This window comes from Chiloscyllium plagiosum, unplaced genomic scaffold (genome assembly GCF_037043375.1).
Source record: "Chiloscyllium plagiosum isolate Xiang-an unplaced genomic scaffold, Cpla_swu_hap1 HiC_scaffold_28, whole genome shotgun sequence".
Lineage (NCBI taxonomy): Eukaryota > Metazoa > Chordata > Chondrichthyes > Orectolobiformes > Hemiscylliidae > Chiloscyllium > Chiloscyllium plagiosum.
In genome coordinates, this window is record NW_028270166.1 from 55,886,725 (window position 1) to 56,030,903 (window position 144,179).

At 45.8% G+C, this 144,179-nt stretch overlaps 1 pseudogene; it reads left to right on the top strand.

Moving 5' to 3' along the window:
* The first annotated feature begins 7,114 nt into the window (after positions 1 to 7,114).
* LOC148142769 (uncharacterized) lies at positions 7,115 to 88,670 on the top strand (annotated as a pseudogene).
* Positions 88,671 to 144,179: the final 55,509 nt, after the last annotated feature.

Here is a 144,179-nt window from a genome sequence, read left to right on the forward strand (position 1 = left end):
TTGCCACCTTTCTGCCCAGCTCTGCAGCTTCTCTATATCCTGCTGTAACCTGCCACATCCTTCCTCACTGTCAACAACTCCTCCGAGTCTGAAACCACATATTTCGTGTCGGGGCAAAGTTCTTATCCCAGTGGATCTTCACTAGTTGGGTGGTAAGGTCAGGGCAGGGGGTAGCAGCATTGAGCACAAGCTCAGGCAGCACATTTTAATAGCCATGACAAGAACTGCAATAACGACAATGATAGGAATGAGGACTATGAGACCCTGGAGCAAGGCCGTGCCACAGGAACCCAGCCAGGAGTATGCCCAGTTCCATGGGTCCCATTTTGGTTTTGGGTTGTGCGGTACAGCGGCAGCCTGTTGGATATGTCGGGCTGAGTTAGTAATGTTCCCATTGGGGCCGGGAATGTAACTGCAGCAATCAGAGCCGATGAGGGCACATGTGCCCCTTTCTCCGCCAGCAGATAATCCAGGGGCAGACCTGTTTTATTGGGCCACATTGTGAACGGCAAGAACTTCCGCATTCAGCTGGGTGAGTGCTTTGGATGTGGCATTGGCTAACTCCTCCCAGGGGATGGCCAGCAGCTGGACTTCTATTTCCAATCGAATGGCTGCATAGGTGGGTGAACAGACAGAGAGAATCTGGTCAAGGGTGTTGAGGGTTCACTTCCTGCGAGACGGTGCCTTCGTGAAGGGAGGAGACTGGGAATGTTATACAATGGGACCACGTACCCAACACAGCAGCTCCTGGTCCAGGATAACAGGAACCAAGGGGAGGCTTTGTGGCTGTAAATAAAGTAAGTGCCATTATAGGTTCTCAGGCGGTCGGTCTGGGTCCCTGTCCAGGTGGTGGTGAAAGTGGGGTTTTGCCTGCTCCTGTTGGGGATGTGAAGGTTCAGTATCCTGCCCTCTGCTGTGGACTGACTTGCTGTGGGGTGAGGAGCAAGGAGTTGGCGCACCGGCTCCAGCCAGCATTCCATCCGGATGGATGGCTGCTTTTGAGGCAGATCGATCCGATGGGTGTGCCCTGTCCGGGAGTGTCTGTGAGGAGTAGGGCCGGGGGTTCATGGGGAAGATTGTATGAGGTTCCAGTCATCCTGAGGCAGGATGATCAGGGGGAGTATAAAGATGGTGATGGCTGTGGCGGTTAGCTGGAGCTTTCCTCAGGTTGTGGAGCTGTGGTTTGCTGTGCTTCCTGGTTGTTGTCTTTTGGGGGCGGAGCTCACTTGCAGCAGGTCCCGTGTGTCCAATCAGGTTTTCCCTTCAGTTTGACAACTGTCGGGTTGTCAGAGGCACCAAGTATGGGCCTTTCCACCGAGGAGATCGAGAATCCTTTCCCAGTGATTTGATCATTACATAGTCCCCAGGTTGGAACGGATGAGGTGGTCCTGGTGGGGTCTGGGCATCGCTGCCTTTATCAAATCATGGTGAAGGTTAATGACCCTACTGAGGGCTTGGCCCTAATCCAGCAGAGCCTCCTGTGTCGGGGGTAGTGCTGTATCTGTGGAGAGGTTTGGGGGGGCCTGGTCACTAAGGGCATGGGTCCAAAACTGAGATGGAGGAGAAATTTTGGGATGATATTTGGGGACTACAGAATTGATGGGGACACTACATTTGACGAGACAATATTTGGCAGATGGTGGGCAAAATATTTGTGCGGGGGGAATGCTACATCTGAGGGTGATATTCTTCTGGGGTGACTCAAGATTTTGGGAAGGGGCAAATTACTGTGAGGGTGTGGCAAAGTTGTGGGGTAAAGACAATGGCAAAAGTGGGAAATAGTGAAATATGTTGAGGGAATATCTGCGGGGGCAAAAACGAAAAGGCGAGGGTGTGAAATGAGGGGTGTATGGGATCTCAAAATTGGATGACACAAAGTTCGAGAGGTAACATTTGGCAGGGAGTCACATTCAGCAATTTTGGAAAGAGAAAAACACTTGGGGGAGAGACAGGAAAAATGCAGAGAGAGGGAGAGACAGAAAGGTGGAGATAGGAGATAGAAAAAATGCAGACAGAGAGGGAGGGGGCACACATCTGGAGGGAATTGACAGACAGAGGGAGAATGAAATAAAGAGTTGAGAGTGTGACAGACAGAGATGCAGGAGGGGAAGACAGAAAGACCAAAAGAGAGAAAGGAGGAGAGACTTTGAGAGAAAGATACAGGGACACAAAGTGAGAAACAAAGAGACATAAAGTGACAATGTGAGAAAAGTGATGGGAAATCGGCCAAGAGGCAGGAGTTCAGGAAAGACACAGTCTGAAAAGGTGATACTCACCATTACTCTCTCTCTCTTGCTGATTTCTCACACTCACTTGCTTCCATGAGGGATAGACACTGCTCCTGGGGTTCACTTCAGATAGGGCCTGTTTTGGGGATGGGTTGGTAAAGGTTCAAAACTTGAACTGAGCTTCCAGCAGTACCCTCTCTTTCTCTCTCTCTCTCTCACACACACCAACTGGCCTGAGACCTGAAATCCTCACAGAAACACAGCTGCAGTTTGATGGACACATTCATCCCCTCCCTGACAACAGCTGAGGGACACCACAGCACTGTCTCACTCTCTCAATGGTTCAACACAGGCAAGTGTCATTTCCTGCACACTACAGTCTGTGTGTGTATAGGTTTCTGTGTGCCTGTATGGATGTGTGAGTCAGTGTGTCTGTGTGTACATGTTTCATGTATGCATTTATGTGTGTCGTTTTGTGTGTTTCTGTGTATCTGTTTGTATGTCTGTGTCAGAGCATCTGGATGTGACAATGCTGTCACTTTAACAAGCTTATTTTGTTCTTCATTTTTTTTTAATCTATAAGACAAAAAAGCAAAAATTAGGCCATTCATCCCATCGCGCCTGCTCCACTATTCAATCATGGCTGCTACGTTTCTCATCCCTATTCTCCCTGTCACACTTGATCCCCTTGACAGTTAAGAAATTATCTCTCTCCATCTGAGGCAGTGAATTCCATAGATGCATCACTATTTGGTTGAAGACGTTTCTCCTTAACTCCATTTAAAAAAAGGTCTCCCCTTTACTCTACTGATGTGCCCTCAGTCCTAGTCTTTCCTACCAATGGAAACATCTTCCCAACATCCTTTCTGTCCAGGACATTCAGTATTCCAGGTTTCAATTAGATTCCCCCTCATTCTTCTGAACCCCATCGAGTGCAGACCTAGAGTCCTGAAACATTCCTCGTATGTTAAGCTTTTCATTCCTAGGGCCATTCTCGTGAATGTTCTCTGAACAGACTCCAGGGCCAGTACATCCAGGAGTGTCAGAAATAAGAGTGATGAACTGACAGCGTGGATCAGTACTTGGGACTATGATGTTGTGGCCATAACGGAGATGTGGGTTTCACACGGGCAGGGATGGTTGCTAGATGTTCCAGGGTTTAGAACATTTAAAAAGAACAGGGAGGATGGAAAAAGAGGAGGGGGTGCAGCATTGCTAATCAGAGAGTGCATCACAGCTACAGAAAGGAAGGCTGTTGTGGAAGTATTGTCTACAGAGTCAGTATGAACAGCAAGGGAGCAGTCACCTCTGTAGCAGTTTCCTACAGACCCCCTAATAGCAGTAGAGAGATCAATGAACTCACCGGCTGGCAGATGTCACAGAGTTGTTGTTGTTGTTATGGGTGCTTCAACTTTCCCAATATCGAATGGAACCTCCTTAGTTCAGATGTTTTGGACGGAGCTGTTATTGTCAGGTGTGTTCAGGAGGGTTCCCTTACTCAGTATGTAGACAGGCCGACGAGGGGAGAGGCCATTTTGGATTGGTGCTCGGCAATGAGCCAGGACAGATGTCCGGTCTCATGTTGGGAAACACCTTGGTTACAGTGACCACAATTGCCTCACATTTACCATAGCCTTGGAGAGGGAAAGGAGCAGTTACCAAGGGAAGATATTTAATTGGGGAAAAGGAATTTATGATGCTATCAGACAGGAGTTGGGAAGTACAGATTGGGAGCAATTGTTCCACAGAAAGGGTATAACAGACATGTGGAGAGTATTTAAGGAGCAGTTGTTGCAAGTGATGCACAAATTTGTCCACTGACAGGCAAGAAGGGGTAAGATTCAGGAATCTTGGATGACGAGAACAGGGGAGCTTCTTGTCAAAAGGAAGAAGACAGCTTATGTGAGGTGGAGGAAGCAAAGATCTAGCACAGCTTTAGAGGATTACAGCTTACTAGAAAGGACCTCAGAAATGGACTGAGGAGAGCCAGGAGAGGTCATGAAAAAGGCTTGGCAGGAAGGATTAGGGAGAACCCAAAGGCATTTTACTCATATGTGAGGAATAAGAGAATGTAGGGTTAGTCAGGGATAGGGAACTTATGTGTGGAATCTGAGGAGATAGGGGAAGCCTTAAATGAGATTTTTGCTTCATTTTCACTAAGGAAAGGGACCTTGTTGTGAATGAGAACTTTAAGAAGCTGGGAAACAGGCTGGAATAGATCAGGATTGATGAAGTTGATGTCTTTGGTGATGGCCACCACATGAGCTCTGTCCCTACCCTCTCTTGATTTTTTTGGGATATTAATCATGTCTTCCACAATAAAGACTGCCACAGAATAATTATTTAATTTTTCAGCCATTTCCTTTTCCCTGCCACTATCTTTCTGCGTCATTTGCCACCGGCCCAATGTCCACGTCTTCCTCTCTTTTGCCCTTTATCTGTCGAAAGAAACTCTTATGGTATTGCGTGATATGTCTGGCTAGCTTACCGTCATTTTTCATCGTGACCCTCCTTATTTCTTTTGTTATTGCTCTCCATTGGTCTTTGCAAGTTTCTAATGCTTTGGTTTCCCACTGACCTTCCCCAAATGATCTGCTTTCTCTTTCACTTTTATGCTATCCCTGTCTTCCTTAGTCAGCCATGGTTGCCTTTTCCTCCCTGTACCATGCTTCTTTTCCCTTGGGATGAATCTCTGCTGTGTCTCCTGAGTTACTCCCAGAACCTCCTGCCATTGCTGTTCCACTGTCTTTCCTGATACACTCCTCTCCCAGTCAATTCTACCCACCTCCTCTCTCATGCCTCTGTAGTTGCCTTTATTCAGCTGTAATTCCGTTACCTTTGATTCTATCATCTCCCTCTCAAATTGCAGAGTAATTTCAGACATATTATGATCACTGCCTGCTGAGGATTCATTCCTCTTAAGCTCCCTGATCAAGTCTGCTTCATACCACATCACTAAATCCAGTGTTGCCTGTTCCCTACTGGGCTCCACCACAAGTTGGTCCAAAAAGCCATCTCATAGACATTCCATAAATTCACTTTCTTGCGAACTATTCCCAACCTGATTTTCCCAGTCCACCTGCATATTGAAATCCCCAATGATCACTGTAATTTTGCATTTCCTACAAATCTTTTGCATCTCCGGTTGTATCTTGCGCACCACCTCCTGACGACTGTTTGGAGGCCTGTACATGACTCCAACTATGATTTTGTTAATACCTATGCAGTTCCTCAATTGCACGACATGGAGAAGAGAGGTTGTAAAGGCAGAGGTGTTGAAGGGGCTTGAAAGAGCCGAGGTTAACAATGGCAGGGGAGTGGCCAGTTCTCTCAGTACAGGGTTTTTCTTTCCAGTTTGGTTTAGTTGTGGCAGTCACAAGATACTGGAGTCCAGAAAAGATTCCAAGCTACAGCAGATGAATCCTAACTTACTGTCGCTCTCGAATTTCTTTGGATGTTGTTCCCTCCTGCCTGCAAGAATCTGTTTCAGTTTACCTATTTTGCCAAAGTGTGTGTTCTGGGATGTCTGGATGGGAACAGATCCTTCGTTAATTTGCTGTATCTGGATAGTTAAGTTTTCTAGTAATGATGTTATTCTAAATTTGATTTTCTTTTGTTATTCTGTTGTGTTTTCATAAATTCTGTTTTGCTGAAAGCTGAGTGGTCTGACCAGCTGCATCACACCTGGAATATTGATTTCCCATCTGCCTTTAAAATAAGAAAAAGTTAGGGCCTCAGCTACGTTCTCAATATATTTTGAGGTAGTCTGGCCTAGTCCATAACAATATGTGTCTGTGTGTTTGAGTGTGTGAGTGCGTTTGTATGTGTATGGTTCTGTGTGTTTGTTTGTGTTTGTGTAAAGGTCTGTTTGCACATCCGCACCTCAGTCTGTGTCTATTGCTGTCTTTGTATGTGTATGAATCTATGTTGGTCTGTATGTTTGAGTATATAAATGTGCCTGCATGTGATTCTCTCCCTGTAACTGTCTGTGTGTCTATCTCAATTGAACTATCTCTGCAAATTTGTAGCTATGAGTGTGTGAGCCAGTGTACCATCTATCGGTGTGTGTGTGTATCTGTGTGCATGTGTGTGTGTATCTGTGTGCGTGTGTGTGTGTGCATGTGTATGTGTATCTGTGTGTGTGTATCTGTGTGTGCGCGCGTGCATGTGTGTCTGTGTGTGTATCTGTGTGTGGGCGCATGCGTGCATGTCTGTGTGTGTGAATCTGTGTGTATGCATCTTTGTGTGTGAATGTGTGTGTGTATCTGTGTACATGCGTGTATATGTGTGTGCGTGTGTGTGTGTCTTCTATGTGTGTGCGTGTGTATCTGTGTGCGTGTTTGTGTGTGTATCTATGTACATGTGTGTGTATGCATGTATGTGTGTGTGTGTACGTAAGTGTGTGTTTATTTGTGTGTGTGTCTGTGTGTGTGCATGTATGTGTGCGTGTGTGTGTCTGTGTGTGTGTCTGTGTGTCTGAGTGTGTGTCTGTGTGTGTGTGTGTATGTCTGTGTGTGTATGTCTGTGTGTGTGTGTCTGTGTGTGTGTCTGTGTGTGTTTCTGTGTATGTGTGTCTGTGTGTGTCTCTACGCGTATGTATGTGTCTGTGTGTGTGTCAGTGTCTGTGTGCGTGTGTATGTGTCTGTGTGCGTGTGTGTCTGTGTGCGTGTGTGTCTGTATCTCCGTTTGTGTCTGTGTGTGTGTCTGTGTGCGTGCGTGTCTGTGTCTGTGTGTGTGTGTGTGCGTTTGTGTCTGTGTGTCTGTGTCTGTGTATGTGTCTGTGTGCGTGTATATGTGTCTGTGTGTGTCTGTGTCTGTGTGTGTCTGTGTGCGTGTGTGTCTGTGTCTGTGTGTCTGTGTGTGTGTCTGTGTGCGTGTCTGTGTGTGTTTCTGTGTATGTGTGTCTGTGTGTGTGTGTATGTGTCTGTGTGTCTGTGTCTGTGTGTGTGTTTGTGTATGTGTGTCTGTGTGAGTGTGTATGTGTTTGTGTGTGTGTCTGTGTCTGAGTGCGTCTGTGTGCGTGTGTATGTGTCTGTGTGTGGCTGTGTCTGTGTGTGTGTCTGTGCGCATGTATATGTGTCTGTGTCTGTTTGTGTGTGTCTGTTTGTGTGTGTCTGTGTGTATGTGTCTGTGTGTCTGAGTGTGTGTCTGTGTGTGTATGTCTGTGTGTGTGTGTCTGTGTGGGTGTCTGTGTGTGTGTCTGTGTGTGTTTCTGTGTATGTGTGTCTGTGTCTCTGTGTGTGTCTGTGTGTGTATCTGTGTGTCTGAGTGCGTGTCTGCATGCGTGTATATGTGTCTGTGTCTGTGTGTGCCTGTGTGCATGTGTGTCTGTGTCTGTGTGTCTGTGTCTGTGTGTATGTGTCTGTGTGTCTGTGTCTGTGTGTGTGTCTGTGTATGTGTGTCTGTGTGTGCGTATGTGTGTGTATGTATGTGTGTGTGTTTATTTGTGTGTGTGTCTGTGTGTGTGCATGTATGTGTGCGTGTGTGTGTCTGTGTGTGTGTCTGTGTGTGTCTGTGTGTCTGAGTGTGTGTCTGTGTGTATAAGTCTGTGTGTGTATGTCTGTGTGTGTTTCTGTGTGTGTGTGTGTGTGTGTGTGTCTGTGTGTGTTTCTGTGTATGTGTGTCTGTGTGTGTCTTTACGCGTATGTATGTGTCTGTGTGTGTGTGTATCAGTGTCTGTGTGTGCCTGTGTCTGTGTGTGTCTGTGTCTGTGTGCGTGTGTGTCTGTATCTCTGTGTGTGTGTGTCTGTGTGCGTGTGTGTCTGTCTGTGTGTGTCTGTGTCTGTGTGTGTGTCTGTGTGCGTGTGTGTCTGTGTCTGTGTGTGTGTCTATGTGCGTGTATATGTGTCTGTGTGTGTCTGTGTGTCTGTGTGTGTCTGTGTGCGTGTGTGTCTGTGTCTGTGTGTCTGTGTGTGTGTGTATGTGTCTGTGTGTCTGTGCCTGTGTGTGTGTTTGTGTATGTGTGTCTGTGTGAATGTATGTGTTTGTGTGTGGGTCTGAGTGTGTCTGTGTGCGTGTGTATGTGTCTGTGTGTGGCTGTGTCTGTGTGTGTGTCTGTGCGCATGTATATGTGTCTGTGTCTGTTTGTGTGTGTCTGTTTGTGTGTGTCTGTGTGTATGTGTCTGTGTGCGTGTGTCTGTGTCTGTGTGTCTGTGCGGGAGTCAGGCCTCCATTTTGCCAGAGCGGCGGGGAGAGAAGGAGGAGTGAAGCGAGGGCTGCCGGGAAGGTATGGGCTTAATTTATATTTGGGCAGTGGCAAAACATGTGTCGTATCTCCCTCCCGCACCCCCCTCCTCTAACCAGAAGAAAAAGACCCACTCAGATAAGGCTTTTATTTCTTATCTTTCTTTTCCATTTATTTAAGTGCATTGTTTGGTTTCAGTTAGTTCATATAAAGCTAATACAATGGCAGGGGACGTCAGACCCGTGGCATGTGCCACTTGTTTGATGTGGGAGCTGAGGTTCGTGTCTGATGTTCCTGACTCTTACACTTGCAGGAAGTGTGTCCAGCTGCAGCTCTTGTTTGACCGCATGACGGCTCTGGAGCTGTGGATGGACTCACTGTGGAGCATCCGCTTTGCTGAGGAGATCGTGGCTAGCACGTTTAGTGAACTGTTCACACCGCGGGTTAGGATTGCTGAGGGAGACAGTGAATGGGTGACCAAACACAGAAAAAGAGTAGGAAGGCAGTGCAGGTGTCCCCTGCGGTCATCTCCCTCCAAAACAGGTATACCGTTTTGGATATTGTTGGGGGAGATGGCTCACCGGAGGAGGGCAGCAGTTGCCAGGATTGTGGTGGGCACTGCTGTTTAGAAAGGCAGGAAAAGGACTCATAGGACCATAGTCATAGAGGATTGTATTGTGAGGGGAGTAGATAGGCGGGTCTGTGGCTGAAAACGGACTCCCGGATGGTATGCTGCCTCCCAGGTGCTTGGGTCAGGGATGTCACTGATCGGCTGCAGAGCATTCTAAAAGGGGAGGGTGAACAGCCAGTTGTCTTGGTGCATACAGGCACCAACGATATAAGTAGGAAATTAGATGAGGTCCTGAAAGAAGAATTCAGGGAGCTAGGAGAGAAGTTAAAGAGGAGGACCTTAAAGGTAGTGAACTCAGGATTACTACCAGTGCCACGTGCTAGCCAGTGGAGAAATGAAAAAATAGGCAGGATGAACACGTGGCTTGAGAGATGGTGTAGGAGGGAGGGGTTCAGATTTGTTGAACCTTGGGACCGGTTCTGGGGAAGGTGGGACTATTACAAAAGGGACAGTCTACATCTGAACCAGACCGGAACCAATGTCCTTGGGGGAGTTTTTGCTACCGCTGTTGGGGAGATTTTAAACTAATGTGGCAGGGGACTGGGAACCAGAAAAGAAAACAAGTAGGCAGCGAGGTGGAGACTGGAGACTGTAAGAATTATGAAGATAGCATTAATAAAGGGAAGAGTAGGCAGAGAGCAGGTTAGAGCAAAAGAACTGGTGGCCTGAAATGCATCTACTTTAATGCAAGGAGTATAGTGTGTAAGGCAGATGGACTTAGGGCTTGGATTGGTGCCTGGGAGTATGACATTATTGCAATCACAGAGACTTGGTTGAAGGAAGGGTATGATGATTGGCAACTAAATATTCCAAGATATAGACACTTCAGACAGGACAGGGAGAGAAGTAAAAGAGGGGGTGGAGTTGGTTTGCTGATCAGGGATGATATCACGGCTGTGCTAAAGGAGGACACTATGGCGGTCTTGGATACTGAGGCATTATGGGTGGAGCTGAGAAATAAGAAGGGTGCAGTTACATTGTTGGGGCTGTATTACAGACCTCCCAACAGTGAGCGTGAGGTAGAAGAACAAATAAGTAAGCAGATTATGGAAAGATGTAGAGGCAACTGGGTGGTGGTGATGGGAGATTTTAGTTTTCCCAACATTGACTGGGATACACTTAGCGTCAGAGGTCTGGATGGGGTAGGATTTGTACGAAGCGTCCAGGAGAGTTTTCTAGAGGAGTTTGTCAAAAGTTCGACGAGGGAAGGGACCATATTGGACCTGGTGCTGGGGAATGAGCCAGGTCAGGTGGTAGAAGTTGCGGTGGGGGATTTCTTTGGGAACAGTGATCACAATTCTGTAAGTTTTAGAATCCTCGTAGATAAAAAAGAGAGTGGTCCTAAGGGAGGAGTACTAAACTGGGCCAAGGCCAATTATATCAAAATTAGGCAGAAGCTGGGAAATGTGGATTGGACACAGCTATTTGAAGGGAAGTCCATATTTGAGATGTGGGAGGCTTTCAAAGATAGGTTAAGGATAGCGCAGGATAGGCATGTCCCATTGAAGGCAAGGGATAGGAAAGGCAAGATTCGTGAACCGTGGATGACAGGAGAAATTGTACGACTAGCCAAGAGGAAAAGGGAAGCGTACATAAGGTCTAGGCAGCTAAGAATAGAACGGGCCCTGGAGGAATATCGGAAGAGTAGGACCAGTCTTAATTGAGGAATCAAGCAGGCCAAAAGGGGTCATGAAATAGTTTTAGCAAGCAGAGTTAAGAAAAACCCCAAAGCATTTTATTCTTATATAAGAAGCAAGCAGGTAACTAGAGAAAGGATCGGTCCACAGAAAGATATTGAAAGAAGGCTGTGTGCCGAACCTGAGAGAATGGGTGAGATTCTGAATGATTAATTTGCATCAGTGTTCACTGAGGAGAGGAACATGATGAATCTTGAGATTCGAGACAGAAGTTTGATTAGTCTGGATCACGTTGGCATCAGTAGGGAAGATGTGTTGGGTGTGTTAGAGGTTATTAAGGTGGACAAATTCCCAAGACTGGATGGGATCTATCCCAGGTTACTGAGGGAGGCGAGAGAGGAAATAGCTGGGGCCCTGACAAATATCTTTGTGGCATCCTTAAGTACAGGTGATGTGCCAGAGGACTGGAAGTTTGCTCATGTTGTCCCCCAGTACAAGAAGGGTAGTAGGGATATTCCGGGTAACTACAGACCAGTGAGCCTGACGTCGGTGGTGGAGAAGGTACTGAGGGATAGGATCTATTTATATTTAGAAAAGAATGGGCTTATCAGTGATAGGCAAAATGGTTTTGTGCGAGGTAGATCGTGCCTTATCAACTTAATAGAGTTCTTCGAGGAAGTGACCAAGTTGTTAGATGAAGGGAGGGCTGTTGATGTCATATACATGGACTTTAGTAAGGCGTTTGATCAGGTTCCCCATTGTAGACTAATGGAGAAAGTGAAGTCACATGGTATGCAGGGTGTTCTCGCTAGGTGGATAAAGAACTGGTTGAGCAACAGCAGACAGAGAGTGGTAGTTGAAGGGAGTTTCTCGAAGTGGAGGAAGGTGACCAGTGGTGTTCCACAGGGGTCAGTGTTGGAGCCACTGTTGTTTGTAATATACATAAATGATCTGGAAGAGGGCACTGTTGGTATGATCAGCAAATTTGCAGATGACACAAAGATTGGTGGTGTAGCAGAAAGCAGAAAGTTGGGCGGCACGGTGGCACAGTGGTTAGCACTGCTGCCTCATGGCGCCAGAGACCCGGGTTCAATTCCCGACTCAGGCGACTGACTGTGTGGAGTTTGCACGTTCTCCGTGGGTTTCCTCCGGGTGCTCCGGTTTCCTCCCACAGTCCAAAGATGTGCATGTCAGGTGAATTGGCCATGCTAAATTGCCCGTAGTGTTAGGTAAAGGGGTAAATGTACGGGAATGAGTGGGTTACACTTCGGCGGGTCGGTGTGGACTTGTTGGGCTGAAGGGCCTGTTTCCACACTGTAAGTAATCTAATCTAATCTAATCTAATCTAATAAGGGATTGTCAGAGAATACAGGAAGATATAGATAAACTGGAGAGTAGGGCGGAAAAATGGCAGATGGCTTTCAATCTAGACAAATGTGAGGTGATGCAAGTCTAATTCTAGAGCGAATTATACAATGAATGGAAGAGCCTTGGGAAAAGTTGATGGGCAGAGAGATATGGGACTGCAGGTCCATTGTTCCCTGAAAGTTACTGCACAGGTGGATAGAGTGGTCAAGAAGGCGCATAGTATGCTTGGCTTCACTGGATGGGGCATTGAGTATAAGAGCTGGCAAGTTATGTTAAAATTGTACAAGACATTGGTTCGGCTGCATTTAGAATACTGTGTACAGTTCTGCTCGCCACATTACCAAAAGGGTGTGGACGCTTTGGAGAGGGTTCAGAGAAGGTTTACGAGGATGTTGCCTGGTACGGAAGGCGTTAGCTATGAAGAGAGGGTGAGTAGGTTAGGTTTATTGTCATTAGAAAAAAGGAGATGGGAGGGACCTGATTGAGGTTTACAAAATCATGAAGGGTATAGACAGGGTGGATAGAGACAAGCTTTTTCCCAGGGTGAAGGGGATTCAATAACGAGAGGTCATGCTTTCAAGGTGAGAGGTGAAAAGTTTAAGGGGGATACTTCACACAGAGGTTGGTGGGCATTTGGAAAGCGTTGCCAGCAGAGGTGGTAGAGACAGGCACGGTAGATTCATTTAAAATGTGTCTGGACAGATGCATGAGTAGCTGGGGAGCAGAGGGATACAAATGCTTCGGAATTGACCTACAGGTTCAGACAGTACATTTGGATCGGCTCAGGCTTAGAGGGCCGAAGGGCCTGTTCCTGGGCTGTAAATCTTCTTTGTTCTGTGTGTGTGTGTATATCTGTACTGAACTGTCTCTGCTGATCTATCTTTGCTCTGTTTGTTAATGTGTGCACATCAGCTGCTGTAGATGAGTGTATGTATTAGTGTGCATCTCTCTTTCAGTGTGTCTCTAAGTCTGTGTCACTGTGCAGTGGGATCTCTGTTGTTCTGGGGGTGAATCCATTGAAATGGTGTTCACCCGTCTCTCCCCTTTCTTTCTGTCTGTCTGTTTTGTGTGTAAAGTGATACAATTGTCATATTGGTGTGTATCTCCAAATGTGTATCTCTATGTGTTTGTGCCTGTGGATCTGTCTCTCGGTGCAATGGTGTAGGGGGTGGTGTAATTTTTAAATCATTAACTGCTGTAGTAAGCACATAGTAAGTACAAAGCCACCATTTTAGTCTTCTCTACCTTGTAGTAAACACGAGCAGACACTCCCCCAGATTTTCATGAATGGAACAATGGAAACAGCTTTCCTCGTGGCTGAGGGACCGCCCACAACCACGGCTGTACGTCATCATCCATATAAGGGAGAAGCGGGGAACTCGAACACTGATTGGCTGGGTGAATAACCAAATAATCACATACATCAGGAGGACAGTGGGGAACTTTAACACTCATTGGCTGAGACAGTAGAAGGCCCCGCCCACTCCTACATGTATATAACGTGCGGGGATTACAATCTGTGTGTGTGCCTCGTGGGAAGCCATTGAGGTAACACCCGGTTCTGCAGAATTGAATAAATAGTTTTGGACGAACTCCTCCGTGTCTTTGTTCTTGGGAAGGGAAGCAGAGTGCCTGATGGGGGTCGCAGAGTCCCCTATCCTGCACAATTGGGGGCTCGTCCGGGATGCAATAATTATTGCCGGGGTTCTCTTCGGCTCGTGGATCAAGTCTGATACAAAAAGACGCGTCTGGTATATATTTATACTGCTCACTGGATCGGCTTGGTCCGTCAGCCGTCGGCCCAGAGAGTGACCGGCTCATTAAAATAATTTTGGATCCCGAGAAAAGGAACACACGGACGAGTGCTGGGACGACCGGTTAGTGACTATACGCGGGGGTACACACATTTAAAAAGGCCAGACAACTCCGTGCACGGATCAAGGTAAGAGATTTTTTTTGTTCTTCCTTGTTGGCCGCGTGGTTTTGACGGTCATCTGTGAAAACGCTTTAGGCGTTTAAGACCAGGACCGAAGATAGACCATGGGAAATTGTGGTTTTGACGGTTATCTGTGAAAATGCTTTAGGCGTTTAAGACCAGGACCGAAGATAGACCACGGGAAATTGTGGTTTTGACGGTCATCTGTGAAAATGCTTTAGGTGTTTAAGACCAGGACCGAAGATAGACCATGGGAAATCAGACTTTTAGGTCCACTAAGGACAAGTCAGGGAGGACTGTAAATGGAAAAGAAATACCCCCCGATAGTCCACTGGGTCGGAAATTGAGTTTATGGACGGAAAGCAGTAGGACAAAGGACTTAAAGAAAGAGACTATGATAAAATATTGTTGTTTTATATGGACCAAAGAACCTATCCGCGCCCCCTCGGTAGTTTGGCCCGAGTATGGGTCTGATGAAGACTGGGTGTGTCAACTCCTAAATATATATGTTAACAGAAAACAACCGTTTAACCCAGAAGAGAGCAAATACACCGCCGCCTGGTTGGCGAGTGACTGTGGGGACCCCACGAGTCTCTATCCTCTGATTCCCCAAACAGACCCGAGAAAGCCCCAGAAGTCTTGGGACGTCCTCACCGACGGTTTGCCCCCTTCTGCCCCGCCCCCGTATGTACAACCCGCGCACGGCCAGGCGTCCAGCGCGGACCTCCCTCCTGCGTCGGATAATCCCGGTTCCCGGCAGGTCATGCTCAGTGAGGGAGAGCCTGCTGGGGGGGACACAGGAAGGGAAGAAGAGCCCACCCCACGCATTAGGAGATCAGCCCGAATTGAGATGCGGAGAGATCAAGAAGAGAGATTGGGTGCTGAGAGGGTTAACAATGTTGAACAGATGAACCCTTTACGAGAGGTGCCGTTTGGGAACGAACGGACCGGATTCATAGTACAACCTTTAAATTCTGGGGATATCCGACAACTCCGTAATGAACTACCCCGTCTACTGGACGACCCCGTCAGTGTGGGAACACAATTAGATCAATTTCTGGGGCCCAGTATATACACATGGGCCGAATTGCAGGCCATGATGAGAATACTATTTAATTACGATGAAATTGTCATGATCCGGAATAGTGCAATGGCCATTTGGGATAGGGAGCATCAGGACGGCCCTCAGCGTGGAGAGCAGAAGTACCCCTTAGAGGACCCCCGGTGGGATCATAATGACGAGGGGGGACGGGCTAATATGACAGACCTCAGAAACCTTATAATCAGGGGAATCAAAACCTGCGTGCCCAAACAGCGGAATTTAGCGAAAGCATTCGAAGTTGGACAGAAAAAGGATGAATCCCCGAGTGAGTTTTTAGACCGTTTGCGGGAGTCCATACGAAAGTATTCAGGTTTAGACCCCGATGGGGAAATAGGCAAGGGCATGCTTAAGGTGCACTTTGTGACTAAGTCATGGCCTGACATTCAGAAGAAATTACAGAAAGTGGAGGATTGGGCTGAAAAAGATATTGCAGAATTATTACGGGAAGCACAGAAGGTGTACGTTCAGAGGGATGTAATAAGGGAGAAACAGAAGACAAAAATGATGGTGGCAGCTGTACGGGAAGCTTGTAAATCCACCGGAATGGGGGAAGAAGGTTATGGGATGGAAAGAGGAAGGTCGAGGAAAAGTTGGAGAGGGAGAGGAGCGAGACGGGGCAGAAGTGGGAGAGGAGGAATCGAACGGCCTCAGGCGGCCGGATGTTACCATTGCGGGAAACTGGGACACTTCAAGAGGGATTGTCCCGATTTTAAAAGGGAGCGAGAAGGGATGTATGAAATGGAGCGCGAACAAATGGATTAGGGAAGTCAGGGGAGGATCGGAACACGGGCCTACCAAGAACCCTTGGTAAATTTACGGGTGGGCCCATTTAGACAAGATGTTACTTTCTTAGTTGACACAGGTGCCGGCAGGTCCTCAATCCCCCTCCATCCTAGGGGGGTTGGCTTCCAGGCTAAAACATTAAACATTTCAGGAGTAAAGGGTGGGGTTTTCAGTGCAAGAATATTTGAACCACAACCCTTGCGGCTGGAGGAGGAGGAGCTCCAAGTGGAACTCCTTCACCTCCCGCACCTTCCCTATGGGTTGTTGGGACGGGATTTAATAGTCCGTTTCGGTCTACGAATAGGAGTGGGTGAAGAGGAAGAATTAGCCATTACCATGTCATACCTTAGTGAGTCCCGATTGACAGAGATAGACCCTAGGGTTTGGGTCGCCAAAGGGAACCGGGGGGGGGCTCGCAATTCGACCTGTGGAGGAAAAATTAAAGCCCCAGAGCCCTGACGTCAGAGTGCGCCAATACCCCATCTCTTGGGAAGGGAGGCAGGGCCTGAAGACAGTTACCAAATGCCTACCCCTCGCCCTGTTGCAAACTCGCACCCAGCCAAGACGGGATTTGGGCGTCTCCCCTTACGAAATGCTGTTTGGCCTCCCGTTCCATGGGCCGAAGGGAGAACCTCCCTTATTCGAGTCTTGGGACATGTTTGTGCAAAAATATGTGGTGGCTCTGGGGTCTGCTCTATCTCGTTTACGCCAACAGGGACTTTTGGCACAGACGCCGCCCCTCGAGTTTGCAGTGCACACCGTCAAGCCGGGTCAGTGGGTCCTGATTAAAAGCTGGAAGCAACGCACCCTCGAACCAACTTGGGACGGTCCCTTCCTAGTACTTTTGACGACCGAAACGGCTGTCCGCACGGCCGAAAAGGGCTGGACACATTATACTCTGATCAAGGGACCGGTGCCACAACCGACGGAGGACGAACAAACCTCTCTGACAGAGGCATCTAAGGAACAGAGACCCTGAGAACAGACTAATTGGACTTTGGCGAGTTTAAAGGACTGTGTCCTCCGGCCGGACACGAGTGTTGCAACAAAATGCAGTCAATCGTATTGTTAACTTGCTTTGTCATTATCCTTCGGCTGGGTCATAGTGTGCGTGTTACCCAATTTGGCCTCTGGGGAAAAAACAGGCAGAGGACCGTCGGTGGCTCTCCATCTCCGTTCCCGCCAACAAGCCAACACAGACACTTAGTTTAGACCTATGTGGGTTGGTGCCCTGTGCGACTAAAAGTGAACTGAATCAGACTAAGCGTAACCTAGAGAGAGAAAGGGGATTCCAGGGTCAGACGTTAGTATTACAGTTGCATGGCAAAGAAGGCATCAATAGACCTCCGGCCCCCGGGGTCCAGGCTATGGTGTCAATTGTCCGTGATCCCATCACCCCTGGGCGGAATTGTGAGCAGAATCAGTGCAATCCACTCTACCTGACCATAAAGACCTTGGGTAACAACGGGACGAGCCTTAATGGAACGATCCTGGGTATTAGGGTTGGGGGCCAGGCAGGACAGAAGGGGTTGCAGCTGTGCTGCACAACCATCACGCTCATTGAAGCTGAGTCTGGGGCCTTAATCCACCCCCGATGAGCAGGAAAAGGTTAGGATAATTGAGGTGATGGACTTGGAAAGGACCTTTGAAATAGAAACGGGATACGGGGAGGCGAATGCCTGGATGGAATGGGTCAAATATACGGTAAGGAGCATGAAAAAGAGTGATTGCTACGCGTGCACGGGTGCCCGTCCTAACCCTCAGGTGGTCCCATTCCCGCTGGGATGGGAGAAACATCCACAAGCCTTGGACTGCATGGTAAGGCTGTACCAGGACCGAGAGGCCTGGAACGACCCCACTTGTCGACCCTTAAGTTTGAAGTTTCCTCCCGTCAGGTCTAAAGGGGCGCCCCGCCCTCCATCATTCACAGGGATAACGGGTACGCACCAAGCCTGCGTCTCTCGGACGGCACTGCAATGGGACAATGATGTGGGGACATTTGACAAGTGCAGCGGATCAATTCGGCTGGTCAACGAAACTACCGGGGGCAGGAATTACTCCCACATTCATGTGCCTAGGGCAGACCTCTGGTGGTACTGTGGTGGGAGGATTCTGCGACCGACCCTGCCCCAAAAATGGGCGGGCACTTGTGCAATCGTTCAATTGGCCATCCCATTCACCCTGGCATTCGAAAAACAAGAGCAACCCCGTTCCAGTAGAAGAACTAAGGGCTTTGGAGACCTCTTTCGATGATAACATATATTTAGATGCCATAGGGGTCCCCAGGGGTGTTCCTGACGAATACAAGGCTAGGAACCGGATAGCGGCGGGTTTTGAGTCGTCACTGTTCTGGTGGGTTACCATCAATAAGAACGTGGATTGGATTAATTATATTTACTACAATCAGCAGAGGTTCATTAATTATACTCGGGATGCAGTGAAGGGAATAGCAGAACAACTAGACGCCACTAGCAGAATGGCGTGGGAAAATAGGTTGGCCCTGGACATGATGTTAGCAGAGAAGGGGGGTGTTTGTGTCATGATAGGCACTCAGTGCTGCACTTTCATCCCCAACAACACAGCCCCTGATGGGTCCATCACCGCGCCCTGGATGGGCTCACCACATTGGCGGATGAACTCGCCGAAAACTCGGGCATCGATTCTGGCCTCACGGGTTGGTTGGAAGCTTGGTTCGGTAAATGGAAGGGGGTGGTCGTTTCCTTTCTCGTCTCATGTATAGTGGTGGCAGGGGTACTAACTGCCCTCGGGTGTTGCATCATTCCCTGCGCCAGGGGATTAACTCAGCGACTGATCGAAACCGCCCTTACTAAGAGGGATGTTCCTTATGGGCAGGTCGAAAGGATGAACCTCGAGATAGAACAGTCTGAATCCCTCTTGGGCGGGGGTAGCATTAGAGACGGGCAGCTTGATAAACAAGCTCGGGAGCTATTGGACGCCCTGGAGAAGAAACTCCCAGTTTAAAAATTACAAACCGTAAGAAAAGACACGGGGGATTTGTAGGGGGTGGTGTAATTTTTAAATCATTAACTGCTGTAGTAAGCACATAGTAAGTACAAAGCCACCATTTTAGTCTTCTCTACCTTGTAGTAAACACGAGCAGACACTCCCCCAGATTTTCATGAATGGAACAATGGAAACAGCTTTCCTCGTGGCTGAGGGACCGCCCACAACCACGGCTGTACGTCATCATCCATATAAGGGAGAAGCGGGGAACTCGAACACTGATTGGCTGGGTGAATAACCAAATAATCTCATACATCAGGAGGACAGTGGGGAACTTTAACACTCATTGGCTGAGACAGTAGAAGGCCCCGCCCACTCCTACATGTATATAACGTGCGGGGATTACAATCTGTGTGTGTGCCTCGTGGGAAGCCATTGAGGTAACACCCGGTTCTGCAGAATTGAATAAATAGTTTTGGACGAACTCCTCCGTGTCTTTGTTCTTGGGAAGGGAAGCAGAGTGCCTGATGGGGGTCGCAGAGTCCCCTATCCTGCACAATGGGACTGGAGCCACGTTTGAATAAATGAATGAATGAAAAAGTGATAAATCAAAGACTGAGTCTCTTTTACTCCCCCTCCCCCTCCCCGCCCAAACAGATTCTGTTTAATGCGATACAATGCCACCCTCTGATGGTCTCGACATGCTACTACATGAGTGGATGATCTTTTCTGTGGTGAGAGCATCACAGCTTGTGAATCTCTCATGTTGAAGGATATTTTACAATTCATTGAGACCAGAGTGAGATTTTCAAAATGAAATGTTCAGAAATTTATTGATGTAGTTGTAGCTGGAATAACACATGGTAAATTCTGAATTACTGACAGAAATGTGATTTAATACAGAAGAAACCCTCCCTCCCTAAACACACAGACATGCATCTATAAGAACCGATGGTTTCTAGAACATTCCCACACACTCAATCACTCAAAAGCAGACAGGTCACTTCTTTACAGTTCCGAAGACAGAGAGTAAACATTGCCGTCCTGAAGGATTCTGTCCCAGTTCCTTGAAGACAAACGGACGTTAGAAACTTCTGTCTTTTAGTCTAAATTGTGGTTGATCGATTCTCTGAGTTGAAGAAATGTAAACGTAGGGGAAAGCCCTTTAACTGCCTGAGGGACTTCGAAACAGTGTTTCCTCCTCCGTGGAATGGGATCTTTGCCCTGGGGATTTATCTTCTTTCAATTAAATGTCATCCGGCTGTTCATAAATAATGTCAGTTTTAGAATGTTTTGGAGAATGTTGCTTATAGAATGATCAAGAGAATGTTGGATATAGATTGTTCAGGGGAATGTCAGTTACAGAATGTTCCGGGGAATGTAGGCTGTAGAATTTTCCTAGAAATGTTGGTAAAAGAATGTTCTGGAGAATGTTGGTTATAGATTGTTCCAGAGAATGTTGGTTATAGAATGTGTTAAGAGAATGTCAATAATAGAATATTCTGGGAATGTTGGTGATGGAATGTTCAGAGAATGTGACTTGTAGAATGTTCCAGAGAATGCCATTTATAGAATGTTCCGGAGAATGTCAGTTATATAATGTGTTGGAGAATGTCAGTCATAACTTTATTGCTGGAACAGCACAGCAGGTCAGGCAGCATCCAGGGAACAGGAGATTCAACGTTTCGGGCACAGGCCCTTCTTCAGGAAAGATTCCTGAAGAAGGGCCTGTGCCCGAAACGTCGAATCTCCTGTTCCCTGGATGCTGCCTGACCTGCTGTGCTGTTCCAGCAATAAAGTTTCAACTTTGATCTCCAGCATCTGCAGACCTCACTTTCTCCTCGAATGTCAGTCATAGACTGTTCCAGAGGAATATTGGTTAGAGAATGTTCCGGAGAATATCAGTTTGAGAATATGACAGGGTCATAAAAAGCCACATCACTCAGGCCCTTCTGTCCATTAGGTTTGGTGAAATCCACTCAGCGTCATTGTGAAAATCTCTCTCCAAACTCAACTCAACTGGCACTTTGTGTACTGAAACAATAAGATTAAGCCAAAAACTGGAAGATTTGATGTAAGATTCTCTTCAAAGTTTGTGCAAAGATTTGTAGCTCGGGTGCTCGTTGTAGTGGTTCTGTTCGCCGAGCTGGAAGTTTTTGTTGCAAACGTTTCGTCCCCTGGCTAGGCGACATCATCAGTGCTTGGGAGCCTCCTGCGAAGGACTTCTTTGATGTTTCCTCCGGTGTTTATAGTGGTCTGTCCCTGCCGCTTCCGGTTGTCAGTTTCAGCTGTCCGCTGTAATGGTTGGTATATTGGGTCCAGGTCGATGTGTTTGTTGATGGAGTTTGTAGATGAATGCCATGCCTCTAGGAATTCCCTGGCTGTTCTCTGTCTGGCTTGCCCTATGATAGTAGTGTTGTCCCAGTCAAATTCATGTTGCTTGTTGTCTGCGTGTGTGGCTACTAAGGATAGCTGGTCGTGTCGTTTCGTGGCTAGTTGATGTTCATGTATGCGGATTGTTAGCTGTCTTCCTGTTTGTCCTATATAGTGTTTTGTGCAGTCCTTGCATGGTATTTTGTACACTACATTAGATTTGCTCATGTTGGGTATTGGGTCCTTCGTTCTGGTGAGTTGTTGTCTGAGCGTGGCTGTTGGTTTGTGTGCCGTTATGGGTCCTAGGGGTCGCAGTAGTCTGTGAAAACCTTAGCCAGAGAAACAATAGCCAACCTACTGGACATACAGAACAGAAAACAGGACGCTGAACCTACCAACAAAGACGGCATACTTAAACTACTGGACTTGTGCCTCACAACACACTTCACATTCAACAACCAGATATACGAACAAATCAACGGAACACCCATGGGATCACCAATCTCGGGATTCATAGTAGAGGCAGTTATGCAAAGGTTAGAACAAACAGTCCTACCACAAATTCAACCCAAACTCTGGGTCAGATATGTCGATGACACGTTTGTAATCATTAAAAACACGGAAATAGAAAAAACACACCGGATCATCAACGCCACACTCACAGAAGAAAAGGATAGCCAACTCCCATTCCTAGACGTGATGGTACAGAGAACACCGAATGGAGAATTCACTACAAGGGTACACAGGAAAGCCACACACACAGACCAAGTCCTAAACTATGAAAACAACCACCCCAACACACACAAACGAAGCTGCATCAGGACACTATTCAAAAGGGCCACAACACAGTGCAGTACACCAGAACTGCAAAAAGAAGAAGAGGAACACCTATACAAGGTATTCGCCAAAAACAGATACCCGCGCAACTTCATTAACAGATGCCTTTGAGAAAGACCACGAAACGAGGACATACCACAACCAAAAGGACTAGCCACACTACCATACATCAGGAGCATCTCAGAACTGACAGCCAGACTACTGCGACCCCTAGGACTCATAACGGCACACAAACCAACAGCCACGCTCAGACAACAACTCACCAGAACGAAGAACCCAATACCCAACATGAGCAAAACCAATGTAGTGTACAAAATACCATGCAAGGACTGCACAAAACACTATATAGGACAAACAGGAAGACAGCTAACAATCCGCATACATGAACACCAACTAGCCACGAAACGACACGACCAGCTATCCTTAGTAGCCACACACGCAGACAACAAGCAACATGAATTCGACTGGGACAACACTACTATCATAGGGCAAGCCAGACAGAGAACAGCCAGGGAATTCCTAGAGGCATGGCATTCATCTACAAACTCCATCAACAAACACATCGACCTGGACCCAATATACCAACCACTACAGCGGACAGCTGAAACTGACAACCGGAAGCGGCAGGGACAGACCACTATAAACACCGGAGGAAACATCAAAGAAGCGCTTCGCAGGAGGCTCCCAAGCACTGATGATGTCGCCTAGCCAGGGGACGAAACGTTTGCAACAAAAACTTCCAGCTCGGCGAACAGAACCACAGTAAGATTCTCTGTTTACAATCGTACAGATGTCAACTTTTACTTGGAGATCTACAAATATAAAAGGTCGTTCCAAATATCAGACACCCTGGAGCAAGGACTCTCTGATGTCATTAAATTGTATCCATTTACCTCAATGTATGCATTGAGTTCCTAAATCATTTTTGAAGATACAATGTGTAATCAGATGGCGGTCTTTCATTCAGCTTTTTAAGCCATTATTCCCTGCTCCATTGTCACCTTTATTCCTCATTTTGACCAGGCAGGAAACAGTCTGATATTGCCATTACACACAGAATCAAACCTGATGGGTAATGTTTCACGCAGCCCCATCACCATCCCTGGGTATATCCTGTCCCAACGGCAGGACAGACCCACCGATGGTGATGGCACCATGCTGTACAGTCAAGAAAGGAGTTACCTTCTAATTCCCCAACATTAATTCCAGAACCCAAGAATTCTCATGGTGACAGGTCAAAGATGGTCAAGGAAAGTGCCTGATGATGGACATCTCCTGCCTCCACACCAGCCGGCACACAGTCCTGATGTAGGGAAAGGCTCAGCCTCATATTGAAGACACCATCCAGTGGGATAAATCAGTCTTTATCAGTTTAACAGAAAATAATGACTGCACAGACACCTGCTGGGTCCTCATCTATTTGCAAATTATATCAACGGTTTAGATAAATGGAACAAATGAATTCTCACTAAATTCAGCGATGTTGCTGAGATAGGAAGGAAACAAAGTTATCAAGAGGAGGTGCAGGATCTGTAAATGGATAAGCAGTAAATAACCATTTGGCAGATGGAATGTAGCGTGGCTAACTGTGAACCTGTGAATTTTTCAGAAAGGATACAAGGCCATAGATTACATAAATGGAGGGAGATTGCAGGACCTAGTTCAAACATCGGAAGTGTTGCTCCATCTCCCTGATGGTCTGCTCCCTGATGTTCCCAGTGGTCCCATTGCTTTCAGTATACATGGGATATTTTGATGTGGTTGGTTGGCGGTGGGGAGTGGTGAGGGGCAGGGTGCGTTGAACCGTGTCCAAAGGGGGTGGCCTCATCTGAGACACCATCCTTTCTTTCTACGTGGGGACCTGAAGATGATGGGAATGGCTGACTGCTTCTGAATGAAGAGGCTGTGGCTGCTGCCAGGACAGTGGGTATTCACCAAAATGATGTACTGTGCATGGTCACACTACACCATTAATGGAGTGAGAGGTCCTTCAGTTCCTCTAACTCTCCCCATTGACATGGGGACCCTGCAGAGCCATGTACACCATCGGGAATCCCACTATACTGGGAAAACAAGGGTAGCCCTGGCAGCTCCCTGCTGATGGAGGAAACATTGTATTCATCTCATCCACCATATATATCCTCCGTCACCGAATGGTGACATTGATGTCGACATACTGGGAGATGATGGATATGTCCCCCACGCCTGCCTGGAAAGTTCCGGATCCTAGAAGCTGAATGAAGCTGTGACCCTAACAGCCACTGGCAGCACCGTCCTCCCCTGGTGTGAAGCTGCAGGTCGTGTTGAAGGAGGTGACACTGCTCTGTGACCAGCTCCTTGTTCAATCAGGGTCCCCTCACACCCTGCTCCTGGGTTAAGTGTCACTTGGGAAGCTGTTCTTGGAAAACCTGGAGTGGATACAGCAGATCCCTTTCCCCACCCACACTCACTCTGTGGTTTCAGAGCTGCCCCTCTCTCCAGCCCCTGCTCCATTTGTTGTTCATGTTACAGACCCAGATGCTGTAACTACAGTCCCCAGGCTCCATCCAGAGTTGGGTCACCAAATCCTCAGGTCTCCCTGAATGTCTGAGGCAGCTCACAGCACAACCTCCAGCAAACCATCCCCAGCACCTCCACTAACGTTTCAATAACAGGAGTCAGTCAGAAGCCCCTCAGCTACAAGTCAGACACCTGCTCCTTTCCAATAATACTCGAGGGCTTTCCCCGTGTTACTGACCGCACGATCAGCTGAGAGGGACAAACACAGGCGTGCAGTGGACAGACACAGACCAAGCTTCAAGGATGTGTGTCAAAGCTGCTGTAACCCCCTGTCCCACATGGAGCATCACATGGGGCACACCGGGAAGTGAGCAACAGCCCGACACAAACCTTTTTCTTGTTTCTGAGCTTCACAATGGCAGCACTCGATAGACTGTGGAGCGATAAACCAAGGCCAGGGAAAGATACAGAGGGACACAAAGATTCATATTAAAGACAGAAACATAATTAATTAATGGAGAATGTGGTGTGGGAACATGGAGAAGAAGACAAGGGAGTGGGACTAACTGGAGGAGTGAGAGCTTGTAGAGTGCTGTCACAACAATGAGAAAATTGAATAAAGACATTGCCAGATCAGCTGAAATGGTTCATTCCATGGAATTCTGAGTCTCCCTGAGGGAATCAGCCCAGACACCATAAACAGGGAGAAGATGTCAACCCAGCAGGTGGCTGGAAGAACACAGCAAGCCGACAACATCTGGAGGTGGAGATATCGATTTTTCAGGTCTACCCCTTCTTCAGAACTGCGGGTGGGGTGTCGGGGGAGCTGCAGAGAAAGGGGGTGGTGGGGGCAGTGTGGTGAAGTGGGGATAGGTGAAGGCAGGTCAAAGGTACAACCTGATTGGTCAATGGGAGGACTGAATCCGGTTGGTGGCAGGGACGAGTGGAAGGGATGGGGAGGGGTTGGAAAGGGAGACTTTTTGAAATTGGAGAACTCAATTGTGAGTCCTCCGGGCTCTTGGCTGTCCAGGCGGAAGATGAGATGTTAGTTATAGTTATAAAGAACAAAGAGAAGAACAGTGAAAATTTTCAGGCCAGGAACAGGCCCTTCAGCCCTCCAAACCTGACCCTATCCAAATCCACTGTCTAAACCTGTTGTCCAATTCCTAAGCATCTGTATCCCTCTGCTCCCCACCTACTCGTGCATCTGTCCAGACGCATCTAAAAATGAATCTACCGTGCTTGCCTCTACCACCTCTGCTGGCAACGCGTTCCAGACACCCACCACTCTCTGTGTGAAGTACTTGCCGCCTGTATTCCCCTTAAGCTTTTCACCTCTCACCTTGAAAGTGTGACCTCTCGTTATTGAATCCTTCATCCGGGAAAAAAGCTTATTTCTATCTACCCTGTCTGTACCCTTCATGATTTTATAGACCTCAATCAGGTCCTCCCCCATCTCCTTTTTTCTAACGAAAACAATCTTAACCTGCTCAATTTCTCTTCATAGCTAGCACTTTCCATACCAGGCAACATCCTCGTAAACCTTCTCTGCACCCTCTCCAAAGTGTTCACATCCTATTGGTATTGTGGTGACCAGAACTGTACACAACATTCTAAATGCAGCTGAACCAATGTCTTGTACAATTTTAACATGACGTTCCAGCTCTTCAACTCAATATCACATCTGATGAAGGCAAGCATAGCATATGCCTTCTTGACCACTCTATCCACCTGTGCAGCAACCTTCAGGGAACAATGGACCTGCACTCCATGATCTCTCTGCCCATCAACATTTCCCGAGGCTCTTCCATTCATTGTATAATTTGCTCTGGAATTAGACTTGCCTAAATGCATCATCTCACATTTGTCTGGATTGAACTCCATCTGCTACTTTTCCACCCAACTCTCCAGTCTATCTATATCCTCCTGCATTCTTTGACAGTCCCTTATGCTTCCAGCTACTCCAACAATCTTTGTGTCATCTACAAACTTGCTGATCATTCCAACAGTGCCGTTTTCCAGATCATTTCTGTAGCATTTATAGAATTTCTTCAGTGTGGGAACAGGTCCTTTGGCCCAACAAGTCCACACCAACACTCCGAAGAGGATCCCATACAAACCTATTCCCTTCACTTATTGCTTGACACTTACCCCTGACTAATGCCCCATACCTCACATCCCTGAACACGATGGGCAACTTACCATGGCCAATTCACTCAATCTGCACTTCTTTGGATTGTTCGAGGAAACCAGAGGCCTTGGAGGTGGTCATGTCGGAAAGGGAATGTTTGGGGGAATTGAAATGGGGCCGTGACTGAGAGGTTAGTGATGTTGGAAAGGGAGTGGTTAGGGGAATTGAAATGGGCAGTGACTGAGAGGATGGTGATGTTGGAAAGGGAATGGTTAGGGGAATTGAAATGGGTAGTGCCTGGGAGGATGGTGATGTTGGAAAGGGAGTGGTTAGGGGAATTGAAATGGGCAGTGACTGGGAGGATGGAGATGTTGGAAAGGGAGTGGTTAGGGGAATTGAAATGGGCAGTGACTGGGAGGATGGAGATGTTGGAAAGGGAATGGTTAGAGGAATTGAAATAGGCAGTGACTGAGAGGTCGGTCGGCCCCTGCGGATTTGGCTGTGATGCTCGGCGAACCATTCCCTAAGTTTACATTCGGTCTGCCCAAAGTAGAAAAGGCCACATCGGGAACACCTGATGCAGTAAACTGGGTTGGAAGTGAGGCAGGTGAAGCTCTGTCTCACCTGGAAGGACTGTTTGGGGCCCTGCCTGGTTTTGCATCTTTTCCTGTTGCAGGGCAACGTTCCTGGGGGAGGGAGCTGTCAGTGGGGAGAGTGGCACAAACCAAGGACTGTCAAAGGGAATGGTCCTTGTGTAAGGCAGAGATGGGGAGAGCATTTTCAGGGCGGGCGAGATAGAGAGAGAGGACCGGGGTATATTTCACACATTAAAAGGGACTTACCTCGAGCATCAGCTGCCTATTTTCCGCAACAGAGGGAGCGGGGAGAGAGAGGAGCTGAATTGGAGCAGGGAGAGTGAGGAGCTGTGTGGGAGTGGGGAGAGCGAGGAGCTGAGTGGGAGCGGGGAGAGTGATGAGCTGAGTGGGAGCTCACCAGAGGAAGGCAGCAGTAGCCATGTTCATGGCACCGTGGCTGGCTCTGCTGTACAGAAGGGCAGGAAAAAGAGTGGAAGGGCTATAGTCAGAGGGGGTTCTATTGTAGAGGAGTAGGTAGGCAGCTCTGTGGTTGAACACGAGACTCCCGAATGGTGTGTTGCCTCCTAGGTACAAGGGTCAGGGATGTCTCAGATCGGCTGCAGAACGTTCTCAAGGGGGAGGGTGAACAGCCAGTTGTCGTGGTGTATAAAGACACAAACAATATCGGTAAAGAAAACGGGATGAGGGCCTACAAACAGAATTCAGGGAGTTAGGAGCCAAGTTAAAAAGTCGAAACTCAGAGGTACTAATCTCAATATTGCTACGGGTGCCACGTGCTCATCAGAGGGATAGAATAAACAGGATGCATGAGTGGCTTGACAGATGGTGCAGGAAGGAGGGGTTTAGATTTTTGGGACATTGGGACCGGTTCTGGGGGCGGTGGGACTATTACAAATTGGACGGTCTCCACCTGGGCTGGGCTGGAACCAATGTCCTTGGGAGTCCTTTTGGTAACGCTGTTGGGGGGGGTTTAAACTGACAGTGAGGAGGTAGTAACCAAAGCCTGACATAATGAAGTCAGCATGACGAAGGGGAAGAGGAGGCAGGGAGCAGATAATGAACGCAAAGGGTCTGGTGGTCTGAGGTGCATTTGTTTTAATGCAAGAAGTGTCGTAGATAAGGCAGATGAACTTAGGGCTTGGATTAGTAGCTGGGAATATAACGTTATTGCTATCACTGAGACTTGTTGAGGGTAGATCATGATTGGAAGTGAAATATCCCAGGATATCGATGTTTCAGGCAGGATAGAGAGGGAGGTAAAAGAGGTGGAGGAGTTGCATTCCTGGTCAGAGAGAATGTCACAGCTGGGCTGAAGGAGGACACTATGGAAGACTCGAGCAGTGAGGTGATATGGGCAGGGCTCAGACACAGGAAGGGTGCAGTGACAATGTTAGGGCTGTACTACAGGCCTCCCAACAGCAGGCAGGAGATAGAGGTCCAAATATGTAAAAAGATCATGGGAAGATGGAGGAGCAACAGGGTGGTGGTGATGGGAGATTTTAATTTTCCCAACAATGACTGGGATTCACTTTGTGTTAGAGCTTGGAGCAGAATTTGTAAGGAGCATCCAGGAGGACGTTTTAGAGCAGTATGAAAATAGTCCAACTTGGGAAGGGGCCATACTGGACCTGGTGTTGGGGAATGAGCCTGGTCAGGTGGTTGAAGTTTCAGGAGGGGATTATTTTGGGAATAATGATCACAATTTCGGAAGTTTTAGAACACTCATGGACAAAGATGAAAGTGGTCCTAAAGGAAGAGTGCAAAATTGGGGGAAAGGCCAACTCTCCCAAAATTCAGCAGGAGCTGGGGAACATAAATTGGGAGCAGCTGTTTGAAGGTAAATCCACTTTCGATATGCCTTTAAAGAGAGGTTGATTAGATTTCAGAAGAGGTATGATCCTGTGAAAATGAGGGATAGAAATGGCAAGGTCAGGGAACTGTGCATGACAGGTGAAGTTGTGAGACTAGCTAACAGGAAAAGGGACACAGACATAAGGTCTAGGCTGCTGAACACAGACAAAACTTTGGAAGAACATTGGGAATCTAGGACCAATATGAAACGAGAAATTATGAGGGTTAAAAGGGGTAATGAGGTACCTTTAGCAAATAGGGTTAAACAGCATCCCAAAGTCTTTTTTTCATATATAAGGAACTAAAGGGTAACGAGAGAAACATAGAATAGAACATAGAACAATACAGCACAGAACAGGCCCTTCGCCCACGATGTTGTGCCAAACATTTGTCCTAGCTTAAGCACCCATCCATGTACCTATCCAATTGCCACTTAAAGGTCACCAATGATTCTGACTCTGCCACTCCCACAAGCAGTGTATTCCATGCCCCCACCACTCTCTGGGTAAAGAACACACCCCTGACATCCCCCCTATACCTTCCACCCTTCACCTTAAATTTATGTCCCCTTGTAACACTCTGTTGTACCCGGGGAAAAAGTTTCTGACTGTCTACTCTATCTATTCCCCTGATCATCTTATAAAGCTCTATCAAGTCTTTTCACAGCAGAGAGCGGCGCGAGCTGGGTGGAAGTGAGGTTGGAGCGCAGAGCTGGTCGGGAAGGTAAGTGATTGATATTTGAGTGGGTGTGTTCTAGACCCCAGGCCCTACATAGTAGTGGTGGGGGCATGGAATACACTGCTTGTGGGAGTGGCAGAGTCAGAATCATTGGTGACCTTTAAGTGGCAATTGGATAGGTACATGGATGGGTGCTTAAGCTAGGACAAATAGTAGGGCCTCCCTCCCATTCTCCTCCTCTAACCTAATTTGAAGTCCACAGGTAAGCTACTCAGTGTTCTTGTTTTGGAGACGAGGTGTAGAGTAATGGCAGGGCAGGCAGTGGAATGTTCCTCCTGCAGGATGTTCGAGGTAGGGGTGACCACCGATACTTCTGCCGACTTCATCTGCAGGAAATGCAGTCAGATCCTGCTCCTCACAGAACGAGTTAGGGAACTGGAACTGGAGTTGGATGAATTGAGGATTATTCGAGAGGCTGAGAGGGTGATAGATAGAAGCTACAGGGACATAGCTACACCAGAGAACAGAGGTAGCTGGGTAACAGTTAGAGGTGGGAAGGGGAGGAAGCAGGCAGTGCAGGGATCCCCTGTGGTCGTTCCCCTAAACAATAAGTATACCGCTTTGGATACTGTTGGGGGGGACGGCCTAGCAGGGGTAAGCTACAGTGACCGGGTCTGTGGCGCGAGGTCTGCTTCTGAGACTCAGAAGGGAATGGGGAGAGGAGGAGAGCGCTAGTTATAGGAGACTCTCTAGTTAGAGGGACGGACAGGCGGTTCTGTGGACATGGACGAGACTCTCGGATGGTTTGTTGCCTCCCGGGTGCCAGGGTCCAAGACGTCTCGGACCGTGTCTTCAGAATCCTTAAGGGGGAGGGTGTGCAGCCAGAAGTCGTGGTGCACATTGGCACCAACGACATAGGTAGGAAGAGGGGTGGGGAGGTCATTCAAGAGCTCAGGGAGTTAGGCTGGAAGCTAAAAGCTAGGACAGACAGAGTCATCATCTCTGGGTTGTTGCCGGTGCCATGTGACAGTGAGGCAAGGAATAGGGAGAGGGTGCAGTTGAACACGTGGCTGCAAGGATGGTGTAGGAGGGAGGGCTTCAGGTATCTGGACAATTGGACTGCATTCTAGGGAAAGTGGGACCTGTACAAGCAGGACGGATTGCACCTGAACCAGAAGGGCACCAATATCCTGGGGGGTAGGTTTGCTAGCACTCTTCGGGGGGGATTAAACTAATTTGGCAGGGGGATGGGATCCGGACTTGTAGTCCAGCAAGTAGGCTAGCTGTTTGTCAGGATGTCCAAGAATGTAGGGAGGCTGTGAAGAAGGTAGCACTGACAGGGAATACTTGCGGACACAGAGATGGGTACAAGTGCGTATACTTCAACGCAAGGAGTATCAGAAATAAGGTGGGCCGAAGGGCCTGTTCTGTGCTGTACTCTTCTATGTCCTATTTTCTATGTTCTAAGTCACCCCTCATCCTTCGCCGTTCCAATGAGAAAAGGCCTACCACTCTCAACCTATTCTCGTACGACCTATTCTCCATTCCAGGCAACATCCTGATAAATCTTCTCTGCACCCTCTCCAAAGCTTCCACATCTTTCCTAAATTGAGGTGACCACAACTTCACACAGTACTCCAAATGTGCCTAACCAAGGTCCTGTACAGCTGCAACATCACTTCACGATTCTTGAATTCAATCCCTCTGCTAATGAACGCTAATACACCATTGGCGTTCTTACAAGCTCTATCCACCTGAGTGGCAACTTTCAAAGAGCTATGAATATACACCCCAAGATCCCTCTGCTCCTCCACCTTACTAAGAACCCCACCATTAACCCTGTATTCCGCATTCTTATTTGTCCTTCCAAAATGGACAACCTCACACTTGGCAGGGTTGAACTCCATCTGCCACTCCTCAGCCCAGCTCTGCATCATATCTAAGTCTCTTTGCAGCCAACAACAGCCCTCCTCACTATCCACAACTCCACCAATCTTCGTATCGTCTGCAAATTTACTGACCCACCCTTCGACTCCCTCTTCCAAGTCATTAATAAAAATTACAAATTGGGCGGCACGGTGGCACAGTGGTTAGCACTGCTGCCTCGCAGCGCCAGAGATCCAGGTTCAATTCCCGCCTCAGGCGACTGACTGTGTGGAGTTTGCACGTTCTCCCCGTGTCTGCGTGGGTTTCCTCCGGGTGCTCCGGTTTCCTCCCACAGTCCAAAGATGTGCAGGTCAGGTGAATTGGCCATGCTAAATTGCCCGTAGTGTTAGGTAAGGGGTAAATGTAGGGGTATGGGTGGGTTACGCTTCAGCGGGTCGGTGTGGACTTGTTGGGCCGAAGGGCCTGTTTCCACACTGTAAAGTAATCTAAATCTAAATCTACAAATAGCAGAGGACCCTGCGGAACTCCACTTGTAACTGGGCTCCAGGCTGAAAATTTACCATCTACCACCACTCTCTGACTTCGACTGGTTTGCCAGTTTTCTATCCAACTGGCCAAATTTCCCTCTATCCCATGCCTCCTGACTTTCCGCATAAGTCTACCGTGGGGAACCTTATCAAATGCCTTACTAAAATCCATGTACACTACATCCACTGCTCTACCCTCATCCAAATGATTGGTCACCTCCTCAAAGAATTCAATAAGACTTGTAAGGCAAGACCTACCTCTCACAAATCCGTGCTGGCTTTCCCTAATCAAGCAGTGTCTTTCCAGATACTCATAAATCCTATCACTCAGTATCCTTTCCATTACTTTGCCTACCACCGAAGTAAGACTAACTGGCCTGTAATTCCCGGGGTTATCCCTATTCCCTTTTTTGAACAGAGGCACAACATTTGCCACTCGCCAGTCCCCTGGTACCACCCCCGTTGACAGTGAAGACGAAAAGATCATTGCTAACAGCTTTGCAATTTCCTCTCTTGCTTCCCACATAATCCTAGGATATATCCCGTCAGGCCCGAGGGACTTGTCTATCCTCAAGTTTTTCAAATTGCCCAACACATCTTCCTTCCTAACAAGTATCTCTTCTAGCTTACCAGTCTGTTTCACACTCTCCTCTTCAACAATACGGTCCCTCTCATTTGTAAATACTGAAGAAAAGTACTCATTCAAGACCTCTCCTATCTCTTCCAACTCAATACACAGTCTCCCACGACTGTCCTTGATCGGACCTACCCTCGTTCTCGTCATTCTCATGTTTCTCACATATGCATAAAATGTCTTGGGGTTATCCTTGATCCTACCCACCAAAAACTTTTCATGCCCTCTCTTAGCTCTTCTAATCCCTTTCTTCAGCTCCCTTCTGGCTATCCTGTATCCCTCCAACGCTCTGACTGAACCTTGTTTCCTCAACCTTATGTAAGCCTCCTTCCTCTTTACAAGACATTCAACCTCCCTCGTCAACCAAGGTTCCCTCACACGACCATCTCTTTCCTGCCTGACAGGTACATACATATCAAGGACACGTCGTATCTGTTCCTTGAAAAAGTTTCACATTTCCACGACATCCTTCCCTGATAGCCTAATGCTCCCAACTTATGCTCCTCAGACCCTGTCTTGCAGCATCGTATTTACCATTCCCCCAATTGTAAAACCTGCCCTGTTGCACGCACCTATCTCTCTCCATAACCAAGGTGAAAGTCACAGAATTGTGGTCACATCACCAAAATGTTCACCCACTAACAAGCCCATCACTTGTCCTGGTTCGTTACCAAGTACCAAATCCAATATGGCCTCCCCTCTGGTCGGACAATCTACACCTTGTTGGGTGTTTACTATAGGTCCCCCAATAGCAGCAGAGATGTGTAGAAAGAGATTGGGAAACAGATTTTGGAAAGGTGCAGAAGCCACAGGGCGATTTCATGGGCGATTACAACTTCCCAAATATTGATTGGAAGCTCTTTAGATCAAGTAGATTGGATGGGGCGGTGTTTGTGCAGTGTGTCAAGGAAGGTTTTCTACAATTCCTCGCTATTGTAGAAGAAGAGGGCCAGAAAAAGAGGTCTGTACTGCACATCGAGCTGTTAAATAGGAACCAGCGATCACCCAATCAGCTCACTGAGCCTCTTCCATGGGACCAGGACAACTCACCGTTTGAGGAGAAAGTGAGAACTTCTGCCCGAAACGTCGATTCTCCTGTACCTCGGACCTGCCTGACCTGCTGTGCTTTTCCAGAACCACACTCTCGATCCCCAAATCACTGCATGAGACCCTAACACAGCAACAGGAAGAGCCCATTCAGCCCCTCAAGCTGCTTATACAGACATTGCAGGATGCTCCAACATGACAAACCAATGATGCAGAGACTGCACAGACAGACTTCTCCATGTAGTCCCTCCTGGCTCCATTGATAATGGTACGCATGTGCTACTTTACCGAGGTTTGCTTAGGGTGAGGAGGGAAAGGGGATGTTTTGTGCCAAGTCTCAAGGACACAGCTTCCATCTCCGAGAAGATAGACTGGCATTCTCGATGGAGGTCAGAATCTAGTGGGAATGGCTAACTCTTTCAGGAGAAAGGCATTGTGGCTGCTGACAGATTTGCGAACAATGTGACTTTCAATGCAGGGTCACACAGCAGCACACACTGAGGTGGTGAGAGATTATTCAGAACCTGGAGCTCTCTCTCAACCAACATGGGAGTTGCAGAGGTATGTAAACTATCAGGAAACACATATCATGGAGGAAATTAAGATGCAATGTTTCATGCTGGCGGTGTCATTTGTTTGGACATAATGGGTGTTCGGCCATAACCCACCGGTTCAGCACTACCACCACTTATTGCCTCCTAACACTACAGATGATATACTCATTTCCTTCACACTCTCCTCATGGTACCATCTTCCCAGGGATTATTCTGGTGGACCTCCTTTACACTGTCTCTGTGGCTCGGAAATCATTCCTCATAAAGGAGAGAAAATCTGCACACAGTGCCCCAGATATTGTCTCACCAACACTTGACAACAGCAGGAAGCTGTCTTTACTCCTGTACTTGAATCATTTTGTGACAAAGGACAACATACTATTAACAGTCCTGATTGCTTGCTGCCCTGTATGAATTCTGTTAGTGACTCATGACCAAGGGCATTCAGATCCTTTCACCAACAGCACTTCCCAACCTCACACCTTCTAATCAATATAAAATCAGAAGGATGGTATTTGTTGCCCACACCCAAATTATTTCCTTGCCTTGTCAATCCCGATGCTCCAAGTACTGATACAGGTGATACCCCATGAGTGATGACCTTCAGTCGAGAGCAGAACCCGACTCTCTGTATTCTCTCCATGAACCAATTCTCAATAGTTACAAAGTCGAAGGAGTGTAAGGTTACTTTAAAAGAGAGGGTGTGTTTCTAAGCTGAGAGATTGTGACAGCCCATGTGCCTGTGAGTGCAGAGATTGCTGAAATTTGAGAAAATGTAACCGTTACCTTGGGGTTGTGTTTTGATGTCAAGGCAATCAAATTTGAATTTAACCAATGAATTTAAATTATGTCCAGGATACCAACAATCAATTGAATTTGAATTTAATTGTATTGACAACATCTGACCAAATGAGTCTTGGACATTTAAAAGCAAGGGTATTTTAAAAATTAGTCTGAGCACATGTCATCTGAAGGGCTTCTCAACGCTCTCAAAGAAATCTCTCAGAAGGCACTATCTCTCAAACATACCTTTTCCAGTGAAAACAGCAAAAAGTGTAAGAAGACGGCCCAGGGAGATAACAGCAGAATTAGAAGGATAGAAGGGAGACAGCATAAGGGTCTGTATGGACTTTGAGAGAGTAAGTTACTTTAATAGGTAATAATTGTGTTATTGGAGGAGAATTTTAAGAGTTGGAGTCGTCATGATTAGTTAAGAAAAAGTGAGCTCAGATTTGTTCATAGATTTGTTTCGTGTTCACTGTTAGAGTTAGGAAAAGGAAATTGTTATTTTTCTTTAAACAGTGGAAATCAGGAGTTTTCTTTCACTCACTCAGCCTTTTTTTTATCAGATTACGAAGTGAGGGGAGCTTCCCTGGGGTGTTGGTTTTAATTAGCAGAGTAACTAGACCTCTGCATTAAAACAGGTTGGTGTCAGGAGTGGGGAGTTATCTTTGATAAACCGAGTTCAAACCTCCTGGTATTGAGGAGGATGATCAAAGGAGTCAGAGGTGTGGACCACACGGGCAGACGGACTGTTGTTCCTGTCGCCACTGCCCTGTTTACCCACCTGCCCCATTGAGGGGCCATGCCTATCCGAGACAGAGGTGTCTCCCTCCAACACTGGACTGGGGAGCTGGCCTGTTGCTTGCCCCGTGGCAGGAGGCTGGTGTTTCTGGCGTCTGCCCCCAGAGAAGGGCCGGTTATCCCCATTTCCTCCTCCCGCTGCTGCTGTTTGTGGAGCCCTTTCTGCACTGCCATGATACGCTGCCACTCGGTGACCAGGTGGCACTTGTGGCACTGGCAGTACTGCCAGCTACACACCCGCTGCTCCTTCATCCAGACATCGAAACCATGGTTCCTGCATCGTCTTTCTTAAAGTGACAATGCAGTCTTTCAACTTTGTAACATCAATCCACGTAGTATATTCCCCTCTTACCCCTGGGCTCTAACCTTCTTCACTCACCAGTGTGCAAGCATTTCAATATTCGCCTGAAAATTGAAATATTCCAGTCCCACTGTTCTCATTTGTCGATGTCTCAAATAACAGCCTCCACAAACTGCAGCAGATTTATTTAAGATAATTTCTGAATGTAAACTGGCTCTGCAAAATCTTATCATTACTCTCCAATTATCCTGTTATCACATTACTCATAAAATGTGCTAATATCTTCTACCAACTGCCATCAAATTATTCATGACTTGGTTAATAATTCCCTCTGCATCATGTTTTAAATATTTGCAGATGCAGCACCTACTCACTACTGTCCAGGATCTGACCAAGAATCGAAAGAACTGTGACTTCCTCATTTAGTGCAGCAATTACCACACTTCAATGCAATCAGTTTTTCAAGTAATTGCTCTTTAATAATTCAAATTTCCTGCACTTGCTCATCTTCACCAGTCACCCTGTTCCCTAATAATTCTGCAAGATTTTCGGTTCCTTCCTCTGTGGAAACTGAACCAACCTCAGGAGACAGAGAAAATCCATGTCACCTCATGGGTACCTCTGAGGATGGCACGATGGCACATGGTGGATATGACACCCATTCTTGCACGGAAAGTTCCAGAATCAAACTAATTCACTTCATTTTTAGTATTAGCACAGTCCTCTCCCTGGTGTGAGACCACAGGTTCTGCTGAAGCAAGCGACACAGCTCTGTGACCTCCTCATTGTCTAATCAAAGTGGCGTCACACATTGCACCTGGAATAGGTACAACATTGGAAAATATTCCTGGAAATCCCAGAGAGGAGATTGTAGTGCCCTGCTCCCCACTGTTTACAGAGCTTCCCTTCTATGCAGTCTCTGCTCCATTTGTTAGCCGTGTTGAAGACCCCGATACACTGTGAATGCCCTGCCCACACCTTGTTCTGAGTGGGCTCACCAGACCCTCACCTCTCCCTGAATGAATGCAGCAGCTGATACACAAACCTGAGGAAACCATTTACAGAACCTTCACTGATGTTCCAGTGACAGGAGCAGGTCAAATCCACATATACATGGCACACCCACTCTGTGTCGAAAATGCCTTCATTCTTAGATTCTTGTCAGTTGCTGATGAACTGTTACATCTCTGCACAGTCCCACTGACCTGAAATATTAGCAGTTCCAGTCTCCATAGAGTAAGTTGACAATCGCACCATTTTCTGTACCTCAGTCACGATGACAGCAACACCACTATTGCATGGGGAGTTGATCAGAGAATATGGGGAGGCAATCCCAAATTTGTTTTTGTCACTAAAGTAATTCCATGATAGGGACACTGTGCCAGAGTATTAATGTCACTGGAAGGTTAATTCAGAGCCACAAGCTAATTATCTAAAGACACTGATTCATATCTGACAACAACTGATAACAGCCCTTAAATTCAAATCACAAGAATTGGAACAAAAGTAAATTTCATTGATAATAACTATAAGTCCCTCAGGATTTTGTCTAAAAACCGAGCTGTTTCGCTGATGTCGTTTGGAAAAGAAATCGAACATTCTTATCTGGTTTGGGTTATGTGTGACTTCAGACCCAAATCATTGTGCTTGGCTCTATTCTGCCTTGTGGAATGACCTCACAGTCAAGGTCAATCAGTGATGGTCATCAAATGCTGTCCTTCCCAGTGATGTCGACATTCCCATGAAATCAAAGAAATTCGGAGTTAAATCAAACAATGGAAGATGCTGCCATTTTGAAACCAAAAAAAAAAGTGTTGGGGAAAATGAACATGTTTGCCTGCCTCTGTTGAGAGAAAGACAGAGTTCACATTTCGAGTCCACAGACCATACGTGAGAACTGAAAGCAGCTGGGAAATATTGTGATTATTTTAGTGACAGAATTGTTTGTTATGAAGAGGAGAAGGAGTCAGTTGAACAGAAGGAGAGAGAGAGGGAGAGAAAAACAAGCAAACAAAGGGATTGTTGATCGGCTGGGATGGAAATAAAATGCACCATGAATCTCATTTATTTTCTGCCTTTTCCCATACTCTTGAAAATCATTCCAAGTCGTTGTTTAAACTGAGTTATGTCCCCTCTGCCTCTCTTCCCAGAGTGTGCTCATCTCCTTATATTCACTAATGGGACATGGGTATCACAGACTGGGCCAGCGTTTATTTCCCCTGCCAATTGCCCTTGAGAAGATGCTGCTGAGCTGCCTTCTTGACCAACTGAAGGTTCCTAGGCCCATTCAGTTTCATTTCTCTGAGACTTTGTAGTGATTGATCCAGCTGAGTGGCTGACTTGGCCATTTCAAAGGGCAGCTGAGAGGCAACCCTGTTGCTGAGAGTCTGGAGTCACATGTAGGCCAGACCAGGTGAAGGTAGTAAACTTCCTTTCCTGAAGGACATTAGGGAGCCAGGTGGGTTTTCCTGACAACAAACGATGGTTTCATAGTTTCATTTGATTCATAATTCCAGGTGTTTTATTGAATTCAATTTCCACCTTTTACCGTGGTGGGATCAAATCCGGGGTCTTGGTTATTACCTGGATCCCTCGATTAATAGACCACAAGCTGGACCATCGCCTCCCCGTCTTCTCTAATCAAATCCCCATGCAATAGTGGTGTTGCTGTCATCGTGACTGAGGTACAGAAAATGGTGCGATTGTCAACTAACTCTATGGCGGGTGGAACTGCAAATATTTCAGGACACTGGGACTGTGCAGAGATGTAAACAGTTCATCAGCAACTGACAAGAATCTGAGAACGAAAGCATTTTCAACACAGAGTGGGTGTGCCATGTATACATGGATTTGACCTGCTCCTGTCACTGGAACAACAGTGAAGGTTCTGTAAATGGTTTCCTCAGGTTTGTGTACCAGCTGCTGCATTCATTGAGGGAGAGCTGAGGGTCTGGTGAGCCCACTCAGAACAAGGTGTGGGCAGGGCATTCACAGTGTATCGGGGTCTTCAACACGGCTAACAAATGGAGCAGAGACTGCATAGAAGGGAAGCTCTGTAAACAGTGGGGAGCAGGGCACTACAATCTCCTCTCTGGGATTTCCAGGAATATTTTCCAATGTTGTACCTATTCCAGTTGCAATGTGTGAAGCCAGTTTGATTAGACAATGTGGAGGTCACAGAGCTGTGTCACCTGCTTCAGCATAACTTGTGGTCTCACACCAGGGAGAGGACCATGAAGCGAACTGGTTTGATTCTGGAACTTTCCATGCAAGAATGGTTGTCATATCCACCATGTGCCATAGTGCCATCCCCTGAGGTACTCACGAGGTGACATAGATGATCCCTGTCCCCTGAGGTGAATACGTTGGTTCTGTCTCCACAGAGGAAGGAACAGAAAATCTTCCAGAAATATTAGGGAACAGGGTGACTAGTGAAGATGAGGAAGTGCAGGAAATTTGAATTATTAAAGAGCAATTACTTGAAAAACTGATTGGATTGAAGTGCGGTAAGTTGCTGCACCAAATGACTGATGAATTTAGAACACTGTAGAGATGGGGCTGCAGACTGAGCATGCTCTTTTGGGTGCCAGTCTGGACATGATGAGTCAATGGCCTCTTTTCATCCTGTAAATTCCTTGATTCTATGCAGCATTTCCATGACTAATGAGGGAAGTCAAAGTTCTTCAAAGTTCTTCAAATTCTGGGAAAGTGGGCGGCACGGTGGCATAGTGGTTAGCACTGCTGCCTCACAGCGCCTGAGACCCGGGTTCAATTCCCGCCTCAGGCGACTGACTGTGTGGAGTTTGCACGTTCTCCCCGTGTCTGCGTGGGTTTCTCCGGGTGCTCCGGTTTCCTCCCACAGTCCAAAGATGTGCAGGGTCAGGTGAATTGGCCATGCTAAATTGCCCGTAGTGTTAGGTAAGGGGTAAATGTAGGGGTATGGGTGGGTTTCGCTTCGGCGGGTCGGTGTGGACTTGTTGGGCCGAAGGGCCTGTTTCCACACTGTAATGTAATCTAATCTAATCCAAGACAGTGGTGAGTAGGTGCTATGGCTGCAAATATTGAAAACATGATGCAGAGGGAATTATTTACCAAACAGTTAGTAATTTGATGCCAGTTGGTTAAAGATACGAGCACGTTTTGTGAGGAAGGAGGTAACTGGATAATTGGAGAGTAATGATATGATTTTGCAGAGCCAGCCGACATTCAGAAATTATCTTTAATAAATGCGCTGGGGTTTGTGGAGGATGTTGTTTGTGACATTGTCTAATGAGAACAGTGGGACTGGAATATTTCAATTTTCAGATGAATTTTGTAATGCTTGCACACTGGTGAGTGAAGAAGGTTAGAGCCCAGGGGTAAGAGGAGAATATATTACACGGATGGGTTTACAAAGTCGAAAGACTGCATTGTCACTTTAAGAAAGACGATGCAGGAACCATGGTTTCGGTGTCTGGCTGAAGGAACAGCGGGTGTGTAGCTGGCAGTACTGCCAGTGCCACAAGTGCCACCTGGTCACCGAGTGGCAGCGTATCATGGCAGTGCAGAAAGGGCTCCACAAACAGCAGCAGCGGGAGGAGGAAATGGGGATAACCGGCCCTTCTCTGGGAACACCAGCCTCCTGCCATGGGGCAAGCAACAGGCCAGTTTCCCAGCCAGTGTTGGAGGGAGACACCTCTGTCTCGGATAGGCATGGCCCCTCAATGGGGCAGGTGGGTAAACAGTGCAGTGGCGACAGGAACAACAGTCCGTCTGCCCATGTGGTCCACACCTCTGACTCCTTTGATCATCCTCCTCGATCCCAGGAGGTTTGAACTCGGTTTATCAAAGGTAACTCCCTACTCCTGAGTCCAACCTGTTTTAATGCAGAGGTCTAGTTCCTCTGCTAATTCAAACCAATATCCCAGGAAAGCTCGCCTCACCTCGTAATCAGGTTAAAAAAAGGCTAATTGAGTGAAAGAAAACTCATGATTTCCACTGTTTAAAGAAAAATAATTTCTTTTTCCTAACTCTAACAGTGAACACTAAACAAAACTATTAACAAATCTGAGCCCCCTTTTTCTGAACTAACCGCTACTTGACTCCAACTCTTTAAAAATGCTGGTCCAATAACACAATTATTACCCATTAATGTAACTTAATCTCTCAAAGTCCAAACAGACCCTTCTGCTGTCTTCCTTCTATCCTTCCAAATCTGCTGTCATCTCCCTGGGATGTCTTCTTACACTTTTTTCCTGTTTTCACTGGAAAAGGTATGTTTGATAGATAGTGCCTTCTGAGAGATTTCTTTGAGAGGGTGAAGAGCCCCTTCAGATGACATGTGCTCAGACTAATTTTTAAAATGCACTTGTTTTTAAATATCCAAGTCATTTGGTCAGATGTTGTCAATACAATTAAATTCAAGTTCAATTGGTTTTTGGTATCCTGGGCATAATTTATATTAATTGGTTAAATTCAAATTTGATTGCCTTGACATCAAAACACAACCCCAAGCTAACGGTTACATTTTCTCAATTTTCAGCAATCTCTGCACTCACAGACACAATCTCTCAGCTTAGAAACACACCTTCTCTTTTAAAGTAACCATACATTCCTTTGACTTTGTAACTATTGAGAATTGGTTCATGGAGAGAATACAGAGAGTTGGGTTCTGCTCTGGACTGAAGGTCATCACTCATGGGCGTCACCTGTATCAGTACTTGGAGCATCGGGATTGACAAGGCAAAGGAATGATTTGGGTGTGGGCAACAAATACCATCCTTCTGATTTTATATTGATTAGAAGGTGTGAGGTTGGGAAGTGCTGTTGGTGACAAGGACCTGAATGCCCTTGGTCATGAGTCACTAGGGATTCATACGGAGCAGCAAGTAATCAGGACAGTTGTCCTTCATTGTTGTCCTTCATTGCAGAATGTTCATTGTAGGAGCAAAGACAGCTTCCTGCTGTTGTCAAGTGTTGGTAAGACAATATTTGGGGCACTGTGTACAGATTTTCTCTCCTTTATGAGGAATGATTTCCTAACCACATAGACAGTGTAAAGGAGGTCCACCAGAATAATCCCTGGGAAGATGGTACCATGAGAAGAGTGTGAAGGAAACGAGTGGTTAATCTCTCGTGTTGGGAGGCAATAAGAGGTGATCGCATTGAAACCGGAGGGTAATAGGCTAACATTCATTATGTCGAAAATAATGATACTGACAGCGTAAAAAATTGCATATTAATTTCCTCCATGATACATGTTTCCCAATAGTTTTTCTCTGCGAAGCTCCCATCTTGGTTGAATGAACTCTCACCACCTCAGTGTGTGCTGCCGTGTGACCCTGCACTGAAACTCACGTTGTTCAAAAATCTGTCAGCAGCCACGATGCCTTACTCCTGAAAGAGTTAGCCATTCCCACCAGCTTCTGACCTCCATCGAGAATGCCAGTCTGTCTTCTCGGAGATGGAAGCTGCATCCTTGAGATTTGGCACAAACCATCCCCTTTCCCTCCTCACCCTAAGCGAACCTTGGTAAAGTAACACATGTGTACCATTACCCTTCCTGAAGAAGGGCAAATGCCCGAAACATCGATTCTCCTGTTCCCTAGATGCTGCCTGACCTGCTGCGCTTTTCCAGCAACACATTTCCATCTCTGATCTCCAGCATCTGCGGACCTCACTTTCTCATCAATTATATCCTCCTATCAGTGGCTTGAGGGGCTGAATGGCCTCTTGCAGTTGCTGTGTCAGGGACTCAAGCAGTGATTTGGAGATCGAGAGTGTGGTGCTGGAAAAGCACAGCAGGTCAGGCAGGTCCTAAGTGCAGGAGAACCAACGTATTAGGAATAAATCCTCACTTTCTCCTGAAGAGGTGAGTTGTCCTGGTCCCATGGAAGAGGCTCAATGAGCTGATTGTGTGATCGCTGGTTCCTGTTTAACAGCTTGATGTGCAGGACAGACGACTTTTTCTGGGCCTCTTCTTCTCCAATAGTTTCAATGTTATTTCCCTGTGAAACCAGCTTGAGGTGCTGAATGAGACCCTCTTCCTCTTCACTGTGGAAATGGGCAGTGCCCAACAGTCCTGTTGCATGAATGTTACAGGCATTTTAACAGCACAAGCTGAAATGTTGTCCAGCCCTTGCTGCACATGGCCACAGGAACTGAGGGCTAACAAATGTTTTGGACATTGTGTAATCTTCAGTGAACATCCCCACTTCTGATCTTATGATGGAGAAAGACATTGATGAAGCAGCTGAAGATGTTTGGTTCAGCGAGGAAGCTATCCTAAGGAACTCCTGCACAAATGTACCGGGACTGAGAGGATTGATGTCCAGGGATCACAAACACGTTCATTTCTGCTCTGAATGAGCCCCTTCCAAGCTTTACTATTTACATACTGCTCTAAAAAATACCTCCTGGATGCTCCTTACAAATTCTGCTCCAAGCTCTAACACAAAGTGAATCCCAGTCAATGTTGGGAAAATTAAAATCTCCCATCACCACCACCCTGTTGCTCCTCCATCTTTCCATGATCCTTTTACATATTTGGACCTCTATCTCCTGCCTGCTGTTGGGAGGCCTGTAGTACAGCCCTAACATTGTCACTGCACCCTTCCTGTCTCTGAGCCCTGCCCATATCGCCTCACTGCTCTAGTGTTCCATAGTGTCCTCCTTCAGCCCAGCTGTGACGTTCTCTCTGACCAGGAATGCAACTTCTTCACCCATTTTACCTCCCTCTCTATCCTGCCTGAAGCATCGATATCCTGGGATATTTCACTGCCAGTCATGATCTTCCATTAACCAAGTCTCAGTGATACCAATAATGTCATACTCCCAGCCCTAAGTTCATCTTCCTTATCTAAGACATTTCTTGCATTAAAACAAATGCACCTCAGACCACCCGCCCCTTTGTGTTCATCATCTGCTCCCTGTCTCCTCTTCCCCTTCGTCATCCTGACTTCATTATCTAGTTTATTACAGGCTTTAGTTACTACCTCCTCACTGTCAGTTTAAACCCTCCCCAACAGCGTTACCAAAAGGACCCCCAAGGACATTGGTTCCAGTCCAGCCCAGGTGGAGACCGTCCAATTTGTAATAGTCCCACCTCCCCCAGAACCGGTCCCAATGTCCCAAAAATCTAAACCCCTCCCTCCTGCACCATCTGTCAAGCCACTCATTCATCCTGTTTATTCTATCCCTCTGATGAGCACGTGACTCTATTAGCAATCCTGAGATTACTACTTCAGAGGTCCGAATTTTTAACTTGGCTCCAGACTCCCTGAATTCTGTTTGTAAGCCCTCATCCCATTTTCTTTACCGATATTGTTTGTGCCTTTATACACCACGACAACCGGCTGTTCACCCTCCCCCTTGAGAATCTTCTGCAACTGATCTGAGACATCCCTGACATGTGCACATGGGAGGCAACATACCATCTGGGAGTCTCGTTTTCAACCACAGAACTGCCTACCTACTCCTCTACAATTGAATCCCCTCTGACAATAGCCCTTCCACACTTTTTTCTTCCCTTCTGTACAGCAGAGCCAGCCACGGTGCCATGAACATGGCTACTGCTGCCATCCCCTGGTGAGCTCTCCCCGCTCCCAGTCAGCTCCTCACTCTCCCCGCTCCCACTCAGCTCCTCACTCTCCCCACTCCCAATCAGCTCCTCACTCCCACACTCCCAATCAGCTCCTCACACTCCCCGCTCCCAGTCAGCTCCTCACTCTCCCTGCTCCCACTCAGCTCCTCAATCTCCCCGCTCCCACTCAGCTCCTCACTCTCCCCGCTCCACATAGCTCCTCACTCTCCCCGCTCCACATAGCTCCTCACTCTCCCCGCTCCCAGTCAGCTCCTCACTCTCCCTGCTCCCACTCAGCTCCTCAATCTCCCCGCTCCCACTGAGCTCCTCACTCTCCCCGCTCCCACTCAGTTCCTCACTCTCCCCGCTCCCACTCAGCTCCTCACTCTCCCTGCTCCCACACAGCTCCTCACTCTCCCCGCTCCCACACAGCTCCTCACTTACCCCGCTCCCACACAGCTCCTCACTCTCCCCGCTCCACATAGCTCCTCACTCTCCCCGTTCCCACTCAGCTCCTCACTCTCCGCACTCCCACTCAGCTCCTCACTCGCCCCACTCCCACTCAGCTCCTTCACCTGCCTCTCTTCCAACCGGGCTTGCTGCATCAGGTTTTCCCACTGTCACCTTCTCTACATCGGAGAGACCGAATGTAAACTTAGGCTCACGAGCATCGCTGCCGGGTCCGCAGGGGCCGACCAGATCTCCCAGTCACTGCCCATTTCAATTCCCCTCACCACTCCCTTTCCAAAATCTCCATCCTCCAAGGCATCGCCCATTTCAATTCCCCCAATCACTCCCTTTCCAACATGACCATCCTCCCACAATCCAAAGATGTGCAGATTGGGTGAATTGGCCATGCTAAATTGCGCATATTGTTCAGGGATGTGAGGTATGGAGCATTAGTCAGGGGTAAATGTCAAGTAATAAGGGAGGGGAATAGGTTTGTGTGGGATCCTCTTCAGAGTGTTGGTGTGGACTGGTTGGGCCAAAGGGCCTGTTCCCATACTGGAGGGTTTCTGTAACTATAACTATCGTCTCATCTTCCACCTGGGCAGCCGAGAGCACGATGGACTCACAACTGAGTTCTCCAATTTCAAAAAGCCTTCCTTCCCATCGCCCGACTACCTTCCCAGCCCTCCCCATCCCTTCCACTGCTCCCTGCCACCAACTGGATTCGGTCCTCCCATTGACCAATTAGGTTGTACCTTTATTAGATTAGATTAGATTTTTTTAGATTAGATTAGATTAGATTAGATTACTTACAGTGTGGAAACAGGCCCTTCAGCCCAACAAGTCCACACCGACCCGCCGAAGCGCAACCCACCCATACTCCTACGTTTACCCCTTACCTAACACTACGGGCAATTTAGCATGGCCAATTCACCTAACCTGAACATCTTTGGACTGTGGGAGGAAACCGGAGCACCCGGAGGAAACCCATGCATTTACGGGGAGAATGTGCAAACTCCACACAGTCAGTCACCTGAGGCGGGAATTGAACCCGGGTCTCTGGCGCTGTGAGGCAGCAGTGCTAACCACTGTGCCTCCGTACCTTTGACCTGCCTTCACCTATCCCCACTTCACCACCCTGCCTCTGCCACCCCCATTATCTGCAGCTTCCCCTACATCTGGTTAAGGGAAATCCTAAAGCTTTTTATTCCATTATAAGGAGCAAGAGGATAACTAGAGAAAGGCTTGGATCATTCAAGGACAAAGCAGGAAAGATATGCGTGGAGTGGGAGAAAATCAGTAAGATTCTTAATGAGTACTTTGCATCAGCATTCACCGAGGACAGGGACATGACGGATATTGAGACGAGGGATAGATGTTTGATTACTCGAGGTCAAGTCAGCATAAGGAGGGAGGAAGGCATTAAGGTGGACAAGACCCCAGGTCTGGATGGGGTCTATCCCATGTTACTGAGGGAAGCGAATGAGGAAATAGCAAAGCATTAACAGGTAACTTTGCAGCGTCCTTGAACACGGGTGAGGTACTGGAGGACTGGAGAGCTGCTAATGTCCCCATTTTTAAGAAGGGTAACAAGGATAATCCAGGTAATTACAGACCAGTGAGCCTGACATCAGTGATAGGGAAGCTGCTGGAGAAGTTACTAAGGGATTGTATCGATTTACATTTGAAACAAAATAGGTTTATCAATGATAGGCAACATGGTTTTATGCAGGAAAGGTCATGTCTTACCGGTTGAAAAGAATTCTTTGTGGAAGTGACAAATTTGATTGATGCGACTGTAGATGTCAAAGACATGGACTGCAGTAAGGAGTTTGATAAGGTTCCCCACGGTAGGCTGATGGAGAAAGTGAAGTCACATGGGTCCAGGGTGTACTAGGAGATGGATAGAGAGTAGTAGTGGAAGGGTATTTCTCAAAATGGAGAACTGTGAACAGTGGTGTTCCACAAGGCTCCGTGCAGAGACACTATTGTTTGTGATATCCATAAATGGTCTGGAGGAAGCTGTAGATGGTCTGAATAGCAAGTTTGCTGATGACACTACTTTTGGTGGCGTAGCAGATTGTGAATGGAACTGTCAGAGATTGCAGCAGAATGTAGATAGATTGGAGAACTGAGCAGAGAAATGGCAGATGGAGTTCAATCTGGAAAAATGTAAGGTGATGTATTTTGGAAGATGCAGTTCAAGGAACTATACAGCAAATGGAAAAGTCCTGGGGAAAATTGATGTACAGAGAGATCTGGGTGTTCAGGTTCATTGTACCCTGAAGGTGGCAACGCAGGTCAACGGAGTGGTCTGGAAGGCATATGGCAAGCTTCTAGACGCGGTATTGAGTACAAGAGTTGGCAGGTCATGTTACAGCTGTAGAAGCCATTGCTTCAGTCACATTTGGAGTACTGCGTGCAGTTCTGTTTGCCACATTATCAGAAGGATGTGCTTTGGAGAGGGTACAGAGGAGATTGATTGGTATGTTGCCCGGTCTGGAGGGTGCTGGCTATAAAGAGAGGTTGAGTAGATTAGGATTATTTTCAATCGAAAGGCAAAAGTTGAGGGGGCACCTGGTTGAGGTCTACAAAATCATGAAAAGTATGGACAGGGTAGATAGCAAGACACTTTTTCCCAGAGTAGGGGATTCAATTCCTAGGGGTCACAAGTTCAAGGGGAGAGTGAAAACCTTTAAATGAAATATGCGTGGAAAGTTCTTTACACAGAGGGTGGTGGGTTCCTGGAACACATTGCCAGCAGAGATGGTAGAGTTAGGCATGATAGTGTCATTTAAGATGTATCTAGACAGATACATGAATGGGCAGGGGGCAGGGGGATACAGACCCTTGGAAAATAGGTGACACTTTTAGTTAGAAGATCTGGATCGGCGCAGGCTTTTTCTTTGTTCTTTTTGCTTGGTCTGAGATCAGCAGCTCCTCTCAGAATCAAATGCAGCACCAAGTTGTGAACAAACTGGATGAATCACAATGAGTTACAGGAGACAGGGACCGAGGAGGTAGCTCAGGAATGAAAATTGGAGCAGGGAAAATTGGAAACAGCGGCTTCATTCTTCTTGGTGTTTAACTGGAGTTCGTTTATCAGCATGAAGAGACTCAGGCACCAGGATGGACCATGAGACTGTTCTGGGGTGAATTTAGTTTCACCTGAAGAGAAGATTAGATTAGATTAGATTAGATTCCCTACAGTGTGGAAACAGGCCCTTCGGTCCAACAAGTCCACACTGACCCTCCGAAGAGTAACTTATCCATTCCCATTTCCCTCTGCCTAATGCATCTAACACTACGGGCAATTTAGCTTGGCTAATGACACAGGGAGAATGTGCAAACCCCATACAGACAGTAGCCCGAGGAGGAGAAGGAGCAGAAAGAATACTGGGGGGTTTGGAGAAACCGCCTTCACATAAATGGTTCCAGTAGTAAGAAATTTCAGTCAGAAAGTTAGATTGGAGAAGGCTGGCAGAAGATTTGAAAGAAGTTTTCAAAATCATGCACAGCCTAGCCAGAGTAGATAATGTGATGCCATGCTGACTAGCATGTCATGGTGCCATAGTCTTACCTGACCATAGGGGCTGCTTCCTCATTCAAGAGAGAAGCAACTGGTGATGATTTAATCTGAGGGTCAGCAAACCTTTAGCAAAGGGAAGAGGTTGAGAAGGAAAGCCCTTCATGGGAACCTGAAACTGGCAATGTGTATTAAACCTACTGTTGACATCACACTGCTCTGCAAACCATTGACACGGACAATTGGGCTCAGCCAAATCCCTCCCAGTAGTAGAAGCATTGAGAATAAGAGGGTTGATTTCAAATACATTGCAAGAGAAGGAACTGGATGTGAGAAAGAAACTTCGCTCAGTGAGTAATTAGATCTGGAAGACATTGCATGAAACAGTGGTTTTGGCAGGTTCAATCAAGGGCATTAAATGATTATTTGATGATAAACAATGTAAGAGAATGGCACATGGTCAGAAAGCTTGGACACAATGGGCCAACTGGCCTGTTTCTTTGCTTTTATAATTTGGTGAATCACAATTGCTAATTGAACCTCCACATAGTCAGTTTTGAACTTCTGCTATTCGGTATGTTGAGTGATATAAATGACAGGAATGTGCAGAGATTGGGACTAGGACCCCAGCTATTCACAAGGTATGTCAATGATTCAGATCGAAATGTAGTGTTTCAAAATTTGCAGATGACACAAAGCTGTATTAAAGGGTCAGCTTTGAGGAGGATGTAAAGTTAATTGGATTGGCTGCGTTAGTGGGCAATCTGCGTGGCAGATGCAGTTTTGTGTGGATAAATGTGAAGTTTTCCACTTTGGTAGAAAAACCAGAAAGGCAGGTTATTTGAATGGCTGTACATTGGGAGAGGGGTGTTTTTGTGCATCAGTCACTGAAAGGAAGTGTGTTGGCGCAGTAGTCAGTAAAGGAAACTGACTGTGTGTTGACATTCATAGCAAACAGAAAGGAATAACGTGTCTCACTGCGATTAAACAGGGCATTGGTGAGGCCACATCTGAAATACTGGGTGCAGTTTTGGTATCCTTGTTTGGGAAAGAATGCTCTTACGATCGAGGGAGTGCAGTGAAGATTGACCAAATTGAATCCTGAGATGACAGGATTGACACATGAGGAGAGATTGAGATAAGGATTGTATTCATTGGAACTAAGAATGAGGGATCTCATGGAAACCTATAAAATTCTGCTGGGACCAGCCAGGTTAAATGTAAGAAGGATATTCCTGATGGTGGGCGTATCGAGAGCCGTGGGATACAGTTTAAGATTTAGGGGTAAATCTTTTCGATCTGAGATGAGGAGAAGTGTCTTCACCCAGAGAGTGGTGAGCCTGTGGAATTCACACCACAGTTGAGGCCAAACATTATATTTTCAAGAAGGAATCACATCTAAATCATGTGATTAGATTCTGCGCAGTGTGGAAACAGGTCCTTCGGCCCAACATGTCCATTCTGACCCTCCGAAGAGTAACTCAGCCAAATTCATTTCCCTATATTTACCCCTGAATTATTCCTCGAAGCGTGGTGGTTCAATAGTTAGCACTGCTGCCTCACAGAAGCAGGTGCTCAGGTTCAATTCCTGCCTTGGGCAACTGTCTGTTTGGAGTTTGCACACTCTCCCCTTGTCTGTGTGGGCTTCCTCCCACATTCCAAAAGATGTACGGGTTAGATGAATTGGCTATGCTGCATTGCCCATATGTTAGGTGCTTACATCAGGGGGAAATGTAGGGAAAATGAGTCTGGATGAGTTACTCTTCAGAGGGTAGGTGTGGACTTGTTGGGCTGAAGGGCCTATTCCCAGGATCATTTTGAATCATGGCTCAATGGATCAAACAGTCTCCTCACGCTCCTATTAGATGTGTTTCTATAAAGTGAGATATGGAACATATGCTATCTGTCGGTGCACATTTCTGTTAAACTTTCAGAAAGGATTATTCAATACTTTATTTGGATTTCAGAAGGAGGGTAGAAATGGGAGACAGGGATTTGCAGCTTCGGGAAACAAACTGAAATTGTCTGTTTCGAAGTTCCATCCTGTATTTAACAGTGCTAACTTATATCAATACATTTTAAGGAATTAGTAAAATATGTATTGCTGATGAGAAACTTCAATCGTACATCACACTAAGATCTGAGACAGTCACTGAATTCTTCACCTTAATGTGATCTTTCATTGTGTACATCTGATCTATCAGTGGGAAACAAACTTCCAAATATCAGTCTGCGACTGGAAAAGCAGAAGGAAAAAAAAAACACCTGTGAGAGTGTTTGGGTGAACTGAAGGTGACAAAGACCTTGAGCCAGTTCCAGAGCCTGGAAAAGAACACTTTCCCATTTACTGGAAAGCTACACTTCTGGGGCTCCAGCAAGGTCACACTGAGGAGAGGTCCTTCAGTACTTACTGTGGAAAGAGGTTCGATCAGACCGAAAAATTCCATTGTACACCAGTGAGGTCACACTGGGGAAGGAGCATTCACCTGCTCTCAGTGTGGGAAGGGATTCATTGACTCATCCCAGTTGCAGACACTAGTGCATTGACAAGCAACTGCAGCAATGATTCTGTAATTACACACATCAAGGACTGACCCATGTTCCTTCTGACAATTGCTGTCTGTTTCTGCCAATTTTAATACAGCCAGTAACTGGAAATTGAGGTACTGGATCCACAGCTGATTGGACTGTCATGGCTGCCATGTCCCTTTTAAAAGCTCCATCTGATCATTCCCCATAATACAGGAACTTACATCAGAAATACTTTAAAATCACTTTATGCACTTTCTGCTTTCATCCTGAATTGATTTTGCTGCAAACTTTGCAATTCTGTATTTGAGATGTTCTACTCAGTAACATCTCCAATGAGAATGTGCTGATGGATTCTTGCTGACAATTCTGACTGAGTTACATGTTCCTCACAGCGGCTACTTCATTCTCCACCAGCACGAAAGGGAATGGGGATTAGTGGAGAAGCGAGAGCCCCAAAATCGTGCTCTTTTATCTGGTCTGGAATTCCCAGTGGGACAGGAACGGAGCCAACTATAATTCTAGTAACAGATTATGGGAAATGACTGTCTCATAACCCGATTAAATCTTCAGAAATGTACTGTTACAGAAAATACTCAGTCTTTGATCTTGTGAAGAAAGATTTCATAGCAGTTTACTGACTGACAGATGCAGGACAGCCCTGTTCCAGGATAGGACTCCAACATAGATCCAGACAACTTACAAGATTTACATCTGGGAGTCACAGACGCCCCAAAAACAAAACAGTCAACTCATAGGTGACTGAAAAGTTAATTATGAAGATGTAGCAGTTAAAAGTAAGAAGCTGAACATGAACTGTTCCAGGTGAGAATTGTTTCCTCGTCCCGGTGTCAAAACATATGGAGTACTCAGAGCGAGTGAGGTGATTCACTTTGGAAGGAGCAACAGGAATAAAAAGGACTGGACTAATGGTAAGATTATTGGTAGTGCAGATGAGCAGAGAAATCTTGGTGTTTATGCACATAGATCCTTGAAAGTCGCCACCCAGGTTGACAGGGTTGTTAGGAGGCATATTGTATGTTCGTTTTCATTAGTGGAGGGATCTCAATCCTTCTTCCACGAGGAGCCACGAGGTCATGCTGCAGATGCACAAAACTGTGGTGAGGCTGCACTTGAAGTATTGTGTACAGTTCTGGTCACAGCATTATGGGAAGGAGGTGGAAGCTTTGGAGAGGGTTCAGAGGATATTTACTAGAACGTTGAAAGTTTGGAGGGAAACTCTTATGAGGAAAGGCTGAGGGACTTGAGGCTGTTTTCATTACAGAGAAGAAGTTTTAGAGGTATCTTAATAGAGACATACAAGATAATCAGAAGGTTAAATGGGGTGGACAGTGAAAACCTTTTTCTTTGGATGGTGATGGCCAGCATGAGGGGTCATAGCTTTAAATTGAGGGGTGTTAGATAGAGGACAGATGTCAGAGGTAGTTCTTATTCAGAGAGTAGTAGGAGCGTGGAACGCACTGCCTGCAATAGTAGTAGACTCACCAACATGAGAGCATCTAAATGGTCTGTGGATAGACATATGGATGAGCAAGTTTTGAGAAGATTTGTAGCTCAGGTTGAGGTTTTGGATGTAGGTTGCTGGCTGAGCTGCAAGGTTCATCTCCAGACATTTTGTTACCTTACTAGGTAACATCTTCAGTGGGCCTCAGGCGAAGCAATGCTGAAAATTCCTGCTTTCTATTTATGTTTGGGTTTCTTTGGGTTGGTGATGTCATTTCTTTTGGTGATGTTTTTCCTGTGGTGAAGTCACTTCCTGTTTCTTTTCTCAGGGAGTGGTAGATGGGATCTAACTTGATGTGTTTGTAGAGTTCCGGTTGGAATGCTGTGCTTCCAGGAATTCTCGTGGGTGTCTTTGAGGCGGTTAATGTCACAGCAACAGTTGGCTATGAAGAGATCGAGGGCGGGTAAGAGGCCAGCACGGGGTGTCCAGTGGATGGGGTGTGTTGGAGGCGGGAGAAGGGGTCGTCAGAGGGTGGGCGAGAATCCTGGTTGGAGGCGAAGGCGGTGGAAGAATTATTCGACGTCTCGCCACGTGTTGAACTCGAGATGGATTCTTAGAACAGCTGGTGCTGGAGCCTACCAGGGAGAAGGCAATTCTGGATCTGGTATTGTGCAACGAACCAGAATTGATCAGGGACCTCGAATTGAAGGAGTCATTGGGAAGTAGTGACCATAATACAATAAGCTTCAATCTACAATTTGAGAGGGAGAGGGTACAATCGGAAGTGACAATATTTCAGTTGACTGGGAGTTGGCTATCCTTTTCTTCTTCTCTCGTGAATCGGATTAAAAACACGGAAATCACGGAATTCCGTGTTATAATCATTAAAACACGGAAATAGAAAAAACACACCGGATCATCAATGCCACACTCACAGGAATCCGATTCACGAGAGAAGAAGAAAAGGATAGCCAATTCCCATTCCTAGACGTGATGGTACAGAGAACACCAGACGGAGAATTCACTACAAGGGTATACAGGAAAGCCACACACACACAGACCAAGTCCTAAACTATGAAAGCAACCACCCCAACACACACAAACGAAGCTGCATCAGGACACTATTCAAAAGGGCTACAACACACTGCAGTACACCAGAACTGCAAAAAGAAGAAGAGGAACACCTATACAAGGTATTTGCCAAAAACAGATACCCGCGCAATTTCATCAGCAGATGCCTAAGAGAAAGACCACGGAACGAGGACATACCACAATCAAAAGGACGAACCACACTACCATACATCAGGAGCATCTCAGAACTGATAGCCAGACTACTGCGACCCCTAGGACTCATCACGGCACACAAACCAACAGCCACACTCAGACAACAACTCACCAGAACGAAGGACCCGATACCCAACATGAGCAAAGCTAATGTAGTGTACAAAATACCATGCAAGGACTGCACAAAACACTATATAGGACAAACAGGAAGACAGCTAACAATCCGCGTACATGAACATCAACTAGCCACGAAACGACACAACCAGCTATCCTTAGTAGCCACACACGCAGACAACAAGCAACATGAATTCGACTGGGACAACACTACTATCTTAGGGCAAGCCAGACAGAGAACAGCCAGGGAATTCCTAGAGGCATGGCATTCATCCACAAACTCCATCAACAAACACATCGACCTGGACCCAATATACCAACCACTACAGCGGACAGCTGAAACTGACAACCGGAAGCGGCAGAGACAGACCACTAAAAACACCAGAGGAAACATCAAAGAAGCGCTTCGCAGGAGGCTCCCAGGCACTGATGATGTCGCCTAGCCAGGGGACGAAACGTTTGCAACAAAAACTTCCAGCTCGGCGAACAGAACCACAATAAAAGAGAAAAAGTATAACATAGCAAAGATAAGTGGGAAAACGGAGGACTGGGAAGCTTTTAAAGAACAACAGAGGATTACTAAGAAGGAAATACGCAGAGAAAAAATGAGGTACGAAGGTAAACTGGCCAAAAATATAAAGGAGGATAGTAAAAGCTTTTCTACGTATGTGAAAGGCAAAAACAAATGGTTAAGACTAAAATTGGGCCCTTGAAGACAGAAACAGGGGAATATATTACGGGGAACAAAGAAATGGCAGAAGAATTGAATTGGTACTTCAGATCTGTGTTCACCAGGGAAGACACAAGCAATCTCCCTGAGGTAACAGTGGCTAAAGGACCTGAACTGAAGGGAATTTATATTTGCCAGGAATTGGTGTTGTAGAGACTGTTAGGTCTGAAGGCTGATAAGTCCCTGGGGCCTGATGGTCTACATCCCAGGGTACTGAAGGAGGTGGCTCTAGAAATCGTGGATGCGTTGGTGATTATTTTCCAGAGTTTGATAGATTCAGGATCAATTCCTGCGGATTGGAGGGTGGCTAATGTTGTACCACTTTTTAAGAAACGTGGGAGAGAGAAAGCAGGAAATTATAGAGCAGTTAGTCTGACCTCAGTGGTGGGAAAGATGCTGGAGTCTATTATAAAGGATGAAATTACTGCACATCTGGATAGTAGTAACAGGATAGGACAGAGTCAGCATGGATTAATGAAGGGGAAATCATGCTTGACGAATCTTCTGGAATGTTTTGAGGATGTATCTCTGAAAATGGACGAGGGAGATCCAGTAGATGTAGTGGACCTGGACTTTCAGAAAACCTTTGATAAAGTCCCACATAGGAGGTTAGTGATCAAAATTAGGGCGCATGGTATTGGGGGCAAAGTACTAACTTGGATTGAAAGTTGGTTGGCTGATAGGAAACAAAGAGTAGTGATAAATGGCTCCATTTCGGAATGACAGGCAGTGACCAGTGGGGTACCGCAGGGATCAGTGCTGGGACCGCAGCTTTTTATAATATTTATTAATGATATGGAAGATGGTATTAGTAATAACATTAGCAAAATTTGCTGATGATACTAAGCTGGGTGGCAGGGTGAAATGTGAGGAGGATGCCACTCAGGTGGATAGAGCTTGTAAGAAGGCCTTTGGTGTATTAGCGTTCATTAGCAGAGGGATTGAATTCAAGAGTTGTGAAGTGATGTTGCAACTGTACAGGACTTTGGTTAGGCCACATTTGGAGTACTGTGTGCAGTTCTGGTCGCCTCACTTTAGGAAAGATGTGGAAGTTTTGGAGAGGGTGCAGAGAAGATTTACCAGGATGTTGCCTGGAATGGAGAATAGGTCGTACGAGGATAGGTTGAGAGTGCTAGGCCTTTTCTCGTTGGAACGGCGAAGGATGAGGGGTGACTTGATAGAGGTTTATAAGATGAAATAGATAGAGTAGACAGTCAGAAACTTTTTCCCCGGGTACAACAGAGTGTTCAAAGGGGACATAAATTTAAGGTGAAGGGTGGAAAGGTATAGGGGAGATGTCAGGGGTGGGTTCTTTACCCAGAGAGTGGTGGGGACATGGAATGCGCTGCCTGTGGAAGTGGTAGAGTCAGAATCTTTGGTGACCTTTAAGTGGCAATTGGATAGGTACATGGATGGGTGCTTAAGCTAGGACAAATGTTCGGCACAACATCGTGGGCCAAAGGGACTGTTCTGTGCTGTATTGTTATATGTTCTATGTTCTATGTTAGGCGACTACAGGGTGACCAGGACAGGTTAGGTGAGTGGTCAGATGCATGGCAGATGCAGTTTAATGTGGATGGATGTATGGTTATCCACTTTGGAGGCAAGAACAGGAAGGCAGATTACTACCTAAATGGAATCAATTTAGGTAAAGGGTCAGTACAAGGAGATCTGGGTGTTCTTGTACACCAGTCAATGAAGGTAAGCATGCAGGTACAGCAGGTAGTGAAGAAGGCTAATAGCATGCTGGCCTTCTAAACAAGAGGGATTGAGTATAGAAGCAAAGAGGTTCTTCTGCAGCTGTACAGGGCCCTGGTGAGACCACACCTGGAGTATTGTGCGCAGTTCTGGTCTCCAAATTTGAAGACAGACATTCTGGTTATTGAGGGAGTGCAGCGTAGGTTCACGAGGTCAATTCCTGGAATGGCGGGACTACCTTATGCTGAAAGACTGGAGCGATTGGGCTTGTAAACCCTTGAGTTTAGAAGACTGAGAGGGAATCTGGTTGAGACATATAAGATTATTAAAGGATTGGTCACTCTGGAGGCAGGAAACATGTTTCCGCCGATGGTTGAGTACCAAACCAGAGGACACAGCTTAAAAATACGGGATAGATCATTTAGGACAGAGATGAGGAGAAACCTCTTCATCCAGAGAGTGGTGGCTGTGTGGCATGCTCTGCCCCAGAGGGTAGTGGATGCCCAGTCTCTGGATTCATTTAAGAAAGAGTTGGATAGAGTTCTCAAGGATAGTGGAATCAAGGGATATGGAGATAAGGCAGGAACAGGATACTGATTAAGGAGGATCAGCCATGACCTACTCCTGCATCTATTGTCTATTGTTAATCCAGGAGTGTAGGGGGATGAAGGTGAGGCCTCTGCTGAGGACTGATCTTTCATTCTCAGAGAGGGGGAGGTATGGAGGGATGGTGAAAATACGGCAGCTCGCACCTGGTGTGGGTCTGGAGCTGGGAGTGTAGGCACGATTAGGTGTGGGGGCGGAGTTAGGCTTGGGGGTGGAGTTGGGCGTGGGGGCGGAGTTGGGCGTGGGAGCGTAGATTCGCATGGGGGCGGGGTTAGGCGTGGGGGTGGAGATCGGTGTTGGGGCGGAGATTGGTGCTGGGGCAGAGATCTGCACGTGGTCGTTGTGCAGGTGAGCGACATCACTGGGGGCAGAAGTAGATGCGGCGATGGTAACTCCGGGGGCGGAAATGGTTGTGGCAATGGCAGAAACGGTGTTGTTCCCGGTGGCTGTGGACCCTGCGGAGGCAGCGAATCTGTTGGCGATGGTCTTCCTGGCGATCGTGGAGCCGGTTGTCTGGGGGCGATCACAGAGGCTGTATGGTCAGTGGGAGAGGAATTGACGTCATGGTTCACAGCGGCGGTTGCTGCAGTGGCCACGTGGGTAATGGCTCCCGAGCGGTTCCGGAGGCTGATGGAAGATACTGGAACGGTTGAGGAATCCGGAGTCTGGGGTAAGTACATGAAAGTACATTCCAGAGGGAGGTCTGTTGCTGGAGTCTTCGGATTTGTTGTAGGTACTGGTCCAAATGTTGTTGGTCTGAACGTAGTCTGGAGTCCATGCGGGATCAGTCAGTTCGGTAGACAGGTGCTGAGGAAGGAGATGTGGCTGTGGTAGCGAGTCTGTTTGAGGACGTGGCTGAAGAGCTTCAGGGCAGAGGAGATGACCTGGGGGGTGCAGTGAGAGAGGGACTCACTAAGATCCTTGTAGAGGGAGGAGAAGAGTTTCTTCAAGAGTATTCGCAGTAGGTTAAAATCAACTAGGAGAAAGTGAGGTCTGCAGATGCTGGAGATCAGAGCTGAAAAATGTGTTGCTGGAAAAGCGCAGCAGGTCAGGCAGCATCCGAGGAGCAGGAGAATCGACGTTTCGGGCATAAGCCCTTCTTCAGGAATGAGGAAGGTGTGCCAAACAGGCTAAGATAAAAGGTAGGGAGGAGGGACTTGGGGGAGGGGCGCTGGGAATGCGATACGTGGAAGGAGGCCAAGATGAGGGTGATAGGCCGGAGTGGGGGTGGGAGCGGAGAGGTCAGGAAGAAGATTGCAGGTTAGGAAGGCGGTGCTGAGTTCGAGGGATTTGACTGAGACAAGGTGGGGGGAGGGGAAATGAGTAAACTGGAGAAATCTGAGTTCATCCCTTGTGGTTGGAGGGTTCCTAGGCGGAAGATGAGGCGTTCTTCCTCCAGGCGTCGTGTTGCCATGGTCTGGCGATGGACGAGGCCAAGGACCTGCATGTCCTTGGTGGAGTGGGAGGGGGAGTTAAAGTGTTCAGCCACGGGGCGGTTGGATTGGTTGGTGTGGGTGTCCCAGAGGTGTTCTCTGAAACATTCCGCAAGTACGCGGCCTGTCTCCCCAATGTAGAGAAGGCCACATCTGGTGCAGCGGATGCAGTAAATGAAGTGTGTGGAGGTGCAGGTGAATTTGTGACGGATATGGAAGGATCCCTTGGGGCCTTGGAGGGAAGTGAGGGGGGAGGTGTGGGCGCAAATTTTGCATTTCTTGTGGTTGCAGGTGAAGGTGCCGGGAGTGGAGGTTGGGTTGGTGGGGGGTGTGAACCTAACGAGGGAGTCGCGGAGGGAGTGGTCTTTCTGGAATGCTGAGTAAATGATGTGTGTGGAGGTGCAAGTGATTAGAAAATGATGTGTGTGGAGGTGCAGGTGAATAGAAAATGATGTGTGTGGAGGTGCAGGTGAATAGTAAATGACGTGTGTGGAGGTGCAGGTGAATAGTAAATGACGTGTGTGGAGGTGCAGGTGAATAGTAAATGATGTGTGTGGAGGTGCAGGTGATTAGAAAATGATGTGTGTGGAGGTGCAAGTGATTAATAAATGATGTGTGTGGAGGTGCAGGTGAATAGAAAATGATGTGTGTGGAGGTGCAGGTGAATAGTAAATGATGTGTGTGGAGGTGCAAGTGATTAGAAAATGATGTGTGTGGAGGTGCAGATGAATAGTAAATGATGTGTGTGGAGGTGCAAGTGATTAGAAAATGATGTGTGTGGAAGTGCAGGTGAATAGAAAATGATGTGTATGGAGGTGCAGGTGAATAGAAAATGATGTGTGTGGAGGTGCAGGTGAATAGTAAATGATGTGTGTGGAGGTGCAAGTGATTAGAAAATGATGTGTGTGGAGGTGCAGGTGAATAGAAAATGATGTGTGTGGAGGTGCAGGTGAATAGAAAATGATGTGTGTGGAGGTGCAGGTGAATAGTAAATGATGTGTGTGGAGGTGCAGGTGAATAGAAAATGATGTGTGTGGAGGTGCAGGTGAAAAGTAAATGATGTGTGTGGAGGTGCAGGTGAATAGAAAATGATGTGTGTGGAGGTGCAGGTGAAAAGTAAATGATGTGTGTGGAGGTGCAGGTGAATAGTAAATGATGTGTGTGGAGGTGCAGGTGAATAGAAAATGATGTGTGTGGAGGTGCAGGTGAATAGAAAATGATGTGTGTGGAGGTGCAGGTGATTAGAAAATGATGTGTGTGGAGGTGCAGGTGAATAGTAAATGATGTGTGTGGAGGTGCAGGTGAATAGAAAATGATGTGTGTGGAGGTGCAGGTGATTAGAAAATGATGTGTGTGGAGGTGCAGGTGAATAGAAAATGATGAGTGTGGAGGAGCAGGTGAATAGAAAATGATGTGTGTGGAGGTGCAGGTGAATAGTAAATGATGTGTGTGGAGGTGCAGGTGAATAGTAAATGATGTGTGTGGAAATGCAGGTGAATAGAAAATGATGTGTGTGGAGGTGCAGGTGATTATTAAATGATGTGTGTGGAGGTGCATGTGAATAGTAAATGATGTGTGTGGAGGTGCAGGTGAATAGAAAATGATGTGTGTGGAGGTGCAGGGGATTAGAAAATGATGTGTGTGGAGGTGCAGGTGAATAGTAAATGATGTGTGTGGAGGTGCAGGTGAATAGAAAATGATGTGTGTGGAGGTGCAGGTGATTAGAAAATGATGCGTGTGGAGGTGCAGGTGAATAGTAAATGATGTGTATGGAGGTTCAGGTGAATAGAAAATGATGTGTGTGGAGGTGCAGGTGAATAGTAAATGATGTGTGTGGAGGTGCAGGTGAATAGAAAATGATGAGTGTGGAGGAGCAGGTGAATAGAAAATGATGTGTGTGGAGGTGCAGGTGAATAGTAAATGATGTGTGTGGAGGTGCAGGTGAATAGTAAATGATGTGTGTGGAGATGCAGGTGAATAGAAAATGATGTGTGTGGAGGTGCAGGTGAATAGTAAATGAAGTGTGTGGAGGTGCAGGTGAATAGAAAATGATGTGTGTGGAGGTGCAGGTGAATAGTAAATGATGTGTGTGGAGGTGCAAGTGATTAGGAAATGATGTGTGTGGAGGTGCAGGTGAATAGAAAATGATGAGTGTGGAGGAGCAGGTGAATAGAAAATGATGTGTGTGGAGGTGCAGGTGAATAGAAAATGATGTGTGTGGAGGTGCAGGTGAATAGTAAATGATGTGTGTGGAGGTGCAGGTGAATAGAAAATGATGTGTGTGGAGGTGCAGGTGAATAGAAAATGATGTGTGTGGAGGTGCAGGTGATTAGTAAATGATGAGTGTGGAGGTGCAGGTGAATAGAAAATGATGTGTGTGGAGGTGCAGGTGATTAGAAAATGATGTGTGTGGAGGTGCAGGTGAATAGTAAATGATGTGTGTGGAGGTGCAGGTGAATAGAAAATGATGTGTGTGGAGGTGCAGGTGATTAGAAAATGATGTGTGTGGAGGTGCAGGTGAATAGAAAATGATGTGTATGGAGGTGCAGGTGAATAGAAAATGATGTGTGTGGAGGTGCAGGTGAATAGTAAATGATGTGTGTGGAGGTGCAGGTGAATAGAAAATGATGAGTGTGGAGGAGCAGGTGAATAGAAAATGATGTGTGTGGAGGTGCAGGTGAATAGTAAATGATGTGTGTGGAGGTGCAGGTGAATAGTAAATGATGTGTGTGGAGATGCAGGTGAATAGAAAATGATGTGTGTGGAGGTGCAGGTGATTAGTAAATGATGTGTGTGGAGGTGCAGGTGAATAGTAAATGACGTGTGTGGAGGTGCAGGTGAATAGAAAATGATGTGTGTGGAGGTGCAGGTGAATAGTAAATGATGTGTGTGGAGGTGCAAGTGATTAGGAAATGATGTGTGTGGAGGTGCAGGTGAATAGAAAATGATGAGTGTGGAGGAGCAGGTGAATAGAAACTGATGTGTGTGGAGGTGCAGGTGAATAGTAAATGATGTGTGTGGAGGTGCAGGTGAATAGAAAATGATGTGTGTGGAGGTGCAGGGGATTAGAAAATGATGTGTGTGGAGGTGCAGGTGAATAGTAAATGATGTGTGTGGAGGTGCAGGTGAATAGAAAATGATGTGTGTGGAGGTGCAGGTGATTAGAAAATGATGTGTGTGGAGGTGCAGGTGAATAGTAAATGATGTGTATGGAGGTTCAGGTGAATAGAAAATGATGTGTGTGGAGGTGCAGGTGAATAGTAAATGATGTGTGTGGAGGTGCAGGTGAATAGAAAATGATGAGTGTGGAGGAGCAGGTGAATAGAAAATGATGTGTGTGGAGGTGCAGGTGAATAGTAAATGATGTGTGTGGAGATGCAGGTGAATAGAAAATGATGTGTGTGGAGGTGCAGGTGAATAGTAAATGATGTGTGTGGAGGTGCAGGTGAATAGAAAATGATGTGTGTGGAGGTGCAGGTGAATAGTAAATGATGTGTGTGGAGGTGCAAGTGATTAGGAAAAGATGTGTGTGGAGGTTCGGGTGAATAGAAAATGATGAGTGTGGAGGAGCAGGTGAATAGAAAATGATGTGTGTGGAGGTGCAGGTGAATAGAAAATGATGTGTGTGGAGGTGCAGGTGAATAGTAAATGATGTGTGTGGAGGTGCAGGTGAATAGTAAATGATGTGTGTGGAGGTGCAAGTGATTAGAAAATGATGTGTGTGGAGGTGCAGGTGATTAGAAAATGATGTGTGTGGAGGTGCAGGTGAATAGAAAATGATGTGTGTGGAGGTGCAGGTGATTAGAAAATGATGTGTGTGGAGGTGCAGGTGAATAGAAAATGATGTGTGTGGAGGTGCAGGTGAAAAGTAAATGATGTGTGTGGAGGTGCAGGTGAACAGTAAATGATGTGTGTGGAGGTGCAAGTGATTAGAAAATGATGTGTGTGGAGGTGCAAATGATTAGAAAATGATGTGTGTGGAGGTGCAGGTGATTAGAAAATGATGTGTGTGGAGGTGCAGGTGAATAGAAAATGATGTGTGTGGAGGTGCAGATGAATAGTAAATGATGTGTGTGGAGGTGCAAGTGATTAGAAAATGATGTGTGTGGAGGTGCAGGTGAATAGTAAATGATGTGTGTGGAGGTGCAGGTGAATAGAAAATGATGTGTGTGGAGGTGCAGGTGAATAGTAAATGATGTGTGTGGAGGTGCAGGTGAATAGAAAATGATGTGTGTGGAGGTGCAGGTGAAAACTAAATGATGTGTGTGGAGGTGCAGGTGAATAGTAAATGATGTGTGTGGAGGTGCAGGTGAATAGAAAATGATGTGTGTGGAGGTGCAGGTGAATAGTAAATGATGTGTGTGGAGGTGCAAGTGATTAGAAAATGATGTGTGTGGAGGTGCAGGTGAATAGTAAATGATATGTGTGGAGGTGCAGGTGAATAGAAAATGATGTGTGTGGAGGTGCAGGTGAATAGTAAATGATGTGTGTGGAGGTGCAGGTGAATAGAAAATGATGTGAGTGGAGGTGCAGGTGAAAAGTAAACGATGTGTGTGGAGGTGCAGGTGAATAGAAAATGATGTGTGTGTAGGTGCAGGTGAATAGAAAATGATGTGTGTGGAGGTGCAGGTGAATAGTAAATGATGAGTGTGGAGGTGCAGGTGATTCGTAAATGATGTGTGTGGAGGTGCAGGTGATTAGAAAATGATGTGTGTGGAGGTGCAGGTGAATAGTAAATGATGTGTGTGGAGATGCAGGTGAATAGAAAATGATGTGTGTGGAGGTGCAGGTGATTAGAAAATGATGTGTGTGGAGGTGCAGGTGAATAGAAAATGATGAGTGTGGAGGAGCAGGTGAATAGAAAATGATGTGTGTGGAGGTGCAGGTGAATAGTAAATGATGTGTGTGGAGGTGCAGGTGAATAGTAAATGATGTGTGTGGAGATGCAGGTGAATAGAAAATGATGTGTGTGGAGGTGCAGGTGATTATTAAATGATGTGTGTGGAGGTGCAGGTGAATAGAAAATGATGTGTGTGGAGGTGCAGGTGAATAGTAAATGATGTGTGTGGAGGTGCAGGTGAATAGTAAATGATGTGTGTGGAGGTGCAGGTGAATAGAAAATGATGTGTGTGGAGGTGCAGGTGAATAGTAAATGATGTGTGTGGAGGTGCAAGTGATTAGGAAATGATGTGTGTGGAGGTGCAGGTGAATAGAAAATGATGAGTGTGGAGGAGCAGGTGAATAGAAATGATGTGTGTGGAGGTGCAGGTGAATAGAAAATGATGTGTGTGGAGGAGCAGGTGAATAGTAAATGATGTGTGTGGAGGTGCAGGTGAATAGAAAATGATGTGTGTGGAGGTGCAGGTGAAAAGTAAACGATGTGTGTGGAGGTGCAGGTGAATAGAAAATGATGTGTGTGGAGGTGCAGGTGAATAGAAAATGATGTGTGTGGAGGTGCAGGTGAATAGTAAATGATGAGTGTGGAGGTGCAGGTGATTCGTAAATGAAAGTGTGTGGAGGTGCAGGTGATTAGAAAATGATGTGTGTGGAGGTGCAGGTGAATAGAAAATGATGTGTGTGGAGGTGCAGGTGATTAGAAAATGATGTGTGTGGAGGTGCAGGTGAATAGTAAATGATGTGTGTGGAGGTGCAGGTGAATAGTAAATGATGTGTGTGGAGGTGCAGGTGAATAGAAAATGATGTGTGTGGAGGTGCAGGTGATTAGAAAATGATGTGTGTGGAGGTGCAGGTGAATAGAAAATGATGAGTGTGGAGGAGCAGGTGAATAGAAAATGATGTGTGTGGAGGTGCAGGTGAATAGTAAATGATGTGTGTGGAGGTGCAGGTGAATAGTAAATGATGTGTGTGGAGGTGCAGGTGATTATTAAATGATGTGTGTGGAGGTGCAGGTGTATAGTAAATGATGTGTGTGGAGGTGCAGGTGAATAGAAAATGATGTGTGTGGAGGTGCAGGTGAATAGTAAATGATGTGTGTGGAGGTGCAAGTGATTAGGAAATGATGTGTGTGGAGGTGCAGGTGAATAGAAAATGATGAGTGTGGAGGAGCAGGTGAATAGAAAATGATGTGTGTGGAGGTGCAGGTGAATAGAAAATGATGTGTGTGGAGGTGCAGGTGAATAGTAAATGATGTGTGTGGAGGTGCAGATGAATAGAAAATGATGTGTGTGGAGGTGCAGGTGATTAGAAAATGATGTGTGTGGAGGTGCAGGTGAATAGTAAATGATGTGTGTGGAGGTGCAGGTGAATAGAAAATGATGTGTGTGGAGGTGCAGGTGATTAGAAAATGATGTGTGTGGAGGTGCAGGTGAATAGTAAATGATGTGTATGGAGGTTCAGGTGAATAGAAAATGATGTGTGTGGAGGTGCAGGTGAATAGTAAATGATGTGTGTGGAGGTGCAGGTGAATAGAAAATGATGAGTGTGGAGGAGCAGGTGAATAGAAAATGATGTGTGTGGAGGTGCAGGTGAATAGTAAATGATGTGTGTGGAGGTGCAGGTGAATAGTAAATGATGTGTGTGGAGATGCAGGTGAATAGAAAATGATGTGTGTGGAGGTGCAGGTGAATAGTAAATGATGTGTGTGGAGGTGCAGGTGATTAGGAAATGATGTGTGTGGAGGTGCAGGTGAATAGAAAATGATAAGTGTGGAGGAGCAGGTGAATAGAAAATGATGTGTGTGGAGGTGCAGGTGAATAGAAAATGATGTGTGTGGAGGTGCAGGTGAATAGTAAATGATGTGTGTGGAGGTGCAGATGAATAGTAAATGATTTGTGTGGAGGTGCAGGTGAATAGTAAATGATGTGTGTGGAGGTGCAGGTGAATAGTAAATGATGTGTGTGGAGGTGCAGGTGATTAGAAAATGATGTGTGTGGAGGTGCAGGTGAATAGTAAATGATGTGTGTGGAGGTGCAGGTGATTAGAAAATGTGTGTGGAGGTGCAGGTGAATAGTAAATGATGTGTGTGGAGGAGCAGGTGAATAGTAAATGATGTGTGTGGAGGTGCAGGTGATTAGAAAATGATGTGTGTGGAGGTGCAGGTGAATAGATAATGATGTGTGTGGAGGTGCAGGTGAATAGTAAATGATGTGTGTGGAGGTGCAGGTGAATAGAAAATGATGTGTGTGGAGGTGCAGGTGAATAGTAAATGATGTGTGTGGAGGTGCAGGTGATTAGAAAATGTGTGTGGAGGTGCAGGTGAATAGTAAATGATGTGTGTGGAGGAGCAGGTGAATAGTAAATGATGTGTGTGGAGGTGCAGGTGATTAGAAAATGATGTGTGTGGAGGTGCAGGTGAATAGATAATGATGTGTGTGGAGGTGCAGGTGAATAGAAAATGATGTGTGTGGAGGTGCAGGTGAATAGTAAATGATGTGTGTGGAGGTGCAGGTGATTAGTAAATGATGTGTGTGGAGGTGCAGGTGAATAGAAAATGATGTGTGTGGAGGTGCAGGTGAATAGAAAATGATGTGTGTGGAGGTGCAGGTGAATAGTAAATGATGTGTGTGGAGGTGCAGGTGAATAGTAAATGATGTTTGTGGAGGTGCAGGTGAATAGAAAATGATGTGTGTGGAGGTGCAGGTGAATAGAAAATGATGTGTGTGGATGTGCAGGTGATTCGTAAATGATGTGTGTGGAGGTGCAGGTGAATAGTAAATGATGTGTGTGGAGGTGCAGGTGAATAGAAAATGATGTGTGTGGAGGTGCAGGTGAATAGAAAATGATGTGTGTGGAGGTGCAGGTGATTCGTAAATGATGTGTGTGGAGGTGCAGGTGAATAGTAAATGATGTGTGTGGAGGTGCAGGTGATTAGTAAATGATGTGTGTGGAGGTGCAAGTGATTAGGAAATGATGTGTGTGGAGGTGCAGGTGAATAGAAAATGATGAGTGTGGAGGAGCAGGTGAATAGAAAATGATGTGTGTGGAGGTGCAGGTGAATAGAAAATGATGTGTGTGGAGGTGCAGGTGAATAGTAAATGATGTGTGTGGAGGTGCAGATGAATAGAAAATGATGTGTGTGGAGGTGCAGGTGATTAGAAAATGATGTGTGTGGAGGTGCAGGTGATTAGAAAATGATGTGTGTGGAGGTGCAGGTGAATAGAAAATGATGAGTGTGGAGGAGCAGGTGAATAGAAAATGATGTGTGTGGAGGTGCAGGTGAATAGTAAATGATGTGTGTGGAGGTGCAGGTGAATAGTAAATGATGTGTGTGGAGGTGCAGGTGAATAGTAAATGATGTGTGTGGAGGTGCAGATGAATAGAAAATGATGTGTGTGGAGGTGCAGGTGTATAGTAAATGATGTGTGTGGAGGTGCAGGTGAATAGAAAATGATGTGTGTGGAGGTGCAGGTGAATAGTAAATGATGTGTGTGGAGGTGCAAGTGATTAGGAAATGATGTGTGTGGAGGTGCAGGTGAATAGAAAATGATGAGTGTGGAGGAGCAGGTGAATAGAAAATGATGTGTGTGGAGGTGCAGGTGAATAGAAAATGATGTGTGTGGAGGTGCAGGTGAATAGTAAATGATGTGTGTGGAGGTGCAGATGAATAGAAAATGATGTGTGTGGAGGTGCAGGTGATTAGAAAATGATGTGTGTGGAGGTGCAGGTGAATAGTAAATGATGTGTGTGGAGGTGCAGGTGAATAGAAAATGATGTGTGTGGAGGTGCAGGTGATTAGAAAATGATGTGTGTGGAGGTGCAGGTGAATAGTAAATGATGTGTATGGAGGTTCAGGTGAATAGAAAATGATGTGTGTGGAGGTGCAGGTGAATAGTAAATGATGTGTGTGGAGGTGCAGGTGAATAGAAAATGATGAGTGTGGAGGAGCAGGTGAATAGAAAATGATGTGTGTGGAGGTGCAGGTGAATAGTAAATGATGTGTGTGGAGGTGCAGGTGAATAGTAAATGATGTGTGTGGAGATGCAGGTGAATAGAAAATGATGTGTGTGGAGGTGCAGGTGAATAGTAAATGATGTGTGTGGAGGTGCAGGTGAATAGAAAATGATGTGTGTGGAGGTGCAGGTGAATAGTAAATGATGTGTGTGGAGGTGCAGGTGATTAGGAAATGATGGGTGTGGAGGTGCAGGTGAATAGAAAATGATAAGTGTGGAGGAGCAGGTGAATAGAAAATGATGTGTGTGGAGGTACAGGTGAATAGAAAATGATGTGTGTGGAGGTGCAGGTGAATAGTAAATGATGTGTGTGGAGGTGCAGATGAATAGTAAATGATTTGTGTGGAGGTGCAGGTGAATAGTAAATGATGTGTGTGGAGGTGCAGGTGAATAGTAAATGATGTGTGTGGAGGTGCAGGTGATTAGAAAATGATGTGTGTGGAGGTGCAGGTGAATAGTAAATGATGTGTGTGGAGGTGCAGGTGAATAGTAAATGATGTGTGTGGAGGTGCAGGTGATTAGAAAATGTGTGTGGAGGTGCAGGTGAATAGTAAATGATGTGTGTGGAGGTGCAGGTGAATAGTAAATGATGTGTGTGGAGGTGCAGGTGATTAGAAAATGATGTGTGTGGAGGTGCAGGTGAATAGATAATGATGTGTGTGGAGGTGCAGGTGAATAGTAAATGATGTGTGTGGAGGTGCAGGTGATTCGTAAATGATGTGTGTGGAGGTGCAGGTGAATAGTAAATGATGTGTGTGGAGGTGCAGGTGAATAGTAAATGATGTGTGTGGAGGTGCAGGTGATTCGTAAATGATGTGTGTGGAGGTGCAGGTGAATAGAAAATGATGTGTGTGGAGGTGCAGGGGATTTGAAAATGATGTGTGTGGAGGTGCAGGTGAATAGTAAATGATGTGTGTGGAGGTGCAGGTGAATAGTAAATGATGTTTGTGGAGGTGCAGGTGAATAGAAAATGATGTGTGTGGAGGTGCAGGTGAATAGAAAATGATGTGTGTGGATGTGCAGGTGATTCGTAAATGATGTGTGTGGAGGTGCAGGTGAATAGTAAATGATGTGTGTGGAGGTGCAGGTGAATATAAAATGATGTGTGTGGAGGTGCAGGTGAATAGAAAATGATGTGTGTGGAGGTGCAGGTGATTCGTAAATGATGTGTGTGGAGGTGCAGGTGAATAGTAAATGATGTGTGTGGAGGTGCAGGTGATTAGTAAATGATGTGTGTGGAGGTGCAGGTGAATAGTAAATGATGTGTGTGGAGGTGCAGGTGAATAGTAAATGATGTGTGTGGAGGTTGCAAATGATTAGAAAATGATGTGTGTGGAGGTGCAGGTGAATAGTAAATGATGTGTGTGGAGGTGCAGGTGAATAGAAAATGATGTGTGTGGAGGTGCAGGTGATTAGAAAATGATGTGTGTGGAGGTGCAGGTGAATAGTAAATGATGTGTGTGGAGGTGCAGGTGAATAGAAAATGATGTGTGTGGAGGTGCAGGTGATTAGAAAATGATGTGTGTGGAGGTGCAGGTGAATAGAAAATGATGTGTATGGAGGTGCAGGTGAATAGAAAATGATGTGTGTGGAGGTGCAGGTGAATAGTAAATGATGTGTGTGGAGGTGCAGGTGAATAGAAAATGATGAGTGTGGAGGAGCAGGTGAATAGAAAATGATGTGTGTGGAGGTGCAGGTGAATAGTAAATGATGTGTGTGGAGGTGCAGGTGAATAGTAAATGATGTGTGTGGAGATGCAGGTGAATAGAAAATGATGTGTGTGGAGGTGCAGGTGATTCGTAAATGCTGTGTGTGGAGGTGCAGGTGAATAGTAAATGACGTGTGTGGAGCTGCAGGTGAATAGAAAATGATGTGTGTGGAGGTGCAGGTGAATAGTAAATGATGTGTGTGGAGGTGCAAGTGATTAGGAAATGATGTGCGTGGAGGTGCAGGTGAATAGAAAATGATGAGTGTGGAGGAGCAGGTGAATAGAAACTGATGTGTGTGGAGGTGCAGGTGAATAGTAAATGATGTGTGTGGAGGTGCAGGTGAATAGAAAATGATGTGTGTGGAGGTGCAGGGGATTAGAAAATGATGTGTGTGGAGGTGCAGGTGAATAGTAAATGATGTGTGTGGAGGTGCAGGTGAATAGAAAATGATGTGTGTGGAGGTGCAGGTGATTAGAAAATGATGTGTGTGGAGGTGCAGGTGAATAGTAAATGATGTGTATGGAGGTTCAGGTGAATAGAAAATGATGTGTGTGGAGGTGCAGGTGAATAGTAAATGATGTGTGTGGAGGTGCAGGTGAATAGAAAATGATGAGTGTGGAGGAGCAGGTGAATAGAAAATGATGTGTGTGGAGGTGCAGGTGAATAGTAAATGATGTGTGTGGAGATGCAGGTGAATAGAAAATGATGTGTGTGGAGGTGCAGGTGAATAGTAAATGATGTGTGTGGAGGTGCAGGTGAATAGAAAATGATGTGTGTGGAGGTGCAGGTGAATAGTAAATGATGTGTGTGGAGGTGCAAGTGATTAGGAAATGATGTGTGTGGAGGTGCAGGTGAATAGAAAATGATGAGTGTGGAGGAGCAGGTGAATAGAAAATGATGTGTGTGGAGGTGCAGGTGATTAGAAAATGATGTGTGTGGAGGTGCAGGTGAATAGAAAATGATGTGTATGGAGGTGCAGGTGAATAGAAAATGATGTGTGTGGAGGTGCAGGTGAATAGTAAATGATGTGTGTGGAGGTGCAGGTGAATAGAAAATGATGAGTGTGGAGGAGCAGGTGAATAGAAAATGATGTGTGTGGAGGTGCAGGTGAATAGTAAATGATGTGTGTGGAGGTGCAGGTGAATAGTAAATGATGTGTGTGGAGATGCAGGTGAATAGAAAATGATGTGTGTGGAGGTGCAGGTGATTCGTAAATGCTGTGTGTGGAGGTGCAGGTGAATAGTAAATGACGTGTGTGGAGCTGCAGGTGAATAGAAAATGATGTGTGTGGAGGTGCAGGTGAATAGTAAATGATGTGTGTGGAGGTGCAAGTGATTAGGAAATGATGTGTGTGGAGGTGCAGGTGAATAGAAAATGATGAGTGTGGAGGAGCAGGTGAATAGAAACTGATGTGTGTGGAGGTGCAGGTGAATAGTAAATGATGTGTGTGGAGGTGCAGGTGAATAGAAAATGATGTGTGTGGAGGTGCAGGGGATTAGAAAATGATGTGTGTGGAGGTGCAGGTGAATAGTAAATGATGTGTGTGGAGGTGCAGGTGAATAGAAAATGATGTGTGTGGAGGTGCAGGTGATTAGAAAATGATGTGTGTGGAGGTGCAGGTGAATAGTAAATGATGTGTATGGAGGTTCAGGTGAATAGAAAATGATGTGTGTGGAGGTGCAGGTGAATAGTAAATGATGTGTGTGGAGGTGCAGGTGAATAGAAAATGATGAGTGTGGAGGAGCAGGTGAATAGAAAATGATGTGTGTGGAGGTGCAGGTGAATAGTAAATGATGTGTGTGGAGATGCAGGTGAATAGAAAATGATGTGTGTGGAGGTGCAGGTGAATAGTAAATGATGTGTGTGGAGGTGCAGGTGAATAGAAAATGATGTGTGTGGAGGTGCAGGTGAATAGTAAATGATGTGTGTGGAGGTGCAAGTGATTAGGAAATGATGTGTGTGGAGGTGCAGGTGAATAGAAAATGATGAGTGTGGAGGAGCAGGTGAATAGAAAATGATGTGTGTGGAGGTGCAGGTGAATAGAAAATGATGTGTGTGGAGGTGCAGGTGAATAGTAAATGATGTGTGTGGAGGTGCAGGTGAATAGTAAATGATGTGTGTGGAGGTGCAAGTGATGAGAAAATGATGTGTGTGGAGGTGCAGGTGATTAGAAAATGATGTGTGTGGAGGTGCAGGTGAATAGAAAATGATGTGTTTGGAGGTGCAGGTGATTAGAAAATGATGTGTGTGGAGGTGCAGGTGAATAGAAAATGATGTGTGTGGAGGTGCAGGTGAAAAGTAAATGATGTGTGTGGAGGTGCAGGTGAACAGTAAATGATGTGTGTGGAGGTGCAAGTGATTAGAAAATGATGTGTGTGGAGGTGCAGGTGAATAGAAAATGATGTGTGTGGAGGTGCAGGTGATTAGAAAATGATGTGTGTGGAGGTGCAGGTGAATAGAAAATGATGTGTGTGGAGGTGCAGATGAATAGTAAATGATGTGTGTGGAGGTGCAAGTGATTAGAAAATGATGTGTGTGGAGGTGCAGGTGAATAGTAAATGATGTGTGTGGAGGTGCAGGTGAATAGAAAATGATGTGTGTGGAGGTGCAGGTGAATAGTAAATGATGTGTGTGGAGGTGCAGGTGAATAGAAAATGATGTGTGTGGAGGTGCAGGTGAAAAATAAATGATGTGTGTGGAGGTGCAGGTGAATAGTAAATGATGTGTGTGGAGGTGCAGGTGAATAGAAAATGATGTGTGTGGAGGTGCATGTGAATAGTAAATGATGTGTGTGGAGGTGCAAGTGATTAGAAAATGATGTGTGTGGAGGTGCAGGTGAATAGTAAATGATATGTGTGGAGGTGCAGGTGAATAGAAAATGATGTGTGTGGAGGTGCAGGTGAATAGTAAATGATGTGTGTGGAGGTGCAGGTGAATAGAAAATGATGTGAGTGGAGGTGCAGGTGAAAAGTAAACGATGTGTGTGGAGGTGCAGGTGAATAGAAAATGATGTGTGTGTAGGTGCAGGTGAATAGAAAATGATGTGTGTGGAGGTGCAGGTGAATAGTAAATGATGAGTGTGGAGGTGCAGGTGATTCGTAAATGATGTGTGTGGAGGTGCAGGTGATTAGAAAATGATGTGTGTGGAGGTGCAGGTGAATAGTAAATGATGTGTGTGGAGATGCAGGTGAATAGAAAATGATGTGTGTGGAGGTGCAGGTGATTAGAAAATGATGTGTGTGGAGGTGCAGGTGAATAGAAAATGATGAGTGTGGAGGAGCAGGTGAATAGAAAATGATGTGTGTGGAGGTGCAGGTGAATAGTAAATGATGTGTGTGGAGGTGCAGGTGAATCGTAAATGATGTGTGTGGAGATGCAGGTGAATAGAAAATGATGTGTGTGGAGGTGCAGGTGGTTATTAAATGATGTGTGTGGAGGTGCAGGTGAATAGTAAATGATGTGTGTGGAGGTGCAGGTGAATAGTAAATGATGTGTGTGGAGGTGCAAGTGATTAGGAAATGATGTGTGTGGAGGTGCAGGTGAATAGAAAATGATGAGTGTGGAGGAGCAGGTGAATAGAAAATGATGTGTGTGGAGGTGCAGGTGAATAGAAAATGATGTGTGTGGAGGTGCAGGTGAATAGTAAATGATGTGTGTGGAGGTGCAGATGAATAGAAAATGATGTGTGTGGAGGTGCAGGTGATTAGAAAATGATGTGTGTGGAGGTGCAGGTGAATAGTAAATGATGTGTGTGGAGGTGCAGGTGAATAGAAAATGATGTGTATGGAGGTGCAGGTGATTAGAAAATGATGTGTGTGGAGGTGCAGGTGAATAGTAAATGATGTGTATGGAGGTTCAGGTGAATAGAAAATGATGTGTGTGGAGGTGCAGGTGAATAGTAAATGATGTGTGTGGAGGTGCAGGTGAATAGAAAATGATGAGTGTGGAGGAGCAGGTGAATAGAAAATGATGTGTGTGGAGGTGCAGGTGAATAGTAAATGATGTGTGTGGAGGTGCAGGTGAATAGTAAATGATGTGTGTGGAGATGCAGGTGAATAGAAAATGATGTGTTTGGAGGTGCAGGTGAATAGTAAATGATGTGTGTGGAGGTGCAGGTGAATAGAAAATGATGTGTGTGGAGGTGCAGGTGAATAGTAAATGATGTGTGTGGAGGTGCAAGTGATTAGGAAATGATGTGTGTGGAGGTGCAGGTGAATAGAAAATGATGAGTGTGGAGGAGCAGGTGAATAGAAAATGATGTGTGTGGAGGTGCAGGTGAATAGAAAATGATGTGTGTGGAGGTGCAGGTGAAAAGTAAACGATGTGTGTGGAGGTGCAGGTGAATAGAAAATGATGTGTGTGGAGGTGCAGGTAAATAGAAAATGATGTGTGTGGAGGTGCAGGTGAATAGTAAATGATGAGTGTGGAGGTGCAGGTGATTCGTAAATGATGTGTGTGGAGGTGCAGGTGAATAGAAAATGATGTGTGTGTTGGTGCAGGTGAATAGAAAATGATGTGTGTGGAGGTGCAGGTGAATAGTAAATGATGAGTGTGGAGGTGCAGGTGATTCGTAAATGATGTGTGTGGAGGTGCAGGTGAATAGTAAATGATGTGTGTGGAGGTGCAGGTGAATAGAAAATGATGTGTGTGGAGGTGCAGGTGAATAGTAAATGATGTGTGTGGAGGTGCAGGTGAATAGAAAATGATGTGTGTGGAGGTGCAGGTGAAAAGTAAACGATGTGTGTGGAGGTGCAGGTGAATAGAAAATGATGTGTGTGTTGGTGCAGGTGAATAGAAAATGATGTGTGTGGAGGTGCAGGTGAATAGTAAATGATGAGTGTGGAGGTGCAGGTGATTCGTAAATGATGTGTGTGGAGGTGCAGGTGATTAGAAAATGATGTGTGTGGAGGTGCAGGTGAATAGAAAATGATGTGTGTGGAGGTGCAGGCGAATAGTAAATGATGTGTGTGGAGGTGCAGATGAATAGTAAATGATTTGTGTGGAGGTGCAGGTGAATAGTAAATGATGTGTGTGGAGGTGCAGGTGAATAGTAAATGATGTGTGTGGAGGTGCAGGTGATTAGAAAATGATGTGTGTGGAGGTGCAGGTGAATAGTAAATGATGTGTGTGGAGGTGCAGGTGAATAGTAAATGATGTGTGTGGAGGTGCAGGTGATTAGAAAATGTGTGTGGAGGTGCAGGTGAATAGTAAATGATGTGTGTGGAGGTGCAGGTGAATAGTAAATGATGTGTGTGGAGGTACAGGTGATTAGAAAATGATGTGTGTGGAGGTGCAGGTGAATAGATAATGATGTGTGTGGAGGTGCAGGTGAATAGTAAATGATGTGTGTGGAGGTGCAGGTGAATAGAAAATGATGTGTGTGGAGGTGCAGGTGAATAGTAAATGATGTGTGTGGAGGTGCAGGTGAATAGTAAATGATGTGTGTGGAGGTGCAGGTGATTAGTAAATGATGTGTGTGGAGGTGCAGGTGAATAGAAAATGATGTGTGTGGAGGTGCAGGTGAATAGAAAATGATGTGTGTGGAGGTGCAGGTGAATAGTAAATGATGTGTGTGGAGGTGCAGGTGAATAGTAAATGATGTGTGTGGAGGTGCAGGTGAATAGAAAATGATGTGTGTGGAGGTGCAGGTGAATAGAAAATGATGTGTGTGGATGTGCAGGTGATTCGTAAATGATGTGTGTGGAGGTGCAGGTGAATAGTAAATGATGTGTGTGGAGGTGCAGGTGAATAGAAAATGATGTGTGTGGAGGTGCAGGTGAATAGAAAATGATGTGTGTGGAGGTGCAGGTGATTCGTAAATGATGTGTGTGGAGGTGCAGGTGAATAGTAAATGATGTGTGTGGAGGTGCAGGTGATTAGTAAATGATGTGTGTGGAGGTGCAGGTGAATAGTAAATGATGTGTGTGGAGGTGCAGGTGAATAGTAAATGATGTGTGTGGAGGTGCAGGTGTATAGTAAATGATGTGTGTGGAGGTGCAGGTGAATAGAAAATGATGAGTGTGGAGGAGCAGGTGAATAGAAAATGATGTGTGTGGAGGTGCAGGTGAATAGTAAATGATGTGTGTGGAGGTGCAGGTGAATAGTAAATGATGTGTGTGGAGATGCAGGTGAATAGAAAATGATGTGTGTGGAGGTGCAGGTGATTATTAAATGATGTGTGTGGAGGTGCAGGTGTATAGTAAATGATGTGTGTGGAGGTGCAGGTGAATGGAAAATGATGTGTGTGGAGGTGCAGGTGAATAGTAAATGATGTGTGTGGAGGTGCAAGTGATTAGGAAATGATGTGTGTGGAGGTGCAGGTGAATAGAAAATGATGAGTGTGGAGGAGCAGGTGAATAGAAAATGATGTGTGTGGAGGTGCAGGTGAATAGAAAATGATGTGTGTGGAGGTGCAGGTGAATAGTAAATGATGTGTGTGGAGGTGCAGATGAATAGAAAATGATGTGTGTGGAGGTGCATGTGATTAGAAAATGATGTGTGTGGAGGTGCAGGTGAATAGTAAATGATGTGTGTGGAGGTGCAGGTGAATAGAAAATGATGTGTGTGGAGGTGCAGGTGATTAGAAAATGATGTGTGTGGAGGTGCAGGTGAATAGTAAATGATGTGTATGGAGGTTCAGGTGAATAGAAAATGATGTGTGTGGAGGTGCAGGTGAATAGTAAATGATGTGTGTGGAGGTGCAGGTGAATAGAAAATGATGAGTGTGGAGGAGCAGGTGAATAGAAAATGATGTGTGTGGAGGTGCAGGTGAATAGTAAATGATGTGTGTGGAGGTGCAGGTGAATAGTAAATGATGTGTGTGGAGATGCAGGTGAATAGAAAATGATGTGTGTGGAGGTGCAGGTGAATAGTAAATGATGTGTGTGGAGGTGCAGGTGAATAGAAAATGATGTGTGTGGAGGTGCAGGTGAATAGTAAATGATGTGTGTGGAGGTGCAGGTGATTAGGAAATGATGTGTGTGGAGGTGCAGGTGAATAGAAAATGATAAGTGTGGAGGAGCAGGTGAATAGAAAATGATGTGTGTGGAGGTGCAGGTGAATAGAAAATGATGTGTGTGGAGGTGCAGGTGAATAGTAAATGATGTGTGTGGAGGTGCAGATGAATAGTAAATGATTTGTGTGGAGGTGCAGGTGAATAGTAAATGATGTGTGTGGAGGTGCAGGTGAATAGTAAATGATGTGTGTGGAGGTGCAGGTGATTAGAAAATGATGTGTGTGGAGGTGCAGGTGAATAGTAAATGATGTGTGTGGAGGTGCAGGTGAATAGTAAATGATGTGTGTGGAGGTGCAGGTGATTAGAAAATGTGTGTGGAGGTGCAGGTGAATAGTAAATGATGTGTGTGGAGGTGCAGGTGAATAGTAAATGATGTGTGTGGAGGTACAGGTGATTAGAAAATGATGTGTGTGGAGGTGCAGGTGAATAGATAATGATGTGTGTGGAGGTGCAGGTGAATAGTAAATGATGTGTGTGGAGGTGCAGGTGAATAGAAAATGATGTGTGTGGAGGTGCAGGTGAATAGTAAATGATGTGTGTGGAGGTGCAGGTGATTAGTAAATGATGTGTGTGGAGGTGCAGGTGAATAGAAAATGATGTGTGTGGAGGTGCAGGTGAATAGAAAATGATGTGTGTGGAGGTGCAGGTGAATAGTAAATTATGTGTGTGGAGGTGCAGGTGAATAGTAAATGATGTTTGTGGAGGTGCAGGTGAATAGAAAATGATGTGTGTGGAGGTGCAGGTGAATAGAAAATGATGTGTGTGGATGTGCAGGTGATTCGTAAATGATGTGTGTGGAGGTGCAGGTGAATAGTAAATGATGTGTGTGGAGGTGCAGGTGAATAGAAAATGATGTGTGTGGAGGTGCAGGTGAATAGAAAATGATGTGTGTGGAGGTGCAGGTGATTCGTAAATGATGTGTGTGGAGGTGCAGGTGAATAGTAAATGATGTGTGTGGAGGTGCAGGTGATTAGTAAATGATGTGTGTGGAGGTGCAGGTGAATAGTAAATGATGTGTGTGGATGTGCAGGTGAATAGTAAATGATGTGTGTGGAGGTTGCAAATGATTAGAAAATGATGTGTGTGGAGGTGCAGGTGAATAGAAAATGATGTGTGTGGAGGTGCAGATGAATAGTAAATGATGTGTGTGGAGGTGCAAGTGATTAGAAAATGATGTGTGTGGAGGTGCAGGTGAATAGTAAATGATGTGTGTGGAGGTGCAGGTGAATAGAAAATGATGTGTGTGGAGGTGCAGGGGAATAGTAAATGATGTGTGTGGAGGTGCAGGTGAATAGAAAATGATGTGTGTGGAGGTGCAGGTGAATAGAAAATGATGTGTGTGGAGGTGCAGGTGAATAGTAAATGATGTGTGTGGAGGTGCACGTGAATAGAAAATGATATGTGTGGAGGTGCAGGTGAATAGTAAATGATGTGTGTGGAGGTGCAAGTGATTAGAAAATGATGTGTGTGGAGGTGCAGGTGAATAGTAAATGATGTGTGTGGAGGTGCAGGTGAATAGAAAATGATGTGTGTGGAGGTGCAGGTGAATAGAAAATGATGTGTGTGGAGGTGCAGGTGAAAAGTAAACGATGTGTGTGGAGGTGCAGGTGAATAGAAAATGATGTGTGTGGAGGTGCAGGTGAATAGAAAATGATGTGTGTGGAGGTGCAGGTGAATAGTAAATGATGAGTGTGGAGGTGCAGGTGATTCGTAAATGATGTGTGTGGAGGTGCAGGTGATTAGAAAATGATGTGTGTGGAGGTGCAGGTGAATAGAAAATGATGTGTGTGGAGGTGCAGGTGAATAGAAAATGATGTGTGTGGAGGTGCAGGTGAATAGTAAATGATGTGTGTGGAGGTGCAGGTGAATAGAAAATGATGTGTGTGGAGGTGCAGGTGATTAGAAAATGATGTGTGTGGAGGTGCAGGTGAATAGAAAATGATGAGTGTGGAGGAGCAGGTGAATAGAAAATGATGTGTGTGGAGGTGCAGGTGAATAGTAAATGATGTGTGTGGAGATGCAGGTGAATAGAAAATGATGTGTGTGGAGGTGCAGGTGATTATTAAATGATGTGTGTGGAGGTGCAGGTGTATAGTAAATGATGTGTGTGGAGGTGCAGGTGAATAGAAAATGATGTGTGTCGAGGTGCAGGTGAATAGTAAATGATGTGTGTGGAGGTGCAAGTGATTAGGAAATGATGTGTGTGGAGGTGCAGGTGAATAGAAAATGATGAGTGTGGAGGTGCAGGTGAATAGTAAATGATGTGTGTGGAGGTGCAGATGAATAGAAAATGATGTGTGTGGAGGTGCAGGTGATTAGAAAATGATGTGTGTGGCGGTGCAGGTGATTAGAAAATGATGTGTGTGGAGGTGCAGGTGAATAGTAAATGATGTGTGTGGAGGTGCAGGTGAATAGAAAATGATGTGTGTGGAGGTGCAGGTGATTAGAAAATGATGTGTGTGGAGGTGCAGGTGAATAGTAAATGATGTGTATGGAGGTTCAGGTGAATAGAAAATGATGTGTGTGGAGGTGCAGGTGAATAGTAAATGATGTGTGTGGAGGTGCAGGTGAATAGAAAATGATGAGTGTGGAGGAGCAGGTGAATAGAAAATGATGTGTGTGGAGGTGCAGGTGAATAGTAAATGATGTGTGTGGAGGTGCAGGTGAATAGTAAATGATGTGTGTGGAGATGCAGGTGAATAGAAAATGATGTGTGTGGAGGTGCAGTTGAATAGTAAATGATGTGTGTGGAGGTGCAGGTGAATAGAAAATGATGTGTGTGGAGGTGCAGGTGAATAGTAAATGATGTGTGTGGAGGTGCAGGTGATTAGGAAATGATGTGTGTGGAGGTGCAGGTGATTAGTAAATGATGTGTGTGGAGGTGCAGGTGATTAGGAAATGATGTGTGTGGAGGTGCAGGTGAATAGAAAATGATGTGTGTGGAGGTGCAGGTGAATAGTAAATGATGTGTGTGGAGGTGCAGGTGAATAGAAAATGATGTGTGTGGAGGTGCAGGTGAATAGTAAATGATGTGTGTGGAGGTGCAGGTGATTAGGAAATGATGTGTGTGGAGGAGCAGGTGATTCGTAAATGATGTGTGTGGAGGTGCAGGTGAATAGTAAATGATGTGTGTGGAGGTGCAGGTGAATAGAAAATGATGTGTGTGAAGGTGCAGGTGAATAGAAAATGATGTGTGTGGAGGTGCAGGTGATTCGTAAATGATGTGTGTGGAGGTGCAGGTGAATAGTAAATGATGTGTGTGGAGGTGCAGGTGATTAGTAAATGATGTGTGTGGAGGTGCAGGTGAATAGTAAATGATGTGTGTGGAGGTGCAGGTGAATAGAAAATGATGTGTGTGGAGGTGCAGTTGAATAGTAAATGATGTGTGTGGAGGTGCAGGTGAATAGTAAATGATGTGTGTGGAGGTTGCAAATGATTAGAAAATGATGTGTGTGGAGGTGCAGGTGAATAGTAAATGATGTGTGAAGTAGGTAAGTGTTAGATTTGGAGGTAGATGAGCACTTTGGTGATAGTGACCATAATTCGATTACGCTTCCTCTCATGATGGAAAGATGTAATACAGAGCAAGATTTATTAGCCGGGGGAAAGGCAGTTATGATGTGATTAGGAAAGAAATGGTCGTGTGAAGGAGCCTTGGTTGACGAGAGAGGTTGAATGTCTGGTAAAGAGGAAGAAGGAGGCTTACATAAGGTTGAGGAAACAGGATTCAGACAGAGCAGTGGAGGGATACAGGATAGCCAGAAGGGACCTGAAGAAAGGGATTAGGAGAGCTAAGAGAGGGCATGAAAAATCGTTGGCGGATAGGATCAAGGATAACCCCAAGGCATTTTATGCGTATGTGAGAAACCAGAGAATGACGAGAACGAGGGTAGGTCCGATCAAGGACAGTAGTGGGAGACTGTGTATTGAGTCGGAAGAGATAGGAGAGGTCTTGAACAAGTACTTCTCTTCAGTATTTACGAACGAGAGGGACCGTATTGTAGAAGAGGAGAGTGTGAAATGGACTGGTAAGCTAGAAGAGATACCTGTTAGAAAGGAAGATGTGTTGGACATTTTGAACAACTTGAGGATAGACAAGTCCCCCGGGCCTGACGGGATATATCCTAGGATTATGTGGGAAGCTAGAGAGGAAATTGCAGTACCGTTGGCAATGATCTTCTCGTCTTCACTGGTAAAGGGGGTGGTACCAGGGGACTGGAGAGTAGCGAATGTTGTGTCCCTGTTCAAAAAAGGGAATAGGGATAACCCCGGGAATTACAGGCCTGTTAGTCTTACTTCTGTGGTAGGCAAAGTAATGGAAAGGGTACTGAGGGATAGGATTTATGAGTATCTGGAAAGACACTGCTTGATTAGGGACAGCCAGCACGGATTTGTGAAGGGTAGGTCTTGCCTTACAAGTCTTATTGAATTCTTCGAGGAGGTGACCAAGCATGTGGATGAGGGAAGAGCAGTGGATGTAGTGTACATGGATTTTAGTAAGGCATTTGATAAGGTTCCCCATGGTAGGCTTATGCGGAAAGTCAGGAGGCATGGGATAGAGGGAAATTTGGCCAATTGGATAGAAAACTGGCTAACCGGTCGAAGGCAGAGAGTGGTGGTAGATGGTAAATACTCAGCCTGGAGCCCAGTTACAAGTGGAGTTCCGCAGGGATCAGTTCTGGGTCCTCTGCTGTTTGTAATTTTTATTAATGACTTAGATGAGGGAGTCGAAGGGTGGGTCAGTAAATTTGCAGATGATACGAAGATAGGTGGAGTTGTGGACAGTGAGGAGGGCTGTTGTCGGCTGCAGAGGGACTTAGATATGATGCAGAGCTGGGCTGAGGAGTGGCAGATGGAGTTCAACCCTGCCAAGTGTGAGGTTGTCCATTTTGGAAGAACAAATAAGAATGCGGAATACAGGGTTAATGGTAGGGTTCTTAGTCAGGTGGAGGAACAGAGGGATCTTGGGGTCTATGTACATAGATCTTTGAAGGTTGCCACTCAGGTGGATAGAGTTTGTAAGAAGGCCTATGGAGTATTATCGTTCATTAGCAGAGGGATTGAATTCAAGAGTCGTGAAGTGATGTTGCAGCTGTACAGGACTTTGGTTAGGCCACAGTTGGAGTACTGTGTGCAGTTCTGGTCGCCTCACTATAGGAAAGATGTGGAAGCTTTGGAGAGGGTGCAGAGAAGATTTACCAGAATGTTGCCTGGAATGGAGAGGAAGTCGTACGAGGATAGGTTGAGAGTTCTCGGTCTTTTCTCGTTGGAACGGCGAAGGATGAGGGGTGACTTGATAGAGGTTTATAAGATGATCAGAGGAATAGATAGAGTAGACAGTCAGAAACTTTTTCCCCAGGTACAACAGAGTGTTACAAGGGGACATAAATTTAAGGTGAAGGGTGGAAGGTATAGGGGAGATGTCAGGGGTGGGTTCTTTACCCAGAGAGTGGTGGGGGCATGGAATGCGCTGCCCGTGGGAGTGGTGGAGTCGGAATCATTGGCGACCTTTAAGCGGCATTTGGATAGGTACATGGATGGGTACTTAATCTAGGTTAGAAGTTCGGCACAACATCGTGGGCCGAAGGGCCTGTTCTGTGCTGTATTGTTCTATGTTCTATGTTCTATGTTCTAGGCAAGATTTAGGATGCATAGGATGGGGAAGGAAACTGCAGGGAATGGGAACTATTGAAATGTGCAGCTTGTTCAAAGAACAGCTTCTGCATGTTCTTGGTAAGCATGTGCCTGTCAGACAGGGAGGTAGTGGCCAAGTGAGGGAGCCGTTGTTTACTGGAGAAAATGAATCCCTTGTCAAGAGTAAGAAGGAGACTTACGTAAAGATGAGACGTGAAGGCCCAGTTAAGGATGCTTGAGAGTTACAAGTCATAAAAATTCAACTAGTTCATGAATGTCCATCGGGGAAGGAAGGACCTAAAGAAAAGCCAGGAAGGGCTATGAGAAGTATTCAGCAGGTGCAATCAAGGAAAACCCTAAAGCTTTCTAAAGGTATGTCAGGAAAATAGGAATGACTAGAGTAAGGTTAGGGCCATTTATGGACAGTAGTGGGAAGCAGTGCATGGAGTCCAAGGAGAGAGGAGAAGCGCTAAATGAATATTTTTTGTCAGTATTCACACTGAAAAAAGGCAATGTTGTCGAGCAGATTACTGCGATGGAAGCATTGGAAAGGATGCAAAGGAAGTTGCCTGGTATGGAGGAAAGGTCCGATGAGGAAAAGCTGAGGGACTTGAGGTTGTTTTTGTTAGAGAGAAGAAGATTGAGAGGTGACGTAAAAGATACATTTAAGATGATCAGAGGATTAGATAGGGTGGATACTGACAGCCTTTTTCCTCAGATGGTGATGGCTAGCATGAAGTGATGGGTGATAAATTTAGGACAGATGTTAGAAGAAGGTTCTTTACTCAGAGTACTGCCTGCAACAGTAATAGACTCACCAACTTTAAGGGCATTTAACTGGTCATTGGAAAAACATATGGATGATAATGGAATAGTGTAGGTCAGATGGGTTTCACAGGTCGGCTCAACATTGAGGGCTGAAGGGCCTGTACTGCGCTGTAATGTTCTATGTTCTATGTCCTATGACCTATGACCCAGCAGTCCCTACATTTTCATTGTTACTCCATGGTGCAGGGGTCCTCATATCTCTCCATATGGGAGGACCAGCTGACTACTCATCCATACACAGGACAGGATACAGTTTCCCCCCACCATGAATGTTGTGATGCCAGTCAGGCTGTGGAACTGGGTCAAGACCTGTCCACAGTCAGTTCACTGGAACACTCATTGGGTGTCTGTGTCTCGGTGCGTTTCCAGTCACACTCATGTTTGAATTCCTTTCCAACCCCAAAATAGGCAAACATTGAAATCCTGATGAATTGTCTCACTCTCAGATCTTGATGGGATGTCTGTTTGGAATCCTTGTTGATAAACATACCTCTCTCATTCTCTGGAAAATAAATTTCAAAGGGTAAAGGAGGTCGTGAAATGGAGTTAATTGAATTTGATAATTTGTGTGAAAGACTCTCAGAAATAGTGATCATGAAAACTGACTGGATTGTCATAAAAATTCAACTAGTTCATGAATGTCCATCGGGGAAGGGAACCCACTGTCTATCCTGGGCCCTCAATGGAAGAAGACAGCGAGAGTAGTGGAATACTTAATAAGACTGCTTCCTCTCTCCACATCACAGGAATAACAGTGACAGATCCTCTTCCAAGAAAGTCAAGACACTGAGTATGGGGGTAAATCACGTGTAGAATCCCCTCCCAGACACACATTGCCCTCTTGTGGACACATATTGCTGTTTTTTGACAGCTGCTGTCTGACAATCCTGTCAATCCTCAATGAACAGTGCTGTGGGAGAACTCTCACAGCAGCACAGCTGTGAATGCTGCTCTCTCTCATCTTGCTCATGTCCCAGTAATAAGATTAAATGTAAATTGATTTAGAACTGTTGTTGAGATTATTTTTTGCAAAAATATGCTTTTTTACATTGCTTTTATATCTGTACTTTTAAACCTTGAAAGGTACATTGAAAAATGAATCTCAAATGCCCACAGGAAAAAGTCTGATACTTGTTTTGCAGTCAAAAGGAGTCCATCACAGCCTTAGTCTGAGTTTCTAAAGGAGCTGACTCATTGCACAATACTTATATTTAAGCAACAGTTATCTTCTGCATATTTATTTCAATTTTTGTAGAACTGTTGACTGCCAACAGTGGCACAGTGGTTAGCACTGCTGCCTCACAGCGCCAGAGACCTGGGTTCAATTCCCACCTCAGGCAACTGTCTGTATGGAGTTTGCACATTCTCCCCGTGTTTCCTCCGGGTGCTCCGGTTTCCTCCCACAGTCCAAAAATGTGCAGGTTAGGTGAATTGGCCATGCTAAATTGCCCGTAGTGTTAGGTGAAGGGGTAAATGTAAGGGAATGGGTTTGCATGGGTTACACTTCAGCGAGTTGGTGTGGGCTTGTTGGCCCTAAGGGCCTGTTTCCACACTGTAAGTAATCTAATCTAATCTAATCTTACATGAAGCAAATTGTTATGAACGTACAATTACTAAAGAAGTTCAGATCTCAACAGGTTTTGCAGACAAAGAAGAAAATGACAGTGGGGTTTGACTTCTCGATAGTTACAATGAATCTAACTGCATTTCTGAACAATGTTGGGTACTGGGACCAGTTTACACGTATCTGAGGGAACACACCACAGAGCACAGAGTCCTGTGTCACGGAGCTGCTCGGGACAAATCTCGACAAATCCATTACATCTCTCTTCAGATATCCTTTGCGAAAGCACATCCCAGAGGGAGATGTGTGACAGTCTCATCCTCCTGAAGTCACTTCAACAGCAGCTTGTGGTAACACAAACTGACCAGGCAGATATAAAGAATCTCACATCTAGTGTCCTTCACATCACCAGCCAAACGATGGCTTGGTGCCTGTTAGAAAGAGTGTGGTGCTGGAAAAGCACAGCAGGTCAAGCACAATCTCGATTCTCCTGCTCCTCAGATGCTGCCTGACCTGCTGTGCTTTTCCAGCACCACATTCTCGACTCTGATCTCCAGCATCTGCAGTCCTCATTTTCTCCTGCTTGTCAGAAAGGTTTGGTGGTGAGGCATTCTGCCAAATTGCTTTGACAGCCTGCTCAAAAACCATGTGACAGGATCCACCCCCCCCCCCCCCCCCCCCCCCCAGGGTATCGAGGGCACTACAAGGACTGGTGGTCAAAGGTGCTTGTCTAGGCAGATTTCTCAACCAAGGACTGGTGACAGGAACAGACCAACCATTTGGAGCATTCTGCGGCAGCAAGGTCAGTCCCATTCTTTGCAAAATCCAGGACAGATCGAGCCTCAGTCCAGATGACACTTGGCGTTAGGGTACTGAGGGTGTACACACAGCTCGATGCAGCCATACACAAATGTAGCCATCAGGATGAGAGGAACATTGTGGAAATTCTTCATGCACTCCCCCTCCCCTTCCAGAGTTTTACATATGGAGTCCTTGCAGACCCAGTCTATGTTAGTCTCCTCCTGAAACGAATTCCTGAACTTTGAATAGACCCCTTCAGTTTCACAACAAACCCCAGGGAATACATCTCATGACAGTTTCCCATTGGAAGTTATTGGAGCCAGAAACCAGATTCTGGATTAGTGGTGCTGGAAGAGCACAGCAGTTCAGGCAGCATCCAAGGAGCTTCGAAATCGACGTTTTGGGCAAAAGCCCTTCATCAGGAATAAAGGCAGTGAGCCTGGAGCGTGGAAAGATAAGCTAGAGAGGGTGGGGGTGGGGAGAAAGTAGCATAGAATGGGTGAATGGGGGAGGGGATGAAGGTGATAGGTCAGGGAGGAGAGGGTGGAGTGGATAGGTGGAAAAGGAGATAGGCAGGTAGGACAAGTCCGGACAAGTCATGGGGACAGTGCTGAGCTGGAAGTTTAGAGGGTGAGGTGGGGGAAGGGGAAATGAGGAAACTGTTGAAGTCCACATTGATGCCCTGGGGTTAAAGTGTTCCGAGGTGGAAGATGAGGCATTCTTCCTCCAGGCGTCTGGTGGTGAGGGAGTGGCGGTGAAGGAGGCCCAGGACCTCCATGTCCTCGGCAGAGTGGGAGGGGGAGTTGAAATGTTGGGCCACGGGGTGGTGTGGTTGATTGGTGCGGGTGTCCCAGAGATGTTCTCTAAAGCACTCTGCTAGGAGGCACCCAGTCTCCCCAATGTAGAGGGTTAGGGTTACTGGGCAATTGAGCACGACATGTGGCGAGACATTCCAAGGACCATCCACCATCTACAAGGCACATGTCAGGAGAGCGATGGAATACTCCCCACTTGCCTGGATGAGTGCAGCTCCAACAACACTCAAGAAGCTTCACACCATCCAGGAAAAAGCAACCTGCTTGATTGGCATCACATCGACAAATATTCAATCTCTCCACCACCGGCGCTCAGTGGCAGCAGTGTGTGCTATCTACAAGAGGCACTGAAGAAATTCACCAAAGATCCTTCAACAGCACCTTCCACATCCACGACCACTTCCATCCAGAAGGACAAGGGCAGCAGGTACTTGGGTACACCACCACCTGCAAGATCCCCTCCAAGCTACTCACCACCCTGACTTGGAAATATACTGTTGTTCCTTTATAGAAATTGGGTCAAAATTCTGGAATTCCATCCCTGCCGGCATTGTGGGTCAACCCACAGCAAGGGGACTGCAGCAATTCAAGATGGCATCTCACCACCACCTTCTCAAGGGCAAGTAGGGATGGGCTATCAATGCAGGCCAGCCAGTTATGCCCAAGTCCTACAAATGCATAAAAAAACTTCCTATCTCTGTGAGCTCCCTCTTCTCCCAACAATCCCTCAGTACATTTGAAACCTATTCCAATGCTGATTACCCTTCCTATCTCTGTAAATTACTCCAATCTCCATAACATTTCCAATCTCTGCCATCTCCTCCTCCAGTCATTGCAATAATACCTATTTCTGTCATCTTGTCTTCTGTCATTCTGCAGCCTCTACCAACCTCCCCATCTGTGCACCTTATTCTAGCCCCTTACAGCACATGACATCACTGTAACTTTCTCCAGTCTCTACAACAGTCCTGCTTCCTGTCAGACAGTGCCTCATGACCTCTGTGACCCTCTATCATCCCTACTGACCTCCCTGTCTGTATATACTCCTCCTGTCCCTATCGCCTTTCCTGTCTGTGAAACCTGCTTTAATCCTTCAACCCTCCCTTTTTATAGTGTTCTGAAGCCACCAATTCCTCCCCATGTCTGCAATCTTATCCAGTCTCTGTAATCTCCACTGCCTCTGTGAACTTCTCCCATCACTACAATGCTCCTTAACTATATCTCCTCCTGTCAATACTAACCTTCTTAACACTGTAACCTCCAAAAGCCATGAAAACCATCCATGGAACAGTGATACCCTCTTGATTACTGAGTCCAACTTCAGCCCCTACAGCTGTCTCTATCTGGAACTTCCTTCAGTCTGAACAACTGTTACTCACCTCACCCAGTGTCTGCAGTATTACTAACTTCATTCAATCGCAAAAACCATTCCTGTCTCTGCAGCCTTCTCCAGTACCTGAATCCATCCCTTTTTAAGGCATTTGATAATGTTCCCCATGGTAGGCTGATGGAGAAGTTGAAGTCGCATGGGTTCCCAGATCGATGGATGTAGTACTGGCTGGGCAACAGGAGACAGAAAGTAACAGTGGATGGGAGTTTCTCAAAGAGGAGAATTGTGACTGGTGGTGTTTCACAAGGATCTGTACTGAATGATCTGGAGGAAGATATCAATGGTGTGATTAACAAGTTTGCAGATAACACTAAGATTGGTGGAGTCGCAAATACAGAAGGGGACTGTCAGAGATTACAGCAGAATATAGATAGATTGGAGAGTTGGGTGGAGAAATGGCAGATGGAATTCGATTCTGATAAATGTGATGTGATGCATTTTGAAAGATACAATTCAAGAGCAAACTATACACTAAATGGAAAAGTCCTGAGGAAGACTGATGTAGAGAGAGATCTGGGTGTTCAGGTCCATTGTTTCCTGAAGGTGGCAATGCAGGTCAATAGAGTGGTCAAGAAGGTACAAAGCATACTTTCCTTCATTGGACGGGGTATTGAATAAAGAGTTGGCACGTCATGTTACAGTTGTATAAGACTTTGTTTCGGCCACATTTGGAATACTGTGTACATGTCTGGTCGCCACATGGATGATTTGGAGAGGGTTCATTGAGGTGTTGTCTGGTTTGGAGGGTGCTAGCTATGAGGAGAGGTTGAGTAGAAGAGGATTATTTTCACAAGTAAACGGAGGTTGAGCGGGGACCTGATAGAGAGGCATAGTCAGGGTGGATAGCAAGAAGCTTTGTCCCAGAGTGGGGGACTCAATTACTAGGGGTCACGAGTTCAAAGTCAGAGGGGAAAGGTTTACAGGAAGATGTGTGTGGCAAGGTCACTGTGCAGAGGGTGGTGAGTACCTGTAATGCGTTGCCAGCTGAGGTGGTAGAGGTGGGCACGAAAGCATCATTTAAGATGTAGTTGACAGAAATATAAATGGGTTGGAAGCAAAGGGATACAGAGCCGTAGAAAATTAGTGCAAGTTGTAGATCGAGGATCTGGATCAGCACAGGCTTGGAGGGCCGAAGGGCCTGTTCCTGTGCTCTAATTTTCTTTGTTCTTTGTTCTATCTCTTTAATCATGTGTAGCCTCCAGAGCCCGCCTTATTGCTGTCAAGGAGTTCCTGACTCAACAGAATTCCCAACTCTTGTTTCGTCTATTGCCTCTGTGAAGGCGGTTTGTCAACCAGAGGGATGGAGAGAGACAAAAGAATCGGCAGATGCTGGAATCCAAAGCAGACAAACGGGAGGCTGGGAGAACACAACAAGCCAGGCTGCCTGGTTTACTGTGTTCTTCCAGCCTCCTGTATGTCAGATGGAGAGAGAGGTCTGGATCCTTTACTCAGTCCTGCAGCACGGTAAGTTTACTCACAATAAACAGGAGAGGGATGAGGTAGAGGATTTCTATAGTCAATGACTGAGGACACCACATGTTACAGTACTGGGCTAAGAACACAGAAGAGAAAGGTCCCAGGCTTCATTATCACCATCTTGTTTGTAATTTCCTCTGGTCCACAGAAAACTCTTTATCCCTGTCAGCTTCTCCAATCTGAATCAGTGCAGCCTTCTCCAGTAGATAGTACCATCCCTATCTCTGTAAACCCCTACAGTCCTGCCTATCCCAGTTGACTCCTCCTACCAATACAACCCTCCATGTTTCTGTATTTGCCTTTAATCCTATATCTGTCCCTATCTGTGTAATTTTCTTCAGACCCTATAGCACTCCTTATCTGTGAAAAAGAATTATTAGCCCCTTGAGCGAGCTCTGTCAGTGCAATCCTTTCCAGGCTGGAAAAAAAATCCTTTTTACGTATGAAGAAAGGATTGCGAGGATGATTCAAGAGAAGAGTGTAAGTAATAGGGTGGTTGTTATGGGGGACTTTAACTTTCCTGATATTGATTGGGAAAGCTATAGCTCAAGTTCGTTAGATGGGTCAGTGTTTGTCCAATGTGTGCAGGAGGGTTTCCTGACACAATATGTAGATAGGCCAACAAGAGGTGAGGCCATACTGGATTTGGTTCTGGGTAATGAACCAGGCCAGGTGTTAGAATTAGAGGTAGGTGAGCACTTTGGGGACAGTGACCACAATTCGGTGACTTTTACTCTCGTGATGGAGAGGGATAAGTGTGCACTACAGGGCAAGAGTTATAGCTGGCGGCAGGGAAATTATGATGCAGTGAGGCATGACTTAGGATGTGTGGCTTGGAAAAGTAAGCTTCAAGGCAAGGGTGTAATTGATATGTGGAGCTTGTTCAAGGAACAACTATTGAGTGTCCTTGATAAGTATGTAGCCGTCAGGCAGGGAGGAAAGGGTCGTGTGAGGGAGCCGTGGTTTAATAAGGAATTGGAATCCCTTGTTAAATGGAAGAGGGCGGCCTATGTAAAGATGAGGCGTGAAGGTTCAATTGGGGCGATTGAGAGTTATAAGGTAGCCAGGAAGGACCTGAAGAGAGAGCTAAGAGCAGCAAGGAGGGGACATGAAAGGTCCTTAGTTGGTAGGATTAGGGAAAACCCTAAGGCTTTCTATAGGTATGTCAGGAATAAAAGAATGACTAGGGTAGGAATAGGTCCAGTCAAGGATAGTAGTGGGAAGTTGCGTGTGGAGGCTGAAGAGATTGGGGAGACATTGAATGAATACTTTTCATCAGTATTCAATCAGGAACAGGACATTTTTGTCAATGTGAGTACTGAGTCACAATTAAGTAGAATGGATGGCTTTGAGGTATGTAGAGAAGAGGTGTTGGAAATTCTGGAAAGGGTGAAAATAGATAAGTCCCCTGGGCCTGATGACATTTATCCTAGGATTCTCTGGGAAGCAAGGGAGGAGATTGCAGAGCCATTGGCCTTGATTTTTATGTCCTCGTTGTCTACAGGAGTAGTGCCAGAAGACTGGAGGCTAGCAAATGTGGTTCCCTTGTTCAAGAAGGGGAGTAGGGATAACCCTAGTAACTATAGGCTGGTGAGTCTCACTTCTGTTGTGGGCAAAGTCTTAGAGAGAATTGTAAGGGATAGGATTTATGAAAATCTGGATAGGAATAATGTGATCAAGGATAGTCAGCATAGTTTTGTGAAGGGCAGGTCGTGCCTCACAAACCTTATTAAATTCTTTGAGAAGGTGACTAAGGAGGTGGACGAGGGGAAAGCGGTAGATGTGGTGTATATGGATTTTAGTAAGGCATTTGATAAGGTTCCCCATGGTAGACTACTGCAAAAAATACGGAGGTATGGCATTGAGGGTGAGTTGGAGGTTTGGATTAGCAGTTGGCTGGCTGGAAGAAGACAGAGGGTAGTAGTTGATGGCAAAGGTTCATCTTGGAGTGCCGTCACTAGCGGTGTTCCGCAAGGATCTGTTTTGGGACCATTGCTGTTTGTCATTTTTATAAATGACCTGGAGGAGGGGTTAGAAGGTTGGGTGAGCAAGTTTGCGGATGATACAAAAGTCGGAGGAGTTGTAGACAATGAGGAAGGATGTGGCAGGTTACAGCGGGATATAGATAAGTTGCAGAACTGGGCAGAAAGGTGGCAAATGGAGCTCAATGTAAGTAAGTGTGAGGTGATTCACTTTGGTAAGAGTAATAAAAAGATGGGGTACTGGGCTAATGGACGGATACTTGATAGTGTGGATGAGCAGAGGGATCTTGGTGTCCATGTACACAGATCTTTGAAAGTTGCCACCCAGGTAAATAGTGCGGTGAAGAAGGCATATGGCGTACTGGCTTTTATTGGTAGAGGAATTGAGTTCTGGAGTACTGAGGTCATGTTGCAGTTGTATAAGGCTCTGGTGCGGCTGCATCTGGAGTATTGTGTGCAGTTTTGGTCGCCATACTATAGGAAGGATGTGGAGGCACTGGAACGGGTGCAGAGGAGGTTTACCAGGATGTTGCCTGGTATAGTAGAAAGATCGTATGAGGAAAGGCTGAGGCACTTGGGGTTGTTTTCATTGGAGAAAAGAAGGTTTAGGCGTGACTTGATAGAGGTGTACAAGATGATTAGGGGTTTAGATAGGGTCGACAGTGAGAATCTTTTTCCACGTATGGAGTCAGCTATTACAAGGGGGCATAGCTTTAAATTAAGTGGGGGTAGGTATAGGACAGATGTTAGGAGTAGGTTCTTTACTCAGCGAGTCGTGAGTTCATGGAATGCCCTGCCAGTAGCAGTGGTGGACTCTCCCTCATTATGGGCATTTAAGCAGGCATTGGATAGGCATATGGAGGATAGTGGGCTAATGTAGATTAGGTGGGCTTGGATCGGCACAACATCGAGGGCCGAAGGGCCTGTACTGCGTTGTATTCTTCTATGTTCTATGTTCTATGTAACCATGTTATGCTCTTACGAACCTCACTATCTATGACACCTTCCCCTATCTCTGCAAAAAAAAACCTCCCTACCTTTATGACCCCCACCAGCTATTAGAATCTTCACTGTCTCTGGACACCATCCAGAGTTACTCTCCTTATCACATAATTTAGTCCCTGCAGTCCAAAGATGACTTTCAACTCCTCCTGTCTCTAAATCACACTCAATCACTGCAAACTTTGCCGATCCCTACTCCCCTCCCTTTGCATGTAATCTCCTTCAATCAGTACAAACCTTTACACCTTTAACCTCCTCCAGACATGATGACACAATTTATTTCCATTACCTACATGAGCTCCCATAATCCTCCCTGTGACTGTAACCACGTTACATTCCGACATACCTCTGTTTCTCTGTAAAATCCTTCCTCAGTCTGACACCTGTTCCAGCCTCCACAGTCCTCCCTATCTCTGTTAAATACTTTCCAGTTACTGCAGCCCTCTGTATCACAAAGTGCCACCAGTCACTACAATATCAGAATATGAAGTGAAGGCAGGAACATTGTACTGAGTTAGATGATCGGTCATGATCATATTGAATGGTGGGGGAGGCTCATGTGTTGAAGAAACGCAGAAAAGAATGATTACAGGCTTCATTATTACCTGTTCCTCTTTCGCTGTTTATCTATAAACTCCCTATCTCCAAAACCTTCTTCAGTCCCCACAACCCTCCCTATCTGTGTAAACTTTTCAAACTCTGGCAGGGCTCCCTATCACTGTAACCTCCTTCTACAAAGCCTAGAACATTCCATATATGTCCAACCTGCTCCAATACCTTCAACCCTCCCGATCTTTGTAACTTCCTTCGGTTGCTAAACCCTTCCTATTTCTGTTACATACCATCCTACAGTGTTGAAAGACCTCTATCTCTTTGTAAGTTCTTATGATCACTACAACCATCCCTTTCTTTGTAACATTTCCTTGCACCATGAAATCACCTGATTGCTGAAACCTCTTCAGGAACTGTACTGTCTCTATATCTGTTACTTTCCCCTGTTCTTAGAAACCTCCCTCTCAGTGTGATCCCCTGCAGTCTCTGCAGCCTTCCTATCTCTAACCTCCACCACCCTCCATAACCCTCCCTACATCTGTAATGTCTTCCAGTCCCGAACTGCAAACTTCTCCAGTCCCTATTTCACTCTCCATTTGTCAGGCCTATTTGCGTTCCTCCAATGTATGTCAGTATCTGAAACCCATGCTGTCACTAATGTCCAAATTTCTACAAGTCTCTCTATGAGGTTTTTTTAGATGAGATTCCCTACAGTGTGGAAACAGACCCTTTGGCCCAACAAGTCCACACCAACCCTCCAAAGAGTCACCCACCCAAGACCCATCTCACTCTGACTAATGCACCTGACACTATGGACAATTTAGCATGACCAATTCATCTTACCTGCACATCTTTGGACTGTAGGAGGAAACCGGAGCACCTGGAGGAAACCCTCGCAGACACTTGGAGAATGTGCAAACTCCATACAGGCAGTCGCCCGAGGCTGGAATCAAATCTTGGACCCAAGTGCTGTGAGGCAATAGTGCTAATGTCTGAGCCACCATGCCGCCCCCTTGTGTAAAGCTCTCCAGCCTAAACAAACATCCATACCTGACTTAGTTTCTCCAGACCCATGAAGCTTCCGATTCTGTACACCAGGCCTCCCAACCATGAGTGTGAGACAGAGGGACAATATGTAACCAGATTATGGAAAGATGTAGGAGCAGTAGGGTGGTGATGATAGAGGATTTTAATTTTCCCAAAAATGACTCGGATTCACTTATTGTTAAAGGTCTAGATGGAGCAGAATTTGTAGGGAGCACACAGAAAGTTTCAGTAGAGCAGAGAGTAAATAGTCCAACTTGGGAAGGGGCCAGAAATGACCTGGTTTGGGGGAATGGGCCTGGCCCATTCAGTGGGGGAGTGCTTTGGAAATAGTCATCACAATTCCGTAAGTTTTAGAATACTTTTGAACAAAGATGAGTGTGGTCATAAAGGAAGAGTGCGAAATTGGGGGAAGGCCAACGATAGCAAAATTTGGCAGGAAGTCGGGAATGTGGATTGGGAGCAGCTTTTTGAAGGCAAATCCACATTTGATGCGTGGGAGGCTATTAAAGAGAGGTTGATTATAGTGTAGGACAGACATGTTCCTTTGAAAATGTGGGATAGAACTGGCAAGATTAGGGAGCGATGGATGACAGGTGAAATTGTGAGACCATCTAGGAGGAATAACGAAGCATACATAAGGTCAAGGTGATAAAAACTGGCAAAACTTGGGAAGAATGTCAGGAAAGTAGGACCAATCTGAAATGATAAATTACAAGGATGAAAAGGGCTTATGAATTATCTTTAACAAACAGGGTTAAGGAAAATTCCAAAGCCTTTTAATTCACACAGAAGGAGCAAGAGGGTAACGAGAGAAAGCTTTGGCCCGCTCAGGACAAAAGGAGGAAAGTTATGCTTGGAGTCAGAAAAATATGGGTGAGAGTCTTAGCAAGTACTTTGCATCAGTGCTCACCGAGAGGAGGGACGTGATGGATGCTGAGTTTCGAGATAGATATTTGACTACTCTCAGTCAAGTCAGCATAAAAAGGGAGAAAGTGTTGAATATTCTAAAAGGCATTAAGGTAGACAAGTCCCCAGATCCAGATGGGATCTGTCCCAGGTTACTGAGGGAAATAAAAGAGGAAATAGCTGGGCATTAACAGATATCTTTATGCAGGCTTGAACACGGGCAAAGTCCAGGAGGACTGTAGATTTGTTAATGTTTCCTCTTGTTTAAGAAGGGCAGCAGGGGATAATCAAGGTAATTATAGATCGGTGAGCCTGATGTCAGTGGTAGGGAAACTGCTGGAGAAGATATTGAGGGATGGGATGACATTTAGAAGGGCTTAGCAGTGATAGGTAACATGGTTTTGTGCAGGGAAAGTCATGTCTTACCAACTTAACAGAAATCTTTGAGGAAATGACAAACGTGACTGATGAGAGAAGTATTATAAGTGCCACATACATGGACTTCAGTAAGGTGTTTGATATGTTTCCTCATGGTGGGCTGATGGAGAAAATGAAGTTGTGTGTGGTCCAGGGTTTGCTAGCTGGTTGGATAGAGAGCTGGCTGGTCTGCAGGACATAGAGAGTAGGAGTGGAAGGCAGTTTCTCAAAATGGAGAAATGGTGTTTCACAGGGATCAGTGTTGAGACCACTGTTGTTTATGATATACATAAGTGATCTGGAGGAAGATATAGGTGTTCTGATTAGCACATTTGCAGGCGACGCTAAGATTGTTGGAGTAGCAGTTAATGAAGGGATCTGTCAGAGAATGCAGCAGAATATAGATAGATTGGAGAGTTGGACGGAGAAATGGCAGATGGAGTTCAATCTGGGCAAATGTGAGGTGGTACATTTTGTAAGTTCCAATTCAAGAGCGAATTACACGGTAAATGGAAGGGCCTGTTGAAAATTGATGTAGAGAGAGATCTTGGTGTTCAGGTTAATTGTTCCCTGAAGATGGCAATGGAGTTCGATAGAGTGGTCAAGAAGGCATATGGCATGCTTTCCTTCATCGGACCGGGTACTGAGTATAAGAGCTGGCAGGGCCTGTCAGAGTTGTTTCGGACTTTGGAGTACTGTGTACAGTTCTGGTTGCCGCATCACCAGAAGGATGTGGATGTATTAAAGAGGGTGCACAGGAGGTTCACCAGAATGTTGCCTGGTATGGTGAGCAGTTGCTATGAAGAGAAGTTGAGTAGAATAGGATTATTTTCATGAGAAAAATGGGGGTTGAACCTGATTGATGTCTACAAAATCATGAGAGATAGAGAGAGGGTGGATAGCAAAAAGCTTTTTCCCCAGAGTGAGGATTAATTGCTCGGGGTCACGAGTTCAAGGTGAGAGGGGAAAAGTTTCAGGGAAATATGCATGGAAAGGTCTTTACACAGAGGGTCATGGATGTCCAGAATGCATTGGCTGTGGAGGTGATAGAGGCAGGTACGAAAGTGTCATTTAAGATGCATCTAGACAGACACATGAGTGGGCAGGGAGCAGAGGGATACAGATCCTTAGGAAATAGGCAACAGGTTTAGATAGAGGATTTGGATTGGCGTGGGCTTCGAGGGCTGAAGGGCCTGTTCATGTGCTGTAATTTTCTTTGTTCTTTGCTCTTTGTTCTGATACCTGTAAACTTCTTCAGTCTCCACAACCTTCCATATATCTGTTCGTTGCTCTAGTTTATACAATTGTCTTCTCTCTAAAATGCTCTTATCTTTGCCTTTCAGGTTGTCTGCCACTCTCTACCAACACCCAGCTCTATCTCTGGAATTTAATCCAGCCACCACTATCTCTGTAGCTTCCTCTAATCCCTAAAGTCCTTTCACCCACTATTATTCTCAACCGGTGCTTAACTTTGTAACATCTTAGAATCCCTATACGATTTGCTATCTCTGTAACACACCGATTGTCCCTTTACCCCCACAATCACTGAATCACTCCTTGCATTTGTGACAAGGCAGGTGGAATGACAGTATTATCTGAAATGATCTGATATGATTGAACTGTCAATATGAAGGTGCGGCTGCAGAATGACCATGGCTGGAAAGTGAACATAGAAAACATAGAAAACAAAGAAAAATACAGCACAGTACAGGCCCTTTGGCCCTCGATGTTGTGCCGATCCAAGCCCATCTAACCTACACTAGCCCACTATCCTCCATATGCCTATCCAATGCCCGTTTAAATGCCCATAAAGAGTGAGAGTCCACCACTGCTACTGGCAGGGCATTCCATGAACTCACGACTCGCTGAGTAAAGAACCAACCCCTAACATCTGTCCTATACCTACCACCCATTAATTTAAAGCTATGCCCCCTCGTAATAGCGGACTCCATACGTGGAAAAAGGTTCTCATGGTCAACCCTATCTAAACCCCTAATCATCTTGTACACCTCTATCAAGTCACCCCTAAACCTTCTTTTCTCCAATGAAAACAGCCCCAAATGCCTCAGCCTTTCCTCATATGATCTTCCTACCATACCAGGCAACATCCTGGTAAACCTCCTCTGCACCCGTTCCAGTGACTCCACATCCTTCCTATAGTATGGCAACCAAGACTGCACACAATACTCCAGATGCGGCCGCACCAGAGTCTTATACAATTGCATCATGACCTCAGGGCTCCGGAACTCAATTCCTCTATCAATAAAAGCCAGTACGCCATATGCCTTCTTCACCGCACTATTTACCTGCGATAGGTACATGGACACCAAGATCCCTCTGCTCATCCACACTACCAAGTATCCGACCACTAGCCCAGTATCCCATCTTTTTGTTACTCTTACCAAAGTGAATCACTTCACACTTACTTACATTGAACTCCATTTGCCACCTTTCTGCCCAGCTCTGCAACTTATCTATATCCCGCTGTAACCTGACACATCCTTCCTCACTGTCAACAACTCCACCAACTTTTGTATCATCCGGAAACGTGCTCACCCAACCTTCTAACCCCTCCTCCAGATCATTTATAAAAATGACAAACAACAATGGTCCCAAAACAGATCCTTGCAGAACACCGCTAGTAACTGCACTCCAAGATGAACCTTTACCATCAACTACTACCCTCTGTCTTCTTCCAGCCAGCCAATTCCTAATCCAAACCTCCAACTCACCCTCAATGCCATACCTCCGTATTTTTTGCAGTAGCCTACCATGGGGAACCTTATCAAACGCTTTACTAAAATCCATATACACCACATCTACCGCTTTACCCTCATCTACCTCCTTAGTCACCTTCTCAAAGAATTCAATAAGATTTGTGAGGCACGACCTGCCCTTCACAAAACCATGCTGACTATCCTTGATCACATTATTCCTATCCAGATGTTCATAAATCCTATCCCTTACAATTCTCTCTAAGACTTTGCCCACAACAGAAGTGAGACTCACCAGCCTATCGTTACTAGGGTTATCCCTACTCCCCTTCTTGAACAAGGGAACCACATTTGCTATCCTCCAGTCTACTGGCACTATTCCTGTAGACAACGAGGACATAAAATTCAAGGCCAATGGGTTGTAGGGATTGAATATCAAAGGGTTGTCGGGATTTAGGCAAAATAGGCAAAAAACCAAGTGAAGTCAAGTTGTGTTGTGAAGAACAGATGCAGTCAGTGTATTAGTGAGACAGCCATGTGGATTGGAAAATCAAAATGCAGATTCTTTCTGGCTGAAGCTGAGAAACAACAAGGGGCAGCAACTGTTAGTAGAAATTCTTGTGCAGGCACCAGCCAGTGATGGTCATGCAAATATGGTTTCAGTCAGGAAATTAGATGTACTTGTAGCAAGGGCACGAAAGTTACTACGTGTGATAGGAGTCTCATTCCCAACTGGATAACTGCAATGGATGGAATCCGAGATTATCTCTGAGATGGTTTTCTATCACAACATAGAATGGGCTATTCTGGATCAAATGCTGTGTAATGATAAATGTCTAATAATCTCATTATAAACGAGTTCTGTGAGCACAGAACCATAATATTATACAATCTTTTATTGAGGTTGAAACTGATTAAGCGAAGATCATACGACACAGAAGTGGAATTAAGCCATTTGGCCCATCAGGTATTTCTGCGATTGAATGAGATCATGGCAGATCTGATGATCCCAAACTCTACTTTCCCGTGTTTTCCATGTAACCCTTGTTTCCCTGCTTAAGTAAAATGTGGCCATTTCTACTGTAAACATACTCAAAGACCCAGCCTTGACAGCCCTCTGCAGTAAGGAATTCCACAGATTCATGATCCTCTGAGTGAACACATTACTCCTCATCACTGTCTTTAGATTAGATTCCCTACAGTGTGGCAACAGGCTATTTGGCCCAACAAGACCCTCTGAAGAGTATCCATTCCCCTACATTTTACCTCTGACTAATGCACGTAACACTGTGGTCAACTTAGAGTCATAGAGATGTACAGCATGGAAACAGACACTTCGGTCCAACCTGTCCATGCCGACCAGATATCCCAACCCAATTTAGTCCCACCTGCCAGCACCCGGCCCATATCCCTCCAAACCCTTCCTAATCATATACCCATCCAGATGCCTCTTAAGTGTTGCAATTGTACCAGCCTCCACCACTTCCTCTGGCAGCTCATTCCATACACGTACCACCCTCTGAGTGAAAAAGTTGCCCCTTAGGTCTCTTTTATATCTTTTCCCTCTCATCCGAAGGATGCAAAAGCAGGTTACCAGAATGTTGCCTGTGTTCGATGTTTTGAGAGTGTGTTAGCTTTCTGGTGAGATTGGACAAACGTGGATTGTTTTGTCAGAGTGTAAGTGACTGAGGGGTGACCAGGTACAGGAATATAAAATTAGGAGAGGCAAGGATAATGTGATTAGTTGAAATTTCTTTTTGAATGTGCAAGTATCAAATACAATGGTGCATAGGATTAAGGTGAGACGGAAATGTTTAAATGTTTAAATGCCTGAGGCAAGAATTTTTATTTATGTAAAGAATAGAAAGTGCCTTGGGAGATTGTAGAAGCAGAAATGTTAGCAAAGTTTTCAAATGGCATTTAGACAGACATCTGAACATATAGCGAGAAGAGCAATATGGACCATTTGCAGGCAGATGGTATTCGACTGGAATAACATCATGGTCAAAAAGGCCATGGTGAGCACTAATCTATTTTCTAACTTCCAGGCATCTACCCTGTCAAAACCCTTTGGAATCTTGAATGTTTCATGAAATATTTCACACATTCTTCTCAACTCCAATGAGTTCAAACTCAATCCATTCATGATCTTCTCATTAGCAAAGCCCTTGATTGTCAAGATCAGTCTAGTGAACCTTCTCTCGCCTGCCTTCAATGCAATCATTCTGTTCAGAACGTTCTGGGTGTGGCCTGACTCGTACCTTGCATAGTTTCAGCAACACCTCCCTGTTTTTATTCTCCATTCCCTTTGAATTAAATGCCAGCATTTGATTTGCTTTCTCCACTACCCGTGGAACCTGGAAGCAACCTTTTTCAGATTGATACACAAGGGACTCCCAAAACCCTTTGAGCAAATACTCTGAAACCAAATGGTGTTAGCCTGACAGTAAGTTTGAAATGTGCGGGAATGTATTAGAAAGGATATGACAATAAAGAATAACAGGACTCTTAGGAACAATGGGAGACATGTTTTATAAAAGATATTTCTTTTTATGAGCCTGCTTGATTTTATTTGTTGGTATGGCTATAGGCAGAATAATTGGTAGAATAGTTAAGAATGAGGGAGGGGAATGGTGGGTGGGGGAATATGGTTTATTTGAAGTTTCAGGAGCTTTTTGACAAGGTTCCACAAGGGCTAAACAATAAATAAGGAAAGAATAGAGGCCTGTAAAAACCAACAATGCCGTCTAGGTGTGGAACTAGAGTAGATGGTTAGGATATTAACAAATATTTCCCTTCAGAATTTACTGTGGAGAAATTCATGAACAGTTGGGAATATGGGAAATAAACAGTGATGCTTTGGAAAGATTCCACAACAGAGAAGAGATGGTGGTGGAACTCTTCAAACGTATAGAGGTAGCTTAATCCTCAGGAGCTCATTAGTTGGATCCCAGGGTATTCTGGCAATCTAGGGGCACTGAACAGAGATTATGTGTGTCATCGACAACCACAGTGAGGTGCCGTAAGACTGGAGTGTAGCTAATGCTGTTCCATCACTTCCTGCCATTGTAATACTGTCCTTCACGAACAATGCCACATCTCCCCCTCTTTCACCATCTTCCTTGTTCTTACTGAAACATCTAAACCCTGAAACCTGCAACAACATTCCTGCCCCTGTTCCATCTATGTCTCCGAAATGGCCACAGTATTGAAGTCCCAGGTACCAACACATGCTGTAAGTTTACCCACCTTATTCCGGATGTTCCTGGGGTTGAAGTAGATGCACTTCAAACCACCTTCCTGCTTGCCGGTACATTCTTTCGACCTTGAACTCTTATTTATGACCTCACTGCTCTCAACCTCATGTACAGTGGCGCTACAATTCAGGTTCCCAGCTGAATTAATTTAACCTCTCTCAAACAGCATGAGCAAATTTCCCTCCCAGGATATTGGTACCCCTTGGTTCAGGTGTAAACAATCCCATTTGTAGAAGCCCCACTTACCCCAGAATGAGCTTCAATTTTCCAAGTATCTGAGCCCCACCCCCTGCACCATCCCTGTGTTCAACTCCTCTCTCTTCCTATTCCTCACCTCGCCAGCACGTGGCATGGTTAACAAACCAGAGATAACAACTCTGTTTGTTCGAGCTCTAAGTTTCAACCACAACTCCCTGAATTTCTGCCTTAAATCCCAATCCCTTCTCCTACCTATGTCATTAATGCCTCTGTGGACCATGACTTGGAGCTGCTCCCACTACCCCCTCAAGGAATCCGAAAACATGATCCAAGACATAACAAATCCTGGCACCTGGGGGGCAACACACAAACTGTGATTCCACTCTGTTGATAAGACATGTCCTTCCCTGCACAAAATGCATGTTGCCTATCACTGATAAGCCCATTTTCTTCCAAATGGGACTAAATTCTATCCCTCAGTATCTTCTCCAGTAGTTTCCCTATCACGAATGTCAGGCTCATCGGTCTATAATGATCTGAATTACCCCTGCTACCCTTCTTAAACAAGGGGCAGCATTAGTAATTCACCAGTCCTCCGGGACCTCACCAGTGTTTAAGGATGCCGCAACTGTTAAGGCTCCAGCTATTTCTGATCCCGCTTCCTGCAGTAACCTGGGATAGATTCCATCCAAACAAAAGTGAGGGCTTCAGATGCTGGAAACCAGAGTTTAGATTAGATGGGTGCTGGAAAAGCAGAGCAGGTCAGGCAGCATCCAAGGAGCAGGAAAATCGATGTTTCAGGCAAAAGGCATTCATCAGGATTCACCTGATTCCAGCACTACTCTGATCTAGATTCCATCCAGACCTGGGGACTTGTCCACCTCAATGCCTTTTAGAATACCCAACACTTCCTCCCTCCTTATGTTGATTTGACCTAGAGTACTCAAAGATCTATCCCTAACCTCAATATCCGTCATGTCCCTCTCCTCGGAGAACACTGACACAAATTACTCATTAAGAATGTTATCCATTTTCTCTGACACCACACATATCTTTTCCTCCTTTGTCCTTGAGTGAGCTAGCCATTTCTCTCATCAGCCTCTAGTTCCTTATATATGAATAAAAGGCTTTGGGATTTTCCTTAACCCTTTTTGCTAAAAGGTATCTCATGACCCCTTTTAGCCCTGTTAATTCCTCATTTCAGATTGGTCCTACATTCCCGATATTCTTCCAAAACTTTGTCTGTCTTCAATCACCTAGACCTTATGTTTGCTTCCTATTTCCTCTTAGCTAGTCTCACAGTTTCACCTGTCATCCTTGGTTCCCTAATCTTGCCAATTTTATGCCTCAATTTCACAAGGGCATGTCGCTCTTGCAATCTAATCAACAACAACAATCTGCCATTCCAAGATGTCATAGTAGAGCCATTGCTCAATGGGGAACTTCAAACGTGTATCAACAGGAAAATAACATGCAATGACCAAATACTGAACAATGGAAGCAATCATCTTAAAACCCACAAACGAAACTGCATTCGGCCATTATTTCAATGAGCCGCCACACACCACAGCACTGAGGAACTACGAAGAGCAGAAGGGAAATACCTATACATTGTATTCAAGAAGAATGTGTACCCAGTAAACACAGTCTGCCGATTCCTCAGCAACAAACCCAAATAAGCAAACACAGCATGCCCAGAAACCCTGGCCACTTTACCCTACAACAAAAAGATCTCCGAAATAAAATCCAGCCTACTCAGACTGCTTGGCATCACGGTAGCCCACACACCTAACAACGCACTGAAACAGTGGCGAATTAACTTAAACATCCCGTGTCAAACAACAAGCAAAACGAATGTCATTTACAAAATACCTTGCAAGGACTGAAGCAAAAACCTCATGAGACAAACAGGCAGAAAACTAACTACCACAATGCATGTACATCAACCTGCCACAAAATGATATGACCCACTATCACTAGTACATACAGACAAATAAGGACACCACTTTGACAATACATCCATCCCAGGACAGGTATAGCTGAGATACACACAAGAATTCCTTGAAGCAAGGCATTCCAATCAGAACTCTATCAATAAACACATTGATTTGGACTCCATCTCCCATCCTCTGAGAAAAAGAACTGGAAATGACATCACCCACCCAAAGAAACCTAAACACATAAATAGAAAGCAGAACGGACCATCAGTACTTCACCAGAGACTCACTGATAATGTTGCCTAGTGTGGTGACGAAACGTCTGACAACAAACCTTCCAGATCAGTGAGCAGACTTACATCCGAAATGTCTACCTGAGCTACAAATCTGTTCAAAAATTGATTTCCATTTACCCTTCCACTACTACTCTCTGTCACCTGTTGCCCAGCCAGTTCTCTATCCATCTCGCTCATCCACCCTGGACCCCATACGACTTCACTCTTTCCATCAGCCTAACATGGGGAATCTTATCAAACGCTTTATATTGTTTTTTAAAATAAATATTTGTGTCTTGAAATCTCTTATGTTCTTTCAATTGATATTATGGGAGGTATCGAGTTATTATAGTAAGGGAATAATTGGTTTTCTTTGTACAGCTTCTGGGAGGAACTTCAAAATTTGTCACCCTTGGCAACAGTTTGAAGGAAACCAAATTGCGTACTGACGCACAACATGCAAAAGGTGAAAAGAAAGCAGGTAAGTCATCCTTTATGTTCCTTATCAGAAATGAAACATTCTGAAATTGTAATACATAAACTTTAAACTATACAACTAAGTCTGATTCATCTTTCCACAAACTGGCACTTTGTCCTCAATATGCCGTGAAACAGTTCTCCTTACAATTATAATGAAGGCATCAGCATTTGCATGTTTGAAGCTATAATCATGTGCTGTTTGCACGTACACATGTGTTGCTTTCTGAATAGAATATTTCTATGTGTAAGATGAGTAAACTTGTGGGCTGGGTTCATATGCATAAACATTTCCTATGTGGGAGGAAAAGGTGAGGACTGCAGATGCTGGATATCAGAGACGTGAGTGTGGGACTGAAAAAACACAGAAGATCATGCAGCATCCAAGGAGCAGAAGAATCTATATTTTGGGCAAAAGCCCTTCATCAGGAATCATTTCCCATGCCTGGTAAATACATCCAACATCTTGCTTCAAACATTGGCATTTTTCAATGTTCACAAAGTCAGGGATTGAGGTCTGCAATTGTTCATTCTTTTTAGGATAGGGAAGGAAGAACTGAACCTAGGTTATACAATAACTCAGATAGCCATCATCTGTGAAGCTGGCTCAATAGAGTATTCACGACAATGCCCTTTGTCTCTGCCCAAGTCATAAATCAGCCATCTATTCTTATCCCATTTTCTACCACTTAGCCCACAGCCTTCCAGGTATTTTTAATCAACATATTCTGACACATGATGACATTTGTCTGACACAAGTGAAACTCAAACCCAGATGTCCTCGCTCAGCACATGACCATTTTAAAGAATTTGCATTTCTTGTGTTTTAATCTATCTATTCAGACAGACTTATGACTATCTTCTGAAGCAGGAAGAACCTGAACTGGATCCCATGCCGCAAAGATAGGAATGATATCTACACAATGCCACAAGAGCACCACCCCAAACCACATCCCCACCCAGGAGCTTTGGGTGCTATGGCATTTCAAGAACCCATTAAAATAGTTCTTCAATGTCTCGAGGGTTCCTGTCTCTGCCAATCTTTTAAGCAGTGAGTTGCAGATATCCATCACCTCCTGGATGAAACGTTTTTACTCAATTCCCCTCTAAACATTCTGCTTCATGTATTACACTGTAGCCCCTGATTATTAACGAGGAAGGAAAGAAACTTTTCCACACCCTTTTCAATCTTTACACCTTAATCAGATTCCCTCTCAGCCTTCTGTGCTCTATTGAAGACATCCCCAGCTTATTTAGTTCCTTTCCACAGCTGAATTCTTCCAGACCAAGCAATTCTTCCAGACCAAACAGGAATCTCATGTGCATCCTCTCGTGTGCAGTTACATACTTGCTATCGTGTGGTGACAAGAACTGTACACGGTATTCCATCTGTAGCTTAACTAGTGTTATTTTCAATTCCGTCATTACCTCCTTGCTCTTACATTCAATGCCTTCACCAATAAAGGCAACTATACAATAGCTGCTTTAACCACCTTAACCACTGGTCCTCCTGCGTTCACGAATATATCTGATCCTCTGTACTTCCCAAAATTTTAATTTAGCATGCATTGTCCTGACTTATTAATCCTCCCACTTCAGCTCTCACTTTTCAGGACAGAATTCTACTTGTCTCTGCATAGGCCTTGTCACCATCTGTGTTATCCTAGAGACTAAGACATTTTGTGACTGAGTACATCTTCAAATGTTGTGTTGCCTATGAACTTACTGTTCACACTTGGAACATTTATGTCTTTATCATTAATGTGCACAGCAGTAAGGGACCAACACTGTACCTGTGATATATCGCTGGGTGAAAGACTCCAGTTGCAGAGGCCCCCTTCAAACATCATCCTTACTTTCTGCCATGAAGCCAATGTTGGATCCAATTTGTCAATGGCAGTGGATCTCTTAGGATTTTCACTTCTTAACCAACATTCCATATGAGACCACTAAATGAATTCTTGGGGTGAGACGATTCCTATGAAGGAACATTAAGAAGGACTATATTCTTGAGTTTAGAAGAATGAGACCTAATCTTACTGAGACAAAAATTTGGAGATCTGGAGAGATATGTTGTTGTCATCCTCAAGGGAAATTCTGCAATTCTTAGAAAACTTCCAATCTCCAATGACCAACTAATGCAAATGGGTCAAAACAATGACTGCAGATGCTGGAAACCAGATTCTGGATCAATGGTGCTGGAAGAGCACAGCAGTTCAGGCAGCATCGAGGAGCTTCAGCAAAATCGACGTTTCGGGCAAAAGCCCTTCATCAGGAATAAAGCAAATACTGAGTTTGGTTGACACTTCACAGATCAGGAATTAAACTCTGAACTTGCTTGACTTTTACAGGCCTATTTTTGTATTCCTCTGTATAACTGTGTCTAAGAATTGACTAAAAGTGTGTTTAAGTTGATTTTGTTGCGTGATAAAGCGGATAAATAAGGCATGAGTGGTATGTTTAGGAAATACATTCAATATGGATGAAACAAATTCACCTCACTTTTTATCGTGTTAAGGTCAGAGAATTGTGCCGTCCCTAACATATCTCAGAGTGCTGGATTCGGTTTTCCCTTACTATTGTTTTGTAAGTCTGTTTTACAAGATTTTGGATTCCTTATTTGCTGATGAGCACCAATTATTTCACTTTCATTGCAAGTTGCTTGTAGATGAAATTTAAACAAATAATTTTAAAAATCAGTATGTTTAATGATGTGGATTAAAATAATTTGGTGCTTTGTGCTGTGAATCAAATAACTTGTTAATAAAGGAACACATAAATCATTTTGCAGTTGATTGAATATTGACTTATTTCAGAAAAAGACGGAAGCATATGTCAGGTATAGACAGGATGGATCGAGTGAATCCTCAGAAGAGTATAAAGACAGTAGGAGTGTACCTTAGAGAGAAATCAGGAGGGCAAAAAGGGGATATGAGATAGCTTTGGCAAATCAGTGGGCGGCACGGTGGCACAGTGGTTAGCACTGCTGCCTCACAGCGCCAGAGACCCGGGTTCAATTCCCGCCTCAGGCGACTGACTGTGTGGAGTTTGCACATTCTCCCCGTGTCTGCGTGGGTTTCCTCCGGATGCTCCGGTTTCCTCCCACAATCCAAAAGGTGTGCAGGTCAGGTGAATTGGCCATGCTAAATTGCCCGTAGTGTTAGGTAAGGGGTAAATGTAGGGGTAGGGGTATGGGTGGGTTGCGCTTCGGCAGGGCGGTGTGGACTTGTTGGGCCGAAGGGCCTGTTTCCACACTGTAAGTAATCTAATCTAATCTAATCTAAATAGACTTAAAGAGAATCCAAAGGGATTTTACAAATACATGAAGGACAAAAGGGTAACTAGGGAGAGAATAGGGCCGTTCAAAGATCAGCAAGGCGGCCTTTGTGTGGAGCCGCAGGAGATGGGGCAGATATGAAACGTGTATTTTGCATCAGTATTTACTGTAGGGAAATAGATGGCGATATCTTGAAAAATGTTCATATTACAGAGGAGGAAGTGCTGGATGCCTTGAAACACATAAAAATGGACAAATCCCCAGGACCTGATCAGGTGTACCCTGGAACTCTGTGGGAAGCTAGGGAAGTGATTGCTGGGCCTCTTGCTGAGAAATTTGGATCATCGATAGTCACAATTAGGTGCCAGAAGACTGGAGGTTGGCTAACGTGGGGCCACCGTGTAAGAAGGGTGGTAAGGACAAGACAGGGAACTATAGACCAGCGAGCCTGACATCGGTGGTGGGCAAGTTGTTGTAGAGAATCCTGATGGACGGGATGTACATGTATTTGGAAAGGTAAGGACTGATTAGGGACAGTCAACATGGCTTTGTGCATGGGAAATCATGTCTCACAAACTTGATTGAGTTTTTTGAAGAAGAAACAAAGAGAATTGATGAGGGCAGAGTGATAGATGTGATCTATATGGACTTCAGTAAGGCGTTCGACAAGGCTCCCCATGGGAGACTGTTGAGCAAGGTTCGATCCAATAGAATACAGGGAGAACTAGCTATTTGGATACAGAGCTGGCTCACAGGTAGAAGACAGAGGGTGGTGGTGGAAGGTTGTTTTTCAGACTGGAAGCCTGTGACCAGTGGAGTGCCACAAGGATCGGTGCTGGGTCCACTATTTGTCATCATTTATATAAATGATTTGGATGTGTGCATAAGAGATATAGTTAGTAAGTTTGCTGACGACACCAAAACTAGAGGTGTAGTGGACAGTGAAGAAGGTCACCTTAGGATCTTAATCAGATGGGCCCATAGGATGAGAAGTGGCAGATGGAGTTTAATCGAGATAAATGTGTGGTGCTGCATTTTGGGAAAGCAAATCTTAGCATGACTTATACACTTAATGGTAAGGTCCTAGGGAGTGTTGCTGAACATAGAGATCTTGGAGTGCTGGTTCATAGCTCCTTGAAAGCTGATAGGATAGGATAGTGAAGAAGGCATTTGGTATGCTTTCCTTTATTAGTCAGAGTATTAGGTACAGAAGTTGGGAGGTCATTCCTTAGGCCACTGTTGGAATATTGAGTGTAATTCTGGTCTCCTTCCTGTTGGAAAGATGTTGTGAAACTTGAAAGGGTTCAGAAAAGATTTACAAGGATGTTACCAGGGTTGGAGGATTTGAGCTTTCGGGAGAGACTGAACAGGCTAGGGCTGTTTTCCCTGGAATGTAGGAGGCTGAGGGGTGACCTTATAGGGGTTTACAAAATTATGAGGGGCATGGATAGGGTAAATAGGCAAAGTCTTTTCCCTGGGGTGGGGGAGTCCAGAACTAGAGGGTTTAGGGTGAGAGAAAGATATAAAAGAGATCTAAGAGGCAACTTTTTCACTCAGAGGGTGATATGTGCATGGAAAAAATTGCAGGAGAAGCTTTTTTGCTCCGAGCAGGCAGTGCGCAGAACCTGCTGCCACCAGGGATTGTTGGGAAAATTAGCGTCAATGGACAGTATTTGAGGGAACTTTAGATGTCAAAAAGGGCACAGGGAGCATATTAAGAGTTTGAAGCAAGGTAGGAGAAGTGTAAATACCAGTATGGCCTGTTTTTGTTCTGCTGATTTGATGCAATTTCCCTTTCAGCGCTCACAACCAATTATAAAATGGACCAGATTATGAAGATGTTGTTAACTCCGTCTTGATATAACAAATTATTTTGCCCCATTAATGCTGTTGTGTGACCAGTACATCATATTGATGTATACCCCGAGCAGCAGCCTCTTCATTCAAAAGCAGTCAGCCATTCCCATCATTTTCGGAACTTCAAGTGGAAAGAAAGGATGGCCTCTTGGATAAAGGCCACAGCTTTGTAAATTGTTCAAAGCTCTGTCCTCCATACAACTCCCTACCACCATCCAAACACATCGAAATATCCCCTGTGTACTGAGAGCAATGGGGCCATTGACCATTAGGGTGATGGAGTGATGTCAGAATGGGTCAGACTGAACTCTCCAATACACACTGTAACACTAACTCTTATGATAACCCTCAATTTATGTAATATTCAGTCTTTTATTCTTTCTGAAATAATCACAGGTTCACATTTCCCAACATTGTATTCCATCTGCCAATGTGTTGCCTATTGCTTATCCATTTCCAGAGTCTTTGTTGAGAGATGTGAAGGAGGAGTGGAGGACTGCTGGGAGAGTGAGTAAAATGAGTACTTACCTCAGGTTTCGGGGCCTCCATTTGTTGAGAGTTGCAGAGGAGGAGCAGAGGACGGCTAGGAAGGTGTGTTAAAAAAATTTGTTTTTTTTACTGAGTAGTGAGGAGAAAGGGCAAAGAGAAACGAGGGCTGCCGGGAAGTTTTTAAGTGGGTGATATCTGAAAAGTGACCACAGAGAGCTAGGTTGGAAGCTGAAAAGCAGGACGAGATCTCGGGTTTGTTACCAGTGCTCCGAGATAGTGACAGGAGGAACAGTCAGTGAATGCAGCTTAACACGTGGCAGCGAGACTGGTGCACGAGGGAGGGCTTCAGATACCTAGACCATTGGGAGATCTTCTGGGGAAGGTGGGACCTGTACATGAAGGACACGTTGCACCTGAAATGGAGAGGCACAAATTTCCTGGGTGGGAGATTTGGTCGTGTGGTTTTGGAGGGTTTAAACTAGTCTGGTAAGGGGTGGGAATCAGAGCTACATATCTGAGAGGGGGGCACTAGTAGATGGGGCACAGAATGTAGTGAATCTATCGGGAAGGTTTCTCACACAATGAAACAAAGGGATTGGTTAAAGTGTGTCTGCTTTAATGCAAGGAGTATCAGAAATAAGAATGATAAACTTAGAGCATGGATCAGTACTTGGAGCTGCTGTACTGTGGCCATAACAGAGACGTGGGTTTCACAGGGAGAGGAATGGTTCCTTGATTTTCCAGGGTTTAAAACGTTTAAAAAGGGTGGGTGGAAAAACATGAGGGGGTGTAGCATTGCTAATCAGAGAGTTCATCACGGCTACAGAAATGAAGTTTGTTGAGGAGAGTCTGTCTACTGAGTTAGTATGGGTGGAAGTCAGGTGCAGCAAGGAACAGTCACCTCATTGGGAGTTTTCTACAGACCCCCTAATAGCAGTAGAAAGATTGAAGAACTCATAAGCTGGCAGATTTTGAAAAAATGCATATGTAGCAGGGTTGTTGTTGTGGGTGATTTCAACTTTCCCAATATCGACTGGAATCTCCTAAGTGCAGGTGGTTTGGATGGGGCCGGTTTTGTCTGGTGAGTTCAGGAGAGTTTCCTTACTCAGTATGCAGACAGGCCGACAAGGGGAGACACCATTTTGCATTTGGTCTACGTTTACCAGGATGCTGCCTGGATTTGAGGGCTTGCCTTATGAAGAAAGGTTGAATAAGCTCGGACTTTTCTCTCTGGAGAGAAGGAGGAAGAGAGGAGACCTGATCGAGGTGTACAAAATAATGAGAGGAATAGATAGAATAAATAGCCAGAGACTTTTCCCCAGGGCAGGATTGACTGGTACAAGGGGTCATAGTTTTAAGATATTAGGAGAATTGTATAAAGGGGACATCAGAGGAAGGTTCTTTATGCAGAGATTTGTGAATGCATGGACCGCGTTGCCAGTGGTGGTGGTGAAAGCAAAGTCATTAGGGACATTTAAGCCACTGCTGGACATGCACATGGATAGCAGTGAGTTGTGGGGTGCGTAGGTTAAGTTATTTTGTTTTACATTAGGATTACACTCGGCACAACATCATGGGCCAAAGGGCCTATTCTGTGCTGTATGTTTCTACATTCTATGTTCTAAAAGCACAGAACAGGCCAGTCAGCCCATTGTGTCCATGCGGTTCTCTAAATGATCTTTCTGACCATGTGCCATTTTCTTACATTGTTTATCATCAAATAATCATCTACTGCCTTTGATTGAACCTGCCGAAACCACTGTTTCATGCAATGTCTTCCAGATCTAATTACTCACTGAGCGAAGTTTCTTTCTCACATCCAGTTCCTTCTCTTACAATGTATTTGAAATCGACCCTCTTATTCTCAATGCTTCTACTACTGGGAGGGATTTGGTTGAGCCCAGTTGTCTGGGTCAATGGTTTGCAGAGCAGTGTGATGTCAACAGTGGGTTTAATACCCATTGCCTGTTTCAGGTTCCCATGAAGGGCTTTCCTTCACAACCTCTGTCCTTGTCTGAGGTCTGCTGACTCTCAGATTAAATCATCACCAGTTGCTTCTCTCTTGAATGAGGAAGCAGTGGCTGTGGTCTGGTTAGACTATGGCAACACGACATACTAGTCAGCCCAGATCTTTGTACAGCGAGTCCCTTCGGACCCGGTCCATCTTTGACCTCCATATAAACTGGAAGATTGCCCAGGTGACTGCAGCGGCACAGATTCTGTGAATAAGCCAGACCTGTGCCACGTATAACAGCAATTACAGTGCCTCACACCTGATGACCAGGTTTTTTTCTCGCGATGGAGAGCGACCGTAGCGTCCATCTGCCCAGTTTCTGCCTCACTTTACTGATACGCTCCTCCCAAGACTTGGCGCACGCCCCAGCCCCTCCGAACCAAATACCCAGCACCTTCAGGTGGTCGGTCCTGACGGTGAAGGGGATCGAGGATTGTCGGCCCAGTTCCCAAAGGGCATGGCCTCGCTCTTGCCTCGGTTTACCTTGGCCCCCGAGGCCCGTTCGAACTGGTCACATATGGACATGAGTCTGCGCACGGACAGCGGATCCGAGCAGAAAACGGCGACATCATCCGTGTACAGGGAGGCCTTAATCTGCAGGCCCCCGCTGCCAGGAATAGTCACCGTTCTCAGGCTCGCATCCTTCCTGATGGACTCGGCAAATGGCTCTATGCAGCACACAAACAAGGCAGGAGAGAGAGGGCAGCCCTGCCTGACTCCAGATCTGATTGGGAAGTTATCTGATTCCCACCCATTGATTGAGACTGCACTGACAATGTTGGTGTAGAGCAGTCTGATCCAATTGCAGATTCCCTCCCCAAAGCCCATTTTGGAGAGAACATCTCTCATATACCTGTGTGATATCCTGTCAAAGGCTTTCTCCTGGTCCAGGCTGATCAGGCAGGCGTCCAACCCTCTGTCCTGCACATAGGCGATCGTATCCCTGAGGAGTGCGAGACTCTCAGCGATCCTCCTGCCCGGAACAGCACAGGTTTGGTCAGGGTGAATCACCGACCCCAGAGCAGACCTGACCCGGTTGGCGGTTACCTTTGACAGAATTTTGTAATCCGCATTCAACAGTGAGATTGGTCTCCAATTTTTGAGTTCCTCCCTCTCCCCCTTCCGCTTGTAGATGAGGGTGATGATGCCTTTCCTCATGGATTCACTCATGGTACCTGCCCGAAGCATACTGACATACACCTCCAGCAGGTCCTGGCCAATCAAGTCCCATAGAGCTCGACCGGTAAGCCGTCACTTCCGGGAGTTTTATTCTTTTCAAAGGACTCGAGGGCATTCGTCCAGAGATAGCGGCTGGTCCAGCCTCTCCCGTGTTCTGTCGTCTAAGACCTCCGTGATAGAGGACAGGAACGACTGGGAGGCCGTGCTGTCAGTCAGCTTCGCGTCATATAGACTGGCATAGAAGGATTTACTGATCCTCATGACGTCAGCCTGAGATGACGTTATCGAGCCATCTTCTTCCTTCAGGCTGCTGAGCACGGAGCTCTCTTTGTGCACCTTCTGGAAGAAGAAACGTGAGCACATCTCGTCCTGCTCCACCGAGCGGACCCTGGACAAGAAGATTATCTTGGAGGCCTCCGAAGCAAAGAGCGAGGCTTGCTGGCCCTTCACCTCCTTGAGGTCCTCCGTGACATCCACCCCCATCGGCTGCAGCAGGAGCAGGTTCTGCATACTTTCCTGGAGCTGGGACAGTTTTCCCCGCCTCTCTCTCGCCTCCTGAACACCTTTGAGGATGAAGAACCTCTTGATGTTCCCTTTTACTGTTTCCCGCCAGTCCGCTGGGGACTCAAAGAGGGGCTCCACGGTTCTCCAACCTGCGTAGTCCCTCTTGAGCTCCTCAATGTTTCCCGGGGTCAACAGCTTTGTGTTCAGCTTCCACGTTCCCTTACCAGCCCGCTGCTCGTCCTGTAGGTGACAGTCGGCCAGCAGGAGGCAGTGGTCAGAGAAGAACACCGGCTTGACGTCGGTGGATCTGACCGAGATCGTTTGGGACACAAACAGGTAATCTATCCTTGAGCGGATAGACCCGTCTGCCCGTGACCAGGTGTATCTACGCTGCGCTCCGTCTGCAGGGGCGCTGAAGACGTCGTGCAGCTTGGCATCTTTTACCGTGTCCATCAGGGCTCTGGACGTGGTGTCCAGTTTACTGTCCCCCCCCGCCGGATCGTCCATCTGCATCAATGATACAGTTGAAGTCTCCGGCCAGAATGACCGGCCTGGACGTAGCCAGCAACAGTGGAAGCTGCTGCAGGACGGCCAACCGTCCACTCTTACCCACTGGGGAGTACACATTAATCAGTCTCAGGGGAGCATTCCTGTACATGACGTCAGCGACGAGGAGGCGCCTGCCCACCACCTCCTTAACCTCGGAGATGGTGAAGTTGCCTCCTCGCAACAGGATACCCAGGTCAGAGGCGCGGCTATCGTTGCCCCCCGACCAAACTGACGGCTCATGGGCCCACAAGCTCGACCATCTCCTGTAGCTGCTGAGGCGTGGTATCCCACACTCCTGCAGAAACAGGACGTTGGCTTTAACGTTGGCTAGGAAGGCCATCGTAGAAACACATCGCGTAGCCGATTTGATGCTACGCACATTGATGCTGGCAATTTTTAACACCATTTTAACAGTTTACAAGGTTAACACTGTCCATTTGCTGCTGGTCTTGCCCCTCTGGGGTAGCTGTGTACATTCCCGTGGTGACGGCAAACTGCTGGACCCTCCCAGGGCTGAGGTAGCTGTCCGGCTCCACGATGGAGCCATTTCCCCACTCTGGTGTCTTCGGGTCGGGCCCAGGGTCCGCATAGTTCAGTTCTCCATCTGACAACAGAGCTGTCACAGGACCGCTGCTCCCAGTTACCTGGAGCTGTGGGGAGGTGGGTACCTCTTGGTTCTCACTGGGTGGGGGGAGGCCTTTACCCATCCCTTCAGAGGGATCGTCTTTTCCTGCTTGGGCGGTGCTGCCCTCCTTTTTCCCCACGGCGCTCTGTCTCTTCCTCTGGTGACGACTCTCCTTGCGCCCGTCCTCACCGTCGGAAGAGCTGCCTGTATCCTCGTCGCGTAGGTGTCGCTTCCCCCCTCGCTGGGTGGCTTTGGGGGGTTTCCTCTTCCTGCTTTTCACAGTAATCCAATCCTCTGCCTCCTTTGATCCCTTCTCTTCCATTTCCTCCGTCTGTCCTGAAGGAGCTTGGATCGGCTGCTGCACCTCCCCGCTGTCTGCCGTCTGCTCCGCTACAGCCTGCCCTTCCTTCTGGGTGCCTCCAGACACCGTTCCCATGCTGTTTTTTGGTACCTTGCTGGTCTTAGGCGGTCCACGGCTCGTGTTGCCACCTCCGGCCATCTGTGCGTAGGTGGCGGCCCCTCGTCTTGGGCAGGCCTTGTACATGTGGCCCGCCTCTCCGCACAGATTACAGTACTTGGCCTCCTTACAGTCCTTGGTCGGGTGGTCTTCCTGCTTGCAGTTTCGGCAGACGGTCACCTTGCAATCCGCCGCCATGTGGCCTGACCTCCCGCAGGTTCGGCACACTTTTGGCTGCCCTGCGTATGTCAGGTAACCTCTGCTTCCTCCGATGGCAAAGCTGGAGGGTGGGTGGAGGATGTTCCCACTGGCATCGACCCTCAGGGTTACCCTGACCTGTCGTTTGCTGGTCCAGATCCCGAAAGGATCGATCACATCGGTACTCTCTCCCTCGACCTGGACGTATCTCCTCAAGAAGGTCAGGACATCTGCTGCTGGGACGTGAGGGTTGTACATCTGGATTGTTACGACCCGACTCCTCTGCGCAGGAAGCACACACAATGGGACCACTGACAAGATGGAGAACAGAGGTTCCCCTTCCTTCTATTTGAAGAACTTCAGGAGCTGCTCGCAATTCTTCACGCTCCTGAAGGTCACATTGAAATAGCCTGCCGCAGGGAAATCCTGCAGACAGTACACGTCCGCTTTTTTATTTATTTCAAAAATATACTTTATTCATAAAATAATTTGATGGTCTGTACAGTTGGTCATGCCATACTTATGTAAACATGTACATACAGAGATCAGAATTCATCATTTTTATACAGGCCTGTACATTTTCCAATCATATGCCCATATAATTAGCTGAGGTGTCAGCAGAGCCCAAATGACTGCATGGGCCCCCTGTTCTTCGTTAGGCAGGCAGACTTTAAACAGTGGTCTTTCCCCACCGCGCCTTGGCGGCAGCTGCCCCAAGCTTCAGCGCATCCCTCAACATGTAGTCCTGGACCTTGGAATGTGCTAGTCTGCAGCACTCAGTCAGGGTCAACTCCTTCAGCAGGTTTTGGACCACCCAGAGAGCGTCCTTCACCGAGTTGATGATCCTCAAGGAACAGTTGATGTTCGTCTTGGTGTGCGTCCCGGGGAACAGGCCGTAGAGCACGGAGTCCCGCGGGGCGTGCATAAAGGATCTCACAGGCAGAGCCCTTCTCACCACCAGCCAAGCCATGTCTTGGTGCTTGTTGGAAAGTTCTGGCGATGAGACAGTCTGCTCAGGGAACCGCTCGATAGGATCCGCCCTCTCCTTTTCCCGAAGGGTCTCAAGGACACTACGTGCTGACCACTTCCTGATGGACTTGTGGTCAAAGGTGTTTTTCTTCATAAACTTCTCCACGAAGGACAGGTGATACGGAACGGTCCAACTACTCGGAGCGTTCCGCGGCAGCGAGGCCAGGCCCATCCTTCGCAACACCGGGGACAGGTAGAACCTCAGTACGTAGTGACACTTGGTGTTTGCGTACCGGGGATCCACGCACAGCTAGATGCAGCCACACACAAAGGTGGCCATCAGGGTGAGGGTGGCATTGGGTGTATTTTTTCCCCCGTTGCCCAGATCTTTGTACAGCGAGTCCCTTCGGACCCGGTCCATCTTTGACCTCCATATAAACTGGAAGATGGCCCGGGTGACTGCAACGGCACAGGTTCTGGGAATAGGCCAGACCTGTGCCATGTATAACAGCAATGACAGTGCCTCACACCTAATGACCAGGTTTTTTCCCACGATGGAGAGCGACCGTAGCGTCCATCTGCCCAGTTTCTGCCTCACTTTACTGATACGCTCCTCCCAAGACTTGGCGCACGCCCCAGCCCCCCCGAACCAAATACCCAGCACCTTCAGGTGGTACACGAACGCTGCTTTGAACCCGCAGCACTCCAGAAAAATCTTCTTCACAAACACCATCCGATCGACCGGTGTGTGATCCTTCACCTTCTTCACAGTCACCCTGATTGTGTTGCGAATGCCCTGGCCAGGGCTGCGAGCGGCTGCTGAGGCCATAGCTCTGAGGTTGGCTGGTACCTGAATTGGCGTTAGGCCGAAGCCAGCATAAAGATCCACCAAGAGCAGGTCAGCACAACCAAACGATCCTCCAACGTCCAATCATGATCCAGCGAAGGTCTCCAGCAGCTCCGACGACTCGCAGCACAATCCCCGCGGTTTCTCCCCCGCCAGCACACGTCCGCCGCGCTAACTGACAGCACTCGAGCAGAATCTCTTCCTCTGGTCCTCAGAAACTACACATATTCCGAGCCAAAAGGCCGAGAAGCGACCGAACTCCAGTTACACACCAAGAAGAATGAAGCCGCTGTTTCCAGTCCCTGCTCCAATTTTCATTCCTGAGCTATCTCCTCGATCCCTCTCTCCTGTAACTCATTGTGATTCAGCCAGTTTGTTCACAACTTGGTGCTGCATTTGATTCTGAGAGGAGCTGCTGATCTCAGATTAAAGAAAAAAAAACAATTTTATATACTCAAAAACATCAGACCAGCTGATTGGTTTTATGTCATTCATAACGGTAAAATACAAATTCAGTTGGATTTTGGTATCTTGGACATAATTTAAACTGATTGGTCAAATTTGAATCTGTTGTGTACAATGGCAACGCAGCTCCAGCTATTTGTTACACAACCAAATGTTACATTTTTAAATGTTTCAGCACACTCTGTGACAGCCAGAAGTTTCAGCTCCCTTAAAGGTACAGTACAGTTTCAGAACCAAGAAGTCATGCTTCAGCAAGACAAGACACTGGTAAGACCTGGAGTATTGCATACAAGGATGTGGAAGCTTTGGAAAGTATTCAGAGTGGATTTACTAGGCTGTTGCCTAGTATGGAAGGAATGTCTTACGAGGAAACGCTGAGGGAACTGAGGCTGTTTTTATTGGAGAGAAGAAGATTCGGAGGTGACTGAATTGAGATTTATTAGATAATCGGGGGTTAGATAGGTTGGACAGTGAGAGCCTTTTTCCTTGGATGGTGAAGGCTAACAAGAGGGGATATAGCTTTAAATTGAGGGGTTGAAAAATTTATGACAGATATCAGGGTAGTTTCTTTACTCAGAGAGTAGTAGGGGTGTGGAACGGCCTGCCTGCAACAGGAGTAGACTCAAAGGCATGAAAATGGGCATTAGACAGGCACTGATAATAATGGAATGGTGTAGGTGAGATGGGCATCAGATTATTTTCACGGATCCGCACAGCATCGAGGGCCGAAGGGCCTGTACTACACTCTAACATTCTATGTTCCATGTTCTTTGAGTCACAAGATCATGGAGACAGTCAACAAGTTCAATGAGTGTATGGAAAGAAGAAGTTTATTCTTCTTTGAGAAATAAAACTCTTATAGCTGGAAGAATGCATTATAATGAATGAAAAGCTGTATCCATGGTATCGGTGTTGTTAAAGTTATAGTGGGAATCAGCTGGAATAACGTTGGCATTGAACAATTATTACAGTGACCATATTCTGTTTTATTCATTCACAGGATGAGGGCGTCACTGGCGAGGCAGCATTTTGTGTCCATCCCTAATTGCCCAAAGTGCAGTTAAGAGGCAACAATATTGCTGTGGGTCACATGGAGGTCAGACCATGTAAGGATGGTAGTTTCCTTCCCTAATGGACATTAATGAAGCAGACCCAAATCCTTGGGAAATAAATCAATAATGGGCATTCCCATGATCTCATGGTGTTTACCAGACATTGTAGTGTCCAGGCCATGGGATCTTTCTATGCATCCTATGCATTCGCATTCCGACATGACAAGTTATGCTCCCTCAGGTACGTTTCAGGCTTGCTTATATCTAATTTACTGTTCCTTCACGATCATTTTTTAGAATTCTTGGAATCCCCTTACAAACAGCTCTGTGCATTCGACTGTGCCACTTGGATAGAAGAGGTTCAAGGCGGCAGCTCTCTGTTACCTTGTCCAGAGCTGTGGAGAATAACAAATAAACTCACCACTTGCTGGTGCTTTCCAAAACCCATAAACAAATATGTTAAAATACCAAGATATTTTATGTTTTCGTGGTTTGTTCTGAACTCTCAGAAACGGAAGACCTTGCTGTATGAGTGTGACCCCAGTGACATCAGGAGCACGACATGACACTGAGGTAACAATCTCATTTGTTTTCAAACAGTCAGAGGATTGATCGTGTGATGCCAACGCCACTGAGTTCATCATTTTCATGACAAGTTATAAAAAAACAACACATCATCGACATCGGGACGTTTAATATGGACTCTGAGTAATTTCTCATTTACTGTCCATCACCAAATACTTGACAGTGCTCTGACACGGTAGCTTTGCTGTTCCCATTCACAGCAGACAATTTGTCATAGTTCAGAAAGAAGAGAAACTCAGTAGGTCTGGCAACATCTGAATAGACAAAAACTGAGTTAACGTCTTGACTCCAATATAACTTTTTCACAATAACTTCATATTAAAGTCGATACGTTAACTCTGTTTCTCTATTCAGATGTAACTTCATCTGCTGCAAGTCTCTCCCACTCCCTGTTTGAATTTCAGGTTTCCATTGTACCCAGTGTCTTGGTTTCTTTGATGAACCAAGAGGTTGAACTTGGTTACATTTGCCCAATATGGTCCATGACTTGAGCTGATGTGCCGGTGACACTTGTGTTACATCGGAGGCTGTATCTTCTTTAAGTTCCAAGGAAAAAATGTTTTGTTAAAATCCATCTAATGTGGGAATCTCAGGAATTCAATTTTACTTGAAAAGGCATTTTGCAGGCAACTGCACTTCATGAAACAACAGGAATAGATTATTGATGATGCCACAATCTATGGCCTTCACTGAACAGGTTTGTCTCCTCAGACTCCAAATGCTTTTAGTACATATCAGAGAATAATTGCAGCAAAACCGATTGGTCATTCAGCCAATTACCTCTGCACTGGCACAGAGTGAGTTAAATATCTGCTGCTTTTATCCTGGAATCTCCCTATACCCCTACACATTTTGTTGCCTGTGTCTATTTGAATTCTGAATATCCTGTTCAGGCATGAACAATCTTATCAGTCTGTTAGCCTGCGATGAAAGAGTGTGTCTGTAAAATATATTGCCTGAATCACATTTATAACTTTCCTGTTCTATTCAGATTATCGATTGACATTCCATCTCCCAAATGTAATCTGCCTCCTTGCTCTGCATTATATGTCATTCCATCTGTCAGAAAGAGTGATGTTTGAATACCGGTGACTGGAGGATGTCATTATACTCCCCTCCAACCTCCACAGCCAAAGGCCCCATTCCTCTGTATCTCCGAGGCAATGTCAAATTCATTCTGTCCCTGATTCCTTAATAAGTGATGTTTTAATAAACAAGATGATTGTACATGTCACATTTAGCTTTGGTCTAAAGTCAAAGAATGTAAATATTGCTGATTTAAAGCAAATAAACTGCAATAAGATATTTGTTATCTTTTTAAAAAAGCTGAAGCACATTTTGTGCTGAAATTACAAAGTTGCCTGACTAAATCAGTGAAACAAACATTCAGGCAAATCCATGGTCGGGGTAATTATGCCCAGTGACAATCTGTTGGTTGGCGGTTGATCGCATGATCAGCACAGTAACAACCTCTTGACTGCTTTTTTCGAGGGGGGGCTGTTGGGTGTAGCAGTGTACATGATCAACATGACAAAATCATGGGCAAAAAGGAAACATCCGTTATTCTCCCTCCCCACTGACTTCACAAGAACAGTTGGTATTGGGAGATAAGACCAATAGCCAGCGATGCCAACATCCAGTCCAGTCCAGTTATTGTTGTGAACTGGAAGTGCTGTATTGAAAAGGGGTTAACTGGAATTGTTTATTCAGTGACTGTGATTAATGTCAATCTCCATGGAATCTAATTGTGTAACTGGAGGCTTTCCCTCTCCTATTAGTAAGGGCGTCTTTCAATGCATCATCCCCTTGTTTCTGCAACTGCTTCACATCCACCACTCACGGCAGCTGCAGAGACAGGGAAAGGCGAGACCAGAATCTGAGAACAATGGACTGGAATGTTCCAACATTGGACAGGAGTTTATCTTTGGGTTTTAACTTTCTTTCCTGGTCTTTATTATCTTTTCGGATAGAAGGTGTACTGCTGATTATTCAGGCGGGTTACTATCCCATCCTCGCTATTGTTGGTGTTCCTGGTAAGTCTCTTTATGTCTATCTCCATTCATTCATTCCCTAAACCATGTTGAACTCCATTGCTATTTCTGTTGTCTGTATTTGACAAGGACAGGAACTATTAACTTTAGTTTCAATTAAACACTCCATTCATTATCCACAAATTTCAGACCCCTGCCTCACAAGCATCTGATACCGAGACTGCTCACAATGTCGAGGCCCCTTTTTGCCCTGAACCAATTTGTGTCTTGGTATTGTGTCCATCATCAAACCTGTCCATTGCCAGCTCCATAATATCACCAGACTCCACCCACATTTCAGTACTGTTGCTGAATAAACAATTCTCTAAGCCTTGGTAAAATTCAGATTTTACTGTTGCAACTCTCTTCTCGTCATGCTTTCAGTTGCAAATATTTTGATCACAAACTTGTTTTTGTCACTAAAATAATTCCATGATAGGGACACTGTGCCAGAGTATTAATGTCACTGGGAGGGTAAGTCAGAGCCTCAAGCTAATTTTCTGAAGGCACTCATTCATATCTAACAACAACGGGCGGCACGGTGGCCCAGTGGTTAGCACTGCTGCCTCACAGCGCCTGTGGACCCGGGTTCAATTCCCGCCTCAGGCGACTGACTGTGTGGAGTTTGCACATTCTCCCCGTGTCTGCGTGGGTTTCCTCCGGGTGCTCCGGTTTCCTCCCACAGTCCAAAGATGTGCAGGTCAGGTGAACTGGCCATGCTAAATTGCCCGTAGTGTTAGGTAAGGGGTAAATGTAGGGGTATGGGTGGGTTGCGCTTCGGCGGGTCGGTGTGGACTTGTTGGGCCGAAGGGCCTGTTTCCACACTGTAATCTAATCTAATCTAAAAAAAAACTGATAACAGACCTTAAATTCAAATGACAAGAATTGGAAAAAAATTGAATTTCACTAATAACAACCATAAGTCCCTCAGGGTTTTGTCCAAACACCGAGCTGTTTCACTGATGTCGTTTGGGAAAGAAATCTAACATTCTTATCTGGTTTGGGTAATGTGTGACTTCAGACCCAAAACATTGTGCTTGGCTCTATTCTGCCTTGTGGAATGGCCTCACAGTCAAGGTCAATCAGTGATGGTCATCAAATTCTGTCCTGACCTGTGATCCCGACATTCCCATGAAATCAAAGAAATTAAGAGTTAAATCAAACAAAGGACGACGCTGGCATTTTGAAACCAGAAAAAAAGTGTTGGGGAAAATGAACATGTCTGCCTGCCTCTGTCGAGAGAAAAACAGAGTTCACATTTCGAGTCCACTGACCATACATGAGAACTGAAAGCAGCTGGGAAATATTATGATTTTTTTAGTGACAGAATTGTTTGTTTTCAAGGGGGGAAGGAGTGAGTTGACCAGTAGGAGAAGGGTGGGGGTGGGGAGAGGGAGAGAAAAAGAAGCAATCAAAGAGATTGTTGATCGGCTGGGATGGAAATAAAATGTGGCATCATCTTATTTATTTTCTGCCTTTTCCCATACTCTTGAAAATCATTCCAAGTGGCTGTTTAAACTGAGTTATGTCCCCTCTGCCTCTCTTCCCAGATTGTGCTCATCTCCTTATATTCACTAATGGGACATGGGTATCAGTGACTGGGCCAGTATTTATTTCCCCTGCAAATTGCCCTTGAGAAGATGCTGCTGAGCTGCCTTCTTGACCAATTGCAGGTGCCTTGGCCCATTCAGTTTCATTTCTCTGAGACTTTGTAGTGATTGATCCAGCTGAGTGGCTGACTTGGCCATTTCAAAGGGCAGCTGAGAGGCAACCCTGTTGCTGAGTGTCTTGAGTCACATGTCGGTCAGACCAGGTGAAGGTGGTAAATTTCCTTTCCTGAAGGACATTAGATTAGATTAGATTAGATTACAGTGTGGAAACAGGCCCTTCGGCCCAACAAGTCCACACCGACCCGCCGAAGGGAAACCCACCCATACCCCTACATTTACCCCTTACCTAACACTATGGGCAATTTAGCATGGCCAATTCACCTGACCTGCCCATCTTTGGACTGTGGGAGGAAACCGGAGCACCCGGAAGAAACCCACGCAGACACGGGGAGAATGTGCAAACTCCACACAGTCAGTCGCCTGAGGCGGGAATTGAACCCGGGTCTCTGGCGCTGTGAGGCAGCAGTGCTAACCGCTGTGCCACCGTGCCGCCCACGACATTAGGGAGCCAGGTGGGTTTTCCTGACAACAAACGATGGTTTCATAGTTTCGTTTGAGTCATAAGTCCAGATGTTTGATTGAATTCAAACTCCACCATCTGCCGTGGTGGGATCAAATCCGGGGTCTCGGTTATTGCTTGGGTCCCTGGACCATCTGGAGACCTCACCTTCCCTGGATTAATAGACCACAGGCTGAACCATCGCCTCCCCGTCTTATCTAATCAACTCCCCATGCTGTCACCGTGACTGAGATATAGAAAATGGTGCAATTCTACTGCTATGGAGACTGGAATTGCAAATATTTCAGGACACTGGGACTGTGCAGAGATGTAACAGTTCATCAGCAACTGACAAGAATCTGAGAATGAAGGCATTTTCAACACAGAGTGGGTGTACCATGCATACAATGATTTTACCTGCTCCTGTCACTGGAACATCAGTGAAGGTTCTGTAAATGGCTTACTCAGGTTTGTGTATCAGCTGCTGCATTCATTCAGGGAGAGCTGAGGGTCTGGTGACCCCACTCTGAACAAGGTGTGGGCAGGGCATTCACAGTGTATCGGGGTCTTCAACACGGCTAACAAATGGAGCAGAGACTGCATAGAAGGGAAGCTCTGTAAACAGTGGGGAGCAGGGCACCACAATCTCCTCTCTGGCATTTCCAGGAATATTTTCCAATGTTGTACCTATTCCAGGTGCAATGTGTGAAGCCAGTTTGATTAGACAATGAGGAGGTCACAGAGCTGTGTCGCCTGCTTCAGCAGAACCTGTGGTCTCACACCAGGGAGAGGACTGTGCTGATACTGACCATGAAGTGAACTGGTTTGATTCTGGAACTTTCCGTGCAAGAATGGGTGTCATATCCATCATGTGCCATCGTGCCATCCTTGGAGGTATTCAAGAGGTGACATAGACTTTCTCTGTCCCCAGAGGTTGATTCAGTTTCCACAGATGAAGGAACAGAAAATCTTGCAGAAATATTAGGGAACAGGGTGACTGGTGAAGATGAGAAAGTGCAAGGAATTTGATTTATTAAAGAGCAATTACTTGAAAAACTGATTCCATTGAAGTGTGGTAATTGCTGCACCAAATAAGTGATGAATTTCATGGACTGCGGAGATGGGGCTGCAGATGACGTATGCTGGATAGCTCTTTTGGGAGCCAGTATAGAGATGATGGGTCAGTGGCCTCTTTTGGTCCTTTAATTCCTTGATTCTATGAGGCATTTCCATGACTATTGAGGGAAGTGAAAGTTCTCCAAAGATCTTTCGATTCTGGGAAAGATCCTGGACAGTTGTAAGTAGGTGCTGTGGCTGCAAATATTTAAAACATGATGCAGAGGGAATAATTTGATGTCAGTTGGTAGAAGATATGAGCACATTTTGTGAGGAATGTGATAACTGGATAATTGGAGAGTAATGATGTGATTTAGCAGAGCCAGCCTACATTCAGAAATTACCTTTAATAAATCTGCTGAGGTTTGTGGAAGATGTTGTTTGTGACATCTACAAATGAGAACAGTGGGACTGGAGTATTTCAGTTTTCAGATGAATATTGAAACGCTTGCACGTTGGTGAGTGAAGAAGGTTAGAGCCCAGGGGTAAGGGGGGATATACTACATGGATTGACGTAACAGAGTCGAAAGACTGCATGATCACTTTAAGAAAGATGATGCTGGAACCATGGTTTCGATGTCTGGCTGAAGGAGCAGCAAGTGTGTAGCTGGCAGTATTGCCAGTGCCACCTGGTCACCGAATGGCAGCGTATCATGGCAGTGCAGAAAGGGCTCCACAAACAGCAGCAGCGAGAGGAGGAAATGGGGATAACCGGCCCTTCTCTGGGGGCAGATGCCAGAAACATCAGCCTCCTGCCACGGGGCAAGCAACAGGCCAGCTCCCCAGCCCAATGTTGGAGGGAGACACCTCTGTCTCGGATAGGCATGGCCCCTCAATGGGGCAGCAGGATAAACAGGGCAGTGGCAACAGGAACAACAGTCTGTCTGCCCATGTGGTCCACACCTCTGACTCCTTTGATCATCCTCCTCGATACCAGGAGGTTTGAACTCAGTTTATCAAAGATAATTCCCCACTCCTGACACCAACCTGTTTTAATGCAGAGGTCTAGCTCCTCTGCTAATTAAAACCAACACCCCAGGAAAGGCTCCCTCACTTCGTAATCTGGGCAAAAAAATGGAATGGGAGTGAAAGAAAACTTCTGATTTCCACTGTTTAAAGAAAAATAACAATTTCCTTTTCCTAATTCTAACAGTGAACAGTAAACAAAACTATTAACAAATCTGAGCCCACTTTTTCTTAGCTAATCACTGCTTGACTCCAATTCTTAAAATTCTCCTCCAATAACACAATGATTACCCATTAAAGTAACTTAATCTCTCAAAGTCCATACAGACTCTTCCATTTCTGCAGTCATCTCCCTGGGCCATCTTCTTACACTTTTTCCTGTTTTCACAGGAAAAGGTATGTTTGATAGGTAGTGCCTTTAAAGAGATTTCTTTGAGAGGGTGAAGAGCCCCTTCAGATGACATGTGTTCTGACTAATTTTCAAAATGCACTTGCTTTTAAATGTCCAAGAGTCATTTGGTCAGATGTTGTCAATACAATTAAATTCAAATTCAATTGTTTTTTGGTATCCTGGGCATAATTTAAATTCATTGGCTAAATTCAAATCTGATTGCCTTGACATCAAAACACAACCCCAAGCTAACGGTTACATTTTCTCAATTTTCAGCAATCTCTGCACTCACCGACACATGGGCTGTCATAATCTCTCCACTTAGAAACACACCCTCTCTTTTAAAGTAACCTTACACTCCTTCGACTTTGTAACTATTGAGAATTGGTTCATGGAGAGAATACAGAGAGTCGGGTTCTGCTCTGGACTGAAGGTCATCACTCATGGGGTATCACCTGTATCAGTGCTTGGAGCATCGGGATTGACAAGGCAAAGGAATGATTTGGGTGTGGGCAACAAATACCATCCTTCTGATTTTATATTGATTAGAAGGTGTGAGGTTGGGAAGTGCTGTTGGTGAAAGGATCTGAATGCCCTTGGTCATGAGTCACTGATAGAATTCATACAGGGCAGCAAGTAATCAGGACTGTTAATAGTATGTTGTCCTTTGTCGCAAAATGATTCAAGTACAGGAATAAAGACAGCTTCCTGCTGTTATTGAGTGTTGGTGAGACAATATCTGGGGCACTGTGTACAGATTTTCTCTCCTTTATGAGGAATGATTTCCTAGCCACATAAACAGTGTAAAGGAGGTCCACCAGAATAATCGCTGGGAAGATGGTACCATGAGGAGAGTGTGAAGGAAATGAGTATATCATCTGTAGTGTTGGGAGGCAATAAGTGGTGGTAGTGCTGAACCGGTGGGTTATGGCCGAACACCCATTATGTCCAAACAAATGACACCGATAGCATGAAAAATTGCATCTTTATTTCCTCCATGATATGTGTTTCCTGATAGTTTACATACCTCTGCAACTCCCACGTTGGTTGAGAGAGAGCTCCAGGCTCTGAATGATCTCTCACCACCTCAGTGTGTGCTGCTGTGTGACTCTGCATTGAAAGTCACATTGTTCGCAAATCTGTCAGCAGCCACAATGCCTTTCTCCTGAAAGAGTTAGCCGTTCCCACCAGATTCCGACCACCAATGAGAATGCCAGTTTGTCTTCTTGGAGATGGAAGCTGCATCCTTGAGACTTGGCATAAACCATCCCCTTTCCCTCCTCACCCTAAGCAAACCTCAGTAAAGTAGCACATGCGTACCATTATCAATGGAGCCAGGAGGGACAATGTGGAGAAGTCTGCCTGTGCAGTCTCTGCATCATTGGTTTGTCATGTTGGAGCATCAATGACATCCTGCAATGTCTGTATAAGCAGCTTGAGGGGCTGAATGGTCTCTTCCTGTTGCTGTGTTAGGGACTCATGCAGTGATTTGGGAATCGAGAGTGTGGTTCTGGAAAAGCACAGCAGGTCAGGCAGGTCCGAGGTACAGGAGAATCGACGTTTCGGGCAGAAGTTCTCACTTTCTCCTCAAAAGGTGAGTTGTCCTGGTCCCATGGAAGAGGCTCAGTGAGCTGATTGGGTGATCGCTGGTTCCTGTTTAACAGCTCGATGTGCAGTACAGACCTCTTTTTCTGGGCCTCTTCTTCTCCAATAGTTTCAATGTTATTTTCCTGTGAAACCAGCTTGAGATGCTGAATGAGATCCTCTTCCTCTTCACTGTGGAAATGGGCAGTGTCCAACAGTCCTGTTGCATGAATGTTACAGACACTTTAACAGCACAAGCTGAAATGTTGTCCAGCCCTTGCTGCACATGGCCACAGGAGCTGAGGGCTAACAAATAGTTTTGAACATTGTGTAATCTTCAGTGAACATCCCCACTTCTGACCTTATGATGGGGAAAGACATTGATGAAGTAGTTGAAGATGTGCCGAGGAAACTATCCTGAGGATCTCCTGCGCAAATGTACCGGGACTGAGAGGATTGATGTTCATAGATCACAAACATGTTCATTTGTCCTCTGAATGACCCCAACCAGCGGGGAATTTACAACTCATTCCTATTAAGTTCAACTTTGTTTGCTTTCCTTGCTGTCATCCTTATTCAATGTCCAGATCCTTGGTTTTTTAGATTAGATTAGATTAGATTACTTACAGTGTGGAAACAGGCCCTTCGGCCCAACAAGTCCACGCCGAACCAGCGAAGCGTAACCCACCCAGACCCATTCCCCTACATTTACCCCTTCACCTAACACTACGGGCAATTTAGCATGGCCAATTCACCTAACCTGCACATTTTTGGATTGTGGGAGGGAACCGGAAGAACCCACGGGGAGAAAGTGCAAACTACACACAGTCAGTCACCTGAGGCGGGAATTGAACTCGGGTCTCTGGTGCTATGAGGCAACAGTGCTAACCACTGTGCCACCGTGCTGCCCACTCACTGTGCCACCGTGCTGCTCATGGTATTAACCCGTTGCCTATTTCATAGGGTGTGCATCCCTCTGCTCCCTGCCCAATCATGTATCTGTCTAGATACATCTTAAATGACACTATTCTTCCTGTCTCGACAGCCTCCACTGGCAACGCGTTCCAGGCACCCACCAACCTCTGTGATAAGACTTTTCCACTCATATCCCCTCAAAACCTTTTCCCTCTCACTTTGAACTCCTGACCCCTAGTAATTGGGTTCCGCACTCTGGGAAAAAGCTTCTTGCTATCCACACTGTCTGCACCTCTCATGATTTTGTAGACCTCAATCAGGTCACCCCTCACCTCCATCTTTATACAAGACTCATAAACTTATAGAGATGTACAGCATGGAAACAGTCCCTTCGGTCCAACCCATCCATGCTGACCAGATATCCCAACCCAATCTAATCTCATCTGGCAGCACCCGGCCCATATGCCTCCAAACCATTCCTATTCCGACACCCATTCAAATGCCTCTTAAATGTTGCAATTGTACCAGCCTCCACCACTTCCTCTGGCAGCTCATTCCATACACATATTACCCTCTGTGTGAAAACATTACCCCTTCGGTCTTTTTTATATCTTTCCCCTCTCACCATAAACTTATGCCCTCTAGTTCTGGACATCCCCCCCCGCCCAGGGAAAAGACTTTGCCTATTTACCCTATCCATGCCCCTTACAATTTTGTCAACCTCTAAAAGGTCACCCCTCAGCCTCCAACTCTCCAGGGAAAACAGCCCCAGCCTGTTCAGCCTCTCCCTATAGCTCAAATCCTCCAATCCTGGCAACATCCTTGTAAATGTTTTCGGAACCCTTTCAAGTTTCACAACATCTTTCCGATAGGAAGGAGACCAGAACTGCATGCAATATTTCTACAGTGGCCTAACCAATATCCTGTACAGCCATAACATGACCTCCCAACTCCTGTACTCAATACTCTGACCAGTAAAAGAAAACATACCAAACATCTTAATCACTATCCTATCTACTTGCGACTTCACTTTCAAGGAGCTATGAACCTGCAGCCCAAGGTGTCTTTGTTCAGCAACATTCCCTAGGACCTTACCATTAAGTGTATAAGATCTGCTAAGTTGCAAACTTACTAACTGTACCTCTAATGCTCATATCCAGATCATTTATGTAAATGACAAAAAGTAGAGGACCCAGCACCGATCCTTGTGGCACTCCACTGGTCACAGGCCTCCAGTCTGAAAAACAACCCTCCACCACCATCCTCTGTCTTCTACCTTTGAGCCAATTCTGTATCCCAATGGCTAGTTCTCCCTGTATTCCATGAGATCTAACCTTGCTAATAGTCCCCCATGGGGAACCTTGTCGAACGCCTTACTGAAATTCAATTAGATCACATCTTCCGCTCTGCCCCCATCAATCCTCTTTGTTACTTCTTCAAAAAACTCAATCAAGTTTGTGAGACATGATTTCCCAAGCACAAAGCCATGTTGACTATCCCTAATCAGTCCTAGCCTTTCCAAATGCATGTACATCCTTTCACTCAGAATTCCCTCCAACAACATGCCCACCACCGATGTCAGGCTCGCTGGTCTATAGTTCCCGGCTTGTCCTTACCACCCTTCTTAAACAGTGGCACCATGTTTGCCAATCTCCAGTCTTCCGGGACTTCATCTGTGACTATCGATGATACAAATATCTCAGCAAGAGGCCTAGCAATCACTTATCTAGCTTCCCACAGAGTTCTCGGGTACACCTGATCAGGTCCTGGGGATTTATTCATCTTTACCCGTTTCAAGACATCCAGCACTTCCTCCTCTGTGAAAATAATCCTAATCTATTCAACCTCTCTTCAAAGCTAGCACCCTCCATATCATGCAACACCCTGGTGAACCTCCTCTGCACCCTCTCCAAAGCATCCACATCTTTTTGGTAAAGTTGCGACCAGAACTGTCAGCTGAATTCCAAATGGGGCCGAACTAAAGTCCTATACAACTGTAACATGATCTGCCAACTCTTGTACGCAATACCCCGTCCAATGAAGGAAAGCATGCCATAAGCCTTCTTGACCACTTTGCTGACCTGCACCTTCCTGGAACAATGGACCTGGACACACAGATCTCTCTGTACATCAATTCTCCCCAGGACTTTTCCATTTACTGTTTTGTTCGCTCTTGAATTAGATCTTCCAAAATGCATCACCTTGCATTTGCCCGGCTTGAATTCCATCTGCCATTTCTCTGCCCATCTTTCCAATTTATCTATATTCTGCTGTATTCTCTGACAGTCCCTTTCACTCTCTGCTACTTCACCAATCTTGATGTCATCTGCAAACTTGTTATTCAGAGCTGAAAATGTGTTGCTGGAAAAGCACAGCAGGTCAGTCAGCATCCAAGGAACAGGAGAATCGACGTTTTGGGCATAAGCCCTTCTTCAGGAACTTGTTATTCAGGCAACCTATAGCTTCCTCCAAATCATTTATATATATCACAATCAAGAGTCAGCCCAGCACGAATCCCTGTGGAGCTCTACTGGTCACAGGTGACAGTGAAGCCTGTAGATGCTGGAGATCAGAGCTGAGAGTGTGTTGCTGAAAAAGCTGGAGCTCCCAGCCTTATTCCTGATGAAGGGCTCCGGCTCGAAATGCCGATTCACCTGCTCCTCAGATGTTGCCTGAACTACTGTGCTTTTCTAGCAACACACTGGTCACAGGTCTCCATTTTGAGAAACTCCTTTCCGCTACTACTCTACTGCCCAACCCATTCCCTATCCATGTAGCTAGAACACCCTGGACACCATGCAACTTCACCTTCTCCATCAGAGGAATCTTATTAAAAGCCTTACTAATGTTCATGAATATAGCCCTTCCCCCATCAGTCAATGTTGTCACCTCCTCAAAGAATTCTCTTAGGTTTGTAAGACATGACCTTTCCCGCATAAACTCATGCTGCCTATTACTGATAAGCCCATTTTCTTCCTAATGGAAATAGATTCTATCCCTCAATATCTTCTCCAGCAGCTCCCCTACCACTGATGTAAGGGCTATAATTTTCTGGAGTATCCCTGCTACCCTTCTAAGACAAGGGGACAACATTCGCAATTCTCCAGTCCTCCGGGTCCTCACCCGTGTTCAAGGATGCTGCAAAGATATCTGTTAAAGCCCCAACTATTTCTTCCCTTGCTTCCCTCAATAACCTAAGGTAGATCCCATCTGACCTGGGAACTTGATAACCTTTTAGAATACCCGGAACTCACTCCCTCCTTATGCTGACTTGACCTAGAGTACTCAAAGAACTATCCCTAACCTCAGCATCTATCATCTCCCTCTCTCCTTGGTGAAAACCAATGCAAAATACTTATGAAGAATCTCACCCATTTTTTCTGACCCCACACACATAACTTTCCTCCTTTGTCCTTGACTAGACCAACCCTTTCTCTTGTTACCCTCTAGTTCCTTATATATGAAAAAAAGACTTTGGGATGTTGCTTAACCCTGTTTGCTAAAGGTATCTCATGACCCCTTTTAGCCCTCTTAATTTCTCATTTCAGATTACTCCTAGATTCCCAATGTTCATCTAAAGCTTTGCCTGTGTTCAGCAGCCTAGACCTTATGTCTGCATCCTTCATCCAGGTAGCTAGTCTCACAACTTCACCTGTCAGGCACAGTTCCCTGACCTTGCCATTTCTATCCCTCATTTTCACAGGATCATACCTCTTCTGAAATCTAATCAACCTCTCTTTAAAGGCATATCGAAGGTGGATTTACCTTCAAACAGCTGCTCCCAATTTATCTTCCCCAGCTCCTGCTGATTTTGGTATAATTGGCCTTTCCCCCAATTTTGCACTCTTCCTTTAGGACCACTTTCATCTTCGTCCATGAGTGTTCTAAAACTTCCGAAATTGTGATCACTATTCCCAAAATAATCCTCGCCTGAAACTTCAACCACCTGGCCAGACTCATTCCCCAACACCAGGTCCAGTTTGGCCCCTTCCCTACATACTGCTCTAAAGAGTCCTCCTGGATGTTCCTTACAAATTCTGCTCCAAGCTCTAACACAAAGTGAATCCCAGTCATTGTTGGGAAAATTAAAATCTCCCATCACTACCACCTGTTGCTCCTCCATCTTCCCATGATCCTTTTAGATATTTGTACCTCTATCTCCCGCTTGCTGTTGGGAGGCCTGTAGTACAGCCCTAACATTGTCACTGCACCCTTCCTGTCTCTGAGCCCTGCCCATATCGCCTCACTGCTCGAGTGTTCCATAGTGTCCTCCTTCAGCCCAGCTGTGACATTCTCTCTGACCAGGAATGCAACTTCTCCACCCCTTTTACCTCACTCTCTTTCCTGCCTGAAGCATCGATATCCTGGGATATTTCACTGCCAATCATGATCTTCCCTGAACCAAGTCTCAGTGATAGCAATACGTCATATTACCAGCTACTAATCCAAGCCCTAAGTTCATCTGCCTCACCTACTACACTTCTCGCATTAAAACAAAAGCACCTCAGATCACCAGAGCTTTTGCTCCCTGCCTCCTCTTCCCCTTCGGCATGCTGACTTCATTATCTAGTTTATTATAGGCTTTAGTTACTATCTCCTCACTGTCAGTTTAAACCCTCCCCAACAGCGTTAGCAAAAGGACCCCCAAGGACATTGGTTCCAGTCCAGCCCAGGTGGAAACCATCCAATTTGTAATAGTCCCACCTCCCCCAGAACCGGTCCCAATGTCCCAAAAATCGAAACCCCTCCCTCCTGCACCATCTGTCAAGCCACTCATTCATCCTGTTTATTCTATCCCTCTGATGAGCACGTGGCACCAGTAGCAATATTGAGATTACTACCTCTGAGGTTCAACTTTTTAACTTGGCTCCAGACTCCCTAAATTCTATTTGTAGGCGTTCATCTTGTTTTTTACCTATATTGTTTGCGTCTTTATACACTACGACAACTGGCTGATCACTCTCCCCCCTTGAGAATGTTCTGCAGCCGATCGGAGATATCCCTGATCCTTGCACCTGGGAGGCAACACACCATTCGGGAGTCTCGTTTTCAAACATTGAAATGCCTACCTACTCCTCTACAATTGAACCCCCTCTGACTATAGCCCTTCCACTCTTTTTCCTGCCCTTCTGTACAGCAGAGACAGACATGGTGCGATGAACATGGCGACTGCTACCTTCCCCTGGTGAGCTCTCAGCGCCACTCGGTCCCACTCAGCACCTCATTCTCCCCACTCCCACTCAGCTCCTCGCTCTCCCCGCTCCCACTCAGTTCCTCACTCTCCACCCTCCCACTCAACTCCTCGCTCTCCCTGTTCCCACTCAGCTCCTCACTCATCCCGCTCTCACTCAACTCCTCGCTCTCCCTGTTCCCACTCAGCTCCTCACTCAAACTGCACCCACTCAGCTCCTCACTCTCCCCGCTCCCACTCAGCTCCTCGCTCTCCCCGCTCTCATTCAGCTCCTCTCTTTCCCCGCTCCCACTCAGTTCCTCATTCTCCCCCCGACTCAGCTCCTCACTCTCCCCGTTCCCACTCAGCTCCTCATTCTCCACGCTCCCACTCAGCTTCTCACTCTCCCCGCTCCCACTCAGCTCCTCACTCTCCCCCCTCCCACTCAGCTCCTCACTCTCCCCCCTCCCACTCAGCTCCTCACTCTCCCCATTCCCACTCAGCTCCCGTCTCTCCCTGCTCCCACTCAGCTCCTCTCTCTCCCCGCTCCCACTCAGCTTCTCTCTCTCCCCCCTCCCACTCAGCTCCTCACTCTCCCCCCTCCCACTCAGCTCCTCACTCTCCCCGCTCCCACTAAGCTCCTCACTCTTCCCGTTCCCACTCAGCTCTTCACTCTCCCCGCTCCCTCTCAGCTCCTCTCCCTGCTCCAATTCAGCTTCTCTCTCTCCCCGCTCCCTCTGTTGCTGAAAATAGGCAGCTGATGCTTGCGGTAAGTCCCTTTTAAGTGTCAAATATACCCCGGTCCTCTCTCTCTATCTTGCCCGTCCTGAAAATACTCTCCCCATCTCTGCCTCACACAAGGATCGTTCCCTTTGACAGTTCTTGTTTTGTGCCACTCTCCCCTCCACCAGGAACGTTGCCCTGCAACCGGAAAAGATGCAAAACCAGGCAAGTCCCAAAACCCCAAACAGTCCTTCGAGGTGAGACAGACCTTTACCTGCCTCACTTCCAACCCAGTTTACTGCATCAGGTGTTCCCGATGTGGCCTTTTCTACTTTGGGCAGACCGAATGTAAACTTAGGGAACTTAGGCAGCCAAATCCGCAGGGACCGACCGACCTCCCAGTCACTGCCCATTTCAATTCCCCCAACCATTCCCTTTCCAACATCACCATCCTCCCAGTCACTGCCCATTTCAATTCCCCCAACCATTCCCTTTCCAACATCACCGTCCTCCCAATCACTGACCATTTCAATTCCCCCAACCATTCCCTTTCCAACATCACCGTCCTCCCAATCACTGACCATTTCAATTCCCCCAACCATTCCCTTTCCAACATCACCATCCTCCCAGTCACTGCCCATTTCAATTCCCCCAACCATTCCCTTTCCAACATCACTGACCTCCCAGTCATGGCCCATTTCAATTCCCCCAAACATTCCCTTTCCGACATGACCACCTCCAAGTGCTCTGGTTTCCTCAAACAATCCAAAGGTGTGCAGATTGAGTGAATTGGCCATGCTGAGTTGCCCATCGTGTTCAGGGATGTGAGGTATGGGGCATTGATCAGGGGTAAATGTCAAGTAATTAGGGAGGGAAATAGGTTTAAGTGGGGATCCTCTTCAGAGTGTTGGTGTGGACTTGTTGGGCCAAAGGGCCTGTTCCCACACCGAAGAAATTCTATAAATGATACAGAAATTATCTGGAAAAGGGCACTGTTGGAATGATCAGCAAGTTTGCAGATGACACAAAGATTGGTGGAGTAGCTGGAAGCATAAGGGGGCTCCGGTTTCCTCCCACAGTCCAAAGATGTGCAAGTCAGGTGAATTGGCCATGCTAAATTGCCCGTAGTGTTAGGTAAAGGGGTAAATGTAGGGGTATGGGTGGGTTACGCTTCGGCGGGTCGGTGTGGACTTGTTGGGCCGAAGGGCCTGTTTCCACACTGTAAGTAATCTAATCTAATCTAATCTAATCTAATCTAATCTAATCTAATCTAATCTAATCTAATCTAATCTAATAAGGGACTGTCAAAGAATGCAGGAGGATATAGATAGACTGGAGAGTTGGGTGGAAAAGTAACAGATGAAGTTCAATCCAGACAAATGTGAGGTAACGCATTTCGGCAAGTCTAATTCTCGAGTGAATTATACAATGAATGAAAGAGCCTTGGGAAAGGTTGATGGGCAGAGAGATCATGGAGTGAGGGTCCATTGTTCCCTGAAGGTTGCTGCACAAGTTGCTAGGGTTGTGAAGAAGGCATATAGTATGCTTGCCTTCATCGGATGGGGTATTGCGTATAAGAGCTGGCCAGTCATGTTAAAATTGTACAAGACATTGGTTCGGCCGCATTTCGAATACTGTGTCCAGTTCTGGTCACCACATTACCAATACGATGTGAACACGTTGGAGAGGGTGCAGAGAAGGTTGACGAGGATGTTGCCTGGTATGGAAGATGCGAGCTGTGAAGAGAGGTTGAGGAGGTTAAGATTGTTTTCCTTAGAAAAAAGGAGATGGTGGGGGGCTGATTGAGGTCTATAAAATCATGAAGGGTTTAGACAGGGTGGATAGAGGTACGCTTTTTCCCATGGTGAAGGATTCAGTAATGAGAGGTCACACTTTCAAGGTGAGAGGTGAAAAGATTAAGGGGGTTACACGCAGCAAGCACTTCACATAGAGGGTGGTGTGTGTCTGGAACGCGTTGCCATCAAAGGTGGTAAAAACAAGCACGCTAGATTCATTTAAGATGCATGTGGACAGAGGCACGAGTAGGTGAGGAGCAGTGGGAAACAGATGCTTAGGAATTGGGCGACAGGTTTAGACAGTGGATTTGGATCGACTCAGGCTTGGAGGGCCGAAGGGCCTGGTCCTGGCCTGTAAATTTTCATTGTTCTTCTCTTTGTTCTTTATAACTATAACTAACATCTCATCTTCCACCTGGGCAGCCAAGAGCCCAGAGGACTCACGAGTGATTCTCCAATTTCAAAATGCCTTCCTTCCCATCACCCCACCCCCTTCTCAACCCTCCCCATCCCTTCCACTGCACCCTGCCACCAAACGGATTCAGTCCTCCCACTGACCAATCAGGTTGTACCTTTCACCTGCCTTCACCTATCCCCACTTCACGACCCCACCCTCTGCAAACCCCTATATCTGCAGCTCCCCCTACACCCACACCAAGTCCTGAATAAGGGGTACACCTTCGATTTCTCCACTTCCTGATGTTGACCGGCTTGCTATCTTCTCCCAATTTATGGTGTCTGGGCTGATTCTCTTGGGGAGACTCAGAATTCCATGGAATAAACTGTTTCAGCTGATCTGGCAATGTCCTAATACAATTTTCTCATTGTTGTGACAGTACTCTCCAAGCTCTCACTCCTCCAGTTAGTCCCACTCCCTTGTCTTCTTCTCCATGTTCCCACACCACATTCTCCATAAATTAATTATCTGTTTCTGTCTTTAATATGAATCTTTGTGTCCCTCTGTATCTTTCCCTGGCCTTGGTTTATCGCTCCCCAGTCTATCGAGTGCTGCCATTGTGAAGCTCAGAAACAAGAAAAAGGTTTGTGTCGGGCTGTTGTTCACTTCCCGGTGTGTCCCATGTGACGCTCCATGTGGGACAGAGGGTTACAGCAGCTTTGACACACATCCTTGAAACTTGGTCTGTGCCTGTCCACTGAACGCCTGTGTTTGTCCCTCTCAGCTGATCGTGCGGTCCGTAACACGGGGAAACCCTCCGAGTATTATTGTAAAGGAGCAGGTGTCTGACTTGTAGCTGAGGGGCTTCTGACTGACTCCTGTTATTGAAACGTTAGTGGAGGTGCTGGGGATGGTTTGCTGGAAGTTGTGCTGTGAGCTGCCTCAGACATTCAGGGAGTCCTGAGGATTTGGTGACCCAACTCTGGATGGAGCCTGGGGACTGTAGTTCCAGCATCTGGGTCTGTAACATGAACAATAAGTGGAGCAGGGGCTGGAGAGAGGGGCAGCTCTGAAACCACGGAGTGAGTGTGGGTGGGGAAAGGGATCTGCCGTATTCATTCCGGGTTTTCCAAGAACAGCTTCCCAAGCGACACTTAACCTAGGAGCAGAGTGCGAGGGATTCCCTGATTGAACAAGGAGCTGGTCACAGAGCAGTGTCACCTCCTTCAACACGACCTGCAGCTTCACACCAGGGGTGGACGGTGCTGTCAGTGGCTGTTAGGGTCACAGCTTCATTCAGCTTCTAGCATCCGGAACTTTCCAGGCAGGCGTGGGGGACATATCCATCATCTCCCAGTATGGATCTCCCGCCATTTGGTGACGGAGGATATATATGCCGGATGAGGTGAATACAATGTTTCCTCCCTCAGCAGAAAGCTGCCAGGGCTACCCTCGTTTTCCCAGTATAGTGGGATTCCCGATGGTGTACATGGCTCTGCAGGGTCCCCATGTCAATGGGGAGAGTTAGAGGAACTGAAGGACCTCTCACTCCATTAATGATGCAGTGTGACCATGCACAGTACATCATGTTGGTGAATACCCACTGTCCTGGCAGTAGCCACAGCCTCTTCATTCAGAAGCAGTCAGCCATTCCCATTATCTTCAGGTCTCCACGTAGAAAGAAAGGATGGTGTCTCAGATGAGGCCACCCCCTTTGGACACGGTTCAACGCACCCTGCCCCTCACCACTCCCCACCGCCAACCAACCACATCAAAATATCCCGTGTGCACTGAGAGCAATGGGAACACTGGGAACATTAGGGATCAGACCATCAGGGAGATGGAGCAACACTTCCGATGTTTGAACAAGCTCCTGCAATCGCCCTCCATTTATGTAATCTATAGCCTTGTATCCTTTCTGAAAAATTCACAGGTTCACAGTTAGCCTCGCTACATTCCATCTGCCAAATGGTTATTTACTGCTTCTCCATTTACAGATCCTCCACCTCCTCTTCATAACTTTGTTTCCTTCTTATCTCAGCATCATCGCTGAATTTATTGTGAATGCATTTGTTCCATTTATCTAAACCGTTGATATAATTTGCAAATAGATGAGGACCCAGCAGGTGTCTGTGCAGTCATTATTTCCTGTTAAACTGATAAAGACTGATTTACCCCACTGGATGGTGTCTTCAATATGAGGCTGAGCCTTTCCTTCCACCAGGACTGTGTGCCGGCTGGTGTGGAGGCAGTAGATATCCATCATCAGGCACGCTCCTTGAACATCTTTGACCTGTCACCATGAGAATTCTTGGGTTCTGGAATCAATGTTGGGGAATTACAAGGTAACTCCTTTCTTGACTGTACAGCACGGTTCCATCACCATCAGTGGGTCTGTCCTGCCGTTGGGACAGGATATACCCAGGATTAGTGATGGGGCTTCGTGAAACATTACCCATCAGATTTGATTCTGTGTGTAATGGCAATATCAGACTGTTTCTTGCCTGGTCAAAATGAGGAATATAGGTGACAATGGAGCAGGGAATAATGGCTTAAAAAGCTGAATGAAAGACACGCCATCTGATTACACATTGTATCTTCAAAAATGATTGAGGAACTCAATGCATACATTGAGGTAAATGGATACAATTTAATGACATCAGAGTGTCTGATATTTGGAACTGAACATCCAGGACCTTTTATATTTGGGGACGTAATACAAAACATAAAAGGAGGTGGGGTAGATCTCCAAGTAAAAGTTGAGATCTGTACGATTGTAAACAGAGAATCTTACATCAAATCTTCAAGTTTTTGGCTTAATCTTATTGTTTCAGTACACAAAGTGCCAGTTGAGTTGGGTTTGGAGAGAGATTTTCACAATGACGCTGAGTGGGTTTCACCAAACCTAATGGACAGAAGGACCTTAGTGATGTGGCTTTTTATGACCCTATCACATTCTCAAACTGATATTCTCCGGAACATTCTCTAACCAACATTCCTCCGGAACAGTCTATGACTGACATTCTCCAACACATTATATAACTGATATTCTCCAGAACATTCTATAAATGGCATTCTCTGGAACATTCTACAAGTCACATTCTCTGAACATTCCATCACCAACATTCCCAGAATATTCTATTATTGACATTCTCTTAACACATTCTATAACCAACATTCTCTGGAACATTCTATAAACAGCATTCTCCAGAACATTCTCTGACCCACCTCCCCTGGAACAATCTATAACCAACATTCTCCAGAACATTCTTTTACCAACATTTGTAGGAAAATTCTACAGCCTACGTTCCCCGGAACATTCTGTAACTACATTCCCCTGAACAATCTATATCCAACATTCTCTTGATCATTCTATAAGCAACATTCTATGAGCAAGATCCAGTTCCATGGAGGAGGAAACACTGTTTCGAACTCCCCTCAGCAGTTAAAGGGCTTTCCCCTACGTTTACACTTCTTCACTTCAGAGGATCGATCGACCACAATTTAGACTAAAAGACAGAAATTTCTAACGTCCGTTTTCTTTAAAGAACTGCAAGAGAATTCTTCAGGATAGCAATGTTAATCCTCCGTATTAGGAACTGTAAAGACGTGACCTATCTGCTTTCGAGTGATCGAGAGTGTGGGAATATTCTAGAATCCATCTGTTTTTATAGATGCTTGTCTGTGCGTTTAGGGATGGAGGGTTTCTTTTGTATTACATCACATTTCTGTCAGTAATTCAGAATTTACCATGTGTTATTCCAGCTCCAACTACATCAATAAATCTCTGAACATTTCATTTTGAAAATCTCACTCTGATCTCAATCAATTGTAAAATGTCCTTCAGGTTGATGTATAAATTGTTGGTTTTCCTTCCTCACAGTTAACATCATGACGATCTTCGTCCTGCTTTATAAAGATTGTGGATTGTCTCCATGTATCAGGCGTTACCTGGAGGCAATGGCAGTGACGGATCTACTGGTCATTATCCTCGATCTGATATTGAGACACATTCCCATTGTTTATCGGGAACAGTTTTATTTCCTGTACTCCGTCCCCGTGTGTAATATCCACGCCGTCCTGCTTTATGCAGCCACTGACTGTTCTGTCTGGTTCACTGTCACTTTCACCTTTGATCGGTTTGTGGCCATTTGTTGCCAGAAGCTGAAAAATAAATATTGCAGTGAGAAAACGGCGGCTGTGGTTCTGGGAACAGTGACTGTGCTGAGCTGCTTAAAGAACATTTTCTGGTATTTCATGCTCACGGGTCTTTATCGGTTGGCGAACTCCCCCTGGTTTTGTTACATAATGAACGGTGTTCTATCTTCTCGTATCTGGGTCACAATCGAGTTCCTCCATCACATTCTAACACCAGCTCTCCCATTTCTCCTGATTCTGCTGCTCAATGTTTTCACCATTAGACACATTTTAGTGACCAGCAGAGCCCGCAAGAGACTCCGGATTCACACCAATGGGGACACTCACCATGATACAGAAATGCAAAATCGCAAAACATCGATCATTTTATTGTTTGTGATCTCGGCCAATTTCATCCTGTTATGGTCAACATTAATGCTGTATTCAATATGGACTCGGATGTATGCCTTGGCATATAATTTTGTGTATCTGCATCGCTTTGTGCGGGAATTGGGCTTCATGCTGCAGCTCCTCAGTTGCTGCACTAACACCGCGATTTACGCTGTGACCCAGACTAAGTTCAGACAGCAGCTGAAAAATGTGCTGAAATATCCCTTCGCCCAAATTCATCAATCAATCAAATTCACTGATTAGTCAATTTATCCAGGATTTTCTCATTTCAGTTCAATGTTTCAGCAACGAAAAAGCCTGTCGCTATGGTAACAGACTGAGGGCAGTGCTGGTTTTTCCAACCTGATTCAACAGGGGGTTACAGGAACACATTTCAATGTTTCTCAGCTCGGGGATCAGTGAAAAAAGGCACCATTTCACTGAATGTATCTGTCACTTCAATCTGTAAAAATGAAATTGTTCATTAAGAAGTACCAAGCAGCAGAACAAACTATTTTGTTGTTTGTGTTGAAGCAGCTGAGCTGGAGAGAGATAGACTCAGCCCCAAGTCCTGGTCATTAGGGAAGGGGAGGGAACTGGGTCTGAGCTCAGGAGTTGGGTTTAAGTCACTCTGTCCTTTACTTTCACCTCAGGGTCACTGACTCTGACCTGACCTCGGCAGATTTCATCTCTCTCTCCATATCCAGCTCTCATTCTCACAATGTCCCCCTCTTTCTCGCATCCTCCCATTTTTGTTTCCTGTTGCTCATATCTCAGATGCAACATCGGTCAGCCAAAGAAATTGTTTGAAGAATAACACAACTGTGCAACATGAGAGATTCACAAGCTGTGATGCTCTCACCACAGAAAAGATCATCCACTCATGTAGCGGCATGTAGCGACCAGCAGAGAGTGGCATTGTATCACATTAAACAGTTCCGGGGAGAGAGAGGGGTGTTTAATGGGGGCGTGTGTGTGCGTGTGTGCAAAGGAGACTCTGCCTTTGATTCATCACTTTTTAATTCATTCACTTATTCAAACTTCCCTCCAGTCCCATTGCACGAGAGACAGATCCACAGGCACAAATATATAGAGACACAATTTGGAGATACTCTCCAATATGACACTTTACACACAAGATAGACAGACAGAAAGAAAAGGGAGAGACGGGTAAACACCATTTCAATGGATTCACCCCCAGAACAACAGAGGTCACTGCACAGTGACACAGACTTAGAGACACACTGAGTCAGAGGGACGCACACTAATACACACACTCATCTTCAGCAGTTGATGGGCACACAGCTACAATAAGAGCTGAAATAGATCAGAAGAGACAGTTCAGTACAGATCTACACACACACACAGATACACGCATAGATACACACACACTGACACAAAGACACAGACAGATATACACACACAAACAGATACACACACACAAAGATGCACACATAGAGGTATACATACACACATAGATACACACACACATACAGATACACAGACACACACACACACAGATACACAGACACACACACAAACACAGATACACACATACACACACACACAGGTACAGATACACACACACACTCACACGCACACAGATACACACACACCCAGATACATGCAGACACACAGTCACACACACATGCACACAGACACACACAGATATACACACACATACAGATATACACACATACACAGATATACACACACACACTCACCCACACACACACAGGTACACACAGACATACACAGATACACACACACAGACGCACACAGATACATACACACACATGCACACACACACACAGATGTACACAAACACACACGCGCACACATATATGGAGATACACACAGGTACACACACAGACACACACAGATACACACATACACACACAGATACACACACATACAGACACACGCAGTTACACACATAGATACACACAGATACATATGCACACACGCACGCACAGATACACACACACAGACATGTACAGATATACACAGACACACATGCACACACAGACACACACATGCACACGCACATACACACAGATACGCGCACACACACAGACACAGATCAACACTAATACACACATCCATAAACACTGCCTCAAACACTCAGAGCTACGAATATGCAGATATAGTTCGTTTGGGATAGACACGTAGACAGTTACAGATAGAGAATCACATACAGACACAGAGATACACACAGGCACATTTATACACACAAACATATGGACCGACATAGATTCATACACATACAGAGACAGAAACAGACACAGACTGAGGTGCAGACGTGCAAACAGACCTTTACACAGACACAGACACAGAAACATATACATACAAACTCACACACACAACCAAGCGCACAGACACATGTTGTTGTGGGTAAAAACAAGGACTGCACATGCTGGAAACCATGTGGTGCTGGAAAAGCACAGCACGTCAGGCAGCATCTGAGGAGCAGGAAAATCAGTGTTTTGGACCAGGCCAGACCACCTCAAATATATTTTGGTAGCTTAGACCCTAACCTTTTTTTATTTTAAAGGCAGATGGGAAATCAATATTCCAGGTGTGATGCAGCTGGTCAGACCACTCAATACATAATTTATGAAAACACAGCAGTATAACAAAAGAAAATCAAATTTAGAATAACGTAATTATTGGAAAACCTAACTATCCAGATACAGCAAATTAATGAAGGGACTGTACCCATCCAGACATCCCAGAATACACACTTTGGCAAAATAGGGAAACTGAAACAGATTCTTGCAGGCAGGAGGAAACAACATCCAAAGAAATTCGAGAGCGACAGTAAGTTAGGATTCATCTGCTGAGGGTTGGAATCATTTCTGGACTCCAGCATCTTGTGACTGCCAAACTGGAAAGAAAAACGTGAACTGGGAGAACTGGCCACTCCCCTGCCATTGTTAACCTCGGCTCTTTCTAGCCCCTTCAACACCTCTGCCTTTACAATCTCTCTTATCCGTGTCGGTGGAATTGAAGAATTGCAAATGTATAAATAAAACCATAGTTGGAGTTATGTACAGGCCTCCAAACAGTCGTCAGGAGGGGGACGCAAGATACAACCGGAGATGCAAAAGATTTGAAGGAAATGCAAAGTTACAGTGATCATTGGGGATTTCAATATGCAGGTGGACTGGGAAAATCAGGTTTAGAATTTGTGGAATGTCTATGGGATGGCTTTTTGGACCATCTTGTGGTGGAGCCCAGTAGGGAACAGGCAATACTGGATTTAGTGATATGCAATGAGGCAGACTTGATCAGGGAGCTTAAGGTAAAGGAATCCTCAGCATAATATGATCATAATATGTCTGAAATTACTCTGCAATTTGAGAGGGAGATGATAGAATCAAAGGCAACAGCATTACAGCTGAATAAAGGCAACTACAGAGGCTTGAGAGAGGAGGTGGGTAGAATTGACTGGGAGAGGAGTGTATCAGGAAAGACAGTGGAACAGCAATGGCAGGAGGTTCTGGGGGAGTAACTCAGGAGACACAGCAGAGATTCATCCCGAGGGAAAAGAAGCATGGTACAGGGAGGATGAGGCAACCATGGCTGACGAAGGAATTCAGGGATACGGTAAAGGTAAAAGATAAAACAGATCATTTGGGGAAGGGCAGTGGGAAACCAAAGCATTAGGCACTTGCAAAGACCAATAGAGAGCAA